Source organism: Castor canadensis, chromosome 12 (assembly GCF_047511655.1).
Source record: "Castor canadensis chromosome 12, mCasCan1.hap1v2, whole genome shotgun sequence".
Classification (NCBI taxonomy): domain Eukaryota; kingdom Metazoa; phylum Chordata; class Mammalia; order Rodentia; family Castoridae; genus Castor; species Castor canadensis.
This window is the reverse complement of record NC_133397.1, coordinates 61078138-61222316: the sequence shown is the minus strand read 5'-3', so window position 1 is coordinate 61222316 and position 144179 is coordinate 61078138. Positions and strand designations below refer to the sequence as shown.

The following is a 144179-nucleotide window of genomic DNA, read 5'->3' as shown; positions in this document are numbered from 1 at the left end:
GAGTTTTTTGAGCAAATTAAAGTTGGCCACAAAGAGCGCTGTCAAGAATGTGGAAAGTGGTTACATTTGTAAGCCTCAGGTAACACCACAACCTCCATAGCTGCCAAAATTGATGTTTGGGTCACTCTTAATTGCAAGCTTCAGTTGAGTTCAGGAAACCCTGGTATTGGTCTTGGTACCCAAGCCAGGCTTTACAGGCCAGAGACAGCAAGACTGAGGCTGGAGACACCCACAGTCATGTCCATCAGAACCACCACAGACTGCAGGAAGGCCTGGGACCCTAACCTTAACCTTCATGTTTATCTTATTTTTAAAAAGACTGAGGCAGCATATAAACAATTTTAGAATCGGTGAAAACTATTTAAAATTCTTGGTTCATGTCTTTGATGAATCCAAACCCTACAATGAAGGCCGGCAGGGTCTATGGTGACCTTCCAGAATACGTTGGACTTAAGGATGTACTTCAGCTCTGACTGCATCACTCTAATTTAAGCAACTTACTAATATCACATTAGTTAAAAACTGGGAGTGTGGTTCAGGTGGTGGAGCACCTACCACACAAGTGCAAGGTCCTGAGTTCAAACCCCAGTACTGCAAAAAACGAACAAACAAAATTGGGTACTGCTGTATTTCCAAATCACATTTGAATATGTTAAGAGCAATAAAGCAGTTACTAAGGAAACAGATTAACACAATTGTAGTCCAGTGCATGGGTGGAACCCCACATGGATGAGATCTGTTATTTACAGCTGTGCAATTTAAACTTAATTATCTAATCCTGAAGGCTTTAATTATAAAGTCATAATTTGTCCTCTCCTGTTGGTTTTTAGCTTGAGTAGTACAAAATCCCGACTAATGAAGCAGACCCCCCCCATTCCCGTTTCCTGAAGATTCAAAATCCATACTTCAACCAAGGCTGATATGTTCAGCTGCCTACTTGACATATATCTACTCTTTAACTTAGCATTTTCAAAACTAACACTCTTTCCCTAAACTTGTTCCTCTTATTGCCGTCTGTGTGTCAATGAATGGTGTTTCCAACCTTCCAGTTGCTCAGACCAAAAATCTCCTTCTTTTCACATTCATCAGCCATTCTTGGCCATCACTATCAAACTTAAGTGCCCTAAATTCAACTCCTTCTCACCAACTCCACCATATCACCCTGTTCCAAGTAGCCATCTCTGTTCACCTGGATACTATGAGCCTCTCAATAATTTCTCTGTATCTATTATGGAGCCCTACATTCTGTTCTCAACACCACAGCCAGAGCAATCCTTTCCAACTATAAATTGGATCACATCACTCCTCTTCCTAAAACCTGTTATCTCACTCAGATCAAAAACACAGTTCTCACAGTGGCTTACAGGGCCCTTATAGCCTGTCTCTCCACTCACTGCCTTTTTACCATTGCCCTACAGTTCCCTTTGTTCTACCCACCCTGGCCTCCCTATGTCCCCCATTGGCATGCTTTTGCTGCTGGACCTTTCCACATACTTTCCCTTCGCCTGGCCCATTTTTCTTCACATATCTGCACAGCTCCCTCCTCTGGTCTTTAGTTAAATGTCCACTTTTTAATGAAGTCTTCCCTTTACCACCTTATTAAAAATATCTACTCATTCCCCTCCCCCTTCCATGCTGTATTTTTTTTTTTGGTTTTTATTTTTATTTATTTATTTTTTTCCATTTTTCTTTTATTATTCATATGTGCATACAAGGCTTGGTTCATTTCTCCCCCCTGCCCCCACCCCCTCTCTTCCCCCCCCAATACCCAGCAGAAACTATTTTGCCCTTATTTCTAATTTTGTTGTAGAGAGAGTATAAGCAATAATAGGAAGGAACAAGGGTTTTTGCTGGTTGAGATAAGGATAGCTATACAGGGCATTGACTCACATTGATTTCCTGTGCGTGGGTGTTACCTTCTAGGTTAATTCTTTTTGATCTAACCTTTTCTCTAGTTCCTGGTCCCCTTCTCCTATTGGCCTCAGTTGCTTTAAGGTATCTGCTTTAGTTTCTCTGCGTTAAGGGCAACAAATGCTAGCTAGATTTTTAGGTGTCTTACCTATCCTCACCCCTCCCTTGTGTGCTCTCGCTTTTATCATGTGCTCATAGTCCAATTCCCTTGTTGTGTTTGCCCTTGATCTAATGTCCACATATGAGGGAGAACATACGATTTTTGGTCTTTTGGGCCAGGCTAACCTCACTCAGAATGATGTTCTCCAATTCCATCCATTTACCGGCGAATGATAACATTTCATTCTTCTTCATGGCTGCATAAAATTCCATTGTGTATAGATACCACATTTTCTTAATCCATTCGTCTGGATTAAGTGCTGGGCACTTGGCTGTTTCCATAACTTGGCTATTGTGAATAGTGCTGCAATAAACATGGATGTGCAGGTGCCTCTGGAGTAACAGTCTTTTGGGTATATCCCCAAGAGTGGTATTGCTGGATCAAATGGTAGATCAATGTCCAGCTTTTTAAGTAGCCTCCAAATTTTTTTCCAGAGTGGTTGTACTAGTCTACATTCCCACCAACAGTGTAAGAGGGTTCCTTTTTCCCCGCATCCTCGCCAACACCTGTTGTTGGTGGTGTTGCTGATGATGGCTATTCTAACAGGGGTGAGGTGGAATCTTAGCGTGGTTTTAATTTGCATTTCCTTTATTGCTAGAGATGGTGAGCATTTTTTCATGTGTTTTCTGGCCATTTGAATTTCTTCTTTTGAGAAAGTTCTGTTTAGTTCACGTGCCCATTTCTTTATTGGTTCATTAGTTTTGGGAGAATTTAGTTTTTTAAGTTCCCTGTATATTCTGGTTATCAGTCCTTTGTCTGATGTATAGTTGGCAAATATTTTCTCCCACTCTGTGGGTGTTCTCTTCAGTTTAGAGACCATTTCTTTTGATGAACAGAAGCTTTTTAGTTTTATGAGGTCCCATTTATCTATGCTATCTCTTAGTTGCTGTGCTGCTGGGGTTTCATTGAGAAAGTTCTTCATGCTGTATTTTTCTTACTACCACCACATACATTTTGCTCATCACCTGTTTCCACACTGGAATATAAACTCCACAGGTGAGAAATTTCTTTTGTTTCCCCTTACACACACATCAAGAACCTAGAACTATGTCTGGTACATCATAGATGCTCAACCCTGACAAATGAATTAATTAGTGAACTTTGATATTTTCTAAATAGTAATATGTCAGATTGAGTGCCATGACTCTTTTTGAGTGTTCCTAGCATGTTTTCCAATGACAGGGACAGAAACATTTGGTTATGGACGTCAACATCAGTCCAAAATGTGTTTATACTTTTATTTCATAAGTATCAAGGCATTCCCAATGAAAAGGTTTTCAGAGAGCCTATAGAAATGACACTTGTCATTCTACTTTCAGTCGCACATTCAAAAGGGCTGCATAGATTTTTCCGTAACTGTGACTTTCTCACAATTGAAGGGAATGTGACTGAATATTCTGCTGCTGCTTCCACCATAGGGCTTTTTATTTTGCCTGATAATGCTCAAAACCTGAGCTGCCTTGAGGACCAGCATGTGAGAGATTATTTCAACACATTTCTTCTGGGAGTCATACTTAGAAATGGCTTGTGCTGTGAAACCTAGTCTAAACATTTCCCAAAACGTGCTAATGCTTTTGTTTTCTCCAGTTTATCAAGGATTAAGATTCTGTAGATAAATATGATTCTGGCTTTGGATATTGTGACCGACCCACAGTGCAGGTTGGCTCGCTTGGAGCATCTCCAGCCCTCTTTGCTCTTGCTGCCTTCTGCTCGAGAAGCTGTTGTGTGAATTCCAGATCTTCCAGCTGCTCGTAGTCCAGGGGTCCCTTGGGACACAACCAAGCTCAGACACATGGGAAGAAATCTGCTGGTGTCAACCATCCTCATTTTCCCCCCCATTTTCCTACCCTGGAATAAAAAGGATGCCTACAGGTATAACAGACATTCTACCAACTATGAAATAAAAAGAAAAACCTGTGAGGCCCAGTGAACCAGATATGCAAAAGGGACCTGGAACACTAAAGGCATCGTGGGTGACTATAACAGCCTGCTCTGCCAACCTCCTGCTGCTCATTATGTGAGAAAATGAAAAATACTTTGATGATTCAGCTTTTGAGAGAGTTTTCCAGTGCTATTGCACATCATTAAAACTAATGTCGGCAGTTGGTTCTATTTAAATATATTCCATCATGTTAAGAAAGAATCCCTTTTCCCAATGTACTAGAGGAGTAGTCAAAAGAAATATGCACTTTTGTCAAATTATTTTTTAATCTATTGGCATCATTTTTCTCTTCGATCTAACAATGTGATAAATTACCTTTCATGCGTCATCATTATTCTTACATTTCTTCAAGAAGATCTACTTGATCATGCAATATTTCCTTTCAAATTATAGCTGATTTAAGTTTGCTAGTATTTTGTTTATGACTTTTAAGAAATTTATACTCACAGTGCTTTTTTGGCATACTCATTGTCAGGTTTGATCTCAGGGCTATGTCCGCTTTGAGAATGCATTAGGAATGTTGTGTCTTTGCTTGTTTTAAGACAATAAGAAAATGAGAATTTTTTTGTGATTGACTTTTCAGCAGTGTTTGTGAATAAAATAAATGTTCATTAAGTTACAGTTATGACTCAAGTGGTTTTTATCTCCTTTCAAATCGGTGTTTATTACTTTCAGAAACTTGGGTTTCCATTGCTTAGTCAATGTGTTTTCTAGCTTAAAATTGTTTGGGTGTCTTAAATTGAAGTAGAGTGCATCACAGTTTTTCCACTAATAGTTAATGAAAATATATTTATAATTTTTTTTGCCCCAGATTGGTCTTGAAATTCGATCCTCTAAATCTCTGCCTCTTAAGTAGCTGGGATAATAGGTGTGAACCACTGCACCTGGCCAGCTCAATGGAATTTTACAGGCATATTTTTCTAAATAACTACCATCCAGATCAAGATGCAAAACGCTTTTAGCATCCCAGAAACCTCCTTCGTTCACCACGCTCCCAACCTTGAGGTGACCACTGTCCTGACATCTATTGCCATAACGCTCCTGGAATTGTAGGGATGGAATTGTAACATTTTTATTCTTTTATTCCCAGTTTCTTTTGCTCGACATACTGTATGGAATCTTCATCCACACTTTTGTGTGATAGCACTTTGTTCTTTTTATTGCGGAGTAGTATTTCATTATAAGAGTACAGGTGCTCTCTAATTTACAATGGTTTGACTCCACAATGGCGTGAAAGCAATACACAGGCAGTAGAAACCATACTTAGCAATTTGGATTTTGATATTGTCCAAGCTAGCAACATGCAGTACGACACTCTCACAGGATGGTGGCGTGGCAGGAGCTGAAGCTCCCAGTCCCTCACATGGTCGTGAGGCTGATAGCCTACAGTGTGTCTTACTAACATTATTTGGATATTGTGTTTTATGTTTTTGTATCCAATTAAGTCTGTAAAGCTCCATTTCTGTGTAAGTAGTCAACACTCCACTACAAAATAGGCCTTCTATTGGAATTACTTTTGCCCAACTGTGGGCTGTAGCAAGGGTTCTGAGCATGTTGAAGGTAGACTAGGCTAAGCTATGATGTCCAATAGGTATTTTCAATTTATGATAGGTTTATCAGGATCTAACGCCATCATTACGTGAGGCACATCTGTACCCCATAACTTATTACCCATTTTTCTGTTTTTGGTTATTTCCAGTTATGTGATATTATTAATTAAGGTGTTATAAACACTGTTGTGTATGTTTTTCTGTGAATATATGCACTCTTTTCCCTGGGTGTATACCTTGCAGTGAATTTCTGAGGCATGATAGGAGCATGATTAGCTTTAATGGATCCTGACAAACAATTTTCCAGATTGGCTGTGCTGTTTTACACTGCCACCCACAGTGTATGAAAGTTCCAGTTCCTCCACATCACTGCCAACACTGTCTGCTTAATTTTATGTATGCTTATTATCTACTTGCTCTTTTTAATAAAGTGACTGTTTTAAGATTTTTGTGAACTGTTGCTGAGTTGTTTGTACTGTTTTTGGCATTCTTTGATATGGTGCATACAAGTCCTTTGTCAGATATGTTCTGTGAACATCATCTTCCATTTTGTCACTTACTTTCTTACTCTCTCAATGATGTCTTTTGATAAACAGAGGTTCCTGATTTTAACAAAATCCAATATATATCATTTTTAACTATTAATAGATCTTTTAATGTCATGATTCAGAAATCTTTGTGTACTCCAAAGTCTCTGTTCTGGTTTCAAACCATCTCAGTACGTACTGACTTTGAGCAACTGTCCTCTAATATGTTTCATGGTTCTTGTGGACAGGAATTCAGGAAGGGCTTAGCTCTATGCCTCTGGAATCTCTGGTGCAATTGGAGTTGGATGATGGCTGGGGCTGTACCATCAAGAAACCAGAGCAGCTGGAGATTGCCCAGGAATTTACATAATCTTCATATAGTTTAAGGGCCTCTTCATGTAGGACCTAAGGCTACTTTGTGCTTCCTCATGGTGTGATGCCTCGGTACAGCTGGACTGCTTCATAGTAGCTAAGGTCTAAAACAATGAGTATTCCAGTAACACAGGCTAAAGCTGCAATGCCATTTATGACCTGTTTATGAAGGCCTATAGTGTACAAACTCACTTAGATTCAAAAAGAGGAAAATTAGACTATTTCTATTGGGGGCAAAGACAAAGCTACATTGTTAAAAAAAAAAAAACCTGTGTGACTTTTGTTGATATTGCAATTCAATTTAGAAAGAATTGACACCCTAACAATATTGTATATTTTGATCCAAGAACATGGTATATTTCACCACTTATTTGGGTCTTTACATTTTTTCTTCTTTTTTTTTTTGAACTATTTCTATTACCATAACTTAATAATACATGGGGGCTTTCATTGTGATATTTGCATAGATGGGTGCAGTGTACTTCAAACAAGTTTACTCCCTTTATTATGTTCCCTTAGCTCCCTCACTCCCCACCCCTCCTTTCTCAAACAGTGTTTGGTGGGTTTCATTAAGGTATCTTTATATATATATATATATTATTTTTGATCCTCTTCACCCCATCCCAGTACCCTCTCTGCTCTCCATTCCCCCTCTCCCATCCCACTGATCCTCCTCAGACAGTTCCCGTTTACACTCATGTCCTATCATCACCACCATCATCATTACAATCATTTTAGGTCTAGATTCTACACCCAAGGAAAAGCAGGAGACATTTGGCTTTTTGAGCTTGACTTTTTTCACTCAACATTATCATCTCCAGTTCCATTCATTTTCCTGCAAATGAGGTAATTTCATTATTTTATGGCTGAGTAATACTCCAAGGGTGTGCGTGTATGTATGTATGTGTGTGTGTGTGTGTTGCATTTTCTTTATCCAGTCATTGTTTGATGGGCACCTAGCTTGGTCCCACGACTTGCTATGTGAATAGTGTTGCTGTAAACATGGGTGTGCAGAGCTCTCTCTCGTATGTAGATTTATACTCCTTCACATACACACCCAAGAGTGGTATGGCGGGGTCATAAAGTAGTTCTAGTTTTAGTTTTTCACAGAGCCTCCATTCCCACCAGTGGTGTATGATTCTTGCCCACATCCTTGCCGGCATTTGTTGTTGTTTGTGTTATTAATGATAGCCATTCTAATTGGGGTGAGAAGGAACCTCAGTGTCACTTTGATTCGCATTTTCTTGATGACTAAGGATGTTGAACATTTCTTTATGTATTTATTAGCCATTTGTAGTTCTTCTGAGAACTGCCTTTCAATTCATTTGCCCACTTATTTGGATTATTTATTCTTTCACTATTTAATTTTTTTGAGTACTTTGTATATTCTGAATATTAATCCTTTATCTGTTTAATAGCTGGCAAAAATTTTCTTCCATTCTGCCTGATGTATCTTGTGTCTGATAATTGTTTCTTTTGATGTACAGAGGCTTTTTAGTTTCATGCAGTTCCATTTGTCTATCCTTGCTCTTATTTCCTAGGCAATTAGAATCCTATTCAGAAAGTAATTACCTATGCCTATATCTTCTAGTGATTTCCCTATGTTTTCCTGTAGTAATTTCAAATCTTCCATTAGATCTTGTGATCCATTTTGAATTGATTTTTGTACAGTGTGGGAGATAGGGGTCTAGTTTCAGTCTCCTGCATGTAGGTGATCAGTTTTCCCAGCACTAGTTGTTGAAGAGGCTGTCTTTTCTTCAATGCATGTTTTTGGCTCCTTTGTCAAAAATCAGATGAATGTAGGTATGAGGGTTTATTTCCGGATCTTCTGTTCTATTCCATTGGTCTTCTTTTTTTATCATCAGTATTTTACAGTTTCTAATGTAGAGATGATGAACATTTTTGTTACATTTATTCCTAAGTATTTGATGATTTTATGCTGCTATAGATAGTATTTTATCTCATTTTAAGTTATCTATTGCTAGTACATAGAAATTAATTAATCTTGTATTATGCATCCTTGATAAAGTCACTTACTACTCCTAATAGCTTATACATTTAATCAAATTTTCTATATTACCTTTTCAGACCAGGAGTATAAGCAGATATACACGCATCCAGACCAATTTTAATGTTTAGCAGGCATGCAACTAACACAGTTCCATTCTACTGAGGTAGCACATTCCCCTACCTGATTCTCTATTCCTCTGCCCATGGAGTCACCTGCAAAATTGCAATTGGTAGTGTGTGCTGCTATTAGGGATCTTCCGGTCCCCACCCTTGCCTGTGGTGATTAGCTTGTAGAGGCTGCACCTCCCAGGATACAGTACAAAATTACTGGTTCTCTTATACACTATCTATCTCCCATATATACACATACTTCCTGACCAGTTATTTCCTGGGAGGTGCTACTTCCTAACAGATGCATTATTAGTGTTCCCCAAAAGGAACACACTGGTGCCTGCCTCGTGTTCTAGTTGGTGCATTCTGTGGAGCTCAGTGTCTTTAATAAAAGCAGGGCAGCTGACTTTCCATTGGCCTCTGTTACCTGAGGTGTAACCTGAAAAGGTCTATACCAATCTGATGTGTCGCACCTCCGGATTGATTAGCTCCAAGTTTCTGGTGGTGTTTTGAGTTCTTGTCTTTTCCCTTTTTTTCCCATTAATATCATAAGGGAAGTTGAGAAAGATTGCCTGAGATACATCTAGCAAAATAGCATACATAACCATAAGTCACCTATTTGTGACCATCTGCAGCTATCTGAAAAAAAAAAGGGATAAGAAGGCAAACATTTGATTAAGGTAACTAAGTGCACAGGAGTTTGAGGCCCACTCCTGGTTTTAAAAAAAAAGTGTTTTGTTTTTTTTTTTTTTATAACTTGCTTTGATTTATTTTTTAAAACAACCCATTTTTCAAAAAAATGTGATTTCATACTTGAAATCTCAAAAACATGTAGGGTAGGAGTGGTTTTATGATTTTGTTTTGGTAAAAGCTTCCAACAAAAGGATTTGCAATTATTGGAGGATTTAAGAATTTTTTTTCAAAGATGAACTCATTCACTCAATGAATGCATATTTACTGAGAATCAACCACCTTCTAGACTTTGTGCTAGATACATAAACTTCTAGCAGGGAAAAGTAGAAGTAAAATCCAACAATATTGGAAGTCCCTATGTAACTATAACTGTGCTATGGGAATAACAGTTATGGATATAGATGAAAGAAAAGACCCTTTACTTTTCCCAAGGCTAAATTTGGCTTGGGAAGACACTTTTCCAGGTAGATGAAGTTCACCTGGATGATCACTGCTATCCTTGAGCTGATGTAGTCCAGCACATGAGGGTCTTTCCCTCAGGCTGCCTGGCTCCCACTTTGGTTGGTCCTTATCCTGTCCCCCATTGCCTTATCTTGACAGCCCATTCTTTAGGAGCCCCACTTCCTCCTTCATAGTTTGACCATGATGAGCACTCAACCAAGGACTTCACAGACTAAGTGTCTGAACTCCACTTTCACAGCTATCCACTCAAAGACTTGCCCACAGTGGTACAGGGAAGATGGTGCCAGGTGGTTGGGCTCACTGAATCAGCAACGTTCTCCACTAAGCTTGCTCTCCATGGTCCCAACACCCACCCCACCATAGCTTCCATTTCCAACCAGGAGACACATTTCCTTCTTGGGATCCTTCCACTTAATACTCCAGTATACTTGCATGACCAAGAGAATCTGCTAGGAGGTACTGTGGTAGGCAGGCATCCATACCTGCACTTTGGGGTCAGGTAAAACATCCTGAGATGGGAACAAAGAAAATGCTACAAGTGCCACTGGGAACCTACAGGGAGCTATCAAAGTTCATGAGTGACCCTGACAAGGTTTGGGGAATCAGGAGGCTGCCCAGAGACTGACCTTAAGGGTAAGTAGGAGTTAATCAGGAAAGATTTAAATATGGTGGCATAGAAGGGTGTGTGTGTGTGTGTGTGTGTGTGTGAGAGAGAGAGAGAGAGAGAGAAGAGAGTATGTGGTCAAGGTGAGAAATTAATAAAAAGATGACATTTGATTATGAGTGTAGCTGGTGAGTAAGGATACCTCAACTAAATCTCATATTGTAGATACTGATAATTTTCTTGGAACATTAAAGAAAATCCCAAGGGAACAAGTGTTGGTTCTTACTGCCTTGCCAAATTCTGTAAGAGCCAGGGAATTCAGAGATATCTCCTAAATTTTAGATTGTTAATCATGATCTCCATGAGTAAATCATTAAATATGTTCCAAGCGGTTCTTTGTTCTAACTATGAATTCTTTCAAATCATTCACCACCACCATACATGTGAGAACATGTTTGCTGTTGAGGTTACTGTGTGTGACGATGTGCATAGGTAGAACCCCTCCCAAAGGATAGCATTCTCCTCATTCCTCATTCTCTTAGTCACCTAGTTTTCTACCCAGCTCCTTGTCACTTCTTTTGGCAGTCATGTTTTCAAGCATGTTTTAAGAATTGTCTCCTCCTCCTCCTCCTCTTTTCCCCTCTTTTCCTCCTTCTCCTCCAACTCCAAGTTTTTGAAATAAGAGTGGGCAGAGTCAGATTTCTTTTCATAATAAAAATGTAAAACAAATAGGAAACTGGTATTTAACCTCACAAGTTTGAGCCTTCACATATAATACACCCAAGTATCAAATTTTTTAAAAAATTGGGGTTAGTATTGGGGTTTGAACTCAGGACCTCATACTTGCCAGGCAGGGGCTCCACCACATAAACCCCTCCATCAGTCCTCCAAGTTTCACTTTTTAAAGGCCCTCCTACATAACTCCAAGCTTTATCTTCGTTCCACACTGTGCCAATGCCATTATTATTTAACAAGAAAAAAAGCCTTCCCAGATGTTGCCAGAAATTACTATTTAGTTTATTCCCTTCACTCTCTAGCAAACCACAGAGAGGCTGGGCTAGAATATAAACAGTAATTCAGAAGGACCACTCAGGCCTTTACATGAATCTGTTTGGAAATATTTCTATGAAGTTGTGATAATGACTCCTGACTGTATCCTCTGTGAGAAATGTGGGATTCCTTTCTTTATCATGTAGCTAGTATGTGAAACAGTAGTCTCATTGGTTAAGCTGGAAGGAGGAATTCAAAGAGGCCAGGAGGCTCTGAGATCTGAGTAATGGAGCTCACAATAGGCTCTGGTGGTGGTGATGTCCTCCCCTAGACATGGCTCTGTAAGACAGAAGCAATAGGATTTGGTTAGCTCATGGTAGGTGTGATGGGAAGAAGCAGCTCCTGCATTTGGAGAAAGTTTCAAGTTCTTGCTCTGATTTTTTTTTTTTTTTTTTTTTTTTTGGCTACTCACTGAGTCACTCCTTCAGTTTCCCATCTGTAATATGGGGAACGTTAGTAGCTTCACCTCATAGCACTGATGTAAAGGTAAGTATTCAGAAGCTCTTTGTAAGCAGTATCAGGAAAGGGAAATTTTGGTTACCTCGTTTGGTGTGATCCAACAGCAATACCAAAAGACCTGTCCCATCCAGGGGAATTCCAATGTCCTGCCCAACTGGAGAGGCAGGTCACTTGGCTGTCTGTGTCTGGCACCCACAGAAGGCCTGTGATAGCCTGCTGGCCAGATCTCTAGTGGTATTTAAATGAAGGCCTGGGAAGGCAAATTTTTTCAGATCTCAGGTGCAGTTCCAGGACATAGGTGAAGGCTGTATCCTGGGCAGGAATTGGATTATGTTGAGTTATTTCCTACCAGATTTTCAAACAGGCACCATCAAGTTTGCACAAATGCTCACAAGAAAAAAATTAAAACCCCAAAATCCAGTTATCTAAGAGTAAGAAATAAAATATGTTTCAGACCAGCATAAAAATCAAAGGATTGTTATGGTTGTTGCCTGCTGATAATGCTATATTAAAAAAGCAGGGGAGAGGGGGGAGTTACATGAATCACATGTAAAAAAATATCAACTAAATCAATTTTTTTCATTAAACAAGATAAAATATCAACATAGTCTCTTAAAATCTAGGCCAAAATGTAAAATCATGTGAATTCTTAGCTTCTCCTATTTCTGGTGAACAAGGAGAAAAAATGAGAAATGACAGAGAGTAGGAAAAGGGGGAAAGGAAAAAGGTGACAGGAGAGTGAGGCAGGGAAAAAGGAAAAGGAAAAATGTGCAAGGAGAGGTGAAAACAGTGGCAGAGGGAAAGAGGAGGCAAGAAGAGGTTACTGCTCTTGTCACTTGAAGCATGGATCTCCTGACAGGTTTCTACCGATTGGTTTTCTAATGATGTCATTTATGCTGTATACATCACTCATCTTCCTCTTTGGAAATAAATGCTTGTTTCCATTAGAACTCTGAAAATGTTGGGACATGCAAAGTAATGACTTATATTGGAGAATTTCTTTGTGTAACCTTAGTTATGTCTTTTTATTTATGTATTTTTCCAGTGCTGGGGATAGAACCCAGATCCCCATGCATGGGGGAAGCACTTTATCATGGAGCTGCACCCCAAGTCTCCAAGTCTGCAGGCTTATGTTTTTTTCTACATCCCTGCTGGTAGCCAGTAGAAACTTGGGCTACAAAAAAGTGGGAAGGCCCTTCTGTGGCACACAGTGATTTGACTACTTTCAGTAGGATCCTTAGAGTGTCAACTTGCATAGGATTCCTAAGGGCTGACTGAGGCTATGAATCAGGATTCCCCAGAGAAACAGACCCAGTAGGATATAAAGAGGTATTTAGGAAGAGATTCATTACGTGGAGTTGGCTCACACCACTGTGGAAGTTAAGTCACAGATCTGCCATCTGAAAGCTGGAGGCCTATGAAGGCAGTGGCATCATTCCAGTCCAAGCCTAAAGACCTCAGAACTAGGAATCAATACTGTAAGTCCTAGTCTGAGCCTGAAGACCAAAGAACTGGGGGATGATGATATAAATTCCTATTCAAATTGGAAGGTACAAGAACCAGAAGTACCAATGTCTGAGGGCTTAGGATGAATGTCTCAATTCAAACAGAAGCAAATTTACCCTTCCTCTACATTTTTGTACAGGCCTTTGATGAATTGGACAAAGTCCACCCACATCGGTAAGGCTGAATCTTCTTTACTCAGTCTATCAATTCAAATGTTAGTATCTTCTGAAAATACCCTTGAAGACCCACACTCAGAACTAATGTTTTTCCAGCTATCTGGCCATCCCTTAGCCCAGTCAGGTGAACATATAAAATTAGCCATCACACTGAGAAATCGTCATGATCTGGAATATGACAAGCAAATGTCACTTCAGCTATTTGCCTCTGATGATGTTAGTCATGGGTTAGTATTGACAGTGCAGAGGATGAGAAAATGGATCTAAATCAGTGGCCTCAACTTTCCCCTTTCTGTACTAATCACACCCCTACCAAAGGTATCTGTCATCATAGATGGCCATTGTCAATCTCAGACTGCAAGAAGGGCATGTCAGATTCTGAGGGCTGCACTAGACGTGGAGTACAGAGATCCCTCCCCTAGACTTGTGTTTCTACCCCCTTTGATAGCCATTGAGATTTTAGTAGTTACTCAAGAACAACCAGCATCAGACAGAAAATCTCTGTCCCAACAAACTGTACTTTGCCAGTCCAATACATGTTCTGATTTAACCCCATCTTCCCAAATTGGTCAGATACTATAGCTGCCTATTCCATGAGGTGATGACAGCTGCAAGTCCCAGCAGTGACAACAGCCTCTATGTACTGAGTGTTTCCTTGTGTCAGGTCCTGATTTATACTCTTGAACTCAAATCATCTCATTAAATCTTCACAATGACTCTGTGTGCTTGGGATTATGATATTCTCATTTCACAGGTAAGGAAGCTGACAATCAGAAAGGTTCAGAAAGTTCTACTTAAACCAGCTATTAGTGGTGGAGCTAGTATTGAACCTAGGCACTGATCCACACAGTTTGGACATGCCACTGTGGTCTTCACGGGCTCATTCCCCATAATCTTGGGCATTCTTTCAACACAGGACTACATTGATTTATAGACTGAACTTTGAACTTTATGATTTATAGACTGCTATGTGTGATAAAACTTCTATCTCTTTTTCTAAAAGGTGGGGATTTGAGTATCTTGAAGGGAAAGGAGTATTCTAATGTGTGGGAGGTTGGATGAGAGGGAGGGAAGGGATGGTGTAGCCATGATTACATGAGTTCTTCAGCCTATCATGAGCTTATTGCGAAAGGTCAAAGGTCACTTGACCCAGCTGACCAAGGGATTGGGAATGTCCCATTTCCTGGAAAATGAATAGACAATTCAAGGGCCTAGTCAGTAGCTGCTACTTCTTAACCTTTAAGCCATAAATCTAAACCAAATAGTAAACAAGGGAAGCTCTTTAAGACTCCCCAGCAATCTAGTCTGATTGATTTTTATTCACAGAAGATGCCAAAAAAAATCTGCAACTTACTACAATTTGATTTTTTGTAAGAAACCAAAAACAGAGAAAACTCAGATGTTTTTGCTGTCTCATTTTAGCATTTCTAATCCAAAGTAAACAGGGGACCTCTGTCCTTTGTGTTGGACAGTGGCAGACACAGGGCCCTTGTTCCAGAAGCAAGCAGTGTCGGCCCATCGCAGCCCTGGCTCACACTGAAGCGCCTGTGTCCAGGGAGTGAGATGGGCCCCATGGCCTCTGATTCCCACTGCGTTGGAGCAACAGCACTAACAGTTTACATTCAAGCTTCATCTCTCCAGGACCCCAGGCATCATCCCTATGTCTGTGAAAGAAGAGAAACCTGCTCATCTGTCATTTCCTGTGACTCAACCCCACCAAACTGCCCTCAGTGTCTTTCTTTTTGATAAAAAGTTAGTTTCTTCTCACAAAAGTGAAATGGATTCATGGTGGACAATTTAAATAAGGAATATCAAAGCAAAGAATAGACAAAGAATCACTCAATTTTACCACCCAGACATAAATGGAGAAACATTTTGGTATATCTATAACTTCTGCTTTTCTGTGCACATATACTAATTTACTTATGAGGAAGGAACATCCTTCAGAGATGTAGTAATGTATATAAATGATCACCACAATTAATTTCAACTGTATAAAAGAATTAAGTGTGGAAGTTGTGGAGTAAAAATACATGAATATTTATTTCAGGTGTTGTTACCCTGGAGCCCATCATGAGCTTCAGACAGTGTCTTAGCACCTACAATAAAAAGTATAATTTGGTAGATAGATAGAGTCATGGGTGATGGTGCACGTCTGTAATCCCAGCTACTCAGAAACAGGAACATCGCAATTTGAGGCTAGCCTGAGCAAAAGTTAGCAAGACCCTATTTCAAAAACAAGCCAGACATGGTGGTGCATGCCTGTGGTCCCAGCCTCTTGGAAGGCAGAGAGAGGAAGATCACAATTCAAAGCCACGCTTTTCAAAGATCACATGCAAAGTTAGCATGAGACCCTATCTCAGAAACAAACTAAGTAAAGCAAAAGGACTGGGTGCATGGCTCAAATGGTAGAGTGCTTGCCTAGCAAACTTGCGGCCCTGAATTCAATTCTCAGTACTGCAAAGAAACAAACAAACAAAAAAAGATAGGGACATGGACATAGATATAAATGTTGGTATCTGAGATAAAAAGGAAACCAGTTCATGGTTTTCATCAGATTCTCCAAGATGTGTGTGATCCACAGAACCAAAATGCATATTAATTTGTGGGAAATACCCAATGTAGTCCCACGAGCCTTCCACACAGATGGTAGGAATGGAATTTGGGAAAATGTTTCTGTAGCACCATTTGGGCACGCGGGAGGGCATGCGTTTTAGGATAGCCATAAGAACACATTGTGAAGTGAAAATATTGTGAAACAGCATGCAGTTGGAGGCAGAGGTAGACACCTACTCATTAATATAGAATGCAGGGGGTGGGTGAGATCAAGAATATAAAAAATCGTGTAGTATTGTGAACTGTGGTAAATTATTATTTCAAATCAATAGGAAAAGGAAGGATAAAGATAATGAGAGTTAAGAAACTTGAGATTCTTTACCACCAAGTCAAAATATGTGGAAAGTGTGATGTAACAGTGGTTAAAGTCATATGCTTGTTTCTTTTCTGTCTCTAATGTTTTTGTTTTGTTTCCTCCCCAGTACTGGGGATTGAACTCAGAGCCTTGTATATGCTAGGCAAACACTCTACCACTGAGCTACATCCCCAGTCCTGCTTCTAATGTTCTAATGTGAAGAATGTCATCAATGCTGATTTGACATAGATGTTTCCTTACATCAATGAAGTATCTTGTATCCAGAAACTCTAGAGATAATTTTAAGTTCATCTTTGATTTTAAAATGTAATCTATTTATATTCATACAGCATCACCCGAATTAGTGGAACAAAGTCTACCTGGTCACAGTACACTACCTTTAGTAACATTTGGTCTAGATTTGCTAGCATTTTATTTACATTTTGTGCTCTTAAGTCAGATTGGCCTTTTGTGTCACTCTTCCTCCCTCCCTGCCACCTTTTCTTTGTTTGCTAATTTTGTTAGTTTGGGATATCAGCTTATTTTAGTTTGTAAAACTGAACTGGGATTGTTTCTATTCTTTCTCATGTTCTGGAACAATTCAAACAGCAAGAGCATGACATTCTTTGGGGGTCAAAACAAACCTACTGTGCAACTATGGAATAGCATCCTCAACGGGGTAATTGCTTAGCAACCTTGGCATGTCTTCTCAGATTTGTCTTTTGAAGCTTTCTACCTCTTCTTTGGTCAACTTGACCAATTATGTTTCCCTAGAAAATGTGTCCCTGTAAATAAAAGTCTTGAATTCATTAACATTGAGTTATATGTGTTATTTTAAATAAGTCTTTCCCACACAGGTTCTATCTCTCTTCTTATTCCCAACACTGTACATTTTTTTATTTTCTCTGCATCCTTCATAATGAGCCTTGCCACGGGTTTTTTTGTTCTTTTCAAAGATGCTCTTGCCTTTATTTCCTGATTTTCCCCTTTTCTGCTTTGTGACCTCATATTTCTGCCTCCCTTGGGCTTATTTTATTCCTTTCTTCTATATTACCTAAATCGTTACTTCATTTAGTTTTAGTGTGTTTTAATAATAAAAATTAAAACTGTGGTAGTGCATGCCTATGATCCCAACTTTGCAGGAGGTGGAGGCAGGAGAATCACAATCTAAGGCTGGCCCAGGCAAAAGAAGGAGATCCTATCTAAAAACAAACTAAAGAAAAAGATGTGGAAGTGTGACTCAAGAGGTAGAATACTGGCCTGGTTTAAACCACAGTACGGCCAAAATAAAATTTGTGTCTACAAATTTTTCTTTGTGTATTGCTTTGGCTGAATCCCTAATGTTTTGAATTTTGTTCTCATAATTATTTTGTAACAGTTTTCATTTTATCTTTGATCCAAGAGTTATTTAGGATTTAAAAAAAATTTTAAGTGATTGGATATTTAAATTGTCCTTTTGCTATTAAGTTCTAATTTAATTGTAATCAATGACCATAGCCAAAGTATTTTTTTCTTCTTGGAATTTATTAAGGTTTTATGTAAGGTATAGCATATGATCACTTCTCAAAAATCTTCTAAGAATACTTGAAAGAAATGTGTTTATATTCATAGAATAGAAAATTTTGATTTGTATATATTAAATTATTCAAATTCATCATATCTTACCTAAGTTTCATCTGTCTGAGGTACCACAGATAGAGATGTTCAAGTTTCACAAAGTGCGTCCATTATCAATTGCTGTTAATACATCACACTAAAATGTAGTGGTTTGAAATGATATTTTATTATTTCTTACTATTCTGTGGGTTGGCAGGGTTCATTTTTGCAGCCAGATTCAATGGATAGGTAAGATGGGGGCCAGGTTCAGGATGAGGGGCTGTCTGGTCCACATGGTTCCGCAGCCTCTACTAGATGAGGTTAGGTTGCTGCCCACAATGGCAGAGGCATTCCAAGGGGTTGAGCCCTGGGGCAGAGTTCAGTACATCTCTACACACATCACTTCTATTTACAAATGGATGTCTTCTTGAATAAAGCAAGTCACATGGACAAACCCAGGCTCAATGTGGGAGGAGACTACCCAAGGGTAACAGTAATAGGAAGATCGCTTCATTGGGGATCTTTAATGTGACATACTAAGCACATTTTTATTTCCCTTCTTCTATGCTTCCATGTCCTCCACTTCCTATTGTAATAATTGAGGCCTTTCAATTATTATTATTTAATCCCAACTCTTAATACATGTGTGTGTTAAGAACTACCTTTAATATCTCGGACACTAAGGACATATTCTATGTTATACCACATAAGAAAGAGGGTGAAGGGAAGCAGGTCCAGGGTTGGTTTAGCAACAATTCAATGACAGGGTGCTGAGTGGGCATCTCTCAGATTTTCTGGGCCTTCTCCTCATGGTCACAAGATGGATGCCATAATTCCACATATTTTATCCATAGACAACCAACTTCAAGACAAGAAGAAATTTTGGCTAATTCACTCTTTCTTTTTATCAAGAAGCAAATACTTTTTGTAAATGCTGCAATGTACTCCCACTCAGCACAACAATTAAAAAAAAAAGAAGCAAATTCCGTCCCTCAAAAGCCTAACAAGAGACTCTCTCTGATATTTTACTGGTCATACTTAAGTCATGAGTCCATCCCTTGGCTAACCATTGGCAATGGCAAAGGATTTGAGGGCCTTATTCTGTGGACCAAAGCATGCTGCCAATAAAACAAAATTGCAATTCTGTTTGCAGGAAGGAAAGGAAAATGCACATCCTATTGGCAAAAACAGTGTGTATACAACACAGTAAAAATCTGAAATTAAGCACATTAGTTAGTTTTTTTTTAACTGTTTCCATTATTCACTGGCATTTCTTTTACATTACTGGGTTTGTTTGCTTGGTTGGAATATTTTCTGTGGAATATTATTTAGTTGGAGTGGCACATGGATGGTTCATATTTTTAGTTTCTTATCTAAAATATCTTGATAAGAAACAAATATTTGTGTCATAGTCATTTCCTCTCAAAATTCCATGGATATTGCTCTGTGGTCATTGGCATTTATGTGGCAAATGCCATGGTGACTTTTTCCTTTGGAGGTATCCCAATTCTTCTCCAAGTGGCCCCACTTTACTCATCTTTCACTGAGTATCTTGAGCTTAGCCCAGTGCCTGAAATACAACAGGCTTGCACTGGTCCTGAGGAAAAGTAGATTTGAAAGAAAATGATCATGAGCCAGCTGTCCTTGGGGACTCAGGAGAGAGCAATTTCACCTTCATATTGAAGAGTTTCTTTGCCCTGCTGGACAGCTGTGTGATGCCCTCACATCTCCTCCTCAGCAAAGTTTTCTCAGTGCCAGCGCCAAACAAGACCCCCGGAGGCTCCCTGGCCTGTATGCACCCCACACCCAGCACTTGCAGGATGCTCGGAGAGGAGGAAGATGAGCTCCGCCTCACTTTCCAGGGGTTTATTTTTGTCTGCTGCCTTTGTCACAGCCAGCTAGGGAGTATTGTTGGATTCTGGTGGAGTACCTCCCCATAGAGGCTTTCTCATCTGTGTGTATTGAAGGATGTCAAATCCTTCTCTCAAACTCATGTCATCATGATACGTGAAATTTCAATTTTTATTAAAATTCCTTGCAATGTCTGATATGTGGGTGGAATCCCCTTTCAGTTTTGAACAATGGCGTACATCTTCCCCCTATCGTTATTTTTCTTTGGCTCTTCCATGGGAGTTTGGAAGGGAGGTGGGCTAGGAAGTTCAATGTGAGGGCTTGGATGTCTACTACACATGGAAGTCTGTCTTTGCACTTGCAGACTCTTGAGAAAAGATCTCCCCATTGGAGAACTATGGGATGCACACTAACCTCCTCTCATCACTAACGCCTCCTGGTGTGGAATGTAACAACAGATTCTTCTTGGTCACCTCTATGCTGTTAAAAATATTTAGGAATCCTGGCTTTTCCTTCTCTAACTTCTATCTTGTCTGTCATAGTTTTCTCTTCCTCTGATCTTGGGGAGAATTTCTGGAGTTTATCAGGAAAGCTGATGCACAAATTACTAGCCCTGCCCCCCCTTTGCAATTCCGTATAGTCCTTCGATTTCTCTTTCTCTAGTTCTTCCCGCTTTCTCTATCCCTATTTCTCTTTTGTGCCTGCTGATTATCAAGACTTGATTTCCACGAACATCATGAATTGTACTTGCCTAAAGATTTCTGAGCGTTTGACTAGAACTTTCCTATGGGAACTCCTGAGACTTCTGGGGGCAATCCTCCCAGTCTTCAGAAGGGGGTGGTAGCAGCTGCTAGGGGATAGTAACAAAGACAGTGGCGACAAAATAAACGCCCACCCATCCATGCCCCATTGGACTTCTGCCTCCAAGCATGCGCAGTTGGGTGGCTTAACGTGCACTGTGCTCACGCCTTCAGCTGAGATGCACTTTACCGCATCCTGGTCTCTAGGCAGTCCATGAGCTGCATGGGACCGTAATGGCTTTCACTGTGGCAGCTATCTGCTGACCCAGAGTGCTAAAGACTTTGACCTAGTTCCTTGATTAGGATATGGAGCTGCTCAGACCACCGATGGGAGCACCAGTCTCTCCGCTTCAATGCTGGGCTTTAGAGCCATTTTGGCTTTGGGAAGGAAGGAGTCAAGTTTGACACACAACTCTAATGTGCACTAAGGCAGACCTAAGCATTGGGGAAAGGAAGATGTGAAGCAGAGGGCCAGACCTGTCTTTTTTTATCTTTTTCTTTTTTCTTTTCTTTTTTTTTTTTTTTTTGAGGTACTGGGGTACTAGGGCTTGAACTCAGAGCCTACGCCTTGAGCCACTCCACCAGCCCTTTTTTGTGAAAGTTTTTTTTCGAGATAGGGTTTCGAGAACTATTTGCCCGAGCTGGCTTCGAACCACAATCCTCTTGATCTCTGCCTCCTGAGTAGCTAGGATTACAGGCGTGAGCCACGGGTGCTTGGCACCAGACCAGTCTTGGACAACACAGGCAATGAAAATCTCCCAGGTACCTGAGGGCAAAGAAAATAGCTCTTCTGACTTCTTACCCCACCCAGTCTGCTGGTGATGAAAACTCCAAAAATGAACTCAGTATGAGGTTTCCTACTTTTTCCTTGGCTCCAGATAAGGGTTACACTAATAGCCAAGGCCACAAGAAGTCTAGTACTTGGACAATACCTCACTTTGGATTATTTTCCTAAATCCTTTAGCGCATTAAAATATCACTGTTCTTAAACACGGTTCTCCAGAGTCCTTTATAAAGTTCTCCCTCTCTCCCCCTTCTTCCCCCACCCCTCTCTCTCTCCATCTGACCTTCACCCTCTGTGCCAGGTGCCTGTTTTCCCTCTGCTGCCCTCCCTCCCAATGTGCTTCTGCCCCTGAGGTAAGTTCCTGTACCACCAGAAGTTGGCTCCAGTGACTGGATCTGAGGCTCCTGTACAGAAACTGTGATTCCTTTCTGTGGCCAGCTTCCTCCTGAAGAACAGAGAACATCTGGGCTTTTTACTCACTGCTGTCTCTTGCAAGAAGCTCTTACCAGTGAGCTCAGCACTGGTGCTTATAGCTCTACCATCACTCGCCCAGGTAAGCCAGGAAGGAGGGGGAGACTGATTATGGTGAAGAGAGGCCCCTTAAACCCTTAAACATACCCTCTATGATAAGTACATGGTCAAAAGGAAAGGGAAGTCTGACAGTGGGGTTTACGGGACTCTGCCTAGCACATAACCTGTGCTCTTGTTTGCTCAGGGAGGTCAGGCATGATTGACTTGTTATAGCAGGGATTACCTGAGCTCAAGGGCAGCCAAAGCCTGGGTGTGCTAAGGTAGCGCATTCCTGGAGGGAAGGCTCCGCATGCGCATAGAAACGAAGCCTCAGTGGCCACGTGAGACAGGTACAGTGACTGTAGGTGAAGGACACACCTGAGTCTGCTCACAGCTTCAAGGGGCTATGCTAGAATTTCACTCAGCTCAGAATGCAATGTATTCAGTACTGCCAAAATACAAAATTGTTAGATAGGAAAGCTGATTTCTTTGCTGTATATTGCTCTGTCATTTTTTTTTCTTGTCTTTTCCACACCAAAGGCTGAGGAAAGAATTCACAGCTCTTGATTAACCAGTGAAAGTCTTTCCTTTAGGGTGGGTGCGTATGTGAAAGAACTGACATGGGAATGATAAAATAATAGTAGGAGAGTTTCTTTGATAGCTAGCTTTGTTGATATCCAACACTGCGGTAAGGATACAAATAAATCCTTGCACTTAATTTTCACATAAACCCAATGAGTCAAGTATTATCCTCATAAAAACATGGAAACAGAGGCACATAACAGGAATCCAAAACAGAAAGTCCAGCAAAGCCTTGGAACCAGCTTGTTTTTGTTTTCCAAAACAGGCTTTGCTACTTGTTGGCTGTGTAACTATGGGTAAGTGACTAAACTCTTTCAGTACCATTTGTCATATAAAAGGGGTTAGGTTTTATCTCCTAAGATTGTTGTGAGGATTAAGTGGGACAAATAATCCAAAGCCAGAACATCAAAAAGTTAGGAGTTTTAGGTCTCCTAGTTCTAAAAATAAATTGAAAAATCACCTCAATTCAGTTTACCAAAAACTGATGTTTACATTCAAAACAAAACAAAACAAAACCCAACCCTTGTTTGTCTGTTTGACAAGAATGAACTTGAAGGTTACAAAACCACACATATGGACCAGCTCTAGAAAATCTTAGGAAAATTAATGAGTAGGCATTAGAATGTACTTTGATTTGAGTACTTTTTAGCTTGCAAGAAGGCAAATTATTTCTTGATTAAAAAGATTTTCCAGTGCTTTGGGGGACAAACTCACTGGCTTGATTCCACTGTTACTTCCCCCACCCGGAGGGTGTGTGGGCAGTGGGGGAGAAGCGGAAACTGCTAGACAGCTGGGCAGTCAACCCACAGCCACCCTGAGCTGTACATGTTCCAGGAGGAATCAAGGTGACAGGTCCATCTCCAATTCTGAGAGCAGAAGGGTGACAGAGCTCCTGACTTCTTGCCTTTTGTCACCAAGGGAGACTACTCTGGGAAGGAGACAGGGAAGCCACCAGAGAAGTCAAGGCCAAGCTGAAGGAGATGAACAGCAGACACTGAAGGCAGTCAGGAAGCACTATATGGTGAAATAAGGAAAAGGTTTGCAAAGAACTGACCAGGAAACTCTCACCCACCCAGGCAGATCATTAAGGGCTGAAGAACCCTGGGCAAAGGGAACAATTTGCCAATGTAAATTTACACCCTTTTCAAAATCCCTTTTTTACACCTGTAATTCCTACCTCTTATAGTTTTGATCTTAAATGTTCACCCAAAGCTCATGTGTTGAAGGTGTGGTCCCCAACTCACAGCACTCTTGGGAGGTGGTGGAAACTTCAGGAGTTGGAGCCTAGTTGAAGAAAGTTAGGGCATTGGGGGCGTGCCCTTGAAGAGTATATTAGGACCCCACCCTTTGTTTCTCAGGTGCCATGTGCTCCTGGCCTTGCTACAGGCCCAAAGCAGCAGGGTCAAGTGACCATGAACTGAAATTGTGAGCCAAATTAAATCTTTTCTCTTTTTAAGGTATTTTACCACAGCCACAGAACGCTGACTAACACAGTCCCCAAATGCTGAGACCAATGGTGGCCTGGTGCTTTGTTTTTGAATTTTGGTTCCTTTGCTCCTATGAAACAAACCAGCAAAAATCAGCCCTGAAGATCTGAGCCTCTTGCCAAGGAAACAGCAAGAGATTCTCCACCCCAACACTCCCACCTCCAAGAATGGTTCTGCCCTGGAGCAGCTAGGCAGGGAAGGAAGGCGAAGAGGATCAGTCTGTGAACTCTATGGCTGGCCACTGATTCTCTGAGGGCACAATGTCCCCTATGGATGGTCCCCAATGAAACTATGGGCCATCCATTCTCCACCTGGAATGCCTTCCCCTGGCTCCTTCCACCTCCCAAATTCCAGCATGTACCTCTTGATCTGGGTCTATTTGGTCTGCAAGATGGCTAATTATCTATTGATTAAAAAGATTTTCCAGTCCTTCAGGTGACAAGCTCAAAGCCACAAAGCCTGAAAGGGCCACCGAGGTGATTCCCATCACCCACTCCTTTCTTGCCATGCACTTGACCCCATGCAACCAGACTCTTGGCCTCAGCTCCCTGCGGCAGGGTGAGAAAAGTAGGGGTGGTGCATTACCAGGTTCCCCATTCTTCACGATTAGCGCCAGTTTGGAAGTACAGAGACTCCCGGATCTTCACAATGTGCCCGCCTGGAAATGTGGGGGGCTTTGCCTGGGCAGCGGCAGGTGTCCGCAGACCTGATGAGGATGGGAGCGCAGGTGGGAAACCTAGTTTAACAAGTGGTAGGGAGCACTTTCCTTGGGCCAAGTCTTGGCAGGTGTCTGACAAAGCTCGCAGGTCCTGCTCCTGACTGCTTCTCTAGTCCCCGTCTTGGGAGAGGCCCCTGGCACAGGTGACAAGAGCCTGGGAGGCTCCGCTCTGCCGCCTAGAGCCTGAAAATTGCCATTGCGCGGGGAACTCTGGCTGCGCGGCGGGCGGCGACCCCGCACGCTGGGGCCCAGGGGCGCAAGGCGCTGCTTGTTGTCTGCAGTCAGGCGCTTCCTGCCTTTGCCTTGGCCTAGGTGACAGGCTCCCGGGCTGTCCGGCTTCGGGAGTCCCGGGTTGCCCCGCCCCACTCGGAGCTCGCAGCGTCCCCGCCCCCAGTTCCCAATTCCCACCTCCAGAGCCCTTAGGGGGACACCCCCCTTTGGGGCAGGAGGGTGGTCAGCAGTGCCCCGGTCGCCGAGTGGCGGAGAGGTGACAGTAACCACCTTCCCATTTCCGCCCGGCCCGCAGCGCTGCGGGGAGCGCCAGCAGAGGCGCCCGGTCCTCCCTCCGCCCGCCCGCCCGCGCCGGGGGCCGGCCCTGCCTCGCCAGCGCCTTTTTTCCCCCGCACCGCGGCGCCGCTCAGCTAGTCGGGCACCGCAGGGAGGGCAGGAGGCTGGAGCGCCTGCTGCCCGCCCGCCCGCGCGTAAAATGGTCACCTCGGCTGGACAGCTCGCCCTGTTCGCGCTGGGTACGTACGCCGTCCTCCGCGCGCCCTGCCCTGCGCGCGCCCTGCCCGCCGCGACACCCCGCTTTCCCCTCACCCCTTCACGTCTCTTTTCTAGGGGGAGAGAGGGGGTGGGGGTTCTGTGTCCTCCAGGAGAGTGAAGGGTGGCTAATACTTGTAATGGGTCGGAGCGTGGGAAGCAAGGGGAGTCACTAAAAATTACAAAGACGGGGACAGTCGAGTGCCCAGGCTTTCCCCGGAAAGTGGCCTCCTGGGCCGTGCGTGAGAACGCCGGGGAAAGCGGAGCGGTGTGCCAACGGGCTTGAACTTTAATCGCCGCGGCTGTATGTCAGCTCAGACCCATGCCCACACCTTCCTGCTCACCTGGCTGCCTGCAAGCCGGTCTACACTGGCGTCGGTGGCGTGTAGACTCAGAGCCGACCCCGAGCCGTGGCCGGGATCCGACCCTCCGGCTGGCCCTCGCCTGTTTCCCTTCTGTCTCCCTGCCTACCATTGAACCCCAGGCGGACAGGAGTTCACGATCCACAGAGGCGCCCTCAATCTTCTAACTTCAAGAGCTCTTGGGCTTTGGGGTAGGTTTTGGGTTTTTGTGCGGATTAATTGTTCTTTAATTAACTTCTCTGGGAGACGTGGTTTCAGTGTCAGCGTAGGGCAGGAGTGAAATCCTAGACAGAGCTTTGCCAGTTTCCTTTGAGTTCTTGGAAATGAACGAGCGGTGGGGGAAGGGAGCTTAAACCCCACATACCCGGGCGGGTCAGGGTAGCGGGTGCGCATTCCAGCGGTGAAGTTCACAGGTCTGTCTGTAAGTGGTCGGGGGCGCAGGGCCACGCGCCGCCTAGCTGGCTCCGGTCCCCAGTGGTGCCGGCTGTCTCTGGTGTAGAGATAGCTGATGAACAGCCCAGGTGTCGCGGTTACGGCAGCAGCCTTTGGTGAAGTGCATTGTTCCGTCGTCGCTACCCTGAGTTTAACCCTGCCTGAAAAGCAAGTCGCTACAGGGTCATTAGAGCTTGGGAACCCCTCCCAGAAATATGCCCAGAGATGCAGCCTCTTTCAAGTCGTGTACGATTGCAGGGGGTACAGGGACCCACAGCTTGCAATGCTTCTCTCCATCCAGAACCGCAGCAGGAGGGGAACATCCTCTGTTGAAAATGTAGGGCCATGGACCTAGATGCTGTGAGCTGCAACCTCAGCTAAAACTTACCAATAAGTGGCTTGATTATGGATGGCTCCCCACCAACCCACACACGTTTTCCAAGAACTACTGTGTGTATGTGTTGATGATGATTTTCATTTCAAAAAAAAATTTTTTTTAAGCAATGAAACGTTACAGATACAGCGGGAAACCTCCTGAATAGATTCCCTGTGATGATGTTTTTACAGATAATAGTGGTAATAATAATAACTAATGCCATGGGAGAGCTTGCTCTGTTGCAGACATGGTTCTAATTTATTAACTCATTTAGTTTTCACACTAAATGAATAGTGTGAAATATTAAGTGTAATAGCCGCTTCCATTTTATAGAGGAGGAAAAGAAAGCACACAGGACCCCTCAGTAAGTAGTTGGATCAGGGTTATAAAAGCGTGTGGAAGAAATGGGGATATGACTTGGGGGTCAGTAACAGTTCATTGCTCAGGCTTGGGACCTTGCTTTAGGGAGAGATTATGTAGAATATTCTGGAACTTTCTGTTAAATTGGGTTTCTATTGAACTCCTAGGATCTCAAGGTGGTTATTCAGTGAAAATTAGAGTCAGAAAATGACGACGGTAAGCAAATTTGAGCAAGTCTTTGAAAGTTGCCTGCCCCCACCTCCAGCCTCAATCATCACACACTCAGACTTGAAGACTGCATTCATTCACCATGTAATTTTTCTCTTTTGCCTTAGTGTTTTCTTCAACCTGATCTGTTTCCTTCCTTAAGAAAAAGGTATATAAACATAAAGATTGATAAATTCATAAAAGCTGGTTCATGCAGTTCTAAAATGTGAGCAGTTGCAAAAGGTAGAGGGAAAAAAGAGGCAGGAATGATTTATACCAATAAGGACTCCTTTTTATTTATGTTCTTTAGAAGCAAAATCAGAGCCGTTAACTCTCCATTTACTACAACTGCTGCCTCCCACAGGCATCTTTAACTTACCATGTTTCCTCCAAAGCTGCTTTCCTCTCTAATTTTTCTTAAATTAGTTGAAGGCAGTTCCAGGCAAATCAGCCAGATTTCCATCACTAAGCAAGATTTAGAAATCCTTGAAGATAGGCTGAGAAGGAACTGGCTGTTAGGAGTCTGAGCTGATTGATGCTTGATTACTTGGAGCCTAAATACTGATTAATGCTTTGTGTGACAGGAGTGTGGAGACTACTGCCCAAATGGCAATATTGGAAATGTAATCCAGATTCCTGTGGTGGCTGCTGTCCCATGTCAGGTAGACATCCTATTAGCAGGCAGACCTCACAGGGGCTTGGCACTTCAGTTGCGTGTCCTCCTGTGTGTCCAGAGAACAAGATGTGTACTCTTGTGCGAGTTACTTAGGTCTTCTGTGCTTTTGCTTTTCTCATCTGTAAAATGGGGATATTAAGAGGGCTAGTGACTAGACTTAATAAATGTGAAATGGTGCCTGGCATGTAATGAGAGCTTAATTAATATTTACACTATCATCATGATTGTTGTTGTTACTTGGAATCCCATAGAATTCCAGACATCATTACAGGTTACATGACTGAGTTTGTCTGTTTTAACTGAGCTTATCTCCCTGCTCCTTCCCTTTCCTAAACCAGAAAAATATCACCCAACCTAAAAACCTAGTTCTGTGATTTCTGGTCAATATGACTGGCAGATGACAATCAATTAAGTTTAGTTCTTTTTTGACATCATGAATTCTTTTAATTTTGGATGCAAAGCACTTGGATCTCACCTTTAATATTCAATGATCAGTTTCTTGAGGTTCTACTTTTCTTATCTGTAAAGTGGGAATAATAAAACTGCACTCATCTCACAGGTTGTAATGAGAATCAAATGAAACAGTAAACATGGAAGCTGTTTATAAACTATAAAAATAATTAGGTTGGGTGTAGCTCAGTGATAGAGCACTTACCTAGCATGTGCAAGACCCTGGGTTCCATCCCCAGTATTGCAAAAAAAAAAAAAAAAAAAGCCAAACAAACAAACAAAAAGGCTATGCACAAAATGAAATTGATTTTATGATACAGAAATGAGCTTTATAATACAAAAACATTATTTTACAGCAGCTCTAATAAATGAGAACTAGATGTAGACCTCAAAGAAGGATGTCATAGGATGGGTAGAGATGGAATTCAGGACAGAGGGATCAGTAGGGGGACTGAAGTAAGATATTTCTTTTCTGCATCCCATGAAAATGTCATCGTTCAGGGTAGACAGTGGAAGTCTGCCTAGGACACATGTTTTCCACACTGGGCAGTCATAATTAGGGAGTGTTCACCTAAAATGTGGACTGTAGAGGTGTATATGGACGCCTTCAAAGCTGAGTTTCCCTTATTTGCTTTTCCAAAATTTGGTTTCCTTGGGATAAAGTGATCTTTCTGTAAACACTCAATGTCCCCTGCAAAGGGGACTTTTCTTATGGGAGTAAATGATGCTTCATATTACTGTAACTGAGGTAACATACGAAAAATACATGACTTTTCCATTGAACCTATCTCCAAAGACCTTTTCAAAGTGTGTTTTGAACAAGGTCCTTGGTTCTGCACTGCCTACTAAAAGGGACAGGCAATGGGTCAACCAAAGGGAGAATGGCTTGAATACAGTAAATTAGGCATCCTGTGTCCTTGGTTTCACACTAAAACCTCTGTAATATCTTCTACAGTAGTATCCTTCAATCAGAATCACCTGGACGGCCAGCGCACACTGTAGACCTTGCAAGCTCAACTAGGTCTAAGGTGTGGCTTATGCAACTGGTGGGGAGGTGGAGGCAGGAGGGACACTTCAAGAGCCACCACTCCTCAGTCGGTTGCTGTTGGGGAACCTTGTAACTTAACCAATTGTTTTGTATCTAAAGTACACTCTGATGTTTATAAATACTGCTACAGATTTATGAGCCCTTACTAAAGGCACTTTTGAAGACCTGTCTTGTTGACCAGAGCAGAGTTAGAACCTCAGCCAAGAGCTCCTAATTGCTCTAAGTGTTCTTGTTTCTTATCTATGGAAGAGACACTGGCCCTGTGGTATTACACTCAAGCTTACTGATACTCACTGTGTGCTTTTTTTTTTTTTAATTAATTGCCAAAAATTCTCCATTGTTTTCCTGCTATTCAAATATTTTTGATCACTGAGTTTTAAAGCATGAATTTAATTCTATGCTAAAGGAAACATATTAAGAATTGCTTCTGGATAGAGGAGGATTGGGAGACTTTTAAGGTGACTTTTGGTTTTGGTTAGCTTTTTCATGTCCCCTATCAAATGACAAATGCAAAAAGTTTTCCTAAATTCAGGAAAACCAGAAATCAACTACCAGAACCATCTCTTAGGAGCTCTCATCTCTTAGAAAGTGCAAGGCACGTTGCCTGTAGACCAACTTTAAGAATCTAGGTCAAGGCCTTTGAAGCAATATGAATTAGCACTTGTGTATGAAATAGAACTAAAGAAATAAATAGTTGTTACCTAGGTTTAGAAAAAGTTGGAAGTTTGTTGAAATGGAATTTTGTGTGTTTGTCTTAAGACAGAGGAAACAGTTTTGTTTTTTTTAACGTGGAGTCTTTTCCCCTAATAAATAGATTCTATACTTTTTTGCATTTAGAGCTCTTTTTGGGGGGAGAGGAGATGAGATAGGGCCTCACTCTGTAGCCTAGGCTGGCCTCGAACTCAGAATCCTCCTGCCTCTGTCTCCAAAGTGCTGGAATTAGAGGTTTGCACCACCACACTGGGATTTGCAATTAAATTTTTTGCTCTCCTCTTATTGCAAAAGCCTTTGTTTTTGTTTTCCTCACAAGTGTCTAAGCTCTTTGAGTACTTGTAGATGGTTGGGATTTCTTCAAGAAGAAGTTATGGACACAGAACTCCTTTGTGTAACATGGAGTCAAGGACCAGCCTGCTAGTCCTTGGCCTTTTTTTTTTTTTTTTTTTTTTTTAATCTTCTAATGTGTTTACTTTTCTGACTGGAAAGCCCAGGAGCAGACCCCTGGCTCCTCCATGGTTTGCCCTGGATTGCATTGGCTGGTGCTGACCTCTCCTCTACTAATTTGAGGGCTCCTTGATCTTCATCTTTACGTTGGGGAACTCTGAGCATGACCTCATGGAGTTTTTAGTCCAGGATATTCTAAATATAGCTCAGTTGCTAAACACTGGCCTGTGTTGTTAGCATTCATCCTAAACAACTATCTATTACGATAATCCAGGGTGGTTGTATCACCAGTGCCACTAGTCCTCAGAATGTTGTATTCTTCTTGTTTTAAAAAATGGATTATGACTTCATGTTTTTATGATTGCAAAAACATTTTTCCTCTCAAACATTTAGAAAATTAAGGAGAACATGAGAGAGAGTGTTTTAATGACCTGTAATTCTGCCACCACAAGATAACCATGAGCAACATCTTGCTTTAGAACCTGATAGATAACTGTAGGTAGATACTCTTTAAGTGTATATGGGTTCCAGGGGGCTCACACTACTTCATTCACCTGTTTTGGTTACTTAACCGTCTTTTGTAATAAACAGCTTTATGTCATTGGTTTTAACATAATTTCTGTGTGTGTGAGTGTGTGTGTATATATATATATATATATATATATATATATATATACACACATATATTTACATGTAGTCAATTTTGAAGGACTTTGACCAAATAGATTTTTTTTTCTATGTCACATTGTTTCAAATAATCCGCACATATTGATTGGGAATATTAACCCATGCAACATTTTTTGGAATCAACGTGGTAATAGCTAGCAATTTGAAGTAGGTGTGACTTGTGAGTCATCAGTTCCACTGTTTGACACATCCTACATAAATGTTTATTAACATGTGTGAAGAAAAATGTAAAAGATGGTGATTGTTGAATTGTTACCAGTACCACACTGCTATAATTATTTGAGATTCCTTAAATAGGTTATTTTTATATACCAGTGCAGTTACTTACTGTGTAGCTATTTAAGAGAATATTTTCATAATATGTTATTAAGTTATAAAAAGCAGGTTCCAGAACTACATATATAATATAGTGCTTTGGTTTGAACTGGTTAACTTTTTATAACAAGCATAAATCAAATGTATAATATCTAAAGTCAAGGAAGATAAAAGATACAGCAGACATCCTTGTATATAAATGTTCGGCACATTTTTACTTAGGATAAATTCCCAAAATTAGCACTTTCTCCACCACTATCCAAATGCTCACCTTCTTCAGTCTTCCATAACACATACCATAAGTTACAGTTAACATTTGCAAAGTTGATTAGACAAAAAGATCTCTGCCAAGTTTTCTTATTTGCTATTGATTAGGGTGAGCAAAATGTTTGCGGGCTATTTGTCATCTTATTTGCATTTTAATCTTTCTTTTTTTTTTTTTTGCGGCACTGGGGTTTGAACTGAGGGCTTCACACTTGGTGGTCAGGTGCTTTTACTGCTTGAGCCAGTCTGCAGCTCCATTTTAACCTTTTCAAATTGTCTTCATATTGATCATTCTTCTCATAAGACTTTGTACCAAAACATTTACATGACAAGAATATCCATCCTTTATCTGTTATATACTGCAAGTATGTTCCTCCATCTATTGTTTATCTTTCACTTTGTTTATGGCATTTTAATATGCCTCAGGTTTTCATTTTTTTCAGCAGAAACTATAAATCTTTCACTAAAAGTTTCTACTCTGCTTGTATACTTAGGAAAAAACCTTTTATCTAAGATAATGGAAATATTTTCTTTTTTCCTTCTAATTCTTTCGTGGTCCCATACATTTTATTGAAATCTTCTAACAAGGACTTATTCTGGGGTGCAAATATTTCATTTTTTAAAAAGTCAACCAGGTAATAGTTTCAGTTGCCATTTGTGGAATGATCTATATCCTTCCCACTATAATTTGAAAGATCATTTTTACCATATGCTAAATTCTTACAAGTACTTGAATCTAATTGTGGGATATCAGTGAGGTCCCATTACTTTGTGTTCTTGCCCTTGCTGTGAATTTGTTCAGTCACTTTATTTATGGGAGTACCTGTTTTGTGCTGGGCACTTGTAGATGCTAGGGAGTCAGTCAAGAGGGAGACAAAGACCCTGTCCTCATGCACCTGGGTCCTACTGGGTGAGACATTTCCCCTGATGTCTATTCTGGTTGGTTATTGCTGGCATATAAAAGCTTTTGTTTTCTCATATTATGTTTCAATGGGTTTTATTAATTCTAAGATTCCTTCAGTTGATTCTCTTCGCTTGTTCCAGGTAGATGATCATGTAATCTTGGTTAATGGTGACTCTACCTCTTTCCTTTTAATATTCTTATCCATTATTACTTTTTCTTATGGTGCCAACTAGAAGTTTAAGACCAACTTTTTTAAAAAAGCAGCAGACATCTTGTTTCATGGATTTACTGATAATTTTTGTGCATTTAACAGTTAAGTATGAGACTGACTTTTTGGTTCTGTGTGTATTTGTGTGTATGTATATACATATGTATATGTGAACACAAATGAATATATTTTAGATGTCAACAAAACATACTTTTCATAATTTGCTAACAGATTCAACATTTTGTTACTTTTTTAAAGCAGGAGGAGATAATGCATGGGTATGTTTCAGGAAAAAAAGAGGTCAAATATCCCTATTTGCCAATGATAGAATCCTATTCTTAAAAGACTCTAAAGACTCCACCAAAAACCTCTTAGATCTTACAACGCTTTTAGCAAAGTAGCAGGATACAAAATCAACATACAAAAATCAGTAGCTTTTCAAACATTTTAAGCCCATTTATTGATTTACTTATGTTAAAGCCATCTTTCACGTCTTGAAATAAGCCCTTCATGTGAACTTACTTATATCTATGTGGGAGTTTTCTCTGTGGACACTGCTAGATTTGATCCATTGTGATGTGACTGGGGCCTTATTTCCTTTCTAAGGTTTTGATATTAGCTTTACATCAGATTTATAAAACGAATTTAAAGTATCCTGTCTCCTTATGCCCTGGTAGTTGAATTGTCATGGAAACTGATAATTCTGGGAATGCTTAAAGGAAGTGGCTTGTGAAGCTTCTGGCCTGGTCGTTGTTTAATGATTAGTTCAAGTTTTCTACATCTTGAGTCAGTATTGATAATTACGTTTTTCTTGCCATCTATTCAACTCAGATTTCTAAAATTTTTGCATAGAGTTCTAAATAATCTTTACAAATTTTTCTTTTGCATCTGCAACCCCAGTTAATGTGACTTTCACAAAGTCAGCCCCAAGGCTCTCCAAATAAATTTTACCTTAAAGTTTGTTTATCTTGATGATATTTAAGGGAGAAATACTTCTTTTAAATCATGAAACAAGATTCAAGGGAAAGGTTCATCATTAATATTGCTCCTATTAGCCTAGGTAGATAAATTACAATACTGGAGTTGGTACAGTAATGCCATCGCTGATTTGGAAGATCTATGGCACTGGGATTCCTAGCAAAGATTTTTAAGTAGCATCCTGATGCTTCCTTAAGCTTTAAAATGCTTAGATAACCTCCCCAAACACGATTGCGCTGCATTAGCACAGCCGGAGCTCATGTGAGAGAATATTTTGTTCGCTTATTTTTTATTTCTTTTGCTTTTAAGATCATTACTTCTAGGTAAAAATATTAGATTCTTAAAGAGAGACTATCTGCAGCTTGGGTTCTTCAGGGCCTTGTATCTGAGTTTGAATGAGGTCAGTAAACAATTCTGCTGGGCACATGGAGGATAGATGTGTCCTCACAGGGCTTTCGTCATCTCTCGCCAGGTCTGAGGCACTCTTTGTGTAATTCCTGCACCTCTAAGAGGTACAGGAGATTAGCTTGCTAAATGGACACATAATGTGGTGACACAAAAGCAGCCACAGCTGATAAATATGAGGTTTGCAATTACACACTGCTCCCTTCTGTCTGCCAGGCTTGGCAACCAGTAAGGAAAACACAAAGTTCAGAGACTTTGCTCAGTTGAAAGAAAGAGCTGAAGACTTGTGACTTTTACCATGGCAGTGACTCTGAGGAATTAGCTTATGAAGTATGGCAGAACATGACCTGCTCACCTCACTTGTCACTGAGCGTGGTTAGAAAGTCCCGGCTTGACCCCTTGCCACCTGCACTGGTTTTGGAGTTGTAGGTTTTGCATCGGAGGAACGCATCATCAGGCCAAGTTGCAAGCTATACACACTCCCTGCAGCAGACTTAAACAATGGCAGATGGTTTTTACACATAGTAGACTTGGGTGTTATAATTAGGGTTTCAGGGGATGAATCATAGGTCCCTGAACTGGAAGGAAAGCAGGCCTGGAGCCTGAGCATTTTTTAAGGGATGTGAGGTCAATTCATAGATCTCACAGATGGGGAATCCTCCTGGATTTAGACTCTCCCCCAACCTCCCCAACCTCCCCCTTCCCCCTAAAGACCCCCCCCAGAACAAACACATCCCTTGTGCTTGTCACAGTGTAGGCCACATCATGTCCATGGAACCTGCATAGCCTCTGGCTGCACCCCCAGGTGGGCTCTTCAGGATCCACCAGCCTCAGCTAAGTCTTGCTCATTCTTTTGCCAAAAGAAGCCAGAAACCAGAATCTACAGACAAAGAATCTAAAAGTGTCCCCAAATCTAACTCTCCAGAGAGAGCGTCTTACCAAGTTTAGCTTCCAACAATCCTACTATTCATGTTTTCTGGGCATGGATACAGATATTTGTATATTTGCTTCATTTTTGTCTCTCCCAAAATGGCATCTGGTAGATTTTGTTTTAAAATCTGATTTTCATTTACAGTGCATAGAGACAATATTTCCATATACATATGTCTATAAATCTATTTTATGGCTATGATACATTCTTTTATTCAGCTCTATCATTTATTTATCTGTCCCTAACTGATGGAGATATAGATTGTTTCAAGCTTTTAAATAGTAAAAGCTGAAATGAAAATTCATACAAGCTAGATTAGTACCAGCACATTTTAATTATTTTTTCACAGAAATGGAAAAGTTCACACTTTTTCTCTTGGTGTGTCTTGATACCTGCCCTCCAGAAAAGCTGTACAAATTATATTTCTGACACCTATGTGTGAATGTCTGTTCTCACAGCAAAGTTGCCTGTGGTGACTATTTTCATTTTCTGAGTTGTATAAAATGTCATCAAATTGTTTTAATCTGTATTCCATTTGATTTTAGATTCATAGTGTTGTGTGTGGGCTGTAAAGTTGTTTGGTTTTTTTTAATTTTAACTTAGAAAGATTTAAAATTTGTTTAGTTCCTTTATGATTTTTGTGTAATATATAGTTTGAGGGTAGGAAGGGATGTCTTTCTGTGGCTCTTTGATGTCTTAATTTTTCCCTTGTACTTCTATGATGCTCCTTTTGAGGATGAAATTTTTCAGGATGAATTTTGGTGTAAGATTTGAGATAAAGAATCTAATTTGCCTTTTTGCCAAATAATGTTCCAGTTGTTTTAATATCTGTTAAATTATTTTTTTCTACACTCACTGATTTCAACCCCCCCTTTGTCACTTGATGCATTCCTAGTAGCATTCAGAGTACTCTGTGATGTTTCTGTTCTGTTCCACTGGTCACAGGATCACAGTGGTAATGAACCACCCTTATGGGTTGGAATGTATCATTGCCTCAAGAAATTGGTGCAGGAAATATTGAGAACCAGGAAGGTAAACAGTGTATTACTGTGGATCCTCATCACCTTCCACCCTTGTAATGAGGTTTCTACTTCCCTACCACTTTGGTGCTGGAGGGAGGGATTGCTTACCATGGGTATGTTTCTCTTCCCGGAGAGAAAGGATGGTTGCCTCATTCCCTAGCTTGGCTAGAGGATGATGGAGCATTGGGTCTCACTGCCCTGAAATGCCTGGTAAACTGGCTTTATCCTTCCTCCTAGTCTTTCTGGAACTTTGTGCTCTACAGGAATTGGGGGTCATGAGGCAGTCCTGCAATCCTCCTCATGGCATTCTGTTGAACTGAGAATTTATATCTTTGTGTCCCCTTCTCAAATGGGAGTACTATGGAGTTTGCTGTGGCATACTTGGTACATTGCTCTGTAACATAGGTTAATTGAAGAATCACAAAAGGAACTTAACTGGCTAGTCATAACATTGTTTTCTAGATTAAAACAAACTCATATATGTTAGTGAATAGGATGCAAGATTGAAATATCAAAATTAATTTTTAGGATAAAAAAATTTCAGATAAATTGTGATTTTTTCCCCCCAATAACTTCGGTTATTTCAGACTGTAGTCCCAGAATCTAGAGGGGTAAGTACAAGTTACTGCTCTTTACTATTTGTGGGGGTTTTAGTGGAAAAGTTTGAGAAGTGCCACCCCATGTGGATGACTAATTCTTGGATACTTTAAGTGAAACAGTGACTGAAATATAGCTTTGTGAATCTGGTGTTTATTTTGTATTTAATTTGTTCTTCTTTTTTTTAGTTTCCTCAGATGGAATCTTACATTATTAGTTTTAGATATTCTTTTGTGATAAAGTGATTCAATGCTGTAATTTTTCCTCTAAACCCTACTTTTGCTGTACCCCATAAATTTCAATAAGCTATATTTCCATTTTCACTTGATTCAAAATATTTTTAACATCTCTTATGATCCTTCTTTGACTCGTGTTGTTTAGAAATATGTTGTTTAATCACCAGTGTCTGGAGATTTTCTAGCTATCTTTCTATTACTGATTTCTAGTTCAAATATGCTGTGGTCCACAGCATACATTGTATGATTTCTATCCTTTAAATTTGTTGTGTTTTGTGGCTCCGAATGAGGTCTACCTGGGTGAGTGTTCCATGTAAGATTGAGAAGAGTGTGTTAGATGGTGTAGTCTATAGGTGCCCATTATATCCAATTGACTGCTGGTATTTTTGAGTTCAACTATGTCTTTACTGATTTGTGCCTGCTATGTCTGATCGATTCTGATACAGGAGGGTTGAAGTGTCTTTAAGTGAATTCGTCTTACCCTTTGCAGTTTTATTCATTTTTGCCCCATGGATTTTCACACCATTGTTAGACAACATAAACATTAAGAATTGTGTAACTTTATCATTGTTTAATGATTCAAAAGTTTACAGGGGCTCAGTGCTGAAGAGCATCACAAGTGAAGTCATTATTCCTACATGATAAAGAGTTGATGCAGTCTCCATTATTACTGTGAATGGGAAGTTCCAATGAGTCGAGTTTTCTTCCTGACTTAGTTAAGCAAAACTCTGCTCTATTTTTACTTTCTTTGTGGAGGAAAAAAAAAAGAATAAAAGGCTTTACTTCAATTTCCTGGAGTAATGCTTTATTCAGGTCAAGATAGAGGTACCTTCTTCTATTGAGGCCATGATTTCAAATACATTCTTTTTTGAACCTTTTCAAGGTTGTAGATGGTTTTGGCTAACGGACTAGTTACGCACCAGTGAACCACTTGAAAGTTAAGAGATTTACGCTTAGGAAAACAACATCAACTCATTATGTAATATGAGCTTAGTTTCTTGTGAAGAGACTCTTTCCCATACTGTGCAACAGGGGGAAAATAAACAAAGCAGTCCTTTCAACTAAAATGGATTTTTCTGGATTTCAGATTAAAGACAAGGCATATTTTTTTAAATAGTATGAACAGAGCATGTGGACTACTATAACTGTCCGTGTAGGATATCTTTAAGTGATCAAACAGTAATTGCAATTTTTGTGAACCAAGTCTAGTGACATTTGTTTCTTAATTTACCCAATCGTAACTACTTTATTCACTTAATGCTATATTGTAGAGTCAATGACAAAAATAACAAAAATAAGATCTACCTTCATGGGGTGAAGGATGTTATTTATTTAGAATATTTATTTTATGGATTGTTTGCTTTAGTAGACATAACTGTATATGGTGTTTAGTGATATTAATGCAAAAAGAACCATAGTCTAGCCTTTGCCTCTACCCCTGAATTTCCTATAGAGACTGGCAGAAATGGACACATAGTTTTTTATTACAAAAGGACCTAAGCTATCCGGTGGACACCTTGGGCTCAAAAGAAATGTTCCTGGTATAACAAGGCAAGAGTACTTTGAGATGAATCCCACACCTGCACACTTAGTAAGTTCTTAAAATGCCTTACGTGTTGCAGAAACTCCTTTAACCCACCTAGCACTTCTATGAGGTACAGTGAGAATCCCTATTTTTTGATGAGGAAACCAAGACACAAAAAAAATCTTTGGTAACTTGCCTAAGCTCCTACAGCTGGCAAGCGACAGAACCAGAATTTGAATCTAGAACCCTTCCCTAGTGTCCTAGCCACCACTCCATCTGATTCTCTGTGTCAATCATGGAAGTCTGTGGATGCTGAGGTGCCTGGAGTTGGTCATGTGTGAGTGCCATATTGTGACGAAGTTAAACAGCCTCTGCCCTACATACTTAACATATTAAGAGTAATTCCCAGGCAGGTCATTGCAGTGCTGGCTAAAAAGAAAAACTGCTACTTCTCAAGGTTGTGAAATACCATCAACAAGTATGATAGAGGGCTTTTCCCTTCTTCAGTCAAGAGTTTATCTGCTCAAGGGCTGGAGGGGTGGCTCAGTGGTAGAGCACTTACCTAGTATGTGCAAGGCCCTGGGTTCCATCCCCAGCACCACAAAAAAAAAAAATTAAAGGAAAAGTTTACCAGTTCAGCTGACAAATAATCACATGAAGCATGCTATTTGATATACTTTATATTGTACCAGGGAGCTTATAATAAATTTGTTAATGGGAGCCTGTTTTCATTTCTGCCATAAATTTTTCAAAAAGGAATTTCTTTTTCTTTTTTTTTTTTTTTTTGCCAGTTCTGGGCTTTGAACTCAAGGCTACACACTTACTAGGCAGGCACTCTACACTTGAGCCACCCCTCCAGCCCTTTTTGTTCTGGTTATTGTGGAGATGGGGTCTCACTTTTTGCCCAGGCCATAATCCTCCTGTTTTGACTTCCTGCTGTAGCTGGAATGAAGGTGTGCACCACCACACCTAGCTGTTTTTCCATTGAGATGGAGTCTCAACTTTTTCTGCCCAGTCTGGTCTCAAATCACAATCTTCCCAAAATCAGCCTTCCACATAGCTTCCACGCAGTTCATGACAGGCATGAGCTACAGTAGCCAGCTATGGGTTGAGATGCAGTCTTGTGAATTTTTTTCCTGGGCTTGCCTTGAACCCCAATCCTCCCAATCTCACTCTCCAAGATAAATGAGCCGATAGGCGAGAGCCACTGGCACCTGGCATCAATAGGTATTTGTTTTAAAGGATGATCTCTTCCATTGGTACAGTCTGTCCCCCATGAGTGACATGCCTGAAAGTCACAGAGGATGTGACCTGCAGGCCCCGGCTGGGGTGCTGGCCTTACCTCCTCCTCCCACATTTGTATGCCTCCCAGATAGCATTTTCCCACAAATGCTGGTAGAAGACATGGAAGCTTTTAACACTTCCACATTAGAGCCTTTCGTTCTTCACAGTCCAACTAAAGATAGAAGCTGCATTAGCACACTTGCTAATAAGTACCATACTTTCAGACTCCTCACGCCAGCCTTAGTGGTACCATGTACCCATAAAAAGCACAGGCATTTCTATCGACTCACTAGAACAGCAGACAAGAACACAAAAGAGCATTTGCCGTTTCACCTATGTGTTGGAATGTCATTGGACTGTCAGCATTCGCTAGCAGCCTTTACACCTCTGACTAGATAGACACCTCTATGCCTGATTCAAGTCTGGATCCCCAAGTATAAGAGAAGCGCGCCACAGTGGACATTTTACAAATGTTTGTTACAAGTGGCCTCTTCTTTTAGGGAAAGGTAAGGAAGTTGTACACATTGACAACTCATGTATTATGCACCTTATTGGATGCTTCTTTTCTAGAACAATCTTCCCTTAATTTATAAATCCAAACCATTCACATCTCTGGTTTGCTCAAAGTAGGTTGCATCCACTGCAGAGACTAATTAATTAATAGTTGACCAACTGGTGACTATCTACAAAGCCCATCCTGCTGACCCATGGGGAAGAAAGAGTTGATGTGTTAGGAGCAGTGGCCCACCATCTTGCATTTCTTTCTTGGCTGATTGATAATTTTAGTTGTAGCCTTCAGCAGTGGGGAAGAAAATGTTTAGCCTTTTGAAACAGAGCAGTCCCTTTGGGTCAACTTTTTTTTCATCTTTTCAGCTTGTATCTTTGGAAGCCAAGGATTCTAAATTTTGTAAAGCTGGTGAATGTGAACAAGGAAAAGTAAAGCTCACTTTCCAACAGTAATCACCTTCCCAGCCATTCAGGAGGCAGAAATCAGGGCTGCAGTTTGAGACCAGTCTGGGCAAAAGTTAGTGAGACTTCATCTCAACAAACAAGCTGAATGTGCTAGCACATGCCTGACATCCAGGTACTGGGAGGCTATCGGTAGAATGATAGTTTGAAGCCAGCCTGGATAAAAACAAGAGAGCTTTCCTGAAAAGTGGTAGAGTGCCTGCTTAGCAAGCACAAGACCCTGAGTTCAAACTCCAATAGCACCACAAAAAAAGAAGAAGAAGAAAAAAAAGAAAGCCACCTGCTTAATCATTCATAGATGAGCTTCTCCTACAATCAAAAAGCAAAACCCCTTTCTGGTTGTTTTCCATTTCTCTGGGGCAGGGAGGGATTGCCTGGAACAGGGAGAAGACCCTGCTCTAGCAGGGAATGGTTCATAGGCCAAGGATGGAGCCAGGCTGTCTGAGAAAGATGAATCATTTATCTGAGCTCCCAGCCTTGAGAAAGGAACTGCAGGCACTGTGTTTTTTAATCCCAGAAAATAAGCTATGATATGCGTCTTCCCTTGAATGTACTTTCTTCAGCAAGGCAGGCAGCAGCTGCCCTTGTGAATGAGCCGAGGGTCCAGCTAACCCCAGCCTCGCATGGCGTGCACGGTCCTCTTCCTAGAGGTTGCCAAGGCCCCAGAGGCTGGTTCTAGCTAGCTGAGGATGCCTTCTGGGGGCTGTGATGACATCTGACTCCCCTGGATGCTGAGCAAAAGTAGACAAATGGCCTCCCTGTTTGCCCTTGAAGATAAAGTTATTAACTAGAGAAAAGGCTTGCCGGACCTCCAGTAAGATAATGAGAACTCAGTAAAGCAGTCTGGGCTGTGCTAAACTGTCTGCTCAGTGTTGGCTTATTGCATACATAGCTCAGGTGTTGTTTTCACGTGGGCTGTTTGTCACCTGAGAAGCTATTTTCAGATGCTGTGCAGGCAGGAATTTTCTGAAAATCTGGGAGCTTTGTTTACATAAAAACTTCTTGCTTTGAGGAGGTGAATAACCTTGTTATTCTTACACACTGTGTCCCTTACACTGGGGGTAAAAAGAATCGACTTTCATTTCATAGTTATACCAATAAGTGACCTCCTGCTCTGTTGGAAGTGATAGTTCTGTGTGATTAGGTGAGGGTATGTGTGCACGCACATGTGGGTTTCATCTAGAGCCTTCATGTCCTACTTGGCGAACATTTTATTTCACCATTCCTCTCATTCCTAGTCTCAACTTGGGCAGTAACATTTGATGGTTGGCCAATATGTTTTTATTGATGACAAATAATTTACCTCCGGGGTCACTCTTCTCTTCCCCCTTTTCTTTTTCCACCCCTGACTCCCCGATCATCATTAACGTAGCAGCAGATTTTCTTTTCTTTTTTTATTGTCATATTATTGTTGTACTGGGGATATGTTGAGACATTTACAAAAGTGCTTACAATATATCATGGTTGAATTCACCCTCTCCATCATTCTCTTTTATCCGCCCCCCCATTCCTGGAATAGTTTCAACAGGTCTCATTGTTCCATTTTCATACATGAGTATATAAACATTTCCACCATATTCACCCCCTCCACCCTTTCCTTATGTCCTCCCCCTCCCACTGGTACCAACCTCCAGCCAGGACCTGTTGTACCTTCCTGTACTTCTCCTTTCTACCTTAGTCCTCTTATTATGCAGCAGATAATTTTTGAGCATAAGTGGGACATGGTTCCATCTTCTTGGCCCATTGTGATTGCTTGGAAGTGGCTGTTTAGCAGGAATTGGAGGCTGCAGGTAAGTGCAGTGGGAAGTAGTGCTGTGATCAATTAGTTATGTCTGCTGTGGGTTCGTTGTGGAGGTGATGCTAGGGGTGTAGCATATTTGCATTTCTGCTTAAGATGAGAAAAAGAATGGGTTTCCAAGAATTGAGAGTACCCCTAGTTATGTTGCTTCTATCTCATACCTTTTTATTATTTTTTAGATGGTACTTGGGTTTTTAATGGTACTTGGATCTTGGATATTAGTCCTTAGACCCAATATCATAACCACTTAGAAGTACTCATGAGCCCTGTTAGGTAGGATTGGTATCCCAGCAAGGCAAGGAGCCTGGACTGCTGCATCCTACCGTTCTTCAGGGCATGCTGGGGTGTTTGCTTCCTCATAGTAAGGAGCAGAAGAGCATAGTTAGTGCTGGGTAAAAGGACTCCATATCCACACACACACACCAGCCAGTGTTGGCCCTGTTGAGTGGCAGGCAGGAGTGTTCTGACTGCTCCTAGTCAGGAAATACACTGATGTTGCCTTTTTCAGAGAGAATGATTCCTCTCCCTGGATGGCCTCCACAGTCATCTCAGCATCACACCTGCACCATGGGGTGTGGCTGTCTGTTCAGTCCTCTGCACAGGCGCTGTGGGGAATGTGAAGGAAGTAGAGATGTGGAGGCTACCATAGAGGCAATGCATTTGGGGCATGGACCCCTAGACTGGAGCATTGTCCCTGGGTCTGTGCATCTGCAGCTGCTCACACTCTGGCCACAGGTCAGCAATGAGCCTATTTGCTGTGCCCCTTGCAGGCCCTTCCCTCTGAGCCTGAGATGCTGCCAGGCCAACCAGCCGGCAGTAGTGCTGGGATGTGTGCAGAGCAGGATGAGATGTAGACAAGATTCCAGAAAGCCTTGGGCAGAGCATCTGCATCTGGAAGCTAAATTGCCCTGGGGCTTCACATGTGTCTCAGTTACCTTAAATTACCTGAGATTCCTAGGACCTGCCTGGGCATCTCCTGAAGTAGCTCAGGGAGAGTGGGCAAGCCCTGGAAGGAAGCCTTAACAAGAGCTGGTTAAGGAGGTCTTACAACATCAGGACAGCTCAGGGGCATTTCTAATCCCGTGTTCCTATGCATTCATTTGTTTGGTTTTTAATTTTTTCAAAGAGATAGGGTCTTCATCCTAGCGAGTCAAAAATGGTTCTTGAAAACATAGGTGTTTAAATAGACCTTGAAGGTTGAACATGGCCTGGAAAGGAGAGAAGGCAGAGTATGGTGCAGGTAGAGGCAGAGGGAAGATGACACCAAGGTGCACCTCCCACAGCCAGCTGTCAGCCAGTGAGCTATTTCTGCTTTCCAGCCACTACTCATGCCTTCTGTGGCTGCCACCCTCATCCTTCGCCTGGACTTCTGCAGTGGTTCCTCATTCTTTTACTCTTGCCGCCTTAAGGCTTCTTCTGTCTCCAGCACCCTGAGCGAGAGGGTTGTTGTCACCCCTCTGCTGAAGGTCTTCCAGGGGTTTCCTGGTGTGAAATAAAATTCAAACTCCTAGTGGTCCCCATGAGAGGCATCTGCCCCAGCATCTCTCACCGTCATTTTGAACACTGTCCTGTCCCAGCCTTCCTGCTCTTTCTTGGACAGGCTAAGTTTACTTACTTGCACCCCAGGACCTTTGCACTTGCTGTTCTTTCTTCCTTGAATACCCTTCCACGAATGCCCTTCCACCTTTTATTTTCAGAATGTGCTCCCTGATTTTATTCAGGTCTCTGTCAGATGTCACCTGTTCAGAAAGGACATCAATGCTGACTACACACACACACATAATGAAGAAAATAATGTAATGCCTGCATTATTTCTTAGAGAACTTCTATGACAGAACAGTTCTAATGGTGCCTTCTTATTCCAGAATGAAAGTATCTGGCTTCTACAGGGTCCTTATAAAGTTCTCCTGCTCGAATGGGAGCTCAAGGGATTTCTTCTTTGGTTCCCATGCCCTGGGTGTCCTTGTGGAAATGCCTGGCAGATTTGGTGTGGAGCAGAGCTGAATTCATTTAGCAAGCATTTGTTTAGCACAATCTATTTGTTGGGTGCTTGTCTGGACACTGGGAATACGGTGAACCAAAAACATTCCCCTCACCACACATGCCCCTCACTTGATGCCAAGGAGGCAGAAAATAAACAAATATAAAATGTTAGGTTGTGGCAGTGCTGTGAAAAAAGATAATGTAGGGGAGGGATGAGCTACTTGCTCAATGACCTTGAACTAGGTTTTCACAAAAGGATGATGACCGACAATGACCTCCCCCATATACACAACACACACACACACACACACACACACACACACACACACACATGTTCTTTCCTGCCTGAAGTAGAAAAAGGGGCAGAAAAGGTAGGGTGGGTGTGGTCTCAGTTTCTGTGGCTTCATTCAATGGGGCGCCCTCTCTCAGAGGTAGCTGGAGAGTCAGGCATTTGGATTTACCACCCTTCTTGTGTGTGCTGCCTCAGGCCCAGCGCACTGATAACAGATAGAAAATCAGTTGATAGCCTCCCCTGAGAAAGGCTGTCTGTTTGACTTGGGAAACCACACAAGTAAGGCCAGTGGCCCTGACACTTGTTTTGCCCAAGGCTGCTCAATGCCTGACTGTGCCTTTCAACCTCTCTGTTGGAAGGTTTCCCTGGAAAACCCCTCACAGGTGGCTCTGCCCTGCCTCCCCTAGTGTCACCTCCAAGCCTTTACCCTGACCCGTTCTACAGAGATGGGGTTTTTTTGTTTTTGTTTTTTTCCCACTGCTTCTCATCTACACACTTTCAGTTTGAGAGTGAAGCTAGAGTAAAGAGTGGCCCGGCCCAGGGAGATTATCAAGGTTGGCCATTGCTCCTCCTTGGGGAACCACTGTCAATAGACACTTGTTAACACAGCCCTCCAGCATGGCTCATGGCAGATGAGAAATAGCTATGCTCTTGACCTCTCTGTTTTCAGCTGAGTACAACTCCTAGCACTGGCAAAGGCTAACATGTCTTCCATCTTCCCACTCAGCCCAGCCAGTGGGGCAAGGAATGTGCTGAGAGCCATGGGACTCCATGGTTTTTGATCTGTAGCTGAGCAGTCTTTGACAAAAGACCCATCCAACCTGCTCATGGCAGGGGCCTTCCTAGACAAGGATATTTTACTTAAGTGTAAGGAAATCAGCATGGCTAAATGAGTCAGAATGTGGGGGAAAATAATTCATTTTGTAGTGTTGTGATTATCAGCTATTTTTGTTTTGTTTGATTTTTTGAATTAATACTGTTTTTAGAGTAGTTTCAGGTTTAAAGAAAAATTGAGTAAAAAGCACAGAGTTTCTAATATTCCCTCACCTCACCCCACTTATGGTCCCCAGTTATTAGCATGTTTCATTGGTGTGTATGTTCGTTTGTTACTGTTGATGAGCCAACACTGGTACATTACCACTACCAATATAACACAGTCCACCATTATAGTGTCATCCAGAGTGGATTCACTGTTCTGAAAGTCTCCTGTGTGCCCCCTTGTCCATCCCTCCTTCTTCCCCTCCTAACCCATGGAAACCACAGACCTTTACCAGCTCTACATTTCACCTCTTCTAGAATGTCCTACAGTTGGAATCATAGTGTGTAGTCTTTTCCAGACTGGCTTCTTGCACTTCTCACACCTTATTCACCTGGATTCTCCATGTCTCTTGGTAGTTTCATGGCCCAGTTTTTAAATTGCTGTGTAACAGTCCACTACACTGTCTGGTTTTGTCTTCGAGAGTGGCCCGACCACTTCAGCAGCTGGTTTTGATTCCTAAACCACTTTCATGGAGATGGGCCTGGTTTTCTAGGTAATGCTTCAGAAGATTGATGGATAATCCAAGGCCCTTGCTGCCCACTCTCTGGGACTTCCATGAGGAGCACTGTTCAGTTCATTTTTTTCTGTGACCCTCCTGCAGGCCCTCCTGTTTTCACCAGAGCCTAGCCATTTTAGAGAGAGGAAAAAAGTTCTCTTATCTTGCTCCTCCTCCCTTTTTGCTTCTCAGTTCTGCCCTCTCCCAACAAAACCCCAAAATGGGCAAGTAGAGAAAAGGACAACAGCAGAGCTAGTGAGGAGCTCTCACCCCATCTTCCCCAGAGGGGCGCTATTCTGACTTCCCAAAATACTGAATGATTCCAAATATGCTTTTGTTTTCTTTTGAAGTGTTTTAAATTCACACCACCAATGGCACTCGATGCTCTACTCCAAAACCCTGTGGCCAGCATGCCCCATTCCTTACTGGTTTGTCTCCAGAGTCAAACCACAACTTCACACACAACTGAGTGCATTTGCAGCACCCCCTGAACAGCTGGTGGCATGTGACCACAGAACCCTCAGGACCCACCCATTAAATACCAGGAGTGTCCCCATAGTGGCTGTGATGATCAAAAAGCTACCCCTATAGGTTTCAACATGCCCCGGGGTGGAGCACTACTAGCAGTAAGAAGTCCTAAGCCAGGGGGGATCTGGTTGGTGTCTCTCAGCAAAAAGCAGTTATTCCGTACTCTCCTCCTCCTTCAGACCCTGACCTGTCCTCTCCTTCTTCCTCCCCTTCCTGCCTCTCACTTTACCAGTCTGCAGTGTCCTATAGGATTATAAGAATTTACCGGTGTTTCCTGCTTAACTCATGAAACTGTTGGTCTGAAGACTTGTTTCCTCCAGGTTGGACCTTGCGTCTTAATTAGCCACCTTATCTGGTCAAAAGAGCTCTCCTAAGGAGCGATGGCAGAGGGTAGAGAAAGCATTGGTCTAGTGCTGTCCCCTCCCCCAAATTGTCACCATGCCTAAGCTAGTGCTGCATTGATCTGAGATTCTGCAAAGTCACACTGCCTTCTGCAGGGTGCTGTCCTCTGTGTCATGGTGCAGTGGAAAGGGATGAGTTTGTCACTCACACACAGAAAATGGGGCAGAGTACAAGGATTGCTTCTTTTTCCCTCCTTCCTGCTCACACACTACTTCAAAGCCAGTGGCTGGGAGGTTTGACTACATATGTCCTGGCCACAGCCGAGGGGATGCACCTGGCTGGGTTGGAGCTACCAAGAGGCAACCCTGCTGGTCTAAGGAGCAGAACCACAGCTGGGCCAGAGGATGACAATTCTGGGAACCACCACAAGACAAGAGAAGTTGCAGTGGGGCCAGTGGACCCACACAGGTGAAAAATTCCTTGTCACATTCTTATGGACTTATGTGGAGATGGCATTTGGTTCCTATATTTCCTGGCACCAAGGCTCTCTATTTGGCAGGTTCCGGCTCTGAGAGGCCTGCTTCTGTGGGTAGACTATGGTGTCTGGGGCTTGATCCCCAGCTTTGTCTCTAGCCCACTCGTGGGCTCTTCTTCCTCCCTCTAGGACTCTGGGAAAGTCAAGTGTAGCCCTTTCTGGAGACACTTCCTCAGGGCTCAAATCCCAGTGTCAGTGAGCTGAAGCAGGTCTCTGAGCACAGCATCTTTGGCATCTCAGAGCTCAGCCCTGGTAGAGCCTGTTAGTGATTCAGCAGCCAGGAAACTCCAGCCAGCCAGAGAGGAGAGGACTCGCTCAGCAATACTGGCCCTGCTGCCTCTCTATGCCAGGAACTCCCAGCACAGGAGCAGACCCAAAGGAAGAGGAAGTTTGACTCAGTACCTAGCCCAGGTCCAGGTCTTTGATAAACCTTAACTCTGAGGAAGAGATCTACTCCCTCCTGGCCAAAAAGGGTGTAGCACAGATCTGTACAGATAGGCATGGCACGGGCCCTTAGGAGATGCTGGCATCTCACCTCCTGGTTAACTGATTGTTAGCCCAGGAAGTGTTGCCTGTGTGTTGTTTGCTCTGCTCAATAAAAGGGCCCCCCTCAGGCCAGTGGGCCAGTGGGCAGCCCTGTTCTATCAGGCTTTGAAGTGGGGAGAGTGTTGAGGGAAGTAGAGGAAGATTTCTGTGTAGCAATGTGTCATATCCTACCTGCTGGGCCTTGGGAAAGAAGGTGTCCCAACAGGGCAGCACCAGTCTCTTCCTTCAAGGGTCTCAGTGGCTTAGCAGTTGTTTTTTTGTTTGTTTGGTTGGTTGGTTTTTGCATGCTTTTCTGGATGTCACCCCCTTTGGCAGTGCTGTTCTCTCGGCTGACCCTGTACATGAGGTGTCACTTCTGGGCATTTATTAAACCCTCACCTCTAAACATCTAAAAGTGTTTTACAAATTTTCTCACTTGTCCTCTGAAAACAGTAATGTTTTTCTAAATCAGAGATGGTGGAAAATGAGGTCTGAGCTGAAAGAGGAAGGGACAAGTCACCCCAAGTAGCCCTTGTGTGTCACCCAACTGTATCTACTCCTAGTCCCAGGACTGACAAGAGTCCAGGTGCTCAAGGACAAGGGCCCTGACCGCTGAGCGGTGGGCATTGTGGAGAGTGTGATGGCTGGACTGGGCTTTGAAAGCTGGGTAGAAACGAGGTTGGATGGAGAGAATGAGATGGTGTATTTAGAAGACCTAGGCCAGGCAGATGTATCTAGTGGAAGTAAGGGTTTGCCTAGAGAAACACTGGCAGGAATATTCCGGAGTGTGTTTGCTTCAGTGTGTGTCTTCCCCTAGAATATAACTTCTTGCAGCACATGCCATCTTTGAAGAGCTGTGGGCACACAGTGATCAGTGAACTTGGGGGGCTGGGCAAGTTACTACTGCAAAGCCTTTGAATGAGCTCTCCAACCCTTTTTACCTCCTCTGCCTCCTTTAAATGCTCTGGCCTCTTTGGGGCTGCCCAATGCAGGGCTTTCTGTTTTCTCATAAAGTCAACAAAATGAGCTAATAGGAAAACAAAAAGTTTCATAGATCATCTCATCTGGTGACCAAACAACTCAGGGTCACATGGGTGGGCCAGTTAAGCAGCCCTAACTCCAGGCTTCAGCTAGGACCACACTTCCTTCACTTCTCCCTGGTTCATCTATATTTTGGTAGAACTATTTAACATCATTATTTAAAGAGAAAACACATTTTAACTTACCACCAAACTGAATGAAGGTATAGCCAGACACATAATGGAGTTCGATGTAATGGTTTTCAAGAATTAGAAGGATTATTTCTCACAGCAAGAATGTACCGTGCAGGTTGTGAGAGTCGGGATCTGGTTCTCCTATCTCTCTAGCACCTACTGTGCCACACAGATGCTCAGTAAGCCCATGGGTGAATGAATGAATCAATGATTTACGTGTGCTCCTTCTCCACTGAAATCAGCATGAGGATCAAGGCCTGGAGCTGTATGTAGGAAGAAAGGGATGGGAGCTAGGAATTCTTGGGGATCAGCTGGTGTCCCCATTCCCCCTCTGTAGGCTCTCACTACACACCCCTCCAACTCTCTTCTCAAGCTGGTCAAGAGAACCTAATGAGGTGCCAGGCATTGTGCCAGGTGTGAGGACAAAGAAGAATAAAGGATGGTTCCTGGCCATGCTAGATGGGCATATGGATAAGACAAGAACACCTCCAAATCACAAGGCAAGGATTACTGTGACGGAGTGATTATTTCCCCTCATTTTGTGCTTTACAAAAACTTTGTCCATGGGATGAATAACTCTTTGTGACTTTATAGCATAGGTTTAGGCAGCGAAACAAAGGTCACCAGCCCCAAGGACTTGAGTCAAGATCTGAGTAGCAGGAATCAAGGGACTGAGCAGGCTGCATACAGGGATGGGGGTGGGGCAGGCAGCAGGAGTCCCATTGCCTGGCAGGAGGTGGGTGGCGGATTAGATGGAAATAAGTCTGGGACCAGGTTATACATTTCAGATCTCTGCTTGGGACTCTGGACTGGATTGTGAGTGTGTGGAGCCAGCCCATGGAGACCTGGAGGAAAAGATATGGTCCAGCAAACTCACTCTGGCAGCAGGAGCAAAGGTAAAACAAGTTGTTGGCAGGAGAACCAGTTTGGCAACTGTGGTGCTAGCCCAGGGAGAGATGATGAGGCCTGGCTGGGGGCAGGGCCTCAGGATACAGGGGGTGGATAGGATGGCCATGTGGGTGTGTGGGAGAACTGGCCTTGGCATGGGCAGGGGTAAACGAGAGGGAGTGGCTGACAGTGGCTGTCTGATCTTCAAGCCCACTAAGAACACAGGAGGAGGTGGGAGGGAATGAGTTTACTTTTGAACATGAGACTTGAGTGGCAGGCCATGGCAGAATTGTGGGGTTGGAGATGTGTTTGGGGCATGGAAACAAGGAAGTGTCTGTGGAAACGCAGGGTCCCTGTGGTGCATTTGGTGGGTGGTGGTGGTGACATCAGCAGCCCACACTTGTCTGCCTTGCAGTGGTGTGAAGTCTGCCTTTTTCTCTCTTTGTGTGGATACTGCTACTTCCCCATGTGGCTTAGACATTGTGAGGGCAAGTCACAGATCTCAGGTTTTCTTTCTTTTCTTTTTCTTTTCTTTCTTTCTTTCTCTTTCTTTCACTTACAAAACACAAGTGCTCAATAAATACTTTATTGATAAACATAAGTAAATGACAAAAATTTTTTTGGCAGTGCTGGGGATTGAACTCAGGGCCTTAGAGCTTGCTAGGCAGGTGCTCTACCTCTTGAGCCACTCCACCAATCCTTTTTGCATTGGTTATTTTTGAAATAGGATCTCACTTTCTGCCTGCAACAGCTCAAACCACTATCCTCCTATTTGTGCCCCCCACCAAGTAACCAGGATGACAGGAATATACCACTGTGTCCACCCACTGGTTGAGATGGGGTCTCAAAAACATTTGGCCTGGCTGACCTCCATCCTCTCCATCTTTGCCTCCCAAATAGCTAAGATTACAGGCTTAAACCACCATGCCTGACTAGTAAATAAAAACTTTTAAAAAGTTTTTTAAAACCCTCAAAAGTAGAATATTGAAAGACCAGTGCCCTGGAATATCCAGATGACCCTGAGACCTCCAGTAAAGTCCCTTTGCTGAAGTTTTTTTGGTGAATTCCAGAGAGGGCAGGAAAAGGGGACCGTGCCACCTCCTTCTCATCCTGAATTCCTGGAAGTTAAAATGAAATAAGCCAAAGAGAAGCAGCATCAACTGGCATGGTTAGTGGGTGCTCACAGCGGTCAGACCTTGTGTAGTCCATTGCATTTCCTTTCTCTTAATTTTTTTTTTTATATGTGCATACAATATCTGGGTCATTTCTCCCCCCTTCCCCCACCCCCTCCTTCTCCCCCCCACCCCCTCGATACCCAGCAGAAACTATTTTGCCCTTATTTCTAATTTTGTTGAAGAGAGAATATAAGCAATAATAGGAAGGACCAAGGGTTTTTGCTGGTTGAGATAAGGATAGCTATACAGGGAGTTGACTCACATTGATTTCCTGTGCGTGTGTGTTACCTTCTAGGTTAATTCTTTTTGATCTAACCTTTTCTCTAGTTCCTGGTCCCCTTCTCCTATTGGCCTCAGTTGCTTTAAAGTATCTGCTTTAGTTTCTCTGTGTTGAGGGCAACAAATGCTAGCTAGTTTTTTAGGTGTCTTACCTATCCTCATACCTCCCTTGTGTGCTCATGCTTTATCATGTGATCAAAGTCCAATCCCCTTGTTGTGTTTGCCCTTGATCTAATGTCCACATATGAGGGAGAACATACGATTTTTGGTCTTTTGGGCCAGGCTAACCTCACTCAGAATGATGTTCTCCAATTCCATCCATTTACCAGCAAATAATAACATTTTGTTCTTCTTCTTGTCAGAGTAAAATTCCATTGTGTATAGATACCATATTTTCTTAATCATTTGTCAGATACCATATTTTCTTAATCCATTTCCATAACTTGGCTATTGTGAATAGCGCTGCAATAAACATGGGTGTGCAGGTGCCTCTGGAGTAACCTGTGTCAGTCTTTTGGGTATATCCCCAAGCCTTTCTCTTAATCTTTGCAGTAGTCCTGGTTATCCTTACTTTATAGATAGATACCAAAGCTCAGCAAGGCTAGGTCATGTAGCCAAAGTCCCAAGGTTAAGGAGCAGCAAAGGAAGGATTTGAACCCGGGTCTGATGGCAAAGCTCCTGTTCTGCAATGACAGACCCCATGTCAGATTTTAAAATGGCAGAGGGTTGTAGTGTAGGTCCCCCATCTTTCCTCCTTCCTGATTCTGAAGGCTCGTTCTGAACACTTTGGTTTTTCCCATTCTCAGATATATTTAGATAGATGTGGAAAATTCCTATGTGCTGTCAGGTAATCCTGGCCTGCTATCTGTACCGTCATAATCACAAGTATTGCCTTAGACTCATCAAGTTGGACTTTGCTGCTTATGGCCACCCCAGGGGTCATTAGGAAGGGCATTTAGGGTTCCAGGCTCACTGGCCATCATGGGCTGCAATCTTGAGATAGGATGGTAAGCCAACATGGTCTGCATTGAAGTTGTAGAATGCAGAGTGCCTTGGTTTAGGACCTTATCCATCTTCTGATGATTGATATAAATGCCATGTTAAATTAGAAGACAAAATTGTCAAAACCTAGGCACACCCTCTTTGAGACAATGCACAGGTAGCTATCATTTTTTCCTGATCACCAGTTCAGACCAGGGGACCCACTTATAAGAGGTTGAATCAAGGCCATTGTGCCCCTCAGCTAGTTGGTTGAAGAAGATAGACAGTGCTGTATCTTCATAGATGGCTGGAATTTAGCGATGTGGCAAATCTTCTGGCCCAACTCTGCCACTTAAAGACAAAGAGCCCAAAGATGAAAAAGGTGACACAACTTGCTAAAGGTAGCACCATTCATAGATGACCCTAGTCTCTGAGCTTCTCTGTTGGTCTGCTTTCTTAGACCAACTAGACAAGCTACTGTTTCATGTCTAGCTAGGACCACGTGAGAAATGGTGGAGGTGATCTTTTGAGCACACCTATGTTCTTTAGCTATACTTCCCAGGAGTGCACTGGAGCACAGTGGGACTAGTCAAGCCCTGTAACATGAGCTGCAGTGTCTGTCACTTACAAACTGGAGGACACTGGGCAAGTAACTTAACCCTCTGTACCTCCACTTTCTTACTTCTAAAATGGGAGCGTACTACAGCTTGAGCATACCTAATACAAAAATCTGAAATCCAAAATGCCCCCCAAAATTTGAGTACCCACAGGATGCCAACAGTGGAAAATTCTGCACCTGACCTCATGTGATGTATTGTAGTTAAAATAAAATGCACATTACAAGAACATTACATAAAGTTACCTTCAGTCTACATGTATAAAGCGTATATGAAACATAAATGGATTTTGTGTTTACACTTGGGTCCCATTCCCAAGATATTTCATTATACACACATGAATATTCCAAAATCTGACAAAAAATATCTGAAATCTGAAACACTTCTGGTCCTAAGCATTTTGGACTAGGAATACTGAACCTGTGGTGACTACTTCGTACTTTGAGTATTGAATAGGTGATTCAGGGCACACAGTAAGTGTGAAAACAAATGTTGCAGCTACCTTTTTTTCTTTTTTCTTTTTTGGTGGTGGTACTAGGGGTTGAATTCAAGGCCTTGCACTTGCTAGACAGGGACTTTATCACTTGAGCTACGCCCCCAGCCCTAACTCTTACTAATCACAGTATCAGCTACATAATAATCCCATAACTGACCCATGTGAGGTGAGAGCTCAGTAGACCCCGCAGGCTGCCTCCATTGCATTGCCTTCCCCAGGCCCAGAAATATCTTGTTGGTTAACTCATGCACTGACATGGCTGTGTTAGGGAGCATCAGAACCTCACTGGTTGGTGGGGGTTTGTAATGAAAAGCTGCCCCATCCCTACTTCACTGGTTTCTTTGCTCTGTGTATCAGGACCTGCCACCTGAAATATGACATTAGCCTTTTCAAGTGATTTCCCTATTAGATTCCCTCCCTGGGTCACAGGGCCTACCCTGTGTTTTGGAAGAAAGAGTGCTCCAGAGGCTGGAATGGTGACGGGAAGAGCCCTCTGTCCCATAAGCCCATCTGCCCATGGTGATTCATTCCCATGTCACCTATTTCTAAACTTCTCTCTTTGCTGTCCCCAGAGTTCTCCTAATCCTGTCTGGCCAGTTCCTCCACAATTTCCTCTGCAGCTTTGCTGTTGTCCTCTGGAGCCAGGTTATGGCATCACTGGGAGCAGGGCCGAATGTGAACTGTCACCTCTTCCCAGTGGTGGCTCTTTTTATGGGGATGCCACATGGCTCCTTCTGGCCCTCATATGCTAATCTACATATTCAGATTCTACATATTCAGAATCTGAATATGTAGAATTCTACATATTCAGATGTTCAGTCTCGGGGACAGGCTTCTGGCACCCTGGTCGTACCAGCACCCCATCTTGTCCCTATCTGCACTGTGCTCTCTTTATCCTTCTGGATCAGTTCTCATCGTTAAGCCAGCATTTTCACCTGCTGCCAAACTCTTGAATTCAGAAATATTGATAAAATTGTACATTGAATAATTTTTCCTAATGCAGAGGAAATCCTGCAATGTTTCAGTTAGTTCTGGTGTTGAGATATAATTCCTAAGGGAAGATGCCATGGATCTGTACTGGCAGGCCTTGGGCTCTGTGGGACCCATTTGTACATTTTGTGCCCATCCAGGTGCCCCTGCAGATGTTCCTGAGCTGCAGAATCCCTGTAGGTACTGCCCACCTCTTCCTGAATTCCTGGCACTGTTCCTTATGGCTACCACCCCAAGCATGGTAGGAAAGGAAGGGAGGAAACTGGCAGCCCCCTGAACGACCATCTCTCTTTCCTGCCCCACTCTGGCCCACTCTTCCCCTCTGCCTTGCTTGCATCCTTCTTCACTTAGAGGCCTTTCCTCACCACCTCTTCAAGACCCAAAGTATCCTGTACCCAAACAGATCAGCTGTGCCCTCCCTCAAACCTCCATACATCTTCCCATCACCAGAACCTCACCCCTCACTCCAAATATGGATGAGACATCAAGGTCTTGATATTCTGGGCAAACCACTGACTGTCCAGAGGAGTAGGCAGGAGCCCAGAAGCAAATACAGCCTGCAGGAGAAGCTAGAGCAGGACATGGTCACTTCTGCTGGAGTGGCCAGGGGCCAAGGATGCGCCTCCCAGGCCTGGACACTACCGCTGAGTGCCCCCAGAAGAGGTGGTCTCCAGGTGAGAACATAGGGTGTGCGCTGAGGGCACAACCTGGGTGCCATCTAAATTGCCAATCCCATGCAGGAGCAAGGGGCTGGAGGGAGGATGCCCTGTTCTTGGGCACAGAGGGACATTGGCTAGACTCTCTCAATAGTATTTACCACCGGCACATCTGTGGGTGGGTTTTGAGGTGACTCCACTCTGTGAACTCCCAGATAAATTGGATTGCCTCTCTTATTATGTTGTTTCTTTTGGAAACTGTTGTCTCGGTTCTAAACAGCTGAGTTAGAAGCATGGCAACCCTTGTCCTGCCTTTGGGGCAGGCCTGGATTCCTACCCTAATTTGGGGGTGGGTGAGAATCAGGCTTTCATAAGTTTTTCCTTCCGTTATGTGTGGTTTTCCCCTCAACACTACCCCCTTCTATTCTTTTTTTCCTTTTTGAAGTCCACAGTCGGGATTTCCCACTTGGGAGCTATTTAGACAAAAATGGGATGTTGGCAGGAGCAGCCTGAAAGGGATTCCTGTCCCCAAGGGAGGCTGGCTGGGTGGCCCTAGAGCCTGCCTTCCATTCTGAGTGCCAGTGGCAGGTGGTTTTAATACTCAATGGCAGGAACCTGTGGCTGCAGCCACACCTGTGTCTGAATAGTCTCCCTGAGCACTGTGGCTGTGGCTGGCCCTGCAGCTGGGCTCTCCCCACTCTTTCTTTTGTATGTCATGATCCCAGAATCTGCCAAGGCCATGTGTTCCTGGAAGGCCTTCGTGCAGCCCAGCTTTCCAAGCACAGCCATGCAGCCCAAGATCAGAGTTTAAGGGGACTAGGCAGTCCCTCAGTGGAGCTTGCTCACAGGGGAGACTAAAGGCAATGGGAAAATCCCAAGAGGCAGTAACTGTGGTTCCCAGAAGAGAGGGTTCAAGCCTAAACCCTGGGCCTGTAGAACCTGTTGTTTAAGACAGAAGGGTCACCTGATGAATCTGTTTCATGACCGACTGTAGTATGATGATCCAGCACTGCCTTGGCACAGCAGTTGGACAGACTTGAGTCTGAACTTGGCTATTGGAGCTTGAGTAGATTTCAAAGTCTAATCCTCAGTTTCCTCATCTGTACATTGGGTATCGCACCAGCTGAATGGGAAGGTAGGGAAGCTGGGAGATGTGTGTGTCATGGACTGTTATTAGGACAAAGTAAGATAACATATGCAAAACCCTCTGCTGAGTCTGGAACTAGTCCATACCTGATCAGTGGCACCCACACACACACCTGAGAAGAGAGAGGCCTGGCTCCCATCTTCCTGGTTCAAGCCCTCCTAAGGCAGAGTGAAGCCAGAGCATTCAAAAGCTGTTTTCCTTAGGAAGATGAGGGGATGGAAAGGAAGTATTCTTCACACACTGCTCAAATTATGAATAAAAATGCAGTCTTTTTCATCTATGGAACATGGTGGTTTTGCAAATTTTAATTAATACCCAAAATGCTTTTGTGAGTTTGGCAGCTGATAGCTTACAGGTGAGGAACAGGAAGGGAAGCGACTCTCCCCAAGGCTGGGGGACTGGCCCCAGAGCACACCCTCATCTTTCTGGAGAGATGGGGGTTGTCTGTGCAACAGAGGCTGACGTGAGGCCCAGGAGCTGTACTGTGTTTACTTTGTCTGCCAGGGTGCAGGTGGAAAGGAGGTGGAAAGAGAGCTCATTAGGTCAGGACCAGTTCCTGACAGGCCAGTCCTACTCCCCTCCAGAGGTATGCAAAGCTTCTCCAGTGTAGTCCTTTGACATGGTTACAGATCACTGGCTGATTTGAGCCCAGAGTGGTTTGTGGCAGTGCCAGCAAAGTCACAATGTGACTGTCCCCCAGCTTCAAGGGTACAACCACAAAGACTTTTCCTGGCTGCATCAGGAATGCTTTCCTCAAACACTTGGTGTATGGACTACAGACTCACCCTTTGGAGTGTGTCCAGGGGATCCCAAGATCCTTGCTTCCAAAATTAGCATCTGTGGGGCCACAAGAAAGATGAGTGAGTTTCCGCATTTTCTCTCCCATTGCCCTCACTCCACCCCACCCTGCTGCAGTCCAAATACATGGTCCAGCCTCTCAGTACTTGGGAAGTTCATGCCACACCTGCATCAAAGCTGCGGGACCCTCTTGGGATCTTTCTCATGTCAGAGGCAGAAGCAGAGTTGCCAGTGTGATGGCTTTCTCTGTCCCAAGTGTGTTGTCCTCTAAGAAACAGGACTCCTGTGTCCACCTAAGTGCAAAGGGGCAAAGAGCCCCTCAGGAGGTTGCATGAGTCGTGTGCAATGGTGGAGTAGCAGACAGAACTTTTCTTGTTTTCTGTGCTAACTTGGGGTATCTACCTTCTAGGGCTACCTGCCCAAGGCACAGCCCCTTTGCATAGCCTCTGGGACTTCTTTCATCTCTTCAGCTTGGGGAAGTTAATTCATGCCAATTGCAGAACTCAAAAAAGTTTCCTTCTTCATTGGAATTTTTCTGCTGTGTTTCCAGAAACCTCCAGTACTGTAATGTGAGGGCACTCAAGGTCATCTGTTGGCAGAGGTGGCTTTATGGGTCACACAGAGCCCCATGCTCATAGTGGCCCTAATCTTGGGGTTTAATGCCGTGCAGTGGCAGATCTGACATTCTTGTGGTTTTAGTTTTGGATCTGTGTCCTGCAAAGGAAATCCCATGGGACAGTGAGTATGCATGGAAGGCCAAGAGCCCTCGTTCCTGTGGTCCTGCCTGCCGGCCATCTCCTGCCTCCCCTGGTGGTCATTGCCCCTGCATGCTCTGTCCCTGGTGGGGCCTAAATATGAAAAGTGTTGGGGATAGATGCATCTACCCCTAGCATTTCAGGGCAGAGCTTGGTGATAGCTGTCACCATCTTGGGCTGGCAGCTCCTTACTATATTCAATGGGAAATTTAAGAGGGGTGAGCCTAGCCACTTCCCCAATCCAGGTGTTGACTCATCTGGAATGGATGTGCAAGACCCTTGGGGGTCACTCCTCTACCTTGTACTAGGGCAGTCAGTCTTTGGGAAGAACAGACACCTGACTAGACTTCCTCCACCCCAGCTGGGTCATAGTGCTTGGGTCCAGCAGCATGGGTCCATGGAAAAACCCAGCAGTCAGTGGGTTCCTTACTCAATTGCACACTTTGTCACTGCCCCCTTGTCTATGAGGGGCTGTGCTCACCCTACAAGTACCTTCAGGCCCAAAGGAGTACACTAACATATATGGCAAAGAGAAAACACCATGGCATGTACAATGGTGTGAACATACTTAATGTCACAGCAATGTAAGTGAAAACAGTTAAAATGGTAAATATGTTACACATATTTCCTCACTGTAAAGCTATATTAATAAAGTGTTTTTAAAAAGCAAAAGCTAGCATAACAGGTGGAGAGAGACTGCATCAGGAAGGAAAACACATTTGAGTGCCTTTCATGGGCACTTTCTCCTGTTTTTTGAATAAGGGGTCCCATGTTCTCATTTTGCACTGAGCCCATCAAATGAGGTAGCCAGGCTTGTCCATGGGGCACTGTGTCAAACTACCACATGTTTGCCTTTCAAAAGGCCTGCCTTCCAGTCCTCTGAGGAAGTTATTTGCTGAATAGACACTTACCTTTTTTTCTCTGCTTCCCCAACAGGTATCGTGTTGGCTGTGTGCCAAGCCCTAGAGAACACCACATCCCCCCTGAGCGGTGAGTTTAGCCTCCCTTGGGGGTGCAAGATGGAGTATGGCTTGTAGATGTGGCTACTGTGGGGTCTGAGCTCTCACCTGAAGAGCTCCCTGCTGGGTCTCCTGCCCACATGCACCTGCCCATGCACACCTGCCTATCCTGAGCCCTCCATCCTCTCTTGGCTGGCAGAGGGAATCCCACGGGAAGGTCTTAACTATAGGCCTGAGAGGGGCTGTGTTGGCTCCCTCAGGGGTCACCCACTCCCTTCCCCCCTCAGCTGTCCAGAGAACTAATGTAGACAGGTATGCTAGAAAACAAGGCCTTCAGGACCCAAGAGCTCAGAACCATCCACACTGAATCAGCTCACAAAGCAATCAGATCTCTCAGCCCCTTGTCTGCTTCTGCCTGATGGTCCTTGCTTAGTTATTTTCTGGTTCATGTTTTGATATTTTTAGTAATAGTTTCCTTTTTTTCTCTTTAAAAATCCTAAATCAACATTTCAGAAAGCTTGGGAAGTTTAGGAGGCAGACCCCTCGTCATCCTAGCAGTGCAGAGAAGCAACTGTTGTTATGTTTATACCTTGCTCATAACCTTTGTCTGTGCTGTTAAAGTTTTTATATGGTTACTTCTGGTGATTCTGATTCCTGCTTTTGAAACCCAGGAGTTGGAGTTGTGCACTTCCGCATCACTGAAAAGTCCTGAAATCTATCCTTTGAAACCGTTGCAATGTCCCATTAAATAGGCAGGTGGAATTTAATTAACCATTCCCCACAGGATATTTATGGTGCCTCTGGTTCTTTGAGTTAGGATGCTACATCATCTTGCCTAGAGGTTTTTCTTTATTTGGATTATTTCTCAAGGTGTTTCTCCAGGAGCAGGAATGCATACATTTGTGACCTTTGCTATGAACTACCAGACTGCTTTCCAAGGGACCTGTGCTGATTGGTAGCAGTGTTACCTGAGCTTGCAAGTCCTGCTGCCCCCTTGTTAACATGGGGTATGCTTTACGAGCCTCTGCTCCCATCCTCTACTGCTATGTCTCCCTGGTAGTTCAGGGAGATCTGTGGGAGGAGGCAGGTTTCCATATATTCATAAATTCTCTAACCAGCCACACACTGTTCCTGGTACTTTGCTCTTCAACTCTTACAGGTCTTTCCCTACAAATCTGTACAAAGCTGCCATGCCCCCTGGCTACCACTGCTTCTACCACCCCACAGCCCTCCCTTGGCACTGTTATCCTTGATGCATTTGAACTATTGAGGTATCAAAGCTACCTGGGTGCCTATGATGACCCAGAAGAAAAGGCCTCTCTTCTATGTTATGCTTGGGGAGGGTGAATGTGCCCACCCCAAAGCAATGCTTTTGGGGTTCAAGGTCAACCAGATTTTCCGTGAAGATGTTCTTGCCCTTTTGAATCACCTTCCACACCCTAAATGGCTGGGACATGAATGTATGAGAGAAAGGAAGGATCAGTTAGTGACTCCACCATGCTCTTCCAGAATTGCCCCAACCCCCTTCCTAGAACACTCTGATCTCCAAGTGCTTCTTCGGCCTTTAATATGTACAGTAGATGACGCTGTCTTTAATTTTGTGGTACTCAGTTTTAATTTGCGCTTCCTTTAATGTTTTCCCAGGTTGCTTTCTACTCCTATTCCTTGTCAGGTGAATGCTGGTTTTGTAAAATGTATTTATTTATATGCTGAGTGACTTTGACATCTGAGTCCCTCCTAACTCCCATGCCCTGGAAACAGCCATCCATTGAATGGTAGGAAGTTGGGTAATTTTAGGACAGAAACTGTAAGAGCTTTACCCATATTTATGCAGATCTGTGCACATTCACTCTGTTGACCAGAATAACAAGCAATGATGGATACAATATTGATTCAATCCATGCCTGAGTGATAACACTGGAGTGAGAAGGCTGTGGGAATATTCAGGATGAAGCCATAACCTTATTCAGCAGTATCATGGAAAGAAAATGGTGAACTCCATGTTCCATTCAAGGAGGTTACATGGGGTCGAAGGAACATGAGGCTGATCCCATGTGGCTTTCTTGCGCATGTGTGTGGGGGTGGAGATGGAGAACCACAATATTATTTGACAGTTGTCCTTGGCCTTTCTTGTTGATATGTGCTTGGTTTCTTCCTTTCTCTTATGTTCCCAAATATAGAAGGTAAATAATGCAAGAAGCATGGGAAACCGGATTGTCGTTAGGAAATACCTCTCAGGCATTTACTTTGGGTGGGACAGTGGAAGGAAATGGGGCTTTAGACCCATTTGGTTTCAGTCTTTTCAAGTCATCAGGCAAGCTGATCATCATGTTTGTGTTTGGATTAGTGTCCTCATTTGTGGAACTTGCTTCAGGAATGGTCTGTAAGATTCTTCACATGACTGTTCTGATGGATTGCTAGAGAGGACTTGGAGAGCTGTGTTGGAGTGATTAAAAAGCTGCCTTTAGGATTTAGGAAGTAGTGCCATGGACCCAGGATAGGAAAGTGGTAATGTGACCTCTGCATACCAAGCACCTTCTGTATTCTCAGGTTACACATCTGAGAATTTAGAAACATTTGGGAGAAAAAATTGCAACTCCATTGGACATGTACAGACTTTTTTCCTGTCATTATTTCCTAAGCAATACAGTATAACAATTTACATATCACTTACATCATATTAGATAGAAGTAATTAGACATAGCTTAAAGTGTACAAGAGAATGTATGTAGGCTATATGCAAATACTACACCATTTCCTGTAAGGCACTTGAACATCTGTAAATTTTTGTGTCTGTAGGGGAATCCTGGAACTAATCTCCCAGGGATTCAGAGGGACAATTGTATCTGATTCTCTTGGAACTATATGCTACTTTGTATTCACATTCTAACACTCTAGTTGCTAGAATCACACACAGAAACAGACCTCTCTACCTCAGCATTGAGGAGGCCACCCCACAGGTGACAAGACTGCATGGAAACCCATAACAAGAGTATCATTTATGATGTGGGCAACCTCGGCTGACTGCATAGTGTGTGACTTAGAAAATAATTGCTACAGTAGTGAAATCAATAATTTGAGGTTTGGGACAGAAACTGTTGCTTTGGTTGATTGTCGGTTTGTACAGCACAGAGAGAAACATTAGCTGAAGACAGGGTGAAGGTGGCAGCACCCACAGCTTAGAACACCTGTCACACCCTCCCAAGGAAGGAGTTATGACCTATCTTCAAAAGGCACTTTTTAATGCCCCTTAAAAGGGACAGGATGCACCTTGGTTACAAAATTGTTGGGTGGCTGCTTGCTTAACCCTCAGAAATGTTGCACAGTTCCCAGGCCGCCCATCTGGTTCTCATATTTTCATGAGACTCACTCTAATGACCAAGGGGGTGTGGTGAGAGCCTTGCTCAGGAGCCTGGGAGCCAGGCTCCAAGCTTCCCTCTGCTATCTGCCTGGCATGACCGGCATACTCAGGACAGCTCTCTAGACCTCTGAACTCCTCCTTGCTCTTGCTAGTGTCTAATGACACCCATCTGGAATTGGGGCATGTTTGAGGGTTTGATTAATTTAGTGTCTGGGAGACTTCTCAGAGGTGATGAAAGGACATGGAAAATTCACAGTGGAGTTATTCGTGAGAATGTCACCATCATAAGCTTGCTTGGAGAGATGGGCAGATCCCGGTGAGGACCCTGTTGAGATGAGGAGTTTGGACTGGGGCGCACAGAAGTAGGCAGGTAAAGTTAAAGAGAAAAGTCTTGAAAGGCATTAGTTGTTTGGAAAACAGGTAAGGTCAGCCAACATGCAAGGTATCTGCTTATTGCTCATCTCATCTAACAAAAGCTTTCAGAACTTCAAATGGCTTCCCTATTCCATTGTCTAGAGTTTTCCCATGTGGGGCTGAAGTCGTTCTGAAATTAGAAGGCTCACATGTTCCAACCAAGTACATGGCTTACCTGTTTCAAATATGTGTCTATAGCGCAAGAGACTTGCCATCTCAGTTCGGGGATAAAACCACATACACTTGTGTGTGCTCACTTTAGCACCTGCTTGGAAGAGCATTGGGATGAAATGAGAGATTGCTTCTTGCCTTGCTAGGGTGTATCCTTATTGTCATCCACTTCCTCATTTTGCCTTCTTCTTTTTGCATAGGAAATTGTATTGGGCCAATTCCTTTTTAGCAAAGGCTGCTCAGGGTAGTAGAGAAAACACAGAATATAGAAACAAGGCTGCAAATCTAACCAACTGGTTAGATTTAAATCTCCCTGAACCTCAGTTCTCCATCAATAAAATGGAGGAATGGGATCAAGTCAGTGGCTTTTCAAACTGTGAGTTACAAACATCACTTTGGTAGGGCATAAACAGTTCCCAAAAAATAATTGAATTGCTTAGAAGGGAGATATTCAGAGTGCATTATGTGCAAGAAGGGCAGGTACAGCTTCATGGTGCTCTTTTTGTGACTAATAGATTCATATATTGGCATTCTGCATCCTTTTACTTGGATGAATTGCACCAATGTTGCATCCTCCATAATTTCTAGATTTGATTTCTCTGGAGGAATTTAACCCTTGTGGAGTAGTGCCATTAATCTTTCACACTGTACATTTCTCTCCACACCCATGGTCTTTTATAGTTGCCTGGTCCACCCCAAATGTGATGGCAGTTCTTTTAATGTACTCATCTTCACCAAGCCTTTCCAAAACACCCAACTTACAGAAACAACAGCTCTTTCCTTATGCACAGATATTTCATTAATTTATGTAATATGTAATTAAATTACGCAAATACAATAATGAGTACAACTGACACAAACAGGTTTAAAGACAAATATAAATGACCTCCTGGTAAGAACAGAAATAGGCTGGTAAACTAGAGGAGCCAACTAACTGAGCTTTTACTTGCTCAGGTCAGTCATTGATCTAGGTGTTTCAGCCAAGGAATAGAGAGTATGAAGTTGAGTGAGTAAAGGCTTGGTTTAAGTAGAGCTCAGTAAAGAAGGAGATTGCCTAGCATATGCAAGGCCCTGGGGTTAATCCCCAGCACTGTCTCCACCTCTCTCCCCTGGCCCCAAAAAACCTAGCCCTGTAGAAGTCTTGCTATTCTCCCACTTTTTAGTTTTCAACATTTACTTAGCACAGATTTATTCAGTCTGCCTCAGACCAGGCATTGTGCCAGCTCTGGAGACACACATGAGGATTAAACATGAGCCCTGCCATCTGAGGGCATCAGGTCAGGCAGATGATGGTGATGATTTCACATCCATTTGGGTAGATGGCCAGGAGTGGTATCACTGGATCATATGGCAGTTCTATCTCTAGTTTTTGAGGACTCTCAAAAACTAGTACAACAGTGGTTGTACTAATTTGCATTCCCAGTAGCAGTGCAGGGTTCCTGTTTGACCACATCCTCGCCAGCATTTGTTGCTGTTATTGCCCTTGATTCTGGCCATTCTAACTGGGGTGAGATAAAATCTAAGTGTTGTTTTGATTTGCGTCTCTTTTATAATCAGGGAAGTCGAACACTTCTTCATGTAATTACTGGCCATTTGTATCTCTTCCTTTGAGAATTCCCTGTTTAATTCATATGCCATTTCTTCATTGGGGTGTTGATTTTTGGGGGCTGAGTTTTTTAACATCCCTATAGATTCTGGATATTGGACCCTTGTCGGATGAGTAGCTGGCAAAGATTTTCTCCCATACTGTGGGCTGTCTCTTGAGTCTGGTGACTGTTTCTTTTGCTGTTCAGAAGCTCTTTAGTTTGATGCAGTCCCATTTGTTCATTGTTTCTCTTAGTTGCTGAGCCTTTTGTGTTCTGTTTAGGAAGTTGTTCCCTATACCTATCTGTTCCAGTGTATTTCCTACTGCTTCTTGGAGTTGTTTCAAAGTTTCAGGCCTTATATTAAGGTCTCTGATCTACTTTGAGTTTATTTTGGTACAGGGTGAGAGGCAGGGATCTAGTTTCAGTCTTTTGCATGTAATGATCATGATTTCAACATCTCACTGTAAATCACAAACACAGACAAAGGCATGACCTACCGTGGTGGATTTCTTTAAGAATACACTTGCCAGGTGCTGGTGGCTCATGCCTAGCTACTTGGGAGGCCAAGATCTGGAGGATCACCATTCAAGGTCAGTAGCCCAGGAAAAGAGTTCATGAGATCCCATTTCTAAAATAACCAGAGCAAAATGGACTGGATGTCTGGCTTAAGTGGTAGAGCGCCTACTTTGGAAAGTGTGAAGCCCTAAGTTCAAACTCCAGTCTAACACACACACAAAAAAAACACTTGTGCCAGATTCAGAGTTTCCATTTGTAATCTCAGTTCCAAATTGCATACATTTCATTCTTTGTTAAACTGCATCTTGCTTAGGTTGGTGCTAGACTGTCATTCCATCTGTTCACTCTTCTAGGCTGTGGCTACTATCTGTGGCATTGTCAAGGAGGTGTCCCACAAACACAGAACCTGACCACACATGTGCCTAGGTAAAAGGGGATGCTTACAATGAGTCATCCTCAAAGAGTGCACTCCAAGGAAGGGCTGAGGAGCTCAGGGGTGACTGCAGGGATCTGAGCTACAGCAGACTGTGATCATTACTCATACTTCCCATGGGGAAGAATTCTAATACCAATTGTTTTTGGCCTCTCAGCTCAGAGTCTTAAGAGAAAGAATCCATTGGTTTGTTGTTCTGGAGTGGCCTCCCAGTAGCTGTGGCATAGACGGGAGGGGAAAGTTGCAGGGTGACACAGGGCCAAGGGCAGCTTGGACCTTGGATAGGGCAGACTTCGTTAGACCTAGAGGAAGTGAAGATCAGCATCCCTGGTGCAAATGGATCCTTTGAGTCACTCATTCACTCAGTAAATAGTGAACAGTTACTGTGTGCTAAGCCTTGATCAAAATAAAGATTTTAATCTCAAAGATCTTATTCTCCCCCAGAAAAAATAGACCTAATATATTTTAATCTTTCAAGCTGCTATGTTTTTGAGGATGGCAATACTGAATACTAGTGTGTTACATAAGATGGCTACATATTTTGCCAAGTGTGTGGTCATTGGCGTGACCTTTCTGAAAAACAGCTTAGCATTAATGGCAAACTTAACTTATTAGTACTAGGAAGCAAGAATTTGGGCATTGTGCGTGTCCTATGACCCAATAATTGCACTTTTAGGAATCGATGTTCTAAAATTTTTAAAAGAGATTGGGTTACTATCCATCGTAGTGAAAAGGAGTGCATTAAATGTCAGTAAGAGGGAAACAGTTATGAAACAGGTAGACAAATGGGCTACTATGTAGCCCTTTAAAATCCTATTGGTGAAGAATGTTTAATGATATGAGAAAATGCACATAATACACAGAAAAAAATATAAAATTGAATGTAATAACTCAAACTTATAAACTACACTTAGATGAAAAATAAAGAGCAAACATAGTGTTAACAGGAATTAACTCTAGTTAATAAGAATATAGCACTTTTCATTGTGCTTCCTCCACAATGTCTGAAGAGAATGCAGTGGCCACTTTGCTGGCCTGCAGTTCTGCCCACCAGTATGTGCTAACAGCAGCCACCTTGGTCTTACTGCCCAGCAACTTAACTGTCACTGAGGCTCATGCAGCTCTGCTGTTTCTGAGCATGGGATGGGACCCACCATACTGGCCTTGTGAGAGTGAGAGCTTCCCTGTTCCCTGTCACCTGGTCTCCAGGCCTCACTCCCCCGCAGAGCAGAGCTCCAGGGGCCTCCACTGTCCTGATAGGCTACCCCAGCAATTGCCAATTCAGGGGTGCTCAGTCAATCTCTTCTTAAGTGCCCCAGGGGCTCCTAAATCTTGATCCACTTTTCAGAAATTTTAACTGCAGGTGGTCTCCATCTTACAATGGTTCAGATTAGAATTTTTCAACTTTATGATGTTCTTCCTTTGTTATAGTTTAATAAATCACATGTGATATTCAGCACTTTAGTATAAAATAGTCCCAGTGGTTAGATGGTTTTGCCCAGCTGTGAACTAATGCACATTTAAGGTAGGTGAGACTGAGCTTTGATGGTCAGTAGGTTAGTGTATTAAGTACATTTGTAACTTAGGATATTTTCAATTTATGATTTATTGGGAAGTAAGCCCATCATAAATGGAACTTCTGTACTTGGCACCTCTAAGTTTTAACAGAGAAGTTGGGCCTTTCTGGGCCCCCGCCACAGGGTCAGTCTCTCAACTGTGAAGATTATAGAACTAGACATGCTAAGGTCAAGGTCCACCTCTGTCACTGTGAAACCTTGGATGATTAACCTCTCTGGCCTCAGCTTCCTTATCTGTAAAATGGGAATGCTAGTGGTACCTCCTTATAGGCTTGCTATGAGGATTAAGAGCTTATTATATATAAGTACTTGGAACTGTTCATGCACACACGAGCTGCTCTTACTACTCATCTCTTCATAAGTGGAGAAGCAAGGCTGTCTTTATGTTATGGCACCTTTGATTACTTGAAGGTAGCATTTCTCACCCTTAGTGTGCCTGACAGTCATACTGCCATGTTAAATGCAGACCTTGGGCCCTTCAAGCTGTGACCCAGAACTCTGCATTTTTAGTCCTCAATCACATTTTGCTAGAGCTCAGTGAGAAAAAGAAGCTGAGCAGTCGATGTCCTTGTAGACTGAGAGGCTGTTCCCCTCAGGTGATGCTTCCCCTTTCTGGGAGCTTTTGCTCCACCTCCGCTGGCTTCTGGGATGTTTCAGGGCTGACTTTGTAGCACTCACCCAGGAGCTTGCTAGAGAGAAGTTAAAAACCTCAGAACTCAGCCCTCACCTCAAAGCGTCCTCTTTCTTGTTGACCTTGCTAGAATGACACAAAGCACACCATGGGGTATAAGGCTTTGGGGTAGGTAAGGCATGGGTTTTGTTTTCTGGGATCCCAGCCCTCACCCTCAAGCTTGAGTTTGGGGTCAACCTGGAACATCTGGCTATGGGCTAATAAAGGGACTCGAGCTGTAATCCGGCTGGGCCCAGGTGTCCCCCTTAGCAGATTCTGCAACTGTTTGGTTTATGAATTCACCCTGATTCCCCACTCTTAGTGTCCTGTCTTCAAAGTCACAACCAACTTCCCTTTTCATAATATGTAATGGGAGGTGGCTTCACACATTTGGCTTCTATCTCCAGGTTTCACTGACTAAAATGTTTCCTGAAAACCAAACCCAGGATAAATAGGTAAGATGAAGCCGAATGGAGTGCCTCAATTACACTCACTTGTGTGCCATGTAGCCTGGGGTCCAGAAGGAGGTCTTTCCCTGCCCAGTTGTCCCTTAGCAGTTTGTGAGGATCCCATTAATTGGCCTTTCCCCTCCTGACTCCCGAGGCCTGAAATACGATGAACTGCCCTCCCTGCCTTGCATGGTAGGCTTAGGAAGGTACTTTCAAGATCTCAGAAAGGGAGCATTTCGCTAGGAAGTCTTCCACAAATGAATCTTCCTGATGTTCTGTGATAAGCTATGTCATGCCTCTATAAAATTCTGACATGTTCTATAAAAATTCCATTTCTTGCACACTGTCCAACTGATACTGAGTTAAATAAAAGCCAACATGGTAAAAAGGCACTAGAATCATAAAAGCACACCTGACCAGGTGACATCCAGTTTGTAGTTGTCATTGTGGACAGTTTCCTAGTTTAGCCCTTGGTTAGTACTTCCCAACCTTTTTTCGGAATAAAGACCCATTTTTAACATCAAAAGTGTGTGAGGCCCACAGACTGTAATTGTGCCTTTTGTATTAAATGATATTAATTTAAGTAATATATGTAATGTGCAAACCAGCTATGAAAACACTTTAAATCAATTGTCTTATCAATTACAAAAGAATTCATATAATAACATAACCAACACAGAACATTCATTAAGTCTCTGTATCATTATTTAATTCCTACAAGTTGAAGAAGGTGCTATTGTAAGACCCGTTTTACGTTGACAAAAGCGAGGCACAGAGAAGTTAAGAAATTTGCCCAGGGTCACATAGTTAGAAAGTGGCAAAGGTGGAATTCGAACCCAGGTAATTGGCTGCAGAGTTCTAAGCACTTAACCACCAGGCTCTTAAAACACACACACACAGACACACACATATCTCACAAAGTATTTAAGGGAAGATTTGCAAACACTTTACATTAAATCACTGTATGGCTCCCTTTCTTCCCCTTCTCCAAGACAGATTGGGAACTACTCTCTTGGGTTTTTTACCTTCCATTTCTTTAAATTTAGACAAACATGCATGTGTATTGCATGTACATACATGGGTGTACACGTATACTCATGTGCATATGACTATACCTGTATGCATGGATGGATAGCATTAAGATTTTATTAGTTTTACCTTTTTAATTATCATGGAACTATGAACTCTTCCTTTATGTGTTCATTCTTTCATTCAGCCAAGACTGACTCAGTTGCGGTGGTGGGCTTTGCTCGAAGTGCTGAAATTCTTCCTGTAAATGTTCTTGCACAGATTTGGTCACAGAGCAGTGCTTCCTAATAACAGAAGCTCCTCAGTATCCTGCTAAGATGGCTGGGCTAGTAGGCTAATGAAACACAGGGGTGAACCTATCAGATTCCAAAGTCACAAAGTCAGTGGGGATAAAAAGAGTCCTCTCCATCTTTAACATCCAGGTGCACAATGTCCCTGTCTACCAGGTGTCTTGACAAGAAATGCAGGCAGTTTGTAAGCCAGGGCTTCGGCTTCATTTCATGTTTCCATTAGCAGGTGAGGGAATTACACCTTCTTCATTTAATTTTGGGTTTGATGAAAAGATGCCCAAGCATAAAATCCTAAGTATTTGATAACATAGTGGTTGGGGTCTTCAGCCAGACAGCCAGGGTTCAAATCTCAACTGTGTCCCTTGGGGTTGTGACCTTGGAGAAGTTTACTTAACCACTCCGTGCCTCTGTTTCCCCATCTGTAAAGTGGAGGAAACAGAACCTACCTTGCAGTTTTGTGAGGATTAAATGTAATTTTAAATATAACCAAGTGCTTAGAATGGGGCCAGGGACAGAGTGAGTCCTATGTTGGTATATAAATCTTTTCAGTGAGATTTACAGAGATAAAAAGTGAGAAAGCAATAACATAAGAGATGGTATCTGAAAAACCAAAATAGCTTGGGGAAATGGGTGGCAGTGGCAACATTAAAGTTTCAAGTCCTACCAAACCTTGATGGGATAAATCGCACAGCTCAATGCTAAGGGGGTTCTCTTGGTGCTTAAAGAACAGATCAAGACAGTGGCACCCCACTCTGCCTGCTGGAAAGTGGAGTAGGGAAACTGCTTTCCAGTAGTTGCCAAAAAAGTGCACTTTATTTTTAGAATTACAGTACACAAAGCAGAGGAAACTCATTCTGCCCCTTGGGTGGTAGTTATGAGAGGCATGGGATGTTGGGTCCTGTCTAAGCAACAAGATTTGGGAGGAACGTAGAAAGATTGGAGAGAAGCTTCAGGGATGCTGTGTGGAAAGGCTGGAGGCCAGAGAAGTGAGGCACAGGAGGCAGAAAAGGAAGACAGAGGCAGGCCCCAGCTTCCCGCACAAGTGTTGGCACATCACCCACCTATGGAGGTGAAAACAAAGCCCACTCAATGGAGCAAGCTGTATTCTCACTTGTGTAGGGTTCAGGAAGAGGCTGAGAATCATGGTGGGGACTATTTATAGAGATGCATGTGGGAAAAGTTCATCCTCATTTTCCCTTTTAATGCTAAGGCTGCAAGACTCAAAGTGGGAGTACAGGGTAGAAAGATAGGGAGAATAATTAGGTCATTAAGTGGAGAATTAAATTGAAGAACTAGAGTTACTGGGATCAAATTCTAAACTATCTAAGAGACAACACAGAAGAAGATCATATCTTTTCAAAAAGAAAAAGAGAAAAGAAGAAAGTTTGGTACCCTAGGGAAAGAGAGTATTACTATACTGAAGAGTTCTTTGGCCCAATTTCACTTGACTTTTTTAAAGTATTTTTTTATGACTGAATGTGAGGACTTACTGCAGAAGGCTGCTGGGCATCAGAGATGGACAAGGAACTGTTCCTATGCTTCAGGGCTTTTAAGTGGTGGCTGTGAGGAACAGAATTGCAAACCATGGCCCGAATTAAAATGACTGCCACCAGAGTTATGAGCAAATTAGTGTGGGGAGGGACTGTCATCACCTGAGGGGACTGAGGAAGGCTTCCTGGAGTAGCAACTATTTAAAACACAAACAGCACTTTTAGATTTCTTTGACAAGTAAAAATTGTATATATTCATGCGGCTTTAACATATGTCATTTCACAAACTTTAATACCTTCACCTCACACCATATATGAAAATCCACTTCAAATAAATTCAGTACTTAAATGTAAAGACTGGAACTGTAAAACTACTAGAAGAACACATAGAAGAAGAGCTCCATGACATTGGTCTGCACAATGATTTTTTTCAGATATGACCCCAAAAGCACAAGCAACAAAAGTGGAAGTGGGCAATTTGGTAACATCAAGCTGAAAAGCTTCTGCACAGACAATGAGAAAATCAACAGAGTGAAGAGACAGTCTAAGAAGTGACTGAAAATGTTTGCAAACTGTACACTTGTCACATGGCTACAAAAGGAGTTCCTTTGGAGGGAACTCAAACAACTGAGTCGGCTCCTCTAGAAGGAAGGAGAACCCCTCTGACTCCAGGCCGCCTGAGTAGCGAGGGGGCTACATGAGCAGCTTTCTCTATTTACTCACATTTCCAGTGAAAGTGGTCAACCTTGGCAAAGAGTGTTGGGGCTATAGGATTTATAACAAGTAGTGCTGGCTGATTAATCAGCAGTACTGACTAAGCCAAAGAAATTCTCCAAAAGTACATCTTTGCCACTAAACACTTTTAACATGTGACATTGCTTTGTAAAACTTGACTTAAGAAGCATAGCTCTATGATTGAGTATATCCCCTGAATCAGGATATCATTTGGAGCAAGGGCTTTAATAATACTAATATTTAAAATATAAGTGTATTTTTATTAGCATTCAGAGGTTGACAGTAATTAAAAATCTGTCCCAGAGAGGATGCTCAAGGAATGTTTTGTTCTTAAGAGAGAGTTCCTGGTGCTTAGACCACTTACATGAGTGTACTTTCTAAAAAGAGGGTGTCTCTAGAGGCTTCTAGCAACTTGTGGAGACATGCCCTGTCCCATAGAGCTGCCACCTGTGACTGTAGAGCACTTGACACTGACAAGTTCAAATTGAGATGTGCTGACAGTATGTAATTCATACTGGATTTTGAAATCCAGTAGGTTAAAAATGAGTATCTTAGGGCTGTGCATGGTGGTTCATACTTATAATCCCAGCTACTCAGAAGGCAGATCACAGTCTGAGGCTAGCGAAAGTGTGAGACCCCATCAGGAAAAACAAATGAAAGCAAAAAGGGCTGGGGGCATGGCTCAAGTGATAGAGTGCTGCCTACTAACCTCAAGGCACTGCGTTCAATACTCAGTACTACAAAAAAATCTTGGAAATAAATAGTTTATATTGGTAATTGATTGAAGTAACACTATTTCACCTACATTGATGTTACTAAGATGTTACTCAAATCAGTTTCACCCCAGAGATTCGAACTCACAGGATGTAGGGATGTGGCTCAGGCACAAGTGTGGTTTAGGTCTCCCCAGGGGATTCTACTATGCAGCCAGTGTGGAAAGCCACAGGCATGGGAAGAAAATTGAGGCCCATGGAATCCTGACTCTGATGCAGAATGAGTCTCAGTTTGTGTAACTATTTGATAGCGGTAAAATGTGAAACCACCTGTTAACTACAGTACTGAACAAATATCAGCCATCATGGCTGGCACGTGTGGATTCTGGTGCAGATTGGATCAGTGCAAGCTCATGTACACGTGACAAAGCCTCCTCACCACAAAGCTGGAGGAGGAAGAGCAGCCTTCTCCATGCCCTTCTACATACCTCCTTTTATAGTCAGTAAGTGGGTGGTCCCTTCTCCCTCTCTCCACTCCAGTTATCTTAGTGATAAAGAAGAAAGAGATTGGGGAATTCCTCTTTCCTTGTCTTTTTTTTCTTTCTTTCTTTCTTTTTTTTGGCAGTACTAGGGTTTGAACTCAGGGCTTTGCACTTGCTAGGCAGGTGCCCTACTGCTTGAGCCATGCCTCCAGCCTCTTAGCATAGGGCTTTTCATTCTGTCAGCCTTTTTCCCAGGCCCTGTTCAACCTGACACCTGTGCCCCACCCTTCTCTCCCATAGCCATTCCCCAATGACACCACAAGTGCTCTGGCCCTGGGGGGGCTGGTGCCCACTTTCCTGTGGCCCCACTGCATTGGACATTTGTGCCCTCCATGTTGACCATAGCAGTAGGGTCACCCACACTGTTTTCAAGACCAGGTATGCAGCAAGTAAGTCCAGCTCACAGAAACTGAAGCTGTGTATTCTCACCCCCTAATATTCTGTTTCCTGTGAATTCTGAAATCTAACCAGCTGATTTGCAAACAATTCTTGGAATGCTACTGTTCTGTAAGCTGTTCTGTAATTGCCCCCAAAGTCAGTTGTCTTTGGTTATAAAAATACCATATCAATTTTCTGATACAGTATTTAATGGTGGAATAAGCTGCTTTAATTATTTTTCTTCTCATGTCTAATAATTTTCAAAGCAAAACAATGCTTTGTGCTTCACAGTAAATAAATGCAATACCACTTATGAAAACACAGATTTGTGCATTTGATATGAATTGAATTGTTTAAATGATGGGAAGAATCCCTCAGCCAGAGTGCTGTGTGTGGTACAGGTCCTTCCTAAAAACCCTTACTGCTTAGGCTGAGAAGGCCAATGTTCTCAGCTGTGGAGGTGTCATGTCAAGCATCGGATCACAGGCCACCACTGCTTTTTCAAAAGCTGGTGGCCACTCTCACCATGCCACCTGTCTGAGTAGTTGGCTTATTTTTTCCCCATGGTTGTGGGAATTGAACACTCTGTCATTTGAGCAATGCCCCTTTTGCATTTAGTTGTTTTCAGATAGGACCTGGGACTTTCACCCAGGCTGGCCTTGGACTGTGTTCCTCTTACCTCCACCTCCTAAGTAGCTAGAATTTTGGGAGCACACCACAGCACCTAGCTTGTTTTTGAGATAGGGTTTCACTAACTTTTGTCTGGGCTGGCCTTGAACCACAGTTCTCTTGTATCCACCCAAGTAGCTAGGATTCAGGCATGCACCACCATGCTCATCCCCATAGTTAGTTTTTAATCAGAAGTTAGCAGGGCTGAGTTATTCATCAAATAAAGGATTAATATCCAGAATATATAAAGAGCTCAAAAATTAAACACCAAAAGAACAAACAATCCAATTAACAAATGGGCAAATGAATAACTCTCAAAATAAGTACAAACAGCCAATAAGTACATGAAGGAACATGTATGTGACATCCTTAGTTATAAAGGAAATGCAAATCAAATGACATTAAGATTCCATCACCCCAATCAGAATGGTTATCCTCAAGAAAAGACAAATGCTAGTGAAGATGTGAAGAAAAGTAACCTTTATACACTATTTGTGGGAATGTAAACTAATACAACCACTATGGAAATCAGTAAGGAGTTTCCTCAAGAAACTAAAAATAGAAGTGCCATATGACCCTGCTATACTATTCTGGGCATATATCCAATAGAATGTAAGTCAGCATGCAATAGAGATGCCTGCACACCCATGTTTACAGCACTATTCACACTAGCCAAGCTACGGAGTCAGCCTAGGTGCCCAACAATGAGTGATAAAGAAAATGTGGTGTATGTACACTGTGGAGCATTATTCAGTCACAGCAAATAATGAAATTAGGTCATTTTCAGGAAAATAAATGGAACTGGAGATCATCACACTAAGCTAGACTGAGAAAGACAAACATAGCGTCTTCTTTCTTATATGCAGATTTTAGACCTAAAAACATGAATGACAAGAGTAAAAACAGAGACTGTTTGCTGGGGGCAGAACCAGTTGAGGGGAGGACAGAAGGTGAGGGTGATGGGGGAGTGAATGGCCAAAGTATTTTATATGCACATGTGAAATAAAATAATGAAACCTTAAAATTGTTAAAGGGGAGGGAAGTAAGAAAGTAATAGAGGGTGAATTTGACCTAAGTACATTATGTGCATGTATGGACATATTGCAGTGGAATCCCTTAGAACAACTAATATACACTAATAAAAAAATAAGTTGGAAAGACTGGAGTGTAATGTGCTCAAAGGGGAAGACACCCAAGGAGCTCAGCTTCCTGTAGGGAGGGGCATGAGCTAGCTTTTCCTAGTCTCAGCACCTCCCACGTAACAGGTGCCACAAGTGCTCCTCATTATTTTGTGCACACCATTAGGTCTGGTGTAAACACTGAGATTTGCTGCATTGGACAGAAATGCTTTGCACTCTTAAAATGAGCCTCCCACGTGAGATTTCTGAGGTTTGCTTTGTTGCAAATGAGATAATCGTACAGGTACCATGTACACAAGCTTCTGGTTTAAAGGGCAAATCCGGGGCAATAGCTCCCAGATCAAATCAACTACACAAACAATTGTCACAGGAACATGCTCTTTGAGTGAAACCCAAGCTGTCTTGTTCTGCAAGACCCTCCCCACACTAGGGAAGCCCTGCCTCCCTGTCCAGTGTAGCTTCCACCTTTCCCTCCTCACTTTCTCTGCTCTAGCTCCCTGGCCTCCTTTCTTTTTCCCACATGTGTCAGACCTTTCTCTCACCTCTAGGCCTTTGCACTCACTCTTGCTCCTGCCTGGAGTACTCTTTCCCTCAGTTTTTTCCATGGCCAACTCATTGGTGTCTTTCACATCTCAGGTGTGCGTCACTTCTCAAGAGAAGACTGTGCATAGTGACCACCTGCAGCTTCAGCCACTCCCCCAGCCCTTCTTTTGTCTACGTATCATTTGCCTGCTTCTCTCATTGGATCTAAGTTCCTCCAGGACAGGAACCTTGTCTGCCTTATTCCCCAAAGCAGCACAGTGCTCACACATAGAATTCACTTGATATTTTGTGGAAGGAAGAGAAGGGGACTGGAGGGGAGGAGAGGGGAGGGAGGAAGGGCAGAAGACAGTAAGGAAGTGGGGAAGGAAGGAGGGAGGAAGGAAGGGAGGAAGGGAGGAAGGAGGGAGGGAGGGAGGAAGGGAGGGAGGAAGGAGGGAGGGAGGGAGGGAGGAAGGAGGGAGGGAGGGAGGGAGGAAGGAGGGAGGGAGGGAGGGAGGGAGGGAGGAAGGAAGGAGGGAGGGAGGGAGCTAAGCACCATACCATCTCCTTCCCCTGACCCACTGCATCTTTATAACATCCCGTATTGACACACAGGGAAGCAGGCCCATAGAGTTTCAGTGACTTGCTGCAGAATAGAATATAATACTCCAGATTTGACCTCAGGTCTACCTGCTTGCAGAAGTTTGTGCCAGAATCAGATGTGAGGCTATGGTTAAACTTTTGCCTGTTTCTATGTCTTCGTAGTTATATCAGTAGGAAGTTTAGTTTTGGTTTTGGTTTTGGTTTGGTTTGGGGGGGGGGGTGTTGTTTTTTCTTCCTAAAGCTCAAAACTTTTGTCCATGGCCTTTGAAATTGGTCCTTTGGCAATATTTTCTCCAAAAGAAGTTGGAGGAAAAACATTTTAGAGGGAGCTTGAAGAGGCCTGCTTGAACATGAGGATTACACATGGTTCCTATTTGAGAAGTTACATCTGTCTTAAAATCTGTTTTAAAAAACAATAAAATTAATTATCACAGCAATTAGAAGGCAGGGACAAGATCCAGACAACATTGGTCCATCCCAGCACCTCCTTCCTCTAGTTGCAGGGACCTCCAGGTCCCACGTGAAGGTGCTGCAGAGCTATGCAGTGGCACTGAGATCAGGACCATTGCCAGCCTGCTCCATACTTGGTAAATGCTGGTTGAAAAAGAGAGAAATCACTATTTTTACAAATTATATAATTATATACCAGGGGAACACTCATAAACCCTGGAATGCCAATTAGAAATACGAAGCATGTCCTGTAAGGTATAAGTAAGAAAATGGCCAGTAGTTTTCCCCATAAGCCATCAATAACCAATTTAAAATACACTAAGTATGTAAGGGAATGGAGAATTACTGTTCAACAGGTGTAAAGTTCAGTTAAACAAGATGAGAAGGTTCTAGTGATCTGTATAGCATTGTATTTAAGAGTTCACAGTACCATACTGTATACATAAAAATTTAAGGGGGTGCAGAATCCCCAAAATAATAATAATAATTTTTAAATGTTTCAGAGAGGATCATATTCTAATATTTTAAAATATAGACTATGTGGACTACATAGGAATAATCTTTGAAAGATGTATTCAGAATCTATTTGAAGAATACCATTGATTTTTCCTTTCAAGGTAATTTATTTGGCTGATGAAAAGACCCACTATTACTTTTGAAATCTAAGGCAGTTCTAGTTGTTCTTTCAACAGAAGGAGTAAGGGGAAACTTAACTCAATGATTCTACTGTTACCTTTAAGAAGGCAAAGGAAATGATTAAAAATGTAGAAGGATTTGTGCCATGAAATTTAGGCGTTATTTAAAGCTGAAATAATTAAAACACTGTGACACTGGCACAAACACACAAAAATATATTCATAAACCAGCATGGAATGTTCCAAAAGAAAACAATTACATATACAAGCAAACATGTAACAAAAGTGGCATTTAACATCCCTAGGGAAAGAGTGAATCAAGTCACAAATGATTCTGAGATGTCAGGCCAAACATATAAAAAGAAGCAAATGTAGATCTGAAAACCTAATGACATTCTAAAATAAATTTCAGCTGATTGAAATATTTCAAAAATGGAAGCATAAAATTTCTCCAAGAAAATATAAGTGGATATTTATATAACTTACCAAGAAGGAGGGCTTATCAGAACATTGCAAGGCAAAAACTATATAGAAAAGTAGATATACAAAAATTATAATTTTCTGAATACCATCAAAAAAGCCATTAAGAAAACCCATAGTCAGTATCTGTCAGCATTTAAGTCCCAAAAATGATTCATATCCTTAATATACAAAGTACTCTTACAAACCAGTAACAAAATTTTAATATGCCAGTTAAGAGAGTGAGCAAATTATTTGAATAGGCAAGACATCAAAGAACAACACACAAGGCCAATAAATGTAGAAAAGATGTCCAGCCTTGCTAATCATCAAAGAAATGCAAATTAATATGAGATCATTTTCATTGATCAAGTTAATGAAGATAAAAGTGAGTGTAGGTGTACAAAGCAGATAAGTTTAGAGACTCACTGTTGGGTGTATAAATTGTTACAACTTTTATGCGAGCCCATTGGTAACATTGTCATAAAGCTGTAAAATAAGCCCTGCTTACCCACTGACTCAGAAATACCACTTCAAGAATGTATCCTAAGGAAGTAAGCATGGGTGGACTGTGTCAAGACTTAACTGTGATAACATTCATCTCAGCAAGATGTTTATGAAGAAAACTCCAAGTGCTAAGATGGTAAGAGATGCTGGGGAAGGTTTAGAATTGCCTGGACATGGATGAGCAGGACCTTGTGGTACACCCATGTTCTGTACCCAAGTACCTGGCTGAAGGTTGTGCTTCTGGCCATTTGGTGATTTGTTCGGGGATTTCTTCTTCCATTTTAATGGAAGATTTTCAGGTTCGTTTCTTTCAAGTTACTTTGAATTGGGGTCAAATTTCTCATTCACAGTTTTGCCTCTGCACACTGCTTTGGTTGGTGGGATGGGAAGAGGTATAATCGTGTGCTTCAATTTCTGGCCTCTGTTGGCCCGTGGGTTATGATTGTCCAAACAAAAAGTTTGGCTTTCTTCTTTCTACTTCTTTACCCAGTTTTGCATTCTAGATGGGCCATCAAATTGGAGAATGTCGCTTTTTGCAGATGGTAACTGACTGAACAGAGAGACGTTCTTTTTGTTTGGAATGATAGGCTGATTCACAAAGCTGTCCACCCCTATTCCCTAGAACTATGACTCTATTACCTTATATGGCCAATGGGACTTCACAGATGTAAGTAGAGACTTTAGAAAATGGGAAGAGTATCCTGGATAGGGTGCTCACTGAAACTACTCTTATAATAGGAAAACAAGTGGGTCAAAACCCAAATAGAAGGTGTGATAAGGAAAGCAGAAATGAAACCCACGAAGAATACAGGCAAGCTCTAGAAGCTGGAAAAGGCCAGAAGCAGATTTTTCCCTGGAGCCTTCATAAGGAACCAGTCCAAATAGTGATTATACCTGGGTTCTAGCCCCTCATTTCAGACCTCCAACCTTCAGAACTGTAAGATAATACATTTGGCTGGTTTTAAGTCACTAAATTTGTGGTAATTTGTTATATCAGTAATAAGAAATTAACACATTTGGAAAAGGAGTTAAAAAACGAATGTGAACTAGAGCCATAGTAACACATTAGTTGGTCCTGGTGAGAAGCTCAGAGACCTAGGTTCTAGTCACAATCTAAAGAAGTCAACCCTCTTGATCTCATTGTCTTTGTCCCTGGGGTTACCTCCTTGCTCTGAAGTTCTGTTCCTCCTTAAGCATTTGTTCGCCATCATTAGACGCATCATTGTTATGGCACTTGTAAGTATGGGCAAGGCTGAGGAGTAGATTTTAGTTTATTTGTTTTGGAAACGGAATACACTATTGTTAGCATTTTCCTTTTGGGGCATGTGCCTGGGTAAGTGGTGTATTCTCACATGGGGGATCCTAGGCCGTTTTAGTGAGTGTTGTACAGCCAAATGAAAGTGTACAGAGGTTAAAACCATCAGAATCATGACAAATGGAAACTGAGCATGTAGCACTCAAGTTACCCATGGTGGTCCTAGATATTTCTAGAAATATTTCCTAGAAGATCTCTCCTACTCAGACTCCTACTCCAACTCCAAATCACTCCAAAGCAAAGTTTGTACTTAAGAAGAAAGTTGAGACTTCAGTATCACATCACAATACAGTAGAATGGTCAGGTTTCCACAGTCCCTTGCTCAGAAGGGAGGGTGGGTCCTGTTCAGTCTTCTCTCTGGCCCACAAAAGCCACAGTAAATATTACTGAAGGAAACTGAAATGTTACTGGTGAAGAGTCATCACTTGATACTAGAGTGTGTGGTATTTTTAGTAACATGACATATGGCCATTTTGGGGTTTTATCATGTATAGTCTTCTCTACATAAGCCTGAGAACCATAATAAATATCCATTACTATTTGAGTTTGAATATATTGAGGATAAGTATGTACATGTGGTTTTCAAATTTGTATTTATGTCTATAAGGAGTCAGGGCTGTATTTTAACCACTAAGAACAAATTGCTGAAAAAATTAGCACTTACATCAAAAGCAAAGTTATTTTTATCAAGGAACAACATGAAAGATACCTTTGTTTATCAGAGCACATTTGAAGCACAGTGATTGAGAAACACATGAAAGGAAGCATAGCTGTGCTATCCCAACGTGTGGAAATGGGTTTTGAAGTTCAAGTTGGAAACAGGAAAACCCCTACTTGATACAAATCAGTTCACTAAGCTAAAGGAACATCAAGGTGAACAAAGCCTGGTAGAGTAGGGGTTGGGGAGGAATCTGGATTAAGTAGACAGACAACCCAGGCTCTCTGACCTAGCTCTAATGCCAACTCACAGAAAGATCTTAGACAAATCACTTAGCTTCTCTGATTGTTTTCTTGTCTATGAAATGGGAAAATAATACTCAATTGGTAATAGTAAGAAATAAAGTGACAGCTGACACATACAGCAATAATCTTGTTCACACTGACCTCAAGGGCTGCATAGTCCAGCTAAGTTGCCAGTGCCATCCTCAACTGAACAGGTTCCAACATAGGGCCCATTCATTCCTGCTCTAGAATCTTCTCCCCTTGGCCCCACCTCAGCCAGGTGTGGAGAAGGGAAGGTCACATTCAGGTACCTATTAAGGTGTAATTATAGGGTTTTGGAGTGGCTCAAATCAAGTCACCCCTTTCCAACCCATTGCAGGATCAGGTCCCAAGGTTTTGTCTATAGTTTTGGTCCTTACCCCTTCTTCTCCTCTTGGTACCTTTTTCTCTCTCTTGTACTTCCCTCACCCAGGTCTAAGTTCCTGTGAAAATAAGGTATAACTTGCTCCTGGTTTCCTCCTCTGCAACATCTAGCAAGATTTCCTGTGCAGAGTTCAGTTAGTATTTGGTAGGGGGAAAATTGTACAGTGTGCTGGATATAGGTAGCTGACTTCCTGATCTTATGCACTCTTTCCCCATGCTGTGTGAAGTGGTGCCCTGGGACTTCTCAAGAATGAGGATAGGAAACAGAGCTGTGGATCTCCCAAATGGCTACACGTGAGCCTTTCCTGAGGGAGCCAGTAGACAGCAAAGAGGAAAAAGAGCCTGCCAGAAAAGAGCCCTTCCAAGAAGGAAGGAAGACCAACAGTCCCATGTTTGAGGCCCTTTATGCCACCACCTCCTGGGAGAAGACCTGCAGGGGTGGGGAATAAGGTGAGAGGGAGACTTACCAGTGTACATTTCTGTCTCTTTTGAATTTTTAAGAGATAAATAGAATGAATATGTTTTAAGATCTAAGTTTTCTTTCAGCCAAATCACAATCCAAGGAGATTTGATGGGCTTTGGCAGAGTCATCTTGCACATGGGGTGGAGGTGACTTCTGGATAGTACCAAGCTGGAGAGTTTGGTTTGGGTCAGGAGAGTTGTTGGTTCCCTGCCCTCCATTGAACTGAAAGCCACTGATTGTGGCCATACTTCCAAGACTTCATTGTTGCCCTGAGTTTGTCCACATGAGTTTATCCTGGAGACTCCATTCCAACCCATTCCTGATACTGGCTGCTGAATAGCCTGGAAGAAGGGTCATCCACTCTTGGTTCATTGTTCTCAGTCCTATTCTCAGTAAACTTTCTGTGTTTTGCTGGGCTATGGGAGCTCATAGGGCGTTCTCACAGGCATTAAAGTGGGTAGGGATATAAACTCCTGCTGCCTCTGGGTGTGGAATACAGAATACTGAGTTTTTCTGCTGTGAGTTCCCACTGCATATGGTCATATCATATATAAAACTTGATATGATTGGAGAAACTTAAACCAAGAATCATGAATATTTTCCTGAGGCAATTTTATGAATGGCTTGAATTCAAAGGAAAAGCACTAACGGTCCACAGGCATGTGTACATGTTGCTTTTTATTGGCAAACTCCAGAAACAGATAAATGTGCAAAGCTTTGGGAAGCACTGTGAGCCAAGACGTGTCTTTGAGGCTGATGTCCTGCCTAGGTGGCTGGAATGTTAGTGTACATGTCCTTTCATAGCTCACCTATGAGTGAAAGCAAAATAAGGCAGGAAGTTAGAGAGAGACCAATTCATAGACCCTTGATTATTTACTCAACATGATGCTGAAAGACATTTGTGTTTTTTGGAAGTTATATCCCCTGGCAGTGAAATAAAACCTCCTTTCTTAGCTAGAAAGATTGATGTCCAACTACATTAAAGGAGGTTGTGAGTAAAAGGAAACTCTGTATTCTACAAGTGAACACAAGAGCTTCCACTATACTCAAGGAACCAACCCTAGTGCAAAGAGCATCATCAGACCAAAATTTGCAGTGCAAAAATAAAATTGTGCTAAGAAAATTGAAGCATGAAAATATTCCCATTTGCCATGATCTGAAAAATGCTACATAAGAAGGGTTATTATTGTTGTTGTTATTGTTATTATCATTATTTAGTCACAAGGTAAGAAGAGGATGGGAGAGAAGCAGTGTTATCTTTCAACTCTACTAAGGATGTATCTTTTTTTTTGGTGGCACTGGGATTTGAACTCAGGGCCTCACACTTGCTAGGCAGGTGCTCTACCACTTGAGCCACTCCACCAGCCCTCAACTCCACTAAAGAGCATGATTCAATGTGTTTATTTTCCTCTCTGTAAGTACATCATTTATTTACAGTGGTGAAGACGCATCAGATTGGTGGTTATGTGTTCAGTTTATTCTCAGTGAATTTGCTACAGTTTTTCACAAAGCTTTCTCTATTTATAGTACAGGAAGGAATGTCTCTTTTGTTTGTTTGTTTTAATCCACTTTTATGTATCCTAGATCAGTGGTTCTCAAACTTTGCTGCATACTAGACTCTCCCAGGAAGCGTTCTTAAAAACCCATTGTCCTGGCTGTACCCCAGAACAATTAAATCATTATCTCTGGCTGTAGGGCTGGGCCCAGGCACAGGTACTCTTCCAAGGTGATTCCAGTGTGTAGCTAAGATTGAGAAGCAGTGTGCCAAAACAGCAGGTCTGAAATTGTGGGATGCACAATACTCTCCTGGGGCTGGGTACCATGCAGGTTCAGACTCAGCAGCTCCAGGTGTGACCTGGTGTTCTGTTTCTAACAAGCTGAAGGGCAGGACCAAAGCTGGCAGTCTGTGGACAACATTGCACAGCAACGCCTTAGACTATAGAAAAGAGCATGCAGTTAGACATAGATTGTAGACACAATGATCATAAAACGCCACACAAGCTCTTGCTTGTCCCTCAACTGGTGTCCCCAGCTTTATAAGCAAACAACAAAGTCACAGGAGCCTTTATCTTTATATTCCTGTAAGGCATTTTTGTTTTTTCATTTGTATGCCTTAATGGAAAACCCATTCTTTCTCAGAGGTTGCCTGGTGGTTTTCTTGCCCCCGAGAATATCCCTGATACCCCCAAGGTGGAGATTAGGGTCTTTCTGATGTGAGTGGATGGTACAGGATGGCCTCACAGTGGTTCTCTGACTGGTGGCTTGCTGGTTGTGGGAACATTCTCCAGGCATCCCAGGGAACCCAGGTCTCGTGCTTCATCTGGCATGGAGGAGAGATTTTCGTAAACACTGCGTAGGAAGAGGAATGAAATGGGCAGAGAATGAGGTTAAGGAATGGGTGTGTGAAATGCCAGGTTGAGCGAGGCCAAGGTGCCTGGGAGCAGCATTCCAACGCCCACCTCCCTTGAACAGCTGATGGGAGAAGCCACTCACCTGCCAAGCCAGCTTCTCCCTTGGCCATGGAGCCAGCCCCCTTCTCCCAGGAGCAGACAGACTGTACTGAGCCTCAGAACACATCTGCCTCTGTAGTATCCCTCTGTGTGCACAAGACTCCCTCAGGGACCCGGAGTAAGAGGCAGCTCCTGTCCATGCTTCCCATCCCTGGCCCTTCACGAAGGTCTCCATGCCCTAGTTAGTCTCCTGAGCCAGGGAAGATCATCCTGCTCTGTTTTCCCTCTCAACTCCTGGGAGGGTCTCAGTCAAGGCCAATACCTCGGGGTTAATTTACCTAGATACTTTGATCATCTTTTTGGAACAAAGAAATCTTAGGACTGATATGGACTGTCTTGAGTAGGCCCTCACTGTTTTGAATGGGTAGATTCTGTAGAACTATCGCCCAAGACATTGCAAAAAGAAACAGGCTATGAAAACCTACTCCGACTCCATTTTCCTGCCTTGCTACTTTCTGGCCAAGAGTCTATCAGGGTTTGTGCTCTCCAGTCCCATCCCATCTGACTCCTCCCACCCTTGCCTCTTAGCTCTATACACACCTTCTTCATGGGGAGACTGTTTCCATGTTGGCTTTGCCTTTCAAATTCCCATATTCAAGCTCTCCATCTCTGGGTTTTCTCCATTTTCCAAACTAGCCACACTTAGGCAGCTTTATTCTTCACTCCTCTTAATAGATGCAACATTTTAATTTCTATGGGGCTCTGTCCTCCTTGAAGGACTGTCTTGTCCACCAGCTCCTTTGATAGAATAAAGATTTTAGTCTGCAAAGAACCTTGACTGTGTAGACCAAACCACTCATCTTACAAAGAAGTAAACAGACCCAGGGAAGGGAGTGACTTGGCCAAAGACATCGAGAGTGGGTATGATGGAGCCACACCACTAGGACCAGACCTTTGGTTGCCATCCTCCCAGCCCTGGAGCACAGCATTGCAGCAGGCCAGGAGACTAGAGACCTCTCCAGAGTTTGTCAGGGGTAGTTAACAGGAAGCTGGGAGCATTGCATAGAAATAAGAAACCAGCAACAGCAGTTGTGTGAGGGACTTGCATGGAACTTTGCTGCAGATGCACAACAAAATGGGAATAAATGGAAAAGCATAGCACATTTGTGACTAGGACATGTCCTCATTGTAAATAGGCCAGTTATCTTAATTTATGTCAGTCCCCAAAAGATTTAGAAATGTAGAAGGGCACTTAAAATGATTCTAAAGTTCATCTGGAAAAAAATAAGTGAGTGTTTTCAAAATTGAGGGGTAATGAAAATTTGAATTGTCAAATATTAAATTGTAGAATATATTAGAATAAATATATGATTTTGTACTAGCACAGATAGACAGAATCTCAAAGGAACTAAACAGAAAACCATAAAGCAAGTAATTAATGGATAGTAAATGTAGCATTTCAAATCAATAAGAAAATGATGAACTCTTCAGTACAGGGTGTTGGGATAATTGGTGGTTAGCTATTCAGAAAGTGATAAAGTAAACACTATGCACTAAAATAAATTATAGATGGCTTAGAATTAATTATAAACAATCAAATGATAGAAGGAAGCACAGGTAAATATGTGTATAAGCTTAAGGAAGGGAATGCCTCTACAAGATCAAGGTGACTTCTGCATAAACAAAAATGAAGACATAAACTACAAATTATTTGCAATATATATACATATATATCAAAGTTGTTATTCTTAATATTTTAAAGACTGCTTACAGATAAATGAGAAAGAACATATTCGTGGAAAAATAGGCAAAAGATATAAACAGCTAATTAACCAAAATGCAAATATGAATAATCATATGAAAAACATTCTATGCCATAAGTAATCAAAATATGCTGTGAATGTAAAGGATTCCCATATGAAATTGGCAAAGAGGGAAATTAAAGATAAAATCCAGTATTAGGAGGAATATAGAAGAAACATATCTCCCCCTTATGGGAGTGTAAATCATCATAAATATCCCAAAATGCAGTATAGCCATGTATTTCAGAACTCTTAGAAGTGAGTATCCCTTTGTCACACTAATTCTACTTCTAGGAAAATAATCATAACTGTGTATAAATAAAGATGGGTGAGATAGATGTTCAGTTCCTATACCATAATAGTGAGACACTGGGAAGCTTTCACAGTATGTGAAAAGTATGTCTGTAGAGAACAGCCACTGAAATTTCCTTGTAGTATAGTACTTACCAAGTTGTGGAAACATTCATATAGTTCATTTTATTTCCTTTTGGGGCCACAATAGGGCACAGAATGAAGATAGGCATTATATTACACAGTGTTAATAGCAGTTGTCTGTGAATGATGGGTTTTTGCATGAGCTGGGTTTTTTCTTTGTGCTTTACTCTTTTTTCAAGTTTTCTGCCTTGAATATATGAGGTGGTTTTGGTTTGTTTCTTTGTTTTGTTTTGGGTTTTTTCTTTTTTTGCAATTTTTCACATTATTAAAAACAAGAAATAAAGGCAGGAAGGTATGATTATAAAAATGTAAGTAGACTTTGCTTAGATGCTTTAGAGAGATGACTTAGATGGTTGGGGTCTTATGCCACCAAGAGAAATACACCCTAGAGGTAACCAAGGAGGATAGAGGATCAAAGGAGGCAGAAGACCCTGCCTTTGTTTCCTGTGCCTCCCTTCCCTTAAGGCCACTAAGGAACAGATCAGAATGTTCATTGTTCCACCATCTACATCTACAGAGGGCATTTTTGCTCCATTGACAAGGCAAATATAGCTCTTCTTCATATGCAGGAAGTATCTTACAAGTAGGTACATGTCAGAAAGATCCACTCTATTGGGCCATGCCAAGCACTGACATCCTGACTTGGCAGACTAGGCAAAACACGTTGAGAACACATTGAGATACTTACTATGTGAGCTTTTGTCAGGTACCATCACCTGGACACCTCAGAATATAGACCCGAATCTTTGATTCCAGAAGCTGGCATTATGGTTGTGAAGTGTTAATTCCTGTTGAGGAGTATGGTGTTGCCTTTGATGTAAGTAAGGTAGCTGGGCTTTCTTGACTGTCTATCTGAGACATGATGGAAGATGACCAACACAGAGCCACCAAAATGGAGTTGTTGCCTAATAAATATAATATAAATATGACTGTGGTCTATACAGATTCCAGCAAGAGGTGTACCAAGGCATACAAAGATAAAGAAGTAAGTATTCATTTGGCAAGAGAGCCACCAAGCTGATCTATATGTCCTTTAATAGCAATTTGGGAAAAAGATAATAAAGACTCAAAACTGCAATGCCAGATGCAATGGGAAAGTGGCATCACTCAGTCCCTTGGATTGCCTCTCAGTGCTCTATTACGATATGAAATTTATTTTTTAATTTTATAAAACATGTTGTCATTTGGGAAGGGTGAGCTAAAGTGAAGAAAGTGCAATAAGGATTCAGAGCATGGCAGTGCTGTAACTGCCCCTGAGGCCACAGGTAACTCTGGACTTAGGGCTTTCTTTGGGCACAGTGAAGAGGTTAAACTTGACATTTCAATCAGCATGTGCATGCTGGGCTTGTTAAGGAAATGATTTTGAAAAACAGAAGTAAGTGGATGGTTCCAGTGAATGAGTAGGTGATTCCATGATCCTCTGAGCATTGGAGATTTGATGAGAAGAAACAGCATTGTGGTATGTCTTAAGATGAAAATTCCTTGTTTCTGAGTACACCAGCTAAGGTTCTTTGATTGCAGGATTCAAATCTGCTAACTTGAACGAAAGCAACCTCATTGGAAGGCTATGGAGAGCCCACTGAATGAACAGAAAGTTGAGGAGCTACACTTCTCAGTTGCACTCCTCAGGCAGTTCCAGGAATCAGGAATAACAGATCCCATCTCAGGACAGAGTCCATGCTCAGCATACACTGTTGTAATGCATGGACTCCAGCATTTCTCTCTGTCTTCTCAAGATTCATATTCAAAGAGAGAGACTATAAGGGAATTAGGACCTCTGACCATGGTAGTAAGCTGGTACAACCCTGTGGGGGCAAGAAATAATTCCCTAAAAGAAAATCTGGGTGCTGTTAGGAAGTGGAGAAGCATTTTCTGGGCAGCCCCAAATCAAGAAATGTGCTCAATAGATACACAGATATTTGATTGAAGATTTAAAAAGGAATATCAAGAACTATTCTATATGTAGACTAGTACAACCACTCTGGAAAAAAATTTGGAGGCTACTTAAAAAGCTGGACATCGATCTACCATTTGATCCAGCAATACCACTCTTGGGGATATACCCAAAAGACTGTTACTCCAGAGGCACCTGCACATCCATGTTTATTGCGGCACTATTCACAATAGCCAAGTTATGGAAACAGCCAAGATGCCCCAGCACAGACGAATGGATTAAGAAAATGTGGTATCTATACACAATGGAATTTTATGCAGCCATGAAGAAGAACGAAATGTTATCATTCGCTGGTAAATGGATGGAATTGGAGAACATCATTCTGAGTGAGGTTAGCCTGGCTCAAAAGACCAAAAATCGTATGTTCTCCCTCATATGTGGACATTAGACCAAGGGCAAACACAACAAGGGGATTGGACAATGAGCACATGATAAAAGCTAGAGCACACAAGGGAGGGGTGAGGATAGGTAAGACACCTAAAAAACTAGCTAGCATTTGTTGCCCTTAATGCAGAGAAACTAAAGCAGATACCTTAAAGCAACTGAGGCCAATAGGAAAAGGGGACCAGGAACTAGAGAAAAGGTTAGATTAAAAAGAATTAACCTAGAAGGTAACACCCACACACAGGAAATCAATGTGAGTCAATGCCCTGTATAGCTATCCTTACCTCAACCAGCAAAACCCCTTGTTCCTTCCTATTATTGCTTATACTCTCTCTACAACAAAATTAGAGATAAGGGCAAAATAGTTTCTGCTGGGTATTGAGGGGGGGAGCGGGAGGGGGTGGAGTGGGTGGTAAGGGAGGGGGTGGGGGCAGGGGGAGAAATAAACCAAGCCTTGTATGCACATATGAATAATAAAAGAAAAATGAAAAAAAAAAAAAAAAAGAACTATTCTATAGATGGATGGTTTATCCAGGTAATTAATCAGTCTGGATGCTGATTACAAGACAGTCATAAGGATAGAATGTGGTTTGACAGCACACTTGAGATCGGTACATTTTGTGGAAATCTCAGCATGCCACACATTGAACACCTGAAAAATTCTTTGCATGCCAGTTGGCTGTGGTTTACTCAGAAGGCAGAGAACACAACAGGGACACCTGCTTCTTTGAAGACAGTTTTGACCAGAAAGGACAGCAAGTTGGTATTTGTATGTGCTATTTTCAATTTATAGTAATAAAAGAAGCTATAAAGGAAACATAATGGTTCAGCTTTAGGAAGCAACCTTGAAAAATCCAGAGAAAACCCACAGGTAGGGAGAGGTTGGAAGGCTGTTAATAGTTCTGATGCAGTGGGGAAGTGGCATCATTCAGTCCTTTTGGATTACCTCTCAGTGCTCAATTATGATATGAAATTTATTTTTTAATTTTATAAAGCATTATGTTGTCATTTGGGAAGGGTGAGTTAAAGCGAAGAAAGAACAATAAGGATTCAGAGCATGGCAGTGCTGTAACTGCCCCTGAGGCTGCACATAACTCTGGAAGGGGCAAGGGATGCTTAAAAAATTCAAGTGCAGGTTGGGTGTTAGAGCATGCCTGTGATCCCAGCTACACAGAAAGCATAAATAGGAGGACCACAGTCCAAGTCAGCCCAGGCAAAAACTGAAGACCATATCAGAAAAATAACCAAGACAAAAAGGGCTGATGGGGGCAGGAGGTGACTCAAGTGTTAGCACAAGGCCCTGAGTTCAATCCCTAGTGCTACTAAATAAATAAATAAATAAATAAAATCTGCATCTACAGAAGGAATTCTCTGGTGCAATATTTAATAAGTTAAACAGAGATCAAAAGGACATGTCCCAGGAGATGACAAAGAGTGGTGTGGAAGGGCATTTTGTTGAGGGAACAAGCCTGTCATGGCTCCTTGGTGGCCAGTGCTTATGAGAACATCGGAAACTGAAGGACACAAGGAATCAAGGCTTGCCCACATGGTTGTTGGTCACACAAAAGGGCTTTCTAGAGCTGTATTTGGAAACTGACAGGTGAAAAGGGAAGGAGTAAGTTCATTCCTTGGGGCAGGTAAAATAAGGTTAGTGAAGGGCCAGGAAAAGACTATGATTTTACATTTATATGTTCTGTCAAAGGAAAGGATAAAATAAACATAGCAAATAAGAAGCAGAGGCTGAGCAAGGTCATAGCAAAAGGCTACTTGATGCCACACATGGATTCACTGTCAGGAGTACACAGAGTCACACCTCAGGGAACTAAGGAAACTGCAGGGGTACATTGTTCCATTCTTGCTGATGATTTTTGAGAAACAGTAGCAAATGTAAAAATTGCTCAGAGAGTAGAAAAAGACAAATCTGTCTCTGAATTTTTGTGTAAAAATGCCTGAACATTCTTTGGAAGATAGATGATAAAACTTGATATTCCCAGGAAAATTCTAGACCAAATTATAGCAGATATAAAATGAAAATCTTAGCCCTTGAATGAATTCACCAAAAAAGAACCACTTTACTTATCTTTTTAGTGCTCTAGGACTGGTGAGAAAATGCTCCTAAGATGTTATCAAGATAATAGAATTTGATTTCAGAAAGGCATTTGACAAAATGAAAGTATCCAGTTGAACAAAGGGATGAGAAATATGAGTTAAAATGTTTGTAACTGGCTAGTCAGTGAGATGGGACAATGACAGTGACCCCCTTAAATGAATGGATCCATAGGCATACTCTACATGGGCTCATTGATGAATTTTTTGGGAAAAGCAGGAAGTTTTCCACCAGGGCAACTTCAAAAAGTATCTGTTGACATAGAATATTGACCTAGAAGGGTCCTCCAGAGTGTGCCCATTGGATTTCCCATTGAGAATTCTATGAGCAAATTAAAAAGAAGACACTGGGTGCTGGTAGCTCACACTTGTAATCCTAACTACTCAAGAGGAAGAGATCAGGAGGATTGTGGCTCGAAGCCAACCCAGGCAAATAGTTCACAAGACCCTATCTCGAAAGTACCCATCACAAAAAGAGCTGGTGGAGTGGCTCCAGGAAAAGGCCCTGAGTTCAAGCCCCAGAACCACACACACACCAAAAAAATTAGAAGACATGTAAAGCAAATTTCTCAAGTTTAGAGGTGACATCATGCCCCAAAAAATAGCCAAAGTATTGGGTAATAGCATAGACTGAAAAGGGGGTGAGGGGAGGATTGAGCTAGAATGATAGATCAAAGCCAACAAACTAAGTTAAATTGAACAGTGACACATTTAGTGTTATGATTTAAATTAATAATAAAGATTTAATTAGGAAAGATGGCAGTTAAGTGGACAAAAAGCTAGAGGCCCTAGTTGACCACAGCTTATATAATGCAACAGCTCTGCAGGACTGCTAGCAAGGCTGATGGAGACTGAAGGATATCGGTGTAGAAACTGGGTCGTGAGAAGTGTTCTTCCCACTGTTCCCATAGCCGAGAGCTTTCAAGCCATCCCGACGGGGTCACATTGTCTGCTTCTGATTTCCCATTTCTTCTAGCTTTGTGCTTTTGGGCAAGTCCCTAAACTTGTATTACTTATCTGTAAAATGGGTAGAATAGTAGAACCTATGTCTGAAAGCTTTTACAAGAATTAACTTAGATGGTATGTGTAAGACTCAGCACAGAAGCCAACACCCCAGACATTTGGGGAATGTTTTTTTCTTGTTGTTGCACTGTTGCTGTTGCTACTGTCATTGTTACGCTGAACATTGTTACTTTAAGAAGAGCACTTAAGAAAAGTCAGTTTATCCTGAAGTAAAAAGTTTACAAACTCTCTCACTTAAAAGAAAACATGTATCAGAACTCAGAATATGTACATATTTATTTCTGTGTAACAAAGAGCCCTCAGGTGTGCAGCATAAATCTATAAACATTTATTCTCTCACACCAGTTCAAAGAGGATCAGAAGTAGCTTAGCTGGGGAGGTACTGGCTCAGGGTCTGTCACTGAGGTTCTTGTCACGGTGACAGTTGGGGAAGCACTGTTCTCTAAAGGCCTGATTGGGGCTGGAGAATGGCTTATTCACTGGGCTGTTGGCTGGAGACCCCCATCTTGCCTCATGGTCCTCTCCATTGAGCATCCTGATAACCTGACAACTGGCTGCCCCCAGGGTGAGTGAGCTGGGAGAGCGAGGCATGCACCAGGCAGAAGTTACAGTGCCTTTTGTGACCTCGCTTCTGAAGTCACATACCCTTCTTATTCTGTTGACCACACAGACCAATGCTAAGATAGTGTGTGATTGGATTTCACAAGGTTGTGGGTACCAGGAAGTGGGGATTGTTGGGAGCCACCTTGGAGGCTGGCTCTCACAGGGTGCTTAGGCCCACATAGACTCAAAGGGAAGTTGAGGTCACCTCAGATATGTGAAAGCATTGCTGTATCAAAGGAGATTTATTTTGTGTGGCTTCCAGGGACAGAATTCAAACCAATAGGCAGAGGCTTCAGGAAAGCAGATGTGAACGTGGCTTAAGGAAGGACCTCCCAAAAATACACTGTCCCAAGTAGAATGAGGTGCCTCTGAGGCACTGAGCCCCTGTGTGCTAGAAGAGTCCTGTCCGGGACACCAGATGCAGGGCTCTGTACTGGCAGGAAAGTTAGATGTGAGCACCTCCAACCCTGTGACATTTCATTCCAGGTTAGGGGAAAATTGTGTGAAATGGGACCTTCCTGGTTTTATTTCTTCTACTTTGAATGAAAAAGAAATTTCATTGCTTTGTTCCTGAAGCAGTATGACTTGGAGAAGCTATTAAGAGATAAAATGAGCCTTGTGTCTCAGGGGTACCCTAACATTTTTCCTTTTAAGGACAGAGTTCCAAGGTGATTCGTTTGCACTTAGCCCAGTGGGAGGAAAGTCTGTTAAACAGGAATTCTCAGCACTTTTATGAGGCAAAGCCTTTAGATCATGGAAGGGGCAGGGATTGGGCTCTAAATTTTTCTCACTGGAATCTTGGCAGATGGTGCAGACAGGGTGAGGTTGCTGCTCCAGGGAATACTAACCAGGTAAGGCTCAACTCAGACATCCACCATGGAACCAGACTCCTCTTTGAGCATGAGAGTGTGCTCATGCTTTGCTGGGACTCCCATCAGGACAACTGAGAAAGTGCTCATTTTTCAAATGTTCTGGAGAAACTCTGTCAGTGGTCAATGAGGTAGTAAGGCATTGTTACACGGTCACCCTGTTGCACAAAATATAGAAAATGTCTACAAGAAAATGAAGGAAGACTAGACCATACCACTCTTATTCTCCCTTCCCCAAACTGCCCCAAACATTCACTGAAATGAATGACCAGTGGAATACAAAAATATTTCTAAACTTCTTTCAGTACTCAAGGAGCTTGTCATGAGCAGAACACACCAACATCCCAACTTCAAAAGGCCAAGAAAAGGGGTGTGGGTGGACCATCTGTAGCCTGTCACTGCCTCACAGTCAAGGTCATGAGGTGCTGAACTCAGTTGACTCTCCTGCCTGGCGTGGATACCTGGCAAACACAGAAAAGACAAAATACCTTCTGACCCAAAGATAAGACTCTGTGTTGCACACATTGTGTTCTGCTTTTACCAAAGAAGCTTCTTAGCTATTTAAAAGCACTACAACTAAGCTTTCCCTTTTCTATCTTTATCTGGGTCCCAAACATTAAATAGGGCCACACAGTCTCTAACGAAACCAACTTTAACTCCCCATGACACTAGACAAAGTAAATATTACTCTATAAAAATGATGATACAAGAAATCACTTGCCACATGAAAGGATCCATCGTATAAGAAAAGCATTCTTGAGGAATTTCAGTGAACATCTCTACTCCTATGAAGCAGACAAAAGGTATTGGATCATCTCTAATCGGTGTCTTCTAGACTAAAGCAGGCACTGCATCTGTGAAACAAGAAACAGCTGCAAAGAGATGAAAAACTATGGTGACAAAATTTGAATCTTCAAAGTACCAGTGAGCAGCAGATTGGATATTAGAGTAAATCAAATGAGTGAAAGGAAAAAAATGAGCTGGGAAATTTCCCCAGAACTCAAAGGAAACAAATGTATCAAACAGAAGTTTGGGGAGGATATGGTGAAGGAAAATCAGTGATGATGTGTCAGTACAGATGTCAAAAATAATGATTAAAATAGAAGTGACATATAAAATCAATGTAATGGGGATATGAAATTAGATTATAGCCACAAAAAGTGATAACTGGGGCCCAGAGAAAGGAGGAAGTAAAAGTATGGTAAATATCTAATTGAAAGATTTCATTCTGAACATTAACAGGACTCTTTTTTAATTTAAAGAAAATAAATCAGTAGATTAAAAAGAGTACATGTATCCTAAATTACTACCAGGAAAAGTGCTCAAAGAAACATTCCCTGTGCAAAGAATAAAAAAAGGGACAACTAGAAAAACATAAGCATTTATAAAAAGATGGCAAGTGACATGTTTTAACACCCTTTGTAAGGGCTGCTATAAAAATTTGTTTTGTGCATAACACATTACCAATAAAACTACAGGACAGATGCAAGCCCCCATTGAGAATCATCATGAAATAGTCTCAAGATTCTGGAGCTGGTCGGTCATGTGTTTTTCCCCACAGTGGTACTGACTTAAGATTTTGCAACTGATGAAATACAAGCTCAAAGTCAGAGAAACTGTAGAGCACCTGTCTCCTCTAGCAAAAAGACTGAAGTTACAGTTGCTATAGTGCTATCCTACCTTGCTGATTTCTAGCCAGAGGAAATTCACATTAGGTGTGTCATTTTAATTAAAACATCTGTGCCCTAACTGCTTCCCTCTGAGTCTTTACAGTTATAGCCAGCCTTGCTCTATCTGTATTCTGCGTGATTACAAGCCAATCTCATTAACATTCAGAGCAAGGACAGGTAACTTCTTGCCCCCAAAGATTTACCTCCTCTGTAGACCATTGAGAGTTATTGACCTGAGCCCTCCAAGATGGAGAATGGACAGAATTTATTTTCACCTGAGGGTCAAGGGTTTCGAAGGATAGCCTTCCAATCAGACCAAAGTGACTTTAGATTGAGTGTAGGACATGTTAGTTTGGGGTGAGTTTCCTAGAAGGCACAATGAAGAAGGCAGGGAAGAAAGGTACATATTACGAGGCTTTCTCTGACATCAGAAATTTACCAGCCAACCCCAAATGCTGTTCAGACTTCAGGCTTAGCATTAGAGGAACACTTCCTGCTGTGCCACGTAAGAATTTCTTTGACTTGATGCTCATGTCAGTCTATATAGGTGCACCCAGCCCTGCAGACTTCTTTCCATGTGGGTGCTCAGGGACCCAGGTTCCTGCCATCTTGTGGGTCCTTCTTCCTCTGTGCCCTTGGGGACGTTCTCTCCACTCAGCCACCAGCCTGGGAAAAACAAAGGGAGATGCACAGGGAAGTTATGGGCCAAGCCTGGAAGTGGACCTATCACTTCTGTTCAGATCTGTTGGGCCTGTACCTTTAAGCCTTAAATTCACCTCTGTATGCCTCCTTCTCACGTAAAATGAGTATCCTCCACCCACTGAGACTGCATCTGCAGACTGCAAATGAAAACATCAACTGTCAGAAATTCTGAGGATGGGACTTAGAGTTTAGCTCAGTGGTAAAGTGCTTGCCTAGCATGCAGGAAGCCATGGGTTCCATCCCCAGTACCACAAAATAAAATTTAAAAAAAAAAAAAAAACTGAGGACATAAAATGTTCTAGAAAACAATCATCCCATAGTGTTTACACACCCACATACCCTGGTCCCCGATGTGGAGGGTTTGAAGGGATTAGAGATCAAAGACTCAACAGGAGGAAGCATTTTTACCTGAGGGTAGATTGAGGGTTTCCTGCCACCTCTTTACCTAATAATTTTGGTCTTTATAAAGAGAATAGAGACACGGACTGAAAAGGCAGGTAGCCCTGGGCTCCAACGGGACAGTTCCTCCAACAAAGCCAAAGCACAATTCCCCATCAGCTGTAGTTCCCAGAGTCCTTCACACTCTAATTCAAAGCCTCTGAGGACATGATGACAACCAACACAGGGCTACCCTTGTTGACTTTGTCAATAGAAATTGAAAGTGAAGTATTTTCAAAATGCTGCTTGACACCAAGAGGATGTAATTAGAACAAGGGGCTTTCTGGTTGAAATCAGGAAGGAAAGAAATGGTCTGTCTCTTTGAAATCAGTTGACTAAACTATTAAAAGAGAAAGGGGAGGTTTGGCTTCGGTCTTCAAAACAAAATCATGACTGGCAATTTTCTTTTTGCTTAAAAGTACTAAGGCCAAGGTAGGGATAAAAGGAGCAGCTTACAGCTCCTACCAGGGTCTCGCAGAGCAAGAACTCAGTGGGGAGGGACAATCTGTCCCTTGCCTGTCTCTTCTGGTTGCACTTCATGTTAACCCACAATTAATCTAGAGGACAGGTTGGCAGGTGACAGGGGGAATCTCACCTACCTTTCTGCTCTCCTGCCCTTCAGGGTAGGAAGTATTGTTCTGGGTAGATAAGGTACAGATAAGAGTCCAGGTTGGAGTACATGTGTTTTGCATCTCTAGATGGATACATATAGACTGGTTTCAGTAAACTCCTAAAGTTTCTTTGCTAATTAAAGCCATTTGCCTGTGACTCTTAACCTTTGTAACTTTAAAACAGCCCTGAGGATTTCAGGGTAATCCCTGATTTGTTTATTCTCTAAATGAAAGAGTTGTCTGGAATGTGAAAGGGACCCATTAAAGATTGCCTACACTGTTGACGTGACACTTAGTGTACTCCTACCAGCAAGAGCGTCAGAGGCCAGTCATGAGTTCAGGTTTCAGCTCTGCCATTTATTGACTAAGTGACACTGAACAAACTTAACCATGCTGTGCTTAAATTTCCTCTTCTGTAGGACTGGGATAGTAATGACCCCCTCACAGGGCTTTTGTGAGGATTAAATATAAATTTCTCTATAAATGCTGAGCACAGCGCTTGCAGCCAAACATTCTGTTTAATAGCAGCTGCCATTAATAATAGCCATCTTCATAATAGTCCATGCGCAGAAAATCCACACTGTGTTAAAACTCCATGCCAGGTGCTTCAAATAGAATATGAACCTGATGAAGTATTTGTGTTCATGTCATCTGGTCATCTTCTCCTCTTTGGAATAAAAATAAATAAAAAGGCACCAAAAGTGATGTGAGTCCTGCCTTTGCCTTTAAATTAAGCACAAGCAGGATGAACCCAAGTGGGCCCGGTACCGCGATGATTTTCTTGCTGACTGTGGCTCTGTGGTTTTTCCCAGCACACCTGCACTATACTGTTAATAACCAGAATCTTTTCAGGGAAGTAGAAAATAAGTTGTCTGCTTTTTCTCAATACCTTCCTTTGAATGGTTTCATCGCATCCCTTGGGTTTTGCTCAAAGCGGAAATGATCTGGGGGAATTAAATTGGCTCCCCCTAGCATTGTGTGTAAAACTGCAAAAGCAATTCAGGAACCCATTTTAGCCCTGCCCTGAGCCGGAAGCACCTGATCTCTTGAGCACAAGTGCAAAGTAGCCCAGAGGTTCGGGCTCTGGTGGGGCAATGTTGAGTGCAAGGCATGGTGTCATCTCGTGAAACAGTCCCCTGCCCACTTCTAGTTACACCCCAGTTAACCATCATCCATGGGCATCTAGAAGTCTCTTTTGCATCTGTTTATAGCTTTCAGCCACTTCTGCCTTATGGGAATAATACATTTCACATGTGTAGTTCCCCTTTCCTCCCCAATTAAAGTAATACTTCCTCTTGTTTCTCCTAAAAGTGTCCCGTTCTGATCAGTAGGAGCTGCTTAACAAGTTATGTTCCCCGTCCTCACTGCCAGCAAGGTTTGTAGATTTGATCGTGTGCTTTCTCAGCATTTGTCTTCCTGCACTCAAATAACATCCTAACTTTCTACAGATCTTCATTTTCTTAAAATGAGAGAAAACTGAGATATGTCCGATCATACTGCTTTCCAGCCATGTACCATTGGCAAGACTATATAAACGTTCGTTCCCTCATCTGAAAAGTAGAGTCTAATCATGCTTACCCTATAGGGTGCTTTTGAATTTTAATAACACCCTGTCCCTTCCCTCAAGTGGGATACAGAGATAGGCACAGTCCTAAGGCCAGTTTAAAATCAGGGAAACAGCAAGTTCATGGCCCTGAGTTCAATCCCACTAAAACACACACACACACACACACACACACTGTCAAAATTAGCCGGTATAGGAAAAGATAGCTGAAGGCTTAGTAAGTCTGTGTCCAGGGATCATGTTATAGGGAAAAGTCTCTTTTAAGTATAGGAGGTCTCTTAAAAATCGTATGTTCTCCCTCATATGTGGACATTAGATCAAGGGCAAACACAACAAGGGGATTGGACTTTGAGCACATGATAAAAGCGAGAGCACACAAGGGAGGGGTGAGGATAGGTAAGACACCTAAAAAATTAGCTAGCATTTGTTGCCCTTAAGGCAGAGAAACTAAAGCAGATACCTTAAAAACAACTGAGGCCAATAGGAAAAGGGGACCAGGAACTAGAGAAAAGGTTAGATCAAAAAGAATTAACCTAGAAGGTAACACACACGCACAGGAAATTAACGTGAGTCAACTCCCTGTTTGGCTATCCTTATCTCAACCAGCAAAAACCCCTGGTCCTTCCTATTATTGCTTATACGCTCTCTTCAACAAAATTAGAGATAAGGGCAAAATAATTTCTGCTGAGTATTGAGGGGGTAGGGGGGAGAGGGAGGGGGCGGAGTGGGTGGTAAGGAAGGGGGTGGGGGCAGGGGGGAGAAATGACCCAAGCCTTGTATGCACATATGAATAATAAAACAATAAAAAAAAAGTATAGGAGGTCTTTTAGTAAATTGAGAATCTTGGGGCTGAGGAGGGTGGTGACAAATATGGCTCTCTTCTACCCTGGCCCAACTCATCAAGCAAAATGGAAAGAGGAATTACAACACTGTTCTGTTAAGTGTCAATTAGTGGTAAGTATAAATTAAGTATAAAGTTACTTTTCTCTCTTTCCTTCCTCAACTAAAATGAATGTCCCTTCTCTCTTGAATGATGGTACTGAAAAGATACACTGTTTTCAGTCTATTATTGAAACTATTCACTGCTCTTTGTTTCAATGGTGAATAAATTGCATGCTTATATGTGCCTCATCTCCATCACCACACTTATCCCCAAACAGCAAAACTGAGTTCCCCTCGTAGTCAGTAGCACTTGAATGAGATGGATTTCCTATTTGTGCTACAGACATCACTGGGATCACTTTTCTGTCCTCTGCTGACTTCACTGCTCATCTGAAAGTTTCCCTTACTGACCATTTTCCTTGAAGGAACGTTCTTGTCTCTGTAAATATCAGTGACATTGTATACTAGGTGTTAATGGTGCCCTTCCTTATAACCAACCCCCAAATGTGGAGAGGGCAGGGTGCCTGCTCACCACTGTATACTGACAGGTGCCTGTGTCTTGGACCGTTTGCCTCTGCACCAGGCTTTCCTTCACTCAGAGCTAACATGGCAGAGACACGTGCTTCCTCCTGAGCTTGGAGTTTCAACCCTGTGAACTGGGTCTGCTGCTGTCCTGAATGGAGCCCCACTTCCCAGAACTGAGCACAGACCCATAGTGACTCTAGCCTGGCTCAGGGTGAAATGCAGACCTGGGCACCTGCAGCAGCCCTCTAGGGCTTATACCTCCCTGGCTCTGCTGGGGGCTACTTGTCCACTCTCATCTTCACCTAATTACGTCTACTGCCTTTTTCTCCCAGACGTTCAAGAGGCATGAGTCAGCTTTGCCATTGTGATGTCTGAAAATATTTGGTCCTGGCTTGAAAACCTTAGCTGAAAGTTCCTACTGAAAAGCCAGATGTCATTATGGAATGGTCAGAAAGTCAGACATGATATTTGAGGAAGTAATGAAATGACTATAAATGATGTAAGCTTTACAACGAGCAAACCCATCCATGGCTTTTGACATTTGGGGAGGAGAGCTCACAGCCACAGCCTCAGCCAGCCCTACCTACTAGCTCACCAGAAATCCAATTAGGGCTGCTTTTGGGGGGTGATTGTACTCATGGGGTGGCTGCTGCTCCTCAGGGAGCAGGGCTGTTGGAAGGTGCTGTCCAGACAATGCCTTCCTGGCTCCTGTGACAGGAGAGACACCTCCTGTAAATTGAATCCGGGATTTCCTTGCCCCTTGATTGCTATTCCAGACTCTCTTCCCGTGAGTGGGGCTGGGCTCCAGGCCCCATTAGTGGGTCTGTGGTCTCTGGGCAAAGCTTTGAGAGCTTCCCTGGAGAACTGTGGCGTCTGCAAGATGCCTGACTGGTTCCTATGTTGGAGGGGCCTCTCATAAATTTCACAACAGGATCTGAGCGGCTTTGAAACTCCAGCTGCTGGTGAGCATGCCTTACAAGAGCTGTTCCAAACACAGAACATTTGCTTTTCTTATCAGCTCCAAGTGCTAATCAGACATGGTGCCTGGAAGAGATGGCCCAGAGCCCTGGGGGCTAGGGCCGGCCCTGCCCTGTTCTCCACTTGCACTTGAAGGACGGTCTTCTGTGAACATTCCCTGTTGGCCTTACATTGGCTTTTCCATCTGTCTGTATTTTCACTTTTAGTCTTTCCTTCCATCACTTGACATTTTCTTGAGTTTTTCAGAAAGAAAACATAAAGCAAGAGAAAATGAAAAGTGGGAAGAGTCAAAAAGGAGGAGAAAGAGAGTCAGAAAAGCCAGATAAGGTGGTACATGTCTGCGATACCAGCACTTGGGAGGCTAAGACAGAAGCATCTCAAGCTTGAGGCCAGTTTGGGCTACCTAGTAAGACCTTGTCTCAATTTTTTTAAAAAATCAGGAACTGATAGTCTCAATCGTGGGGAAGATGTCAGGGATTTCCTTGTAACACTTGTTTTATAAAATAACTAGAAGCAATGTTACTCCCCCCACCAACACACACACACACACACACACACACACACACACACACACACACACACCCCAGGCTGGCAGACTGGCTGAAGCGGTAAGAGAACCTGCCTAGCAAGCAAGAGGCCCTGAGTTCAAACCCCAGTGCTAACAAAAAAAAAAAAAAATTTAAAGTGTTAAACTCCACCACCCCCAGGAGGAGATGGTACCAAAGTTACTGGGCAAATCCTTCCCCTGGGTGACCGCCTGCCATGCCTCAGATGCATGGGATACAGCAAGGAAGGCATCTGGCACACAGCAGCCTTGGTAAGTGATTGCACACCCCCACCCATATCCCCATTGCTGTTTTCCTGAGAATATCAATAGAATGGTCTTGTCTGTCAGGGCTGACCATGCTGTGCTGTTGGGAGTATTCTTCACTGCAACAAAACTCTTTATAGGCTCCCAAACAAGCACAATTTCTCCCCCATCACTTGCTGCATTCTTTACACTTTGTATTGGTCCATTCTCTGTTGCTGTAACAAAATACCCAAGGCTGAAGTGATTTGCTTGACTCACAGTTCTGGACATTTTCTGGCACCAGCATTTGCTCAGCTCTGGCGAGGGCCTTTTGACTACATTTCAGCATGGTGAACGCATCATAGTGGAAGTACATGTGTGAGAAAAAGATCACATGGCAAGACTGGAAGCCAGAGAGATTCAGAGGTCAGGTTTGCTCTTTTTACTACAACCCACTCTTCATGGGAAATAACTGGGCCCCTCTGAGAACTACATTAATCCCTTCCAAAAGCAGTTCCACCACCTCCCAACACTTCCACACTGAAGACCAAGACTCTAGTTCATGAACCTTTGGAGGAGGACATATTCAAGCCATATCTAAACCTTAAGAATGGCTACAGTGAAATGTGTTAGCTTAAACTCCAGCACCCTGAGGCCATGATCCCCAGTGCGTCCCCTCTTTCTGTGCTGGCTCACCCTGAGGCCACTCAGTGAGCAAAGCAGCTGCAGCATGTCCTGCCCCTCCCTGTCCACTTACTTTCAAGTTCCAGTCACCTCCCCTATTTGAAAACCTGTGATAACCTTTGGTACATCAGTGGAAACAGGACCCATCCTGTGCAAGGTACACCTTGATCTGACCTGGATTGGGGGCCAGCACAGCACCTTGTGCAAAGTGTCTTGAACTAAATGCTCCTTTTTAAGATGAAAAAGTTTCAGACGTGAAAATAAAGGGGTTTTCTAAATAAACTACTTTTCAACAATTATAATAACAGCCTAGCCACAGGCTCCCTCCATCCTCTCTGCACCTTTGGGTTGGGGCAGAGGGTACAATCAGGAAGGACCAAGAGTGTGCACCATAAGCAGGCTCCTCATTTTCACCTGGTGTTATCTGCCATCGCTGTGACTGTCGCATGGAGATTCTTCATAGTGTGGACTCTGCTGGCTTTTAGTGAGCTGGGTGAAGTGAAGGACAGTGTGTGTCTTTGGTATATTATTGAGGGTGTTGTCCACCATTGCTCATGAAGTCGCCTTTGAAAACACGCACAGAAAGAGAGAAGCTGCTGTCTGACCGCAGAATTAGAGATCATGGAGACTGTCCTCCATGTGTGTCTGGTATATTTATTTCTAATGAACCATGTGCGTCCTTGCTTAGACTGCCAGGAGGCACAAAGAGTGATACTTGCCATTCAGATGTAGCATGTGCCCATGACTCTCTGATGTCTTTGTAGATTAACCTTTGTAGATTCCTGACTTACTTGCTTTTGCTCCTCCTACTCTTATTTTCCTTTACCCTGATTGCTCCTTCCCCCTCTTTTTCTTCCTCTCTCTCCATCTCTGGTCCCCACCTCCCTTTCCTACACACACCTCTTTCTTATTTGCATTCCCTATTTGTGGTACATGTTTTTATAAAGCATCCCAAACCATTCCTGATAAGAGGCAACGTACCCATTAGTAGTGGGTAAAGAAGACCATAGCACAGTCCACTTCTCACCAGGCAGTTTTGGAGAGAAGTGCTCCAGAAAGACAGAGCCAGGGTTTTCTTTTAGCATATTTCCATTGACTTAACACTCCACCAGGAAGAATCTTGCTGATTTAAAGCATTAGTATCACATGGGAGTTTGAAGAGCTGGAATATGACTAGCTCCAAAAAAGGGTCTCTGCAGGACTCCTGTTGTTTTGTTTTCAGGAGGCCATTTGTCACTTTGCTGTTAACTGTGCAACAAGAGGTGTGTGTCACAAACGTTAGTATATATCAGAACTACCTGCAGGGAAAATGTTGCTCTATAGCAATTCCATCTCAATACACTTGACTTCCAAAAAATCACCAAGAGAGCTTATCACACAGATTCCTGGTCCCTCCTCCAAAGATTGTGATTTATTAGGTCCAGGGTGAGCCCATGACCTTGGCTTTCTAACAAGCTCCCAGTGATAAGAAGCTGTTGGCCAGTCTTAGAGAAGCCCAGCTCAGAGCCCTGACAAGGAATTTCCTCCAGCCATTTGGAGGTAGTGGCCTAAATGGCCTTTTGTGGAGCTTAGCAAAAGCCTGTTGGAACCTGTAAATCTACTAGTCTCTAGCTTCTTCATCTTTCCCTGTCATCCCCTGGAGTTGCTCAGAGCCCGGTGGAGCACAAGGAGCACAGAGAAGCCAGAGATGTAGCTACAGCCTCCCTTCCTGCTTCAGTTTAGCATCTCTGTCACCCACAGTTGGGAGTAAATAGGGCTGTTCCTCACCCCAGGCCCCCCCACCCCACCGCTCGCCCCCATCACTGTAATCAGCCAGGGCCATTTAGGCACAGCAGTCCCTGTAGCTGGGGCCCAAGGCTATCAGTCTCTCTGCTTGTTGTCACCTGTGACATTGACTGTCACTGGGGGCTGATGAAGACATTTGGACTGTTGGTGACACTTCACTGAATTTATAGCGGTGGAGAGGGTGACATGCTGTAAGGGTTTTCTCACAGTGGATATTCATCAATATCTCAGGACATCAGGATAATAGGAGAGCAGACAGTGGAGAGTTCTATACCAGTTTGTTGAGGACAGAACTTAAGCATTACCTCATTAAACTTCAAATCCCCTTTCCCCCACCCCCAATGAGGTAAGTAGAGCCCCCATCTTGGTATGAAGAAACCAGCTAGATGGCAGAGACCATCCAGGTGACAGAGGCAAAATTCAAATCTATGTTAAAACTTCACAATAGGAAATATTCTGCTCCTTTCTCAGAAAGCAAGAGCTCCAAGAATAAATGGGAAAGAATGACACTCCACCCCAGATCCCCAAAACACAAGCACAGCTGGATCTGTGAAGAGGTGATGGGAGTACCGAGCCTCAAGTGTCACTTGGACAGACAAGTGTCCTTTGGCCACATGGGAGTAGAATAAGATAAACCAAAGTAATGCCTTTGTGCTGATCAGCAGGCCAAAGGGGTGTTATATGTGACAGTGCTTCTGAGCTGGCTGGCTGTTTTTATTCCTGTCTGAAAGCCAGCAGAGGAAGCCCCTGAGGTTCCGTGACCCTGCTCAAGGTGAGCATTGTGGCCATGAGGAGGCCCCAGTGCTACTCCCCAAGTAGGACTCTGCCACTTTTCTCAGGCTCCCTTTGCTAAAATTTAAGTAATCACTCCTGGTCCCACACTGAGTGACACCCTACAACCAGGTTAGCAGGTTAACCGTTTTTCTAGTTGAATCACTACAGACCCTATTGGAAATTCACTAATTCCCCTTCCCATGTATCATAAACATCTTTCTGAGTTGACTCTTTTTGCCTCTACAACAATTTAATAGTTGTAGGCTCTTTTGTACCTTTCTTCTGGTGTCTTGCTTTGAAAAAAGATTTTTATGAAGGCTATCTTTTTAAAAAATGATTGCTGTCACTTTGCAAAAATGACATTAGCTCTTAGGTTAAAATAGTAAAATTGTCTGGCATCTTTGAATTACTCTGGATCTTTGGGGGATGTTGTTCTCTTGACCACAGAAAGAAAAGAAATAGAAAATACATAGTGGAGGGGCTGTACTGTACTGGGCATAGGAAGTGAGTGAGAGCACCACAAGGAGGGCTCTGAGTGAGGACAGGAAGTCCCAACCACCAGGGGCTTCACCTTCCCTGAAGTGGGGTGGGGAGAGACTTGGGGATATATGTGCCAGCTATAACCAGATCTGAGCCCAGTATCTCTTTTCTCCCCAGCAGACCCACCTGTGGCTGCAGCTGTGGTGTCACACTTTAACGAATGCCCAGATTCCCACACTCAGTTCTGCTTCCATGGAACCTGCAGGTTTTTGGTACAGGAGGACGAGCCAGCATGTGTGTAAGTGTCCCTACTCCCCTGAGGTTCCCTCCTCAAGGTTTGTCATAAGCTCCTGAGACCCCTTGAGCTAGGCACATTGGAGGACCAGAGCAGCGAACCAAGCAACATCTCCTTCAAAACCATCTGGTCAGGGCCAACTATTCAGGAGACAGAGACAGGAGGAACACAGTTCAAGGCCAGCCCAGGCAATGTTAGTGAGAGACCCTACCTGAAAAACTTAAAAACAAAGTGAAGGGAGAGACCCTGAGGTCAATTTCCTTTACTGGGGGAAAAAATTACTTGGCCCAAAACACAAGTTCCAGAGCCCCTGAGGTAAAGCCCCGGGAGGCTGGAACCAGGATCTGTATTTTTTACAAGCCTCCGAGGTGACTTTCAGGCTCAGCAAAGTCTGAAAAATTCTGGATTAGAATTTAGTTTGCTACTTAGCATTCCCAGAGGGAAAGGTGCCTGTGAGTGACCAGCGCCTCTAAGGTGAAGTCTCTAAACTCCAGCAAACTTTTCAGTCCAGCTAATGAAATAAGCCAGAAGTATATGCGAAGTGTCAGTATACTTGAGTGGTCAGAGAACAAGGAGTAGAGTGTAAGTGAAGAAGCATGCCACAGCCTGGTGACTCCCACACCTGGCCAAGCCTCTGCCTACAGAGAACCCCACATACCGAATCAGAATCCTCAGGAGTGGAGCCTGGGGATCACGTTAATTAAGAGCCACTGGCAATGGCCATGTCGGCCAGATTAGAATAGAAACATGCTAAAAGGAAAGCTTCCCCTAGTGGGGGTCAGGGGCTGCCAAGTGGGTCAAGCAGAGAGGTCATTCCAGGCCTGGCTGTTACAGGTCAGATGGCCACAACAAGGTTGGAGGCCAGAGCCTACTAGAAGTGAGTCTGCATCCCATGGCAGAGCCATGTAAGCTTTGGAAAGAGATGTTTAAAGGCCATCTGTCCATAGTCAAATACCATAAGGTAGGTCCATGCTCAACATTGGTACTGCTGACATTTGGAGTCAGGTAATTCTTCCTTTGGGGACTGACTTGTGCATTGAATAACGCTGGCTGTCTTCTGCCTACTAGATACCTCAGTCATGACAATCAAAAGTGTCTCCAGACATTGCCAAGTGTCCCCTGAGTGGGGTAAAGGAGAGGCAAAAATGACTCCCTAGTTAAGAGGCAGTGTTCCATATGAACTGTTATCTTTATAGATCAAAAATGGTCAAGGGTTAGCAATTTCATGTGGCCCAATCTAGTGGTACCATAAATACTACAAAATGTTAATAAACATTAGCATTGCTTGAGCTTTACTTTGTATGGGGTGCTGTTTCCAGCACTTCCCATGTGTTGACTCATTAAATCCTCACAATGACCCCATGAGGTAGGTGCAGAGAGACTGCACCCAGGTCACATAGCAGAGTTGAGCCTCTGGCTCCTGAAGCTGAGTTCTCAGGCATGATCTCAAGGTTTTGGATGCACTGTGCCTGAGGCAGTGGACACCAGGAGAGCCTGCTGCAGTCTGCAGTGGTGGGAGGGCCCTGCTCGCCCTGGGCTACAGCTGTGTGCCTGTGTGCACCTGGGCAGGGCCCTTGGGTGCCTCTGAGCCTTGCCTGGAGAGGAAGAAGGGGAGGCACACTGGCTGTCTTCCTCCTGGGAATGTCTGCAGAGCTAAGAAACTCCCCACCCCATAAACACAAAACACAATGATGTTGATGATCAGACACCGTCATTACCTGTGATTATCATTCTTTTTAAAGTGCACACTCAGGGGCCCCAGGGGACTGATGGGATTGTTTTTATTAGTACTCAGGTCATTGTGGGAAAACACTGGCCCTGAAGGGAGTTTGGCCTCTCCACCCAGGTATCTGGAAGCCTCCCTGACCAACAGGGAAAAGGCAATCTCTCTATCAGCAGTGCTCGTGCTAGGCTCAGAGTCCAGCTCAGGGCCTCAATGTGCACCAGGCTATGCATTAGGAAGATTCTGTTTGGAGATAAAAGACAAATCCTTACCACATTCTGATCAAAAGTGGGTCAGAAGTGAGTCCTCAGGTGCCCTCCCCACCTGATCAGGGGCTGGTGTAAACTTTCAGAGAGCTGGCAGCCTGGAGCCTGGGCCATCAGATGAGTCAGACAGTTACTATCTGCAGCTAAGACTCCATCAGCCACTGGAAGCTTCCTAGAGCTGAGGAGTAGGTGATTGCTCTCCTGCTCTCCCCAGTCTGGTTCCTAAGGAAGAAAATTGTCACATTCACATATATGCCATCTTGGTAATCAGGACCACTGGCATCTCTCTCTCTGCAAGTTACATTATAAATATTCCCATTGGTCATGCTAGTAAGCTCCTAAAGTGTAGCTTACACCAGGCATGGTGTCCAGTACTGCACACACAGCATCTCACACATTCCTCACAATCTCTCCAGGAGAAATTATTGCCCTTCCCGTAGAAGTGAGAAAACTGAGGCTCAGAGAAGATCAGCAACTTGCCTGGAGCCCCAGTGCTAGTAGATGGCAGAGGTGGGATTGCAAGCAATGACCAAATGCTTCCCTCAGTCCCCCCTAGATCTTGACTGCTGGGAACAGCCATGTTTTATGTGACAGTAGATGATGTTTCATGTTGTTCTTTGGTGGCTTTAATTAGCTGTCACCATTTTAGAAGTTAGGTATCACATTTCCCTGCTGGTACCTTGCTACTCTTGAGTAAACAGTAGAGTGACACTGCTGGGCCTGACCTCCCATGTGCAGCAACTAGACAGAGATTCAGGTACATCCACCACCACCCGGACAAGGCTCATCCTCTCCAAATCCTTGGTTCCCCCCTTCCCCAGCACAGAATGCTGGTACCCATCACTTGCCATTGCTATCCTGCTTACACCAGCCCACTGGGTCCCCTTCAGGCATCTGTATAACCCCCTCAAGGGCTTCATCTAAAGGCCACTCCATGCTCTGATATGGCAGGGCACTGGGGACAAGCGTGACATGGCATCTCCTCCACCCTGTTCTGAGGGCACACAGCCCAGTAAGAGCAGCCCTTACCCCTAGAGGCCAATTTTTCTCCCTTATTCTTCTTCAGGCTCACAAGCTCAGGAGGACAGGACCACGCCTTATACCTTTTTATATTTACAGTAACTAGAAGAATGTTCTACTAATTAATTCCCACCCGTCTGTGCAGAGAAAGCCAGAACATTCTGTCCCTGCTCTTAAGAACCACCCCAGCTTTGGGGAGCTGAAACATTCAACATTCTGGTCCATAAAACTGACATATCTTGAGGTATGGCCCCATCTGTCATGGCTTTATACGAAAGCCACAGCCAGCCAAGGTTATAGTCTCAAAAGAGGGAGTCACCTTCTAAACTACTGCCATCCATTCTTAGACGTTTCTTAGTCTTCCATAAGAACAAGAGTCTTTAGGTTTCTAGAAAACCTAAAGTGGCATCTCATACTATAAGTGAGAAAATTTAAAAAGTTAATAACTAGTCAAATATGGCCAAAGGTTATAAAAATTGTCCTCAAACATAGACACCTCAGGGGAGGCCCAGACTGACCACACAGCACAACAGACACTAACACTAATGCTCTAGAAACCTCTAGAAATGCCAGATTAGTAGCCACCCTTTCCCTGAGGTAGATTCAACAGCAAACTGTTGTTCTGCTGCCTGCAGGAGCTTTCAAACAAAGGAAAACAGTCACAGGAAGCCACCCAGGTAACAAGTGTTAAGGGTTCCAGTGTGGCAACTATTTGAATTTTCTCACCTGTCCTAAATGCTCCTCAGTGACTGCTGAACTCCCTGACAGCATGCCCACAGCAAAGTGTGAACACATCAAGTTAGCCAAGGCAAGCGTTCCCCACAGCCCTGACCACAGACCATTCCAATGCACTCTGAACAGCGTCAAACATCCCAAGAAACTCGAGAGCAGGGCTGCCCCTGCCAGGACAGCAGATTGGTATGGGAGGGGGTGATTTCCTGTTGGTACCTGAACTACTCTATGTAGATCTACTGCCATCTCCACACCAGCAGGTCGGGGAGGGGTACCTCCCAGGGCATGGCTTGGGTCGACAGTCAAGAGAAAGCCCACATCCTGGTTCCCCCACTGCCTCCACCAGAAGCAGATAGTGAGGCTCACAAACCAGGCGAGATAACTCAATTAAAGGTATGGATTTGAAGGTCAGACAGACTTGAGTTGAAATCCAGCTGAGTCTCCCACATAAATGACTTAGACCCTTAAGTGACAATTTGTGTGCAAACTAGGGATGCTAATAAATAAATGCCTGCACAGTAACATACCTACCAGAGTTTGCTTCACCAAACTCTTTACCATCTGGAGGATATCCAGCCATGGTCTCCTGACCACTGCTAGGTGATTATCTTTGTACACACACCCTTGTTTGCATTGCAGGTGTGCAGTGCGGAGTCGGAAATGAGAAGCAGATAAAGTAATTACTGTCCAAGCAACTAGATGTCTGAGGCTATTTAAGATTTAGTTTCTAGGTCTCTCTAGCCACAGTCTAAGCACTCAGCACCTTGCAGTGGCTTAGATCCAGATGATCTCTATCATTATCACCAGCTAACAATCTCTGGTACCGTTATCCGGGACTTTACCAGAGAGCATCCAAGCACAGTTCCACACGCACTGCATAAGCACTGCTACTGTGGCTGCCATGGGCACTGTCACCATCACTTCAGCAATGCAGCCATCCTCACGGCCCAGGAACAGTGGGAGGTCCAGCTGAAAGGATAGGAGAGTAGGGTTGATTTCCCACAAGACCCTTGGCTCACTGCAAAGGAAACCCTGTCTGCAGCCCACCCTTTCTAGCCCTGGACTGGGTGAATCTGGTTCTTGAGAGGCCAAGATAGGGGGAGACCCATTCTCGGGCCACTGGACCAAGTATACCCATCCTCTCCCAACCCCTGGACCTCTCCATGTTAAAGGCAAGTTGGTATAAAACATACTTCTAAAACTACCTGCCGGTGTCTCACGCCAGTAATCCTGGCTACTTAGGAGGTAGACATTAGAAGGATCACAGCCAGTCCAAGCATGAGACCCTCTCGAAAATACCCAACACAAAAAAGGGCTGGTGGAGTGGCTCAAGTGGTAGAGCACTTGCCTAGCAAGTGTGAGGCCCTCAAACCTAGTACCGCAAAAAAAAAAAAAAGAACCTTGGTCCTGGACTGCTTTATATTGGAATCTATACCTGGCTAGTAATCAGAATACTATTCTGCTGAAGAATACATCACTGCAAATAAAGACAGCATATCTCAAGAGCCCTAAAAATGTTCCCATCTTTTTATTTATATTTGTGTCATTTATGTGGCCCTTTTATGGTCAGCACTGTTTATTGCATGTTAAAAGATACTATCTCATTTAGTGTTCATAACTCAGGTAGGTCTTGTTACTATTGCATTTTAAAAATGCAGACTCTGTCCACAGAGAAGTTAAGTAACTTGCTCAAGGTCACACAGGAAGGAAGTGGGGAGAGGGCTTTGAACCCATGGCAATTTGGCTATAGAGTCTGTGCCATGTTGTGCGGACCTCTGAGACCCTTGCCAAGGACATAAACTGAAATGCAAACAAAGGTGTGTGCACAAAGGTACTCACCTAGCCTTAGTCAGGAGACCATGGTTGGAAATCCTCTAAATGGTAAGAGTTTGGTGAACCAAACTCTGGTACATATGTTACTGTGCAGGCATTTAAAATGGCTTTGCAGAGGTTTTTAATGTCAGTAAAAAGTAATACAGATGTTAAATGAGAAATGTATATAAAATTTTAAAAAATGTTTTAAACTATACAGAATATTATGAGTGAAACAATGTAATTGGTGCAATATAGATTTCCTTTTTTCCTTCTCTGCTTTATTGTAGTTTATCTACTTTCCACTTTGCTTAGAAATATTCCTTTTCTAGATGGGGAATTTTTTTTTTTTGGCAGTACAGCACCTTTCCCTTGGTAGGTAAGTGCTCTACCACTTGAACCATGCTCCCGGCCCTTTTTTCTTTAGTTATTTTTCAGGTAGGGTCTTGCACTTTTTGTCTGGATCAGCCTCAGAATGTGATCCTTCTATATCCACCCCTCATATAGCTGGGATTACAGGTATGAGCCACTGGGCCCAACAGAAAATTTTTTCATAAGAACAATTTTAAATATGAGTGCAGTTCTATATGTGTTATCATAATCCTTACATCTTAAAGGGCACTTGGCAAAGGAGGGACTTAGAAGAGAAAGGAAGGGCTTCCATAGGCAGTTTAATTCCTCATGTTTAAAATAGAGGGACTACCACCACAGTGTTTGCTCCTAAGAAAAGAACCCTTCAGACTTAATCAACAAGAAAAAGACAAAAAGGCTGCAGAGGGCCACATCACCACAGGACTGGAGAGCCCACCCCTTAGCCCCAGTCCCCCTGGGTCCTTCTGCAGCTCAGACAAGTCACTTGTCCCACCTCTTTCCTTCCTTCTCTCACACTTCTTTCTTTCTTCCTTCCTTTTTCTTCTCCTCCTCCTCCTCTTCCTCCTTTTTTGGCGGAACTGGGGTATGATCTCAGGGCTTTTGCACTTCAGTGCAAAGCAGACACTCTCCCACTTGAACCATACCTCCAGTCCATTTTGCTCTATCACTTTGAAGATGGGGTCTTGAAAACTGTTTGCCTGGGCTGGCCTCAAACTGAGATCCTCCCCATCTCAGACTTCCAAGTAGCTAGAATTACAGGTGTGAGCCACCAGCGCCCAGCTTTTTGTTCTTATTGTAGGGAAGCAGCCTCAGTGTAGTTCTGGAGCTCATTTCCAGAACTACTAAGTTGTGTTTGATTAACACAACTTCTGTCAGGGGCTCACAAACCCATTCTAAATGTGAAAGTTGTCAAATGAGGTAAGAAAGTGTCTGGTTACACATTGCCCATTCCCCTTTATGACAAATAACACCTGTTCAAAAATCTTTACTTAAATGGGTTGCAGCGTCTTCCATTTCTCTAGCACTTGATAGGAGGCCATTTTACAGCCACCAGCCTGGCAAATGCTGAGAGAGAGGAGGGAGGAAGGGAAATGGCTGATTTTGAACTTGTTGGTTGCTGATTCCATCCATAGTAGTCCTACCTCTGGGCCTCTCAGGCCTGCCTACATACTAGAATCACCTGAGTGCCCAAACCAGGAGTGTGGCCTTGGTCCTGGCAGTTCCCAGAGCTTCCCAGGTGAGTCTAATCTTCAGCTAGGTGGGAACCAGTGCCTGCCTGAGGTAAAGGTTCATTTGCAGCCAGGTGTCGTGACCCTTCAACCTCCTTGTGTGACTTGTGCCTAAAATAATTAGCATAATTAAGTCTAAAATAAAAAGGGTAGCACCCAATCTTTTCTTTTTCTTCCCCCCCTCATAAGAGCAGCTGAGTGTTTTGTAGCGCAAGCTCCTGCCCTACAGAAGCAAGGAGGCGGGTGTGGGCATTTAGGTGTTTAAGCATGGTGGCAGGATAGCCAGTGACTGAGCTAAGGTAAAATGGATGGATGGGAGACTGGGCAAATTAGTGAGTGTGTAGAGTACATACTGTTGGAGAATATGGTCTTTACAAGAGTGAGGAGGTAAACTCTAGGCCAAGACGGTAACAGGAGTTGAGACAGGTGGAAGATAGGGGACCTGTGGGTACAGGTTACAAACTTGAGGAGGGGCTAGAGGGATCCTTGGTGCAGCTTTGTTTAAACATGGACAGTTTAGAGGTCTGCACTACCTGAGTCAATGTGGATCACTCCCCAGCCTCAACTGTGGTCCACTGTCACCTCCCCCCGCCCCCAGCCAGTGCCAAGGGGTAAACTGCTTCTTCACTTCTGCCTTTGCAGAGTTTTGTTCAAATCAAACAAGATCCATCCCTGTCCCATTGCCCTGAACATCGGTGTTATTCAGATTTGGGGATCCCAATCCTTTTCCAAGACAAGTCTTCTTACCAAAGACCACACCCCCACCTTCCACTTGGACCCTCCACCATCCAGAGCCTGGTCTCTCCTCCCAGGTCTATGGAGAACCCTTACGTTTTCCATCCCAGTTGGCCTCCTTATTTGCCGAAGATGGCAAGCCCTTTGCACAGAGCTCAACCGATACTCTCAAATCTCTTTTACCCTTTCAAGATTAGACGCTAACCCAAAAGCCAGATTTGATAAAGACATTCCCACCCCAGTCTCTATCTAGCATGCAGGTGAAGCAGCCGGGTAAGTGAGAGAGAGCCAGACTCAAGTCAGCAGGCCTACATGCAAACTCCTCCCGAGTCCCCAGAAAGGACTTGATTTTTTCACTCAAGGACTAAATGAGAAAATGAATGTTAAACATAAAATAGCCCTTAACAAAAGAACAAGCTGGGTATGGTGACACATACCTATAATCCCAGCACTGGGGAGCATAAGGCAGAAGGATCACAAGGTGAAGGCCAGCCTGAGCTACATAGCCAGGCTCTGTTTCAGAAACAAACATCCCATGCTGTACCTTCAACAGCAACTTTTTCTGCATGTCGTGCTTGCAATAAATGTTAAACCCATACAACACTTGTTCCTTCATAAAAATGCTAAAATTTCTGTAACATTGAGCAAAATCTGTGCTCCAGGAAAACATGCCACATTTGTCATGTGGCTCCTTGTAGCTCCAGATGTGGCATGTTTATCCTGTGGCCAGCTCCTGTGGACCTGGCAGCAGAGGAGACCAGTCTAGAGGAGACAAGTAAAAAGGTGCTGGGGCCAGCCTAGCACAATGGCAGGTGCCTCAGGATTGTCAATTCCCTTTCAGTGTTTCTTCAGACCCCTTTTAACCACCAGGTGAAAGTTGCAGGCTACCTAATCAAAACATACTCTTTGGGGCAAAAAAAAAAAAAAAAAAGATTTAGCTATCATTGCAATATCTAAGATTTAAAAAAAAAAAACTTTAAATCCTGCATGTGAAGTGGGGCTTCCCCTCAAGGAAGCCCCCAGTGGGAAGGGAGATTTTCCTAATCAAATGCTTTCATTGACAATAAAGAGGGACCAGGGGCAAGCTAAGTAGCTCCTATTGAGAAGAATCCTATGCTGTAAGCTAACATCCAGCATTTCCTTAGCACTAGAGAGCACAGCCACCAGCTGAGAACCACTGTGCGTAACACTGGGCTGTTACTGTCAGGACCAAAGCCAGACACTGGAAGAAGAGCAATGCCACTAACTCTCCACCTTGGGTTAGTGGTGTGTGCACCTTCACACATGACCTCACTGGTGCCCTCCCGTAGTGAGTGGAGGTCAGCAAGGTACTGCTAGATGGGAGGACTCGGGTTCACGGGAGTCTGGTGAGTTCTCCAGTCTCACTGTGACCAGGTAGGTCATGGTGCTGAGCCCCCATCTGTTACTTACTTCTGGAGATTCTCTGTGCACTGGGCCACCAGGAAATACTTACAGGACTAAACTGGATGAACAAAGAAAAGTGAAGCACATGCCATGTCTCCAGTGAGTTGAGTGTTTTTTCTTCCTCTCAGCAGAAATTCTGAATATACACATTTGGTTTAAAAATAACCTGGATTTTTATCAGCTGCTGAAATGAAGTTCTTGACATAACACCTTCCTGCATTTATTCCCCCTCCCCCCACCCAAAGGCTTAGCCCAGTAGGAATAATCACTAAGTGCTTTGGGCAACACCTTTCATCCTCAGGAATCAGTGTCCCCTCTCCTCTCAGCAAGCAGTGCCTGTGGACAGGAAGTAGGAGTTATTTTGCTCGCACCTTTTTCTCCCATGGCAACAGCTGGAGTTCCTAGGGGCTCCGGGTCTCTCTGGTCCAGCCTTCCCAGAACAGGTGAGGGACAAGACCTTCCATCAGCAGTGCACTGACATTCCCTTTTTCCCCAGCTGCCACACTGGCTACATCGGTGCACGCTGTGAGCATGCAGACCTCCTGGCTGTGGTGGCCGCCAGCCAGAAGAAGCAGGCCATCACTGCCTTGGTGGTGGTCTCCATTGTGGCCCTGGCTGTCCTCATCATCACATGTGTGCTGATACAGTGAGTATTTGCTGCCCCTGAGGTTAGGTCCCCTGCCAGCCTGTTCCTACCAGGGCCACCTCAGCATAGCTGATTGCTGCAAATTGTGAGTGGTGTCAGCAAAGCAAAGAAGAACTTTGATGACTCTCAACACAGTGTGGCAGCCAAGCCATGCCAAGGTCTGGAGTATCCTGGGTGGGTGCCCAGTGGTGTTTTTGTGTACTACTAGAAGCCAGTATCAAAGGGAAGGCATGCTCCCTCTCTGCTACTGTTCTGGAAGCCTTCTGAAGAGTGATAGATAAACTGGGTAGGTTACTCAATTTCAGAGAGCACTGGAAACGGCTCCCAGCCTCCTTTAGGTGGTAGCTGAAGCAGCACTCTCTCTCTCTCTCTGCAGAAGGCACAGTTGCTGTTATTCCAGGCTGGTGATCATCACCCTGATAGTCCTTTCCCTTTCTCTTCCCCTCTGCCCTTCCTTATCCTACAAAATCCAGTTTCTGTGCTGAGTCCTCCAGGAAGCTGTGCTGAGTGTCAGACAGAGAGACTTTGCAGGAGTGTCTTGGCCCTGTTTGCTCACTGGACAGCTCTGCACAGGTGGAGACTCTGGAGAGTGCAGTGCTAGATTCCCAGCACCTGGTACTAGGCCAGATTTAGTCTCTGGAACTAACGGAATTTCTAAGGCACAGAGAGCTCTCATTGGATATGTGCAGGAATCCACTTGCCCCAGCCCAGACTCCAAGCTAAGGGGCACCCTGTGCCCTGGTCAACTCCTTTGGCCTCTAGTTTTCCACCTGTGACAGAAGCAGCTTAGGTAAGAAGATCTCGGAGTCCCTTCTTGGCCTTGCTGCCCCAGGATTCAAAGGTTTAGTAACTTTCTCAGTTTCATATTCCAAGGCAGGACAGAGAGAGAGAAGCTGGGGTGAGGCTCATGAAATACCATGAGAGATGATGGAAGGGGTGAATTCAACTATGATATATTTGATGTATTTTGTAAGAACTTTTGTAAATGCCACAACAACAACAAAATGAAATGCCATCCTAGACCAAAAGAGGCATTACCGCTGGGTTTTTTCCTCATGGGTCTTTTGGCTCATGTCAACTGCAAAACCTCTCAGTCCCAGTCCACAGATGCATAGATTATATACATTAAGGCTGGAATGCGTGGGAATGAAGTCCTTCATGACATCCCAGGCCTCTAGCTGATTGATGTCTCAGTGCTTTCTTCTCTGCTTTTTTGGTTTCCCTGGTTCTTTTTTCATGCTAACTCTGAAAACCCCTCATTGCAGCCCACAGAGGGAGGCAGGAGCCTCTTCACCCTGCTGCTTCCAGATTCCAGTCACATAGCTTTTCAGAGTGGTTGGTTTTCTAAAACTAGAGAATAATTTTTTAGTCCTAAAAAGAAGACTCAGAGCCACTGAGACCCATGACTTATTCTCCCACTCCTCCATGAGGCAACTCAGCCCATCCATTTCCTGCTGTGCCAGTAGCTGTACTTGAAGAATTACCTCCTTCTGCATCCTTTAGGCCTGCCAGCCAGAGGTGGAGGCTGGTCCCAAGTCTGATGGCCATTCTGAGGCCATTGCTACACTGGTGGAGTTTCTCAACTGCTTCTTTATGGGGATCGCAGCTGGGAAGCTGGCCAGTCCCCGCTGCCAGCTGGGGAAGCTGGAGTCAGGTGGTCCTGGTTGTCCAAGCAGAGCTGTAGCCATGATGCAAGGCCTTCAACTCCCCACATTTCCTGAACTTCTAGAGGACCCATGAGAGGGCTGAGGGGAGCCCAGAGCTGCCCGGCCAGGCTCTCCTGCCAAGCTCAAGCTCAGATTTTCTCCTCCATGTCTTTGCAGCTGCTGCCAAGTCCGAAAACACTGTGAGTGGTGCCGTGCCCTCATCTGCCGGCACGAGAAGCCCAGTGCCCTCCTGAAGGGCAGGACTGCTTGCTGCCACTCAGAGACAGGTAAAGGGCTGCTGTGGGGAGAGAGGAGCTTTTTCTTCCATGGGAGGCACTCCTGAAAGAAAATGGCCATGTCTCCAAGTTGGAGCAGAAGTGTCAGGAAGATAAAGAGGAAAAGGGAGAAAAGGAGAGGCTGGTTTTTTTTTGTTTGTTTGTTTGTTTTTTGGCGGCTCTGGGGTTTGAACTCAGGGCCTCATACTTGCTAGGCAGGCGCTCTTGCTCTTACTGTTGAGTCACTCTGCCAGCCTTGTTTTGTTAAAGTCATGTTTGGTTTATTCCATGGTGTGTTTGACCTAGAAAGGAGCTCTTCTATCCTTGTTGGTGACTATGTGACATCTGACAAGTCACTTAACATTGCAGAGCCTCAATTTTCTTCTTAAAAAGGTGTTGTATAAAGCTGGGCACAGCAACTCACACCTATAATCCTAGCTAGTCGGGTGGCAGAAATCACGAGGATTGTGGTTGAAGGCCAACCTAGGGAAAAAGTTTTCAACTCAAACCAATAAAAAGCTGAGCATGGCTGTTCATACCTGTCATCCCAACTAAGTGAGAAGTGTTAATAGGGTGATTATAGCTCAGCTGGCCCTGGCATAAATATAAGACCCTATTCAAAAAAATAACCAAAGCCAAAAGGTTTGAAGATGAGGCTCAAGGGGTAGAGCACCTGTCTAGTAAGCACAAGGCCCTGAGTTCAACCCTAAGTATTGAAAAAGAAGTTGTATAAATTAGGTGAGTACTGATTAAAAAAACACATGGCATAGTGTATCCCAAAAGATGTCTGTTCACTTTCTTCCCCCTTCCCATTAATGGGTCAGTGGAGGTGTCTGGGCTCTAAAAGGTCTCTAAGGACCCTTCAAACTCTTAGATTCAGCGATCTTCACTAAGTTTATGAATATTGTCACCAACATCCATAAAGAAGTTTGGGCATTTGGAGGTGGGGCCAAGCTAGCAGTTTAGGAGCCCTCATCTGAGCCTTTCTGGGTCTAGGCTCTGGGAGTCAAGAGTTCCTTTATCCAGACAGGCCCTGGTATGCTTTGCTTGACAGCTCATCATCACTTAAAGTTGCCTTGTTGGAGCAGTGGGTCAGGAGACAGTCACCGAAGGCTAATCCACCTGATGCATCCTCCTCTAGGAAGCAGCTGGCACTCCGGAAGCTCCAGGGTGCATGGAGAGGGTTAGGGAGAAGGGCAGTTGGGAGGCCCAACACTCATGTGTTCATTAAGCCTAGTGGTAATCTGGCCTGTAGGGAGCTGGAGGTCCAATAGCACCATTTGCTTCTATTCCATTTCCATAGCCATGATAATTCCCACTGCAAGACCAGCACTCAGATTTAGGAGATGCGCTTGAAAATGCACCTCTATTACTTCTTATAATGGCCTGAAGAGGAGGAGGACTCGTGTGAGATGGGTAAACTGAGTCTCCTGGGGTCTCACCATGAGTCAGAGGGGCAATGAGGGTGAGAACCAGGGCCTCTGAAGGCCCCCACTCACATCTTTCACTATCCATGGAGCTAATGAAGGTGTATATTTTTATTTTTTTTTCTTTTAAGTATTTAAAATTTTCAAGAAAACATATAGTAGATTTTGTAATATTTGTCTGAATCTTCAGCAGGTCATTTGGGGTGAATGTTTCTTATAATGTCACAACATCCTCTCCCATTTGAGATGTTAGCTTTGAGTGGGGAGAGGCTCTGGCCTTTCAGGGATGGTCACCAAGGCTGAATCTCCTCTCCCTGAGATGATGCATGTCCCCACAGTCTCATTTGCCACCAGGCAGGTCTGTTGAGCCCAAAGTATGGTACACCAGGGATGCTTGTATCAGAGCCCTGTTGGAACAGACTTGATTCACCCCTATGGTAGGCATTCTGCTCCAACCCAGAGTAGCTACAGGAAGGATCAGGGCAGAAAGATATCCAGGACTCAGTTGCTGAGGACTGTGTCCATGCTGCCTCACCATGCCAGCCACCTATTGAAAAGTAATGGGTCCACTCTTGTATAGGCTTAAGGGAAGCCATGCAACCACCAGGCCTGGGACTACCTCAGGAACTGCCCACCAAGCCACCTCTTGTAGAGGAACTGGCTACAGCTAAGTTCAACTGAAGCCCTCGGGCAGGGTACATCACTGGGTGCTCAGGCACAGTACTTTAACCTATTTTTCCTTCCTACCAGTGGTCTGAAGAGCCCAGAAGAGTTTGGCCAGGTGGCCTGTGGCAGGCCAATGAAAAAAGGCCTTCTTCAGGACAACGCCGCCAAGAACATGCCTCTGGACCCCTCTTCTTTTGCCTGCAATTACTGTGCAGCCTTTTGTCTTTTGTGGACCTTCAAAACTCTATTGAGAACTCTGTCTGCTTGGGGTTATTCAGTGTGCCCTACAGAAGAAATGAGTGGACCACAATTTAAAGACTGGTCAAACAAGAACTGCAAAGGGTGGTTTTCCTGTTTACCTGTGTCAGGTGTGTGTGCCTGAGTCCAGGTGTGTGCAGTGTCTCTTGCAAGTCATGAATTCCGGGCTATATTTCTTCTAAATGGGCCACCTCCCCACAACAGAATCCTGCCCAACACCGGAGATTCTGTGGTTATTATTTTCTCTCATCTGCTTCTTGGTGTAGAAAGTAGAAAAGGAGGAACAGCTTATTGTTACATGAAGACACCAAGTTTAAGAGGAGCCATGTTCTCTGACCACCTTGACATTTTCCATGGACATATGATGAAGACCTTCCCAAGCTATCGCCACCCTCAAAGATAATTTCTTATTTATTAGATGGATAATGGTTTTATTTTTCATTTCTTAAGTCGATGTAAAAAGGATAACCCCCTTTAGACTTCTACATTAATGATGTGTGTTGCTGGCTGAAAAATAAGATGGATTAGAAGCAGCTGACCACTTTGAGACAGCTAAGGTTTGGGAAAGCCACCTGGGGGCTATGGAGACAGAACCCAAAGATGTGGAGCAAAGATTGGGGTTCAGAGGTCATGCCATCTAAAACACAAGCAGATCAATCACCAATTCAGTCTGGTTTAAAAAAAAAAATTCAGCAAATCCAGCATCAGGGGTTAGTTATCCCTTCTGTTGAGAGAGGGGACAGAGGGCCTGTGTGTGTGTACAAGATAAACACAATCCATACTCCACTGCTTGGTGATTAGACAAATTAACTTCCTTGTGAGCCCAACTTGGGGATCACAGCAAGATGTGGGCATTTCTGGCTGAATCATGAAAGGGGACCAGTCCTTCATTTTCCACGTTGTTGCTTAGTTGATTTGCTGCTTTATTTTTCAATGGAGAAATTTAACTTTCCTATTTATTTTCAAGCAGTAAGAGAAAATGCCAGTGGTTTGTTTTCTTTCCACTCAAGATGTTGGTGTTATTAGCAAAAATGCTCCAGAGCCTCTCACTTTCTCCCGGAGAGAAGGAGAAATTGTTCTTCTAGGCAGAAGGTGTGACGGTGTTCCTGAGCCATTGGGCCTGCCTGCTGAAAGCAGTGGGTCCCTTCAAATAAACAGCAGGAAGCATTCCACTGGAATGGTCAATACAATTTGGAAACAGAGTAACAGTGAGATAATATATAAACTCACTATGTAAGAAACAATTCACTAATATTTGAACAGTGAAAGAGTTCCAGACTATCAGCTCCTCAGTGCATCTAACGTGTCACATCATGAAAGGGACAGTTAACCTACCAAGTAGGCGTTGAAGTTTCTGTCAGAAAATTTTGTTATTCCCCAGTCTATACTTCCATGACTTTTCTCTTTTTTTTTTTTTCTTTTTAACAGTTTAGGCAATGATCTGACACATGTCTCAACATTGACACTTTTGTGTAATGATACCGTATCTGAAGCAGTAAATCAGAAATTGAATCTGTTCAGAGCTGCATCCCCTATCTATGTAGTGGACACATAGGTGCTTTTTTTGGTTGGTTGGTTGGTTGGGAAGGGGTGGGGGGCTTTGTTTTTGTGGATCTTACTATGTAGTCCAGGCTGACCTTGAACTCACTATCCTCCTGGCTCAGCCTCCCAAGTGCTGGGATTACAGGTGTACTCCCACACCCAAGGAGGTTTTTTTAATTATTAAAGACAATAGATTCAAGTTTGCACTCCTTGGGTGGATCCTATCGCAGCAGATGTGTGGGTCCAGGCTTCCTGTAGCCTCCTGCTCAGAGACCAATCCACTGACCCTGAATTGCAGACCCCACTTGCACTTGTTCTCATCAGACCCTCCTGAAAGTCTGAGATTCTGGCTTAAACTGGTGAAAGTGGAGAGAAGCACTTGCTTTTAGCTTTAGTTCACACTGTTAGTTTACGATGGTCTTTTCTAGTCTGTTGGAGATTCCTGACAGCAGTTTGAAAATGTTTTGTGGGCTTTCTTCACCTAGTGGATGGAAGGATCAGTGTCCCTCCTCCAGACATCTTCAGCAGTTGGCATCCATGAGACTTTGCAGAGGTGCAAGATGAGGATGGACAGATGGCGGAAGCAGAAGTTCCCTGCAAGGACTACTCCGGTTCTCAGAGCTAGCCAATCACAGCTTCCCACACCCTTCCTTGTGCCTGTACACCATGCGATGATGGGGCTCAAGTGTGTACCTCCCAAGTGCCTTCTGAGTCAGTCCTCAGTAAACCAGCAGGTCTGAGAAGGGTCAGAAGCTGAGGCTGGGTTGAGCCAAGTCTGTTTGGACCATTGTCCACAACCCAGGATATGACAGCCTTGCTTGTTTGGTGATGTCTCTTTTAGAAATCAAATGACAAGCACTGGATTTCTGTGCCGTTTTGTGGCAGTGGTAATTCTTTGATTAGCTATATAAATGCATCTTATAGGCCACCCCTGTATTTTCTTGCCCTTGAGAAAGCCAAGTGTTCATCATGATTAGGGAAAAACATCTCAGAGGCCTACCCTGGTAAGTAGCCACACATGACCTGGGGAACATAGCTGTCCCACTGGCTCAGGGAATCATGAAAATCCCCCCATTGAAAAAAAAAATGCCTCCAAAATTTTTATGATGCCCAAATTTTCCCACTGATCTCCAGGCTGTGACTTTCAACATAGGGCAGGAAACAGTCTGTATATGGAAAGGTCTGCAGCAGCCAGCTCTAAGCTGGCCCTAGGGCCCCAGATGGACACATGTGGAACCAAGGGTTGAGTTTTGGCATGCATCCCAGCAGAAGAGGTGAGCACAATGGTCCCATTTCTCAAGAAAGAAGGGATTGATACACACCCACCCAAGGCCTGGGAGCTTGGTTTAGAAGTAGGTTGCTCTCTGCAGGCATAGACAACTGCCTGGTGTCTCCAAGGGGCTTTTCTCACCTAGGGGATAGACAGTTTCCCAGGAAATGTGGGACACTGCTTACTTTCCCAGGTAATTTGACAAGGATGGACCAGTGATGCTCTAACACTGCTCAGGAGGCCCCAATCCCTTAATAGGCTCTGGGCTTCCAACATACCTAGCCAAGGAGTGAGAATAATTCAAACACCCAGACCAAGGGAACATCACAGAAACAACACATGTTTAGGATTTTGTTTGTTTCCTGCTTTTTTTTTTCTAAGACAGGGTCTCGCTATGTACCCTAGGCTGTCCTTGAGCTCTCAATCCTCTTGCTCCAGCCTCCAAGTACTGGGATTACAGGTGTGTACCACCATGCCTGGCTCATGTTTGTTTTTAGCATTCTAATGTAAGACCTAGTCTTTCTAGCCATTGAGCTTACCAAGCTTTCTGAAATACCTGAAATACCTGGTAGTGTGTGTACAACACACACACACACACACACACACATATACACACACACTACTAAAAAAGCAACCCCTCTTAATAACTTACTGAAATGTTCATCTTCTCATTATCTTTATTATAACAAACCTGACGCTTTTTTTTAAAGAACTCATTCTGACTTCTGTATATGTTGCACTGAAAAGGTTAATATTTAATGTTTTAATTTATTTTGTGTGGTAAGTTAATTTTGATTTCTGTAATGTGTTCACATGATTAGCAACTCTTTTCCTTAATATCTGAATTATACTTAAAGAGTAGAGCAATATAAGAGACAGTTGTGTTTTTCAGGAATATACTTTATTGTTCTGTTGTACTGTACCTTGTTTGGAAGGATGAAGGAATGAACTCTTTTTTCCTAAATCATGACTGAAGTTTTTCTTTAATGTGCTTAGAATATTGCTAAAGCAAATGGAGATCTTTGTATGTGAATGATGAGGGGAAAGAAGTAGATGAACTTTTGCAAAATGTGGCAATCCTAAAATTAACTACAGCTGACCCCTTTCTACTGGAAATCAAGTTCTCTGAAGTTCTGCCTAACATATAAGTATTTAATCAGCGTGTCCAACGATACTCATTAATGTGGGAGAAAACAGATAACACAATCCCTGTCCCAAAGGAATGGAGATCTGGCGGGGAAGACTGACATACAGAAAATCATTCTGGATTATTGACAAAATTCAAATGAACCATGAAATTTTCAGGTAGAGAACATGTGATAATAGCTGTGATTCTCAAGGCCTACCCCAGATCAGCATGTCACCTGGAAATATGCCAGGAGGACAAGTTTTTGGGGTCCGGACCTACTGAACTCTGGGGTGTCCCACTCCCCCGCTGCCCTCCAGGTGACTGATACATCCTCGAATTTGAGAACAACTGTGCTGTACAACTCAGTGAAGGGACAAGTTTTTGTGTGGGGCTGCTTTTAGGAAAAGCTGTGCAGCGCCTTTGTAGTGAAAGTGAGACTTAATATAATTTACCTCTTGGAGCTCAACTCTCATAGTCATCTGAAAGTGGTGGCTGCGCTGTCTTGAATCTTCTCTGTTCAGCCTAGTACAAAAGACAGACATCTCAATGGAGAGGGCTGAGTGTGGTGGTACACACAAGTCATCCCAGCAATGGCAAGAGATTTAAAATGGGAGGATGGTGGTTCAGGCCAGGCTGGGCAAAAAGCAACACCCAGATAATCAGAGCAAAAAGGGCTGGAGGAGTGGCTCACGTAGTAGAGCTCCCGCTTTAGCAAGTGTGAAGCCCTGAGTTCAAACCCTAGTACAGTCTTCTAGGACACCTGCAGGTCTTATTTCTTTTTTTACTTTTTAAAATTTTTTTATTTTTTTTTATTGTTTTATTATTCATATGTGCATACAAGGCTTGGGTCATTTCTCCCCCCTGCCCCCACCCCCTCCCTTACCCCCCACTCTGCCCCCTCCCTCTCCCCGCCACCCCCTCAAAACCCAGCAGAAACTATTTTGCCCTTATTTCTAATTTTGTTGTAGACAGAGTTCTTATTTCTAACCTGTGGGATTCTCCACTAGTGCCCACATTTTCCCCCACTGCTCCTGCTGAGACTGTCTGCCTGCCAGAACCTGTGTCCAGTGGCTGTCCCTGGTCCACTGGACTGTCTGGGGTGGGAAAGACCCGTCCCAGGAAAAAGCACCTTTGAACATTTAGGAGACCCAGATTCTTCCTGTTTTATCCAGGTAATTTGCAGTACACAACTTGAAATCCATGTTTGGGTTTAGCCTTTTTGGATCCAGTTAGCCCCAACTTCATACCCCTATTTTCCCAGTCTCTGCTCCCTGACTCCTATTAGGCCTGGTGTTGGGACAATTGAATCTGACCTCATCCTCACCTCGTCCCTAACTCCCTGCCCTGCAGCCACCTAGAATCTTGAGCACCAGAACTCTTTCCCTGTCTCCTGAAACCCCCTCTTCAGCATCTGCTTTCTGTAGGACTTGCTACTTACAACAGGCCTGAGGTCTCTGCCACAGACTGTCACCTCCAGAAACAGGAAATAACTTACCCATAATCACAGAAGCTGGGTCTAAGGATGCCTGTTAGGCTAAGTAGCATCTCTTCTCGCAGATCAATGAGGAATTTGAATACATGGGGTGGACCCTGGGAATTTTTTTTTTTTAAATCTCTCCAGATTATTCTAGTCCACTCCCTCTTGCCCTCTGGAAAGCGCCAAGTCCCAGGGAACAGGTAGCATGGGAGAGGGGTAATGTCTAGAGCTCAGATTGCCTGGTTCTCACCCTGGGCACCCCGCCCTGGTCCAGTTAATATCCAGCAGATGTCAGCTCCTGGGGAGAATGAAGGCTTGGGCAGAGAAGTGAGAAAGCATGGGATCTTACAAGAAAGGCGACATGACCCATGCTTCAAGGCCATGCACAAGTGGACCATGGCTCTTCAAGAGACAAACTCTGAACTTGGGAATAAAAACAAGTATAGTGTTTATGCTGAAAGGGAAATGACAGGGGAACCTCTTTGCAGGGACATTGGCTCCAATGGAAGCTCTGGACTGGTGCACAGCTCCTAGGTGGCCCTGAAACCAGACCACAAAGTCCTCCATTCCAGAGGGAAAATGAAGCACCACACTGTGGAACCATTCCATTAGCCTGGGGCTGGGCCTTCAGCTGCTGGGCTACCTTGCACATCGTAGGGAAGGACTCTGAGAATGTGACATCCCAGGAGGACAATCAGCATCCCCGAAACTCTGTCCCACCAGAATAGAGCAAGCAGCCACACCCCTCCCCTGCAGCACCACACTCCCACCCACTTCCTTAAGAACGACCCTCCCGCCAGGATGTAGAGCTTCTTGGTGCCAGTGGGGAAGGAGGCCCCAAAGCCAAGTCCTGAGGTGTGGACACAGCCCTGCTTCTTGCCAGCTGTGCTACCATGGGGCCCTGCTGTTCTTTCTGAACCCCCAGTGGTGTGTTTAGTTCTTGCCTGTTTAGCTCAGAGTGGAGATATAACATAAACTGTCACATGTACAACCCGATTCTTGGTCCTAAATTTCATTAATATGTTGTCCAACTCATTCAAGGCCCCACCCCTTGTCCTTTAGTGACCTTTAGTTCAAGGTTGAAAAAAGGCATGGGGAGAAGTGTCAGGAGACATATTTCCATAGAGTCAGGGGCAAGTGGAACCACATCCAGAGGGTCTGAGAACATCACCTTTAAAAAGTGGTTAACACCTCACCCCTGTTAGAATAGCCATCATTAGCAACACCACTAACAGGTATTGGTGAGGATGCGGGGAAAAAGGAACCCTCTTACACTGCTGGTGGGAATGTAAAGTAGTACAACCACTCTGGAAAAAAATTTGGAGGCTACTTAAAAAGCTAAACATTGATCTACCATTTGATCCAGCAATACCACTCTTGGGGATATACCCAAAAGACTGTGACACAGGTTACTCCAGAGGCACCTGCACACCCATGTTTATTGCGGCACTATTCACAATAGCCAAGTTATGGAGACAGCCAAGATGCCCCACCACTGACGAATGGATTAAGAAAATGTGGTATTTATACACAATGGAATTTTATGCAGCCATGAAGAAGAATGAAATGTTATCATTCGCAAATAAATGGATGGAACTGGAGAACATCATTCTGAGTGAGGTTAGCCTGGCCCAAAAGACCAAAAATCTCATGTTCTCCCTCATATGCGGACATTAGATCAAGGGCAAACACAAGGGAATTGGACTTTGATCACATGATAAAACGAGAACACAGAAGGGAGGTGTGAGGATAGGTAAAACACCTAAAAAATTAGCTAGCATTTGTTGCCCTCAATGCAGAGAAACTAAAGCAGATACTTTAAAGCAACTGAGGCCAATAGGAGAAGGGGACCAGGAACTAGAGAAAAGGTAAGATCAAAAAGAATTAACCTAGAAGGTAACACCCACGCACAGGAAATCAATGTGAGTCAACTCCCTGTATAGCTATCCTTATCTCAACCAGCAAAAACCCTTGTTCCTTCCTATTATTGCTTATACTCTCGCTTCAACAAAATTAGAGATAAGGGCAGAGTAGTTTCTGCCTGGTAGCGAGGGGTAAGGGGGGGTAAGGGAGGGAACGGGGTGGAGGGGGCGGGTAAAGGAGGGGGTGGAAAGAAGGGGGGAGAAATGACCCAAACATTGTATGCACATATGAATAAAATAAATTTTTTTTTAAAAAGTGGTTAAGAACCCAGAGGAGTGAGGAAAACTGTTAGATGTAGGAAGGGATCTAGGGCTGGGGGTGCTGCTCAAGTGGGAGAGCGCCTGCCTAGCAAGTGCAAGGCCCTGAGTTCAAATCCCAGTACCACCACCCACATAAAAGTGGGGAGGTTATCTAGTTTGGCCTTATAGTACAGGGCCAGGAGACAGAGGTTGCTTCATTTCCATGGAAGCTTCTTTTTACTGTGCCCCTTGGCACTAGTGATCCTCTTGGCTGCTGTGCTCCCTAACTTCCATCTGAATTAGTGCCACTGCTTCATGGAGGCATGAAGGCCCAGAGTGAGTCTGAGTGAACGTGGAGGGCACAGACCCCACCTAAAGGGAGAGGTTGCCTCTCAGTCCCAGCCTGTGCTGGATATCCAGCATAAGACCATATTTTTCCAAACTTTTTTTTCTTTCAAGGGAAGCAGGAAATCTAGACTTCATGACTCCCCTTTTTTTGGTGGTAGTGGGATTTGAACTCAGGGCCTTGCACTTGCTAGGCAAGCACTCTACTACTTGAGCCACACCTACAGCCCTTTTTGCTATAGGTTATTTTTCTGACAGAGTCTCACGTTTTTGCCCAGGACTGGCCTCAGACCAAGAGTCTCCTACCTATAGCCTCCCATGTAGTTGGGATTACAGACATATATCCCCAATGCTCAGTTTGTTTGTTGAAATGGGATCTCACTAACTTTTTGCCTGGGCTGACCTCAAACCATGATCCTCCCAATTTCTACCTCCCAGGTAGCAAGAAGTGCAGGTATGAGCCACTGTGTCCAGCCAGATATCTTCATTTCTAAATGTGGTTCAAATCTATAAGCCACTCTATGGCCCCAATAAAATCTGTTTGCAGGTCACCATCTACTCACAGCTGTACTCTCAAGATTTTGGCTGAGCAGATTCTGCTAGGCCCTTTCACGCCTCCCTTGTCTTCACAGTCCTCTTTGTGGGGATTGGCTTTTTCTGTTTTGTACCTGATTCCACCCTAGCCTTCTGAAGGCTCCCAATTCCAATGCTATGGTTTTTTGAGTTGAGCTTTGAGAGGTCATAAACACCCTCAAAAGCACTTAATCTGTAACCAGAGTGTTTCTTTGGCTGATTATTTAGAATACTGACATAGGATAGAAGGCATATCTCAAAAATTGGATGCAACCTTTTTTTTCCCATAAAATCATTCACTTTTGAAAGAGAAAACCTAGAGTCTTCTTCACAGACATCTCCTACTTCACACACAGGAGATGTTCTCCTTCCCTTTCTGATTTCTCCCTACTTTATTGTGTTTATCTAAAATAAATTCTTGCCTAACTTAAAAAAAAAAGAGAGAAAACCTTAACATTGACCCCCCAAAATGTATAATTTACATTCTCTAAAAACGATACTGAAACTAGAAGTAAATTTCATAAATTTAATGACACCATTGTTAACAACAATTGAATGTTTTTATTAAGAAAAGGCAGATAATTTTGACCAGGCAAGAGTGGTGGATGTCTACTCATACCACTTCTATTCAACATTGTACTGTAAGTTCTAGCCAGGGCAATAAAGCAAGAACTATAAACAATAAATATATTCATAAAATATCTACAGGGAGTAGAGGGGAGAAGAAGAGGGTGGGAGGTGGGGAGAGAAGTGGCCCAAACAATGTATGCATATATGAATAAATGAATTTTAAAAGTCTACAAACAAAGATTACACATCAAAATTTGTACACTGTAGTCAGGTGATACTCAAAAATAAAATCATCTCTGTTATTTAATTAAATTAGCCAAAGAACAAACAAAATAATGAAGTGTTCAACTCAATAATTTATTTTTTAAAAAAAGAACCAAGAAAATGCCTAAAGAAAGCAGATGATAATAAAGATAAAAGTAGAAATAAGAAAAAAAAAGAAAAACAATGGAATAAATCGGCGAATAAGCTCAAAGGCACTTTCTTTGAAAAAACTTCAAGCAAATCCAAACAACAAAGAGATAAAGAGCAGGGTGCTGGTGGCTCACACCTGCAACCTTAGCTACTTGGGAGGCTGAGATCAGGAGGATCATGGTTTAAGGCCAGCCCAGGCAAATAGTTTATGAGACCCCATCCCCAAAATAACCAGAGTAAAAGGGACTAGAGGTATGGCTCAAGTGGTAGAGTATCTGCTTTGCAAGCAGGAAGTCCTGAGTTCAAACCCCAGTCTCACCATAAAATAAAACAAGAAAGAGATAAAGATCCCCAGACATAAAACTAGAAATTATAAAGCATAAAAACATACAGTATTTTTATTTAAAATAAGACTAATTGATTTTGCTAATTTTAAGTCTTAATGAAATGACTAATTTCTCTCTAAAAACTTAAATCACCAAAAGTAATCTGCCAATAAGCAGAAAATTTAAATAAGCAAGAGGCAAGTCTGTCAAGAAACTTACCCCATAGTATCACCTTTTGCTTAGAAGACATCAGCCCAAATGAGCTCACTGGCTATTTTTTCTTTTCTTTCCTTTCTTTTCCTTCTTCCCTCAGTCATCATATCTCATATAAAAATTATGTCCTGTCATAAGAAAAAAATTAAATACCAACATCTCTTGTGAATATAGATGTAAAAATCCTCAACAAAATACTAATGAACTGAATTCATTAGTATGAACATGCAAAAAGAATTATAAACCTGAGATAGTGAGATTTATCCCAGGAATGCAAGGTTAACATCCAAAAATCAATTAATGTAAAACATAATTAGTAGCATAAAAATAAAAAATCACAAGATTTTCTCAATAGATTCTGAAAATGCATTCACGAAATCCAACACCATTTCATTATTAAAAAAAACTAGGAATCAAAGGAATTTTCTGTGTCCTGATAAAGAGCATCTACAAAATCCCACATCCAACATCATATGCAATGATGAAAGACCAAGTGCTTTCCTTCTAAGATCAAGACAAAAGATAAGGATGTCCACCCACTACACTTTTACACAGCATTGTACCTCCAGCAAGGGCAATTAGAAGAAGAAAGAGAAGTCATCTAAGTTGAAAAGGATCTCTATTCACAGATCCTTATATCTAGAAAATCCCAAGAAATCTACCAAAAATACATGAGAACTAAAGTTATCACAAAATCAATAATTTAAAACTCAATTGTATTTCTATACACTTGCAACAAATAATCTAAAAACAAAATTAAGGAAACAATTTCATTCACAAAAGCATCAAAAATAATAAAATATTAAATACAGACAGCAAGATTTCTGACTAGTGGTGCCATAAAGAAGGACCAAAAACAAATAATAAATAAATGCTATTCAGCTAGAATATCTGGGGCAGATTTCTGGAGTGCCATGTGGATGAAACAAAGAAGCTGTGGATCACAGAGCCTTCTAAAGAAGTAAATGAAGTACCTTGCATTAACCACCCTATCAACCCCAGATGAGACCAGCTTAAAGCTGAGAGTCTTCTCACATTGGGAAAAAAGTAAACAGGAGGCCTCCAGTAGCCCCCACTGATACCACAGATACCTGCAGTTTTGTTGCTGAGAAATCTTGGAGGCCTCACTGGCCCCAAGCCCAGTTTGGGATGCTGACAGGAATGTGTACCACTGCACTGCTCCAGAGATGGAGCCCAATCCACATTGGACTTTCCTCCACCCAGGCTGCCACTGCAAACCCACTAAAACTCACCCAAAGCCCATGGAGGCTGATGGGTACTTCACCCCGGCTGTCCTAGATGCCACACTACAGGTCCACCAGAACAGTCTTACCCCCTTGTGGCCAATGGAAACCGATGGGCACTCTGCTCCCACTGCTACCCATGCTGTAACAACCTAGCCCAAACCCACCAGAGCAGTATAGTCCCATGTGGTCATAGAATGCTACCAGGTAGACCACTCCTGCTGCTAAAGGCACTGCCACATAGACCCAGCCCCATGTGGCCCTTGGTCACTGATGGTTGCTGTACCTCTACTGCCATGCCAAGTGTGCCTCACTTCCCAAGTCTGCCAGAATGGACTCATTTCCATACAACCAATGGAAACTGACATGTGCCACACACCCACAATCACCCAAAGCCACTGGCCAGCCTGCCTCCTGCCTCACCCAGGTGTTGTCAATGTTGATTACAGCTAAACAAACTACACAAAGTCCGCACTACCGTACTTATCTGGAACCAAAGCCAATGTAGCCTTTCCACATGACATTCTAAGACACATCTCCAGAAGGAAGTCTTTTTCTATGAAAGCCACCCTATAAACTGGTAGAAAAAACTTATCTAAATGACAAATACTATCATCAGAACACAGAAGCATGAAAAAGCAAGGTAACATGAGGCTTCCCAAAAAATACAATAGACCTCAAAGTAAAGGAAGTGGGCAAAATATCTGAAAAATTTCAAAATAATGATACTAAGAAAACTCAATGAGATATGAGGAAATACAGACAATTCAATAAGATAGGAAAACAATCCATTACTTGAATGAGAAATTCAGCAGTGAAATAAAGATCATATAAAAAACATACTGAAATCTTAGAGTTAAAGAACTCAACAATTGAAATAAAATTAGTAACTGAGAGCCTCGAAAATTGATCAGATTAAGCAGAAGAAAAAATTTCTGAACATGAAGACAAGTCTTTTGAAATAGCCCAGTCAAACAAAAAAAATTTTAAAAGAATGAAGAAAGACTACAAGACATATAGAATACCATTAAGTGAACAAACATTTGCATTATTAGTTTCCCAGAAGGGAAAGAAAATGATCAAACTTCCTGTATCTTGGGGAGTTGCAGACATCCAGATCCAAGAAACTCAAGAGTTCAAATAGATTTGACCAAAATATGTTCTCTCTGAGGCATAGTATAGTCAAACCATCAAAAGTCCAAGACAAAGAAAATTCTAATGAGAGAAAAGCATCAAGTCACATATAAGGAAATGCCCATTAGACTAACACCAGCTCTCTCAGCAGAAACTTTACAAGCCAAGAAAATACATAAATGGTCAAAAAGTATATTTTTTTAAAAAAAAGTTTAACCTTACTGTCAGGGAAATGCAGATCAAAACCACAATGAGATATGATCTCATCCCAGTTAGAATGACTAATATCAAAAAGACAAAAAATAGCACATGCTGGCAAGGATTCAGAGAACGGGAACTCATACACTATGGGTAGGAATGTAAGTTAATACAGCCACTATGGATGACAGTATGAAGATTCTTCAAAAAACTAAAAATAGTACTACTACACAATCCCATGATACACTACTGGGCATATATCCAGAAAAAATGAAATCAGTATGTCAAAAACATATCTAGGGCTCGAGAAGTGGCTCAAGCAATAGATCGCCTATACAGCAAGCATGAACCCCTGTACCCCAGTACCACTGTGTGTGTATACATATATATATATACACATATATATATGCACTTACATATTTATTGCAGCACTATTCACAATAATTAAGGTATAGAATCAACAAAGCTGTCCATCAATGGATGAATGAAGAAACTATGGTATATTTGCACAATTGAATATTATTCCATCCTAAAAAAGAATGAAATTCCATCATATGCAGCAACAGGATAGAACTGGTGGATACTATGTTAAGCAAAATAAATAAGGCACAAAAAGACAAACACCACATGTTCTTGCTCATGTGAGGAAACCAAAAAAGTTGATTCCACTGAAGAGGTAGAGCCAGGAATGGTGACACATGCCTGTAATTCCAGCTATCTAGGAGGCATAGACAGGAGGATCAGGGGCCAAGACCCTGGGGAAACAATATAAGAGCAAGCCTATCTGAAAAGTAACTAAAGCAAAAAAGGAGGGGAGGTGTGGCTCAAGTGGTATAGGGACTGTCTAGCAAGTATGAGACTTTGAGTTGAAATCTCAGTACATCACAAAAAAAAAGAAAAAAATACAATAGAATAGTGTTAGGAAGGAAAAGGAGAGGGAGAGGGAGAATAACTGTATGTACTTTATATATCTGTGTCAAAATACAATTACAGCACAGTAGGGTGATTACAGTTCACAATAATTTATTATACATTTTATAACTAGAAGAGAGAAGTTGGGAGGTTCCCAACACAAAGAAATTAATTAAGGAGAGGAAAATGATTATGATCCTGGTGTGGTCATTGCACACTGTACACATGGACTGAATTATCACAACATACCCCATAAAATATGTACAGTTGCTACATGTCAATAAACAATTAAAAATGAATGAAGTTTTTAATTTTTTAAAAAAGAATAAAATACTTAAGAATAACTTTAAGAAAAGAGGTGCAAAATTTATACTCAGGAAACTAAAAGAACTGTTGAAATAAAGAAGTTCCAAATAAATGAGAAGCCATCCCATGTCCATGATTGGAAAACACAACACTGTTAAGGGGACAGTAATCCTCAAGTTGATATACGATGAAAAGCAATTCCTATTTGAATCCCAGGTGACTTCTTTGTAGAAACTAACAGGCTGAGTCTAAAATTCCTATGAGATTGCCAGAGATCCAGAACAGCCAGAACAATCTTGAAAAAGAATGAAGTAGAGGACTCACACATTTTTTATCTCAAAACTTATTAGTCAAGGCAGGTGCCATTGGCACAAGGACAGACAAAACTTACCTACAGTATAAATCAATAGAATAAAATTGAAAGTCCAGAAATAACACCATGCATCTTTGGTTGACTGATAACTTGATAAGGTATCAAGACAGCCCAATGGGGTAGAAAGTTTTGGTTTTTTTTTCAGCAAATGGTACTGGAAAGTCACATGCAGAATGAAGCTGAACCCTATCCCATACCATGTATAACTCAAAATAGATCATAGACCTAAATATAAGTACTAATAGTATAAAATTCTCAAAACAAAACATAGGAGTAAATCTTTGTACCCTTAAGTTAAGCAACAACACATTTTAAAATGTGTTACAGACTGTGGAATATTTGGGAAAGGAAAAAAGAGGGGAGGGGAGCATTATGGAGAGAGGGAGGGAGGGAGAGAGGGAAAGAGGGAGGAAAAGAAAATATCCTGCAATCCCAGCATTGGGGAGATAGAGGTGGAATATCAGAGTTTGAGGCCAGTCTAAGCTGTATAGTAAGACCCTAACTCAAAAAACCAAGGGCTCCATCTGTAAATTAATACAATAAAATGCACTGCACTTGCACTGTAAGCTGTTGAATATTAGGGGAGCATGGTGATACAGAAAGAGCAAGTAACGGCGGGTGTGAGGAAGATAATTTGATTAAAGCATGATATATACAGGCCTGAAGTACCAAGGCGAAACCCCCTTGTACCATCAATATACACCAAAAAAAAAAAAAGAAAAGAAAAAATAGGTCTTTTCTAGGGGTGGGTTCCAGGGGGAGATGGGTGGGAATCAGAAAAGGGTGAATGAGGGTGAACATGGTGGATGTATTTTGTATTTGTCTATGAAAACAGAACAATGAAACCTGTCAAAATTCTTCTAAGAAGAGGGGAGGGTCTATGACAGAGAACCATAGAGGGGGCGAATCTAATGAAGATATATTATAAGCACATACATAAATATCACAATGTATCCCCTGTACAACTATTATATGCTAATAATTTTTAAAGGGGTGGGGAGGCTGGAGATGTAGTTTAGTGATATAATACTTACCTAGCATGCAGAAGCCCTGGGTTTAATCTCCAGCACCACAAGAAAAGAAATGAAGTGCTGTTACATACAATCACATAATAATTGTGAAGTGAAGAAACAGACTGAAATTTCAGCTGTTTTTGTCTCAATTCAAATCCGCATTTACTGGCAGTACTGTTGTTCAGCGTATTGGAGAGAGGGTACAAAACACACAGGCCAAGTTGGCAGAAACAAGCAACATGTGACTCCTTCTTTACAGCTGATGAGAGCATAGATAAATCTTACAGCTAGCACCCATGGAATCCAATAAGTATTATTGTACTGAGGTTTTTTATTTGTTCATTTGTTTCTAGTTTTGCACTCAAGACCTTGTGCTTAATAAGCAGGCTCTCTACCACTTGCACCACACCTCCAACCCTGTTTTTGCTTAACACCAGCAAAGAAGTTTTGGAGCTGTGCCTATGTCAGACACATCAGAGAATAAAATATTTTGTGTTGAGAACATTCTGCAAAAGTTTAAAGTGTCAGGTCAAACTTAGTCAGTGTGAATGTAAACAGTGACTCTCATGATGCCGGTGAGACGGTTTCATGGCAGCATCATTCGACAAGGAGACAAAGTTAAATTCATTGTGTCACTCTCCAAGAATCTCTTTGTTGCTAACACATTAAAAAGAGAATATGTAATGAATGTAGTAACTCCCTCTGCATGCTACATCCCCACCCTGGCTTAACCTAGACAGTTCCACGCGCAATGAACTGCCTGGACAATATGGCAGTCTCCCGAGGTACACAAAGGTAAGTGGCAAACTAATGTCTTGGTGCAAAATCTATTTTTAACTAGGGGGAGGATTGCATTATTCATGTCTTTTACCTGAGTAAAAGTCCCCACCTCAGCTCACCAATCCAAATTGTACCAGTGCTTTGTACTTGGCTTTGTCAAGACAACACCTCCAAGATGCTTTGGAAGGGCATTCATAAGTAGTTCCTCAAATCAGTGTTTCTATTTGTTCCTTCTGGAGAAAGAGTCCTTGGGAAACTCATTTGGCTCATTTTCCTACACCAAAATTCATTTTCTAGGAATAAAACTGATGATCTCAAGTTCATTTTCAAATTGAAGAATAAATTCCATAATTAAAGTTATGAAGATAAATTAACATTGCTCAGTGTCTTTCTCAATTATCACTAATGGTACAGTTGAAGAACTAAAAAAATAAGTTCTGAGCATGTAGTACTAAGCCCTAAATTAGGAGACATTTGTGCTCCAGAATTGTCTAAGTGTTCCTACGATGGTTGCTCTAATTACACATATTATTAAAAAATGCCACGTAAACTATCCATGTTTAGATGTAAACAGATATTTTTAAACAATTATTTTTCTTTCTAGAAACTAAGCCTCAAGCCTCGGTAAAGAGTTAAAAGGAAAATAAGGCCTGCGCTTGAATTTTTGGTCTAGGAGGAAATAAAATTGGAATTCAAGTTCTACAAAGAAGAAATAAGAAATTATGCGAAAATTAAAACATAATTGTAAATTTTTCTTCAATTCAACTCTGTATCTAGAACACAAGCAGTATCATGTAGATTATATTATATTGGATGCTTCTCTTCATAGTTTAATAAAATAAAGTTTAACAACACTTAATAAAACTTATCTTTCCTGCCAGGCTTATTTTACTCCACGTGTTACTCCTCTTGTCCCTTTTCTATACTATTGTAGATATATTCAAACATTTTTACACATAAGAGAGAATTTCTTCACAAATAAAGGGTTATAAGTATTAATTATTCAGTCTGCTGATTTTCCCCATAATAATCAGAAACATCCCTCTAATTCAGTTGACACAGTCTAACTAATCCTTTTTAATAGTTATATAACATATTCTTTCACAGGTAGACTACATTTGATTTAGCCATGTGCCTACTGATACACATTCCATCTGTTTTCAGTTTTTTGCTTCCAAAAACCATGTTATATACATAAATGTCTACATACTGGAACTTTCATTTCTTAGAATGGAGTCACACATAGGAATGACTAGGTAAAGGCACATACATGTCATGAAAGAGATATTTGGCTGCCAGCTCCAGAAACCCTATTAAGATAGGCTTAATCAAATAAGGATTTGGTTTTTTCATGTAACAAGGGTCTGGAGGTATTAGAGGTGTTAGAAGCCTGAGTTCTTGTATGTTAGAATTTTGTTTCTAGACTTATCTCCTTGTGGTTGCAGAATAGCTACCACAGCTCCAGAGACCAATGGGATCATATTCTAGGTAAACTTAAATAGATACCAGCATCCACATTTGTACCTTTTATCAGCAAAACAAGGGCCTTCTCAGAGATTCTATAGCAGCTTTCTCTTTATATTTCCTTGATCAGACCTGGGTTATATGACCACTGAAGTTTACAAGGTGGTATGGGAAACAGTAAACAGAAAAGAACACAATTGTCATGATGACCTAAATCAAATACAATGTATCATCTTTGACCCATTTTTAGAAACTAGGATGCTACCAGAAAAAAAAAAGGCTTCAGATATTGGGAGGCAACTAACACTATCTACCATAGTGCATATTTAATTTTCATATATATTGCCAGATCAGTTTGCAAATAAGTTATAGTAATTCACACTTGCGCCAGAGGGACAGGGGTCACTTTCTGCATCCTTGTCTACCCTAGAAATAATAACCCTTTTTTTTTTTTTAGTATTTTTACTTCTCTAATAAGTGAAAAAGTAAATCAAAGATGCCTTAAAGTGTGTTTTCCTGACAATTAGGTTGAGAATCTTTATATGATAATTGGTCATTTGAATTTTCTCTTCTCTGAGTTGCTATTCATACTCTTTATTCACTTTTAATTATTATCCTTAAATTTATTGAATCTTTTTGTGTGATGTTAACTGTCTATCATTTTATTATATTTATTTACATTTTGTTTTTTGGTGGGGCTGGGATTTGAACTCAGGGCTTCATACTTGCAAAGCAGGCACTCTACCACTTGAGCTACACCTCCAGCCCATTTTGTTCTGGTTATTTTGGATATGGGCTCTTGTGAACTATTTGACTGAACTGACCTCAAGTCATGATCCTCCTGACCTCACAAGTAGCTAGGATTACAGATGTGAGCCACCAGTGCCCAGCTATCACTTGTATTATAAATACTTTCCCAATCTCTTGTTCTCTTTTGACTTCATTTATGGTATTTTCTGCCATGTTAAAAAAAAAAGAAAACCACATTACATACATAATCAATTTTATCTAGTTTTTTCTTAATTGGTTCTGGGCTTACTGCCTTGTTAATAAAATCTTTCCCTCTTCTCTCAGTGAATTACAAAGTTCAAAAATCCAGAGTTCAAACACCTATTCATTTCAAATTTGAAGCAGATGTGATAAGGAATTCAAACATCATACGCTAGGGCTGGAAAGATGATAACTCAATCTCATTTACAAATAAAGATTTTAAAGACCTAAATAAAATTTTAGAATTTTAGTTTCAAGTATCACAACCAACAGGTCCTACAAGGACACAGGACAGCTAAAAACACACCGTTCTACATCATCGTCACAAGCTTAGGCTTGTGATTAAGCTCTGGCTTTGCTGCTGTGGATCTTGGGCAGGTGACGTCGCTTCTCTGGGCCTCAGTTTCCCCATGCTAAAATGAAGACATTAATCATGTCTAACTTGGGGAGGTTTTGTGAGGCTTAAATAAGTTAACACACAAAAGCTCTTGGTCCAAAGACAGCACAAAACAAATGTGCAATAAACAGCTGTTGCATAAACTATTATTAGCAATACAAACAATGCGCATTATCCGTCTGTTTGTTTTGTTGGCTTCGGCCTTATTGATCCTGGAGATCATGTTACACACACATAAAGCAATACCTCACTCAACACAGGTGTATTGTGAGTGATCTTTGAAGCCAGTTCCCATTACTATGTCAAGTGTCTGTTAAGGGAACACAGTGGAGATGAGGGGAGCCAAATGTTTGCAGGGGAGAGGGCCAGCCAGGTGTCATCATGCCACCTGCCTGGGAAATGCATTCAGATCTGTGCCAAGCCACTCAGCAGTCATTGCACAAGGTATAGGAACACGCCCTCAGGGAAATGCACGTAGTCACAAAGCAGGTATAGTGTGTCTGCCAGGCCCCCACCCCCAACCAGAGGGCAGTGAGAGGTGACAGACACAAAGATGAAGCTCACAAAGCAGTGTGACATGTTCCTTCCCCGGGTACTCCTCCCATAGGCCCTCCTTACTACACCCCTTCTGGCACCCCTGGACACCTATCCTATAGGGGACAGATAAAGGCTGCAGGAATGCTGACCACCTGCTCTTGGAAATTGCTGCTCAGCAAGCATTTTGAGTAGTCCTTGCAGGACTGGGCATGGATTTGCCTGGATTCTTCTCCCGTTCCTAGCCAGGTCATCTGAGAGTGGAGGCAGCAAGAGGCAAGTGTCGAAGCTTCGCTCTCATCCTAGAGTCCATAATGCCAGAATGAGTCAGGAGGCATGCTCAATATTTATTGAATTAAACTTTTCCAGAAGGAATCCCAGGGCATGGCTGGATTGATGGATTGCATTTCACTTAAAAATCTGTTGTGACTGGTTTAGCCTTGCCCTTCTTCCTAGATTTCTCCGTCTCTCTGCCAGACTTTAGCCTTTCTTATCACGCCCACTGCCCCTCCAGACATAAGATGCGGGCGTTTTACCACTCCAGCATGACAGACAACATTTCAGCTTAACATACGTGGAGCAAGCAGAGTAAGCAGCCAAGATTCTGGAGGGGTTTTATTCCTACAAAATTAGAAGGTTCGAGGTTACCTGAGACACGGCTCTGGTACTGGACTTACTACTTGTGGAGGAGGTCCCCCATTTTAAGGAAACACACAGACACAGGAATACTAAGGAACAGATGGAATGTGGGGAGTGGATCCAGCACCCTGGGGAGCCCAGATGGAACAGAGATGTTCCCCATGCTGAGAAATTAAAACGATGATCCCAGCAAGAGACAACCAATAAGTAAGGTCCACAAAAAATGTATACAGCCAATCAAAAGTGGCCTAAGCTGAGGGTCTCTAAACCCTGTCTCTGCATAGGATGCTCCTTTGCATAGCCGCCCTCCATTCTATCCCCTTTTAATGGTGTCCTATGAATCTTTGCTTTCTCTTACTCTTCGTCTCAGCAAATTCTTTTCCAACCCGTGACTCCCCAAAATCCACAATACTGTCATTCAAAAGTAAGTTTCCAGAGAGCTTTTAACAATGATGGGAAAATGTTCATGATGTACTATCAGGAGAAAAGAAAAAAGAACAACTTGGGGGAAAAGAGTCAAGATTAGTGCTTTTTCTAAAAAAGGGGTTGGGAGTGATTTTGTGTGTGTATGTGTGTGTGTGTGGTGCTTGGGATCGAACTCAGTACCTCCTTCATACTTGCAAGTGCTCTACCACTAAGCTACACTTCCAGCCCTTCCTTTTCTTCCTTATGCTTTTCTGCATTTTCTATAATGTAGACTTTTTTGGGGGAGTGGGGTAGGGTACTGGGGTTCCATCTCAGGGCCTGTGCTTGTCAGGCAGGCTCTCTACCACTTTAGTCACACCCCCAACCTCTTTTGCTTTATTTATTTTATGAATAGTCTCACATTTATGACCTGCCAGAACTGCAGTCTTCCTATCTGTGCTTCCCACCTAAGTAGGATGACAGGCACACTGCCATCATGCCAAGCTTTTATTGGTTGAGATGGGGTCTCACGAACTTTTTGCCCAGCCTGGCCTGGCCGAGCCTTGATTCTCCCAATCTCTGCCTCTCAAGTAGTGAGGATTAAAGAACCAACCGGGGGCAGGGGGGAGAAATGAACCAAGCCTTGTATGCACATATGAATAATAAAAGAAAAATGAAAAAAAAATAAAATAAAATAAAGAACCAACGATGCTGGGCTAACGTACGCTCTCGATATCGTGGCATTGGTAACTCAGACCACAATTCTGTACCTGCCCATCAAAAGCTCAAGTTCCTGTCTCTGTCCCTCTACATGTTCACTCACTCGCAGACCTAACTACAAATGCCTCTGTTTCCAGACGTGCATCCCTACAACCTGCACGTGCTCAGTAAGCAACATATGTTTTAAAAAAACTTTTAGTCAGATTTCAGCTTCTCTTTCAAAATCAGAAGGCCCATCTTCATCACTGCAAGCAACAGTCTAAACCATTTCTGCTAGACAGGGCAACATGGCCTATTACCCTAAGCCAGAGGCTCAGAATTAGGTGGTTTATTTTTCAGTGGAGAACTGTCTTTTTATAATTTTTATTAGTATATAATAACTGTACAAGAGGTATACATGTTGACATTTACATATGTGCTTACAATATATCTTAATTAGATTCATCCCCTCTCTCCCCACCTTCTTAGAACAATTTCAATGGATTTTATTGTTCTGTTTTCATACATGTAGATAAAATATCTGTAAATGGAGAAGTATTTTTATTTTTCCATGACCATAAAAAAAGTGGAAGATAAACCAAGCTATCTGTATGCATCAAGGAAAAACTATGAAAAGTATTTTCTTCATGAAATAAAGACTATTCCTACATGATTAGTAAGTAAACCCTGGGCCAGCCTCATCATTTCCACCGCCTGCCTGACTTCTGGCCTCACTGGTGATCGAACTGCCTTTCCAGCTTGGAAGCTGTGTGGGGTAATTCTCTAGCACAGATGAGAATGGAAAGGGGCTCCCAATCCACTTTCCACTTCCTGATCCCCCATTTCTGTGTCAGGCATGCTACAGGGCTGGTTATCAACAACACACCCCACATTCTGCTGGTGTGACTGTGGGGAAATCAGAGAATTGAATGCAAGCCCAGAAATACTCAGCCACTTGCACTGAGCTGCATCCCACATGCACAACACCTTGGGGTGACCAATTAAAAGTGACTTCATCTGTTACCTCGCACACTGGGAGTTTAAGGGCAAGTAGTATCCAGAGTTGCTTACCTCATAGTCAAAAGACCCAAATGCTTGCCAGCTTCCCACTCTGCCAACTATCGCCCCCACAGCTGCAAGGCAGCAGCTGCAGTTTCAGGGGTCACTTGGACAGGTATCTGGGAAGAGGGACTGGACTGACCATGCATCTATTTCCACAAGAGAAGAAAACTTTTACCAAAACCTGGGGCCCTGCAGACTTCCTCTCAAGCCCTGTTGGCCTAAGCTAATCATTGCAAAGAGAATAACCTGGACTTGTTTGAATTAATCAGGATTCACCCTCTGCAGCTAGAGTAGGAAGCTACTATAACAATGACTGCTGGGTGGCTGACCAACAATGTTTTCCATGTTACCCACACACATGAAGGCCTACCTCAAGTTCATCTGCCTCTGGAATCCCAGTCTGGAGAGCCCCCAATTCCTTTGAACCACGAGCGCTGATTTCCAGGATATCTCCTTTGTAATTAGTTAAGAGCTCACAGTCATGTGCCATTTCTTGAATGTGTTTGGCACAAAGATAAAGTTACCTCTCACTGAAGACAGATGAAAGAATGGTTACCTGATGAAACAACCTAGAGGAGCATATGATAGAAGAAAGCCAGCAGGCCAATTCATTCATTCAAGAAGAGGAGAAAGGACTTGGACTAAGGCTGTTATCCCTTAGAAGAGGATGAAAAAGTGGATGTGTCCTAGAGATACTCTATAAGATCTAGCCACTGCTGAGGGTGGAGGGACTGGGAGGAGTTGAAAATGCCTTGGTTCTCTGGCTTGGCTTCTGTGATTCAGTTTGATGCTACCTTCCTCATATAGCATTGCTTATTCATGTTTAGGGTACAGGAATCTACTTTCTGAAAAACAAAAAAGAACCAGTGATGAGACTGGAGTCAAGATTATTGCAGGACAGGTGCAGAGTGTAGACAGGAGTGGGGGTAAGAGGCTTGATGTTTGGGTTATGTCTTGTCTCTGGAAACTCCCTGAATGCAAAACACTCATCAGGTTCCATGGAGAGCTAATGGAGTGGCTTAAGTGGTAGAGCACCTGCCTAACAAGAAGGAGGCTCTGAGTTCAAACTCTAGTACTGCCAAAAAGAAAAAAAAAATGGTTCCATGGAGAGAGGGGACTTCTCAGCTTCTCAACTGGGCTGTTACATAATTAATTCTGTGCCCAAATCAACATTCATCCCGAGGACAAAGCCATGCCACTGGAGAAGGAGTGAGGGACAGCTCAAAACACTGCAACACAAGATGAGTTAGAGTCACACACACACTTTTAATTACATGAAATCAGTTTGACCTGAGCACTCACTGTGTTTTTTAATTCTCTAGCCTAAAAAAGAAACACAGAGGTTTTTGGAAGATTATGCTCCATTATTTCAAGTGTAGGAGGTACTGCACCAAAATTATCTCTGGTTGAGTCTCTAAAAATGGAAATGTAGATTAGAAGTAGCACTTATAATCAGAAAGCCCTACCCTACACTGAATACAGCCCACCTATGGGAATTCGAGCCAGCCTACATTCCTAGCAGAAAGAACACACATCAGCCACCTTTCTTGAAAGACATTGCTATGGTTTTCAAGTGTCCCCCAAAAAAGCATGTGTTGGAAACTTAACCCCCAATGCAAAAACATTGAGAGGTGGGACTTAATGAAGTGATGAGGCCAGGAGAGCTCCTACCTCATGAACAGATTAATGCCAATGTCACAGGAGTGGGTTCTTTATATTAAAAAAAGGAACTTCAGTCTTCTCTCTCTTTCTTGGCCTCTTTTTGCTTTTCTGCCCTGTAAGCGGCAGTGTTCCTCCCTTCCACAAGTTGCAGCATCCAAGGCTCCATCTTGGGAGCACTGACCAGCCCTTCCCAAACACAAAGCCTGCTGGTACTTTGATCTTGGAGCTTTCCAGCCTCCAAAACCTTGAGCCAATGAAATTTTGTTCATCATCAATTAGCCAATCTGAGTATTCTGTTATAACAGCATAAAGTAAGACACCGACCACTCAGAAGTTTAAAGTTTCCCTCCTTTGCTCTCTTTCTTCAGTCTTCTATTCTGTGGCCTAACACTCTTTGTTCTTTTC

The 144179-nt window shown here is 42.9% G+C and overlaps 1 protein-coding gene across 1 annotated transcript; it reads left to right on the top strand.

Annotated features, from left to right (window-relative positions):
- Positions 1 to 25089: 25089 nt before the first annotated feature.
- Tgfa (transforming growth factor alpha) lies at positions 25090 to 123720 on the top strand. The gene is made up of 6 exons (XM_074049917.1): positions 25090 to 25518; positions 59402 to 59455; positions 105592 to 105712; positions 115520 to 115669; positions 117493 to 117602; positions 119768 to 123720. Exons 1-6 carry the CDS (start codon positions 25479 to 25481, stop codon positions 119773 to 119775), a joined length of 483 nt encoding a protein of 160 aa, XP_073906018.1. The 5' UTR covers positions 25090 to 25478; the 3' UTR covers positions 119776 to 123720.
- The last annotated feature ends 20459 nt before the right edge of the window (positions 123721 to 144179 follow it).

Excerpts from the sequence above, each read along its gene's own strand:
- Tgfa (XM_074049917.1), top strand. The coding sequence starts at position 25,479 with ATGGTCACCTCGGCTGGACAGCTCGCCCTGTTCGCGCTGG. Across the intron at positions 25,519-59,401 it reads GCTCGCCCTGTTCGCGCTGG|GTATCGTGTTGGCTGTGTGC; the intron begins GTACGTACGCCG and ends CTTCCCCAACAG. Across the intron at positions 59,456-105,591 it reads CACCACATCCCCCCTGAGCG|CAGACCCACCTGTGGCTGCA; the intron begins GTGAGTTTAGCC and ends TTTTCTCCCCAG.